The sequence below is a fragment of the Ursus americanus genome, chromosome 34, assembly GCF_024610735.1.
Source record: "Ursus americanus isolate L20-20 chromosome 34, mUrsAme1.1.p, whole genome shotgun sequence".
NCBI lineage: Eukaryota > Metazoa > Chordata > Mammalia > Carnivora > Ursidae > Ursus > Ursus americanus.
The window spans coordinates 722,600-859,066 of NC_142160.1; the positions used below are offsets into that span (position 1 = coordinate 722,600).

The window sequence follows — 136,467 nt, forward strand, 5'->3', positions numbered from 1 at the left end:
CTCGCTGCTTCACCTTGCACGCGTACGTTTTGGAGACACCTTCCTTCCTTAGCCCCGCCGACTTCTGCCAGCTCTCAACTTCTCTTCTGCAGCTTCCTCGCCCCCTCATCCTGCACAGAACTGAAGAGTCAGGGCCTTGGTCCGGGTGAGGCTTTGGCCGAAGGGAATGTGGCTGGTTTGAGTGTCCGTCCAGACCAGTCAGACTCTCTCCGTGTCAGCAGGGAGGCTGTTTTACTTTCTCATCATTCGAGTGCTCGCTGGAGTAGCGCTTGCCATGTCCTTCAAGATCGTTTCCTTTGCATTCGTAACTAGGCTAACTGGCACCAGAGGCCGAGCTTTCGGCCTGTCTTGGGTTTCGACAGGTGTTCCTCACGAAGCTTACTCATTTCTAGTTTCCATGGGAAGTGAGAGATGTGTGACTCTTCCTTTCATTGAACACTTAGAGGCCACGGTAGGGTTATCAACTGTGCTAATGTCAACACGGTCGTGTCTCAGGGAATAGGGAGGCCCGAGGAGGAGGAGAGAGATGGGGAAGGGCCCGTCAGTGGAGCAGCCAGAACACACACAACATTGATCAGTTAAGTTCTCTGTCTTATATGGGCACTGCTCGTGGTGCCCCCAAATTACAGTGGTGACGTTGAAGATCACCGATCACGGATCACCATCACAAATATAATAATAACACACAAATCTGGAATATTGTGAGAGTCCCCAAAATGTGACACAGAGACATGACGTGAACACAGACTTGTTCCAGGCAGGATTGCCGTAAACCTTCAGTTTGTAGACAGTGCGGTGTCTGTGGGGTCAGGAAACCAGGCAGGCTTGTATATAGGCAGCGACTTTTTCTTACAGGGTGAAAAAGGCTGCAGACACAGCACCCCTCAGTGGCTGGCGTCAGAACAGTTCCAGGTCAGGGGTCACTTCCACTTGGGGCCAATGTCCTGTCCCCAGGGGCCCCCGTAACTGTCCTGCTCTGTGTGCAAAGCCTGCAGACACCACCCCGTCTAACGGTCAGAGGCCGCCGGGGCTCCTCCACGGCTTCTCCAAAGGCAGCTTTTGGCTGCGGTGACTAAACGGTCAAGTATTTTTAGAGCAATTCTGCTTTTGTTTTGTTTAAGTGAGGAGGTAAACTGAGTGCTCCCCAGTCAGACCCTCGCTGCTCTCGTGCTGGCGCCTGATGCCAGGTGTGGCGTGGAGGGCTGTCTGCGTTCACCCAGGTCACCCGGCCGTCCTCAGAGCTGCCTGACCCACGGCGACATTTTAGGCAGCACCCAACATAGGGAACATTTTCTGTCTTTGAACAGAATGCAGTATCGGTTTAAAGGAACCTAGAGAACTTTCTGTAAAAGTGTGTTTTCAGAAAGCAAAATTACACTCCGTGTTCCTTTCTTTTGGGTTTCTTAACCACATTTTTCCTCAGAGAAATTTAGGACAGCTAAGTAGAAATTAAATTTTCCATATATAAACAGACATGGAGACAGCTGGCTCTGAGGCAATCGCTGGAGGGTTGGAATCCCAAATGAGCAATGGAGGAGATGTTATCATTTTATCTTTAAATAGGTCGACTTTTCTCCCAATTGCAAATATAGTAAACGTTCTTTGTAAAAACGTATATGTTACTGAGAGGCATGGAGAGGAAAGTGAAAACCCCGAGAAGCTCAGCACCCAGAGCCGGAAGGTCGGCGGTCCGTGTGCGTGCGGACGGAGCCCCTGCTCCTTTCCGGGTCGTGTCTGGCGGGGGGTGCCCAGGGGCCCCATCCGAAGCCTGTTGGTCCCACCCCGCCTCCCGCCTGGCTCGTTTGCTTCCCGTGGCTCTCGCCCAGCTTGTGGAGAAGATGTCAGTGCTGGACACTGTCCCGTCGTGGCCTGACGGGCGCCCCAGCGTCCCACAGCCCTGTGAGCCGTGGAAGGGCTGTGTGCAGGGAGGAGGAGCGGGCAGCCCTGGGGTCCTCACACGCCTCCTTCTTGAGCAGCTGCTCTCAGAGCCTGTGTGGCGGCTGTTCAGCATGGCTGCTGACTGACTGAGGCTCCAGGCGTCTCTGAGCCCAGGTGTCCTCGTCAGTAATGGGACTCTCACGGCCAGGGCTCCCACTGGCCTCCAGCCCCTGCGCCCCCCAGCTGCCCTGCACCCCCCCAGCTGCCCTGCTGCCCCCCAGCTGCCCTGCGGCACCTCTACCCACCCCCCCCCGCCCCCTGTGCCAGTGGCTGGCGGTTCTGGCTACATTCTCCGTTGGCTCCTACTCCACCTCCTGAGACACAGCTTCCCCTTCCAGAAGCGGGGAAATGGGGTGGCCCTGAGTCTGCTCCTCATTCACTCTGTGTCTATGGGGACGCAAGGGCTGCAAGGCCAGGTCTAGATGACACAGCGAGGGGAGCAGTGGGCGCCGGAGGGCAGGAGTGGCCAGCCTGCGCCCCGAGCTGGGCGCGCACAGTGAGAGAACAGAGCGAGATGGGCAGGGTGTGCTGGGTCTTGTGGGGGAGCTGCGGGTCCTGGGGTCTCGGCCACCCCCACTTTTGGTTATGCTGAGGATTCCAGGAACTGCTGTGTTTCCCTGGGTAGCTCATGGCTTCTCTTAAGAGTCAAAGAACTTCATCAGCCCTTTTTAAAAAATTAAGCTTTTCATTTTGCAGTAAGTAACGGTAGGTTCACATGCAGCTGTGGGGAATACTGCGGAGATCCCGCGTACCCTTGGCCCAGCCTCCCCCACGGTGACATCGCGCACAACTGTAGAGCGCCTGCCACAGCGGAGAGGTCTGCACCGCACGGCCGCCCCAGGACCCCTTCCATGCCCCCAACGCCTGCCAGCCTGTCCCCCAGGAGTAGACTCCTGTCATTTCAAGAATGCTCAGCAACTGGAAATCGGAACTTTTTCAAATTGGCTTTTTCAGTCGGCATTAATCTCAGAAGATTCACCCAGACTGTTGTGTCCGATCCATTCATCTCGAGTGCTGAGCGTGTCCAGGGTGTGGCTGTGCCGCGTTCCATCCTACACCCCTTGGAGGCCAGCCCGATGGCCCACGTGCAGGTCTCTGTGTGAACGCAGGCTGCACTTCTGGGGGACGGTTGCCGGGTCCCCTGCTATGTCCTGGGGTGGTCGAACGTGTCCTAAAAGACCCTGCCCAGCTGTTCCCACAGTGGCTGTCCCATTTGCGTGCCGAGTCTGAGTGGCCCAGGTTCAGCGCATCCTGAACAACACTGGCGGCATCGCCCTTCTTTATGTCCACCGACCGGGCAGGTGTGAGGGGAATCTCCTCACCTTGGGATGAGTTCACATCTGTTGACTGTCCTCTGACGGATCATGCTGTTCGTGTGCAATCTAAAAATTCCACCTGGCCCCAGATCCCAAAAGTTGTTTCCTATTTGTTCTTGAAGTTTCCTAGTTTACATCTTATGTTTAAATCTACGATCCATTTTGAGCTGGTATCCATATCAGGCATGCGGTTCTGGTCGGGCCCCTTGTTTGCCTGTGGATGTCCCATCGCCCCAACGCCATTTGTGGAAAGGCTGTTTTTCCTCCCTTTGCACCTTTGGCAACCACCCCCGTCCTTGGTGGGGCTCCTGCTGGGCCCCCGGTGTGTCCCGTTGATCCTGTGTCTGTCCGCCCAGCACCACCCCGTCCCCTTGGCTATGGTGACAGAGGCATGGTCCCTCCTGGTCACAGCTGCCTAGCTGCCCTGGGGCCTATGCTCTCCATGCAGATTCCAGAAGGAGCCCCTCTGAGATTGACAAAACGCCTTGCTGGGACTTCGACAGAAACTGAATTAAACTCATAGATCATTTGTGAGAGAAATGACATCTTTCTATGTCATGTTGTCAGTCCATGAACATAATATGCCTCCTTTTTTAGACTTTTATTTCTTTCATCAGCATGTTGTAGAAAATTTTCAGCCTGTAAGCTTAGTCAATGTTTTGTTGAATTTACATTTGAGGCGTTTTTAGTATGAATGGCATTGTGTTTCTTAGATTTTGGTGTCTGCCTGTTTAAACATTCGAGAGATTTTTGTGAATTGATCTTGTGTCTGTGACCTGCCAAACTCACTTGTTAGCTCTAGCAGTGCTTTTGCAGATTCTCGGGATTTTCTTTGTAGACAATCACATCATCTGCAAATATGGACACTTTTATTCCTTCCATTTGCTCTGCGTGTGTTTTCATTCCTCGCCTTGCCTAATCACATGGCTGGAACGTCTGCCAGTCTGACGAGCACGAACAGTGATGTCCTTGCCTGTTCCCATCCTTAAGTGATGTTATGGGATGAATTGTGTCCCCCAAAATTCATATGCTGAAATCCTGAACCTTGGTGCCTCAGAACATGACCTCGTTTTGAGACTGGACCCTTAAAGAGGTTATTAGTTAAAACGAGGTCATAGGTGTGGGCTCTAATCCAGTGTGACCGGTGTCCTTATAAGAAGAGGAGACGAGGACAGACGTGCACAGGGGGACATCCACGTGAGCACACAGGGAGAAGGTGGCCCGGAGGACAGGAGAGCGGCCTCAGGGGAAACCTGTCTGGCCCACTCCCGGATCTCAGACTTCCAGCCTCGAGGACTGGGACAGAATGCACTTCCGCTGTGTTCCTGTGGATTTTTGCTACAGCAGCTGGAGCAAACTGACCCCCACCCCCAGAGCACAGAGGTCACGCCGCCCCAGCTTCCCGTGCTAGCTCCGCCCGTTCTGTAAGTTCATGTAGAGCAGCCGCTGGCACCTGGCTTCTTGCGAGATTCCTCCGCGTCGCTGGTATATGGGTAGCTGAGTAGCATTCCGTATTATGAACATGGCTGCACACTTTGCTGATTCACTCTCCAGTTGGAGGACATCTGGCTCATTTCCAGTTTTGAGTTATGATGAATCGGGTTGCCACGGACATGGTGACCAGGTCTTTGTGTGGACAGATGTTTTCTCTTCTCTTGGGGAGACCCCCAGGTGTGGAATTGCTGGGTCGTAGGCAGGTGTATGCTTAACTTCTTGGGAAAATGCCAAGCGGTTTTCCAAAGCAGTTGTACAGTTTGATGCTTCTGTTGGCACTGTGTCACAGACGTCTGCTTGCCGCTCATCCTTGCCCCCACGTGATGGGCGTGGGGGTGTCTCACTGAGGCTGTAGGTTACATTTCCCTCATGCAGGTGCCGTGGAACGCTTCCCTGGGCGCTCACTGTCCATTCAGATAACTTTTTTAAGTCAAGTGCCTGGTCTAGTCTATTCCGCAATTTATTTTTATTGGATTATTTGTCTTTTTCTTTATTGATTTGGAGGAACTTTTTATATATTCTGTGCACAAGTCCTTTGTCAGAGAGATGTATCACAAACATCTCCTTCCCGTCCGCGGCTCTCCCTTTCATCTTCTTTGTGGGGCCTCTGGGTGAGCACACGTTTCTCATGCTGATGAAGTCTGGTCTATCCGGTGTCTTTCTGTGGGTTTTATGCCTGAGACATCTGCCTGCCTCGAGGGCGTGGGTGTGCCACCTATGCGTTTTGGGAAGCTCTATAGTCCTGCTCACAGTTAAGACTGTGCTTCGTTCCAGCTCTGTGTGTGTGTGTGTGTGGTGTGAGTGACGGTTAAGGCTCCCCCGTCCGTGTCGGGTCCACTTGCTACAGCACACTCGCGAGGGGCTTTCCTTTCCCAGCGCCTTTGCCAAAACCCGACCCACCACATGCATGTGATTGCACCTCTGGACTCCCCATTCTGTCTCACTGATGTATCTCTCTATCCCCGTGTGACACCACCTGCCTTGTCCTAGTTTAATGTAATTTTATTACTACAGTAATTATCTTAATAAATTAAATCATTTTACTTATCATAGAAACTCCCTACCCGTGCTAATCTTCTGTTTTCCATTGTCAGACACTCACACCTCCAGTTTTCCCCATTACAAATACAGCTGTCCTGTGGGACGAAGGACGGACACGTGCACGGGCTGCAGCAGGGGCAGGACTGTGAGCTGCTAGTGTCCACTCTGCTTCTGTCCAGGCTCCAAATTGCCTTCCACAAGGTGTGGGGAGAGGGGTGCCCCTCAACCACCGTTGGCTCCTTTTCAGGCCTCCCTTCTTCTCTGGGGTGGCAGTGCTCCCACCCTGTGCTCCTGTGCTCCTCGTGCCCCCTGCTGTGCTGGCCCTCCCCCGTGCCCCCTCCGCTCCTCTGTGGAGCACCAGCCTGTGTCTTGACTCTGTGCGACCTTTGGCATGGGGACAAGCCATGAGAAGAAAGTGAAATTTTAAAATTTGTGTTTGTTATCATGGTCCTATAAAAATTACTAAATTGAAAAATAGACGACATGGTAACATGGGTAAAAAAAACCCAGAAAGATCCAAGAGAACTCTCCCTCTCACCCTGGCTGCATCCATAAGATAGGCATTTTACAGTTTTTAAATTTTTCAAACTTATGGAAAAGATGCACGAATTCATTTATCAAGAGTCAATAATTTGCCCTGTTTGTGCTTCCCCCACGTTAGAGAGGTAACACGTTTTCCCAGAACCATTTTTAAGAGTTTGCAGAGTTCACAACTAGAACATCGGTGGCTGGGTACCTCATCCCATCTAGTGACCCGCTGTGTCTGCCCGTGAGGTGGTCTCGCCACCCCACCCATCAGGCGGGTGTTTCTCTGCACTGACCAGGCACCACGCGGTGGACCCGCCGGCGCCCTCAAGGTGGGCCTTGGTTGTTCCCAGTCTTGCTCCTACCTGCCCTGGCGTAGGAACCGCCTGGCACCTTGCTGCTCTGCACCTGTGCAGGTAGGCCCAGCACCCATCTCTGGAGTGGCGAGTGCTGAGTCAAAGGGCAAATGTCCCCTTCTGCCCCCCCCCATCATGTGGAGGGGTCTTTGCTAACCTGATGGGAAGAGAGGATACTCGGGTGTGGGCTGTAGCTGTCTCATCACGTGTGTGCCTGCCAGTTAGATTTCCTGTTCCGTGAGCTAGCTGTCCCTGAACTTTGCCCCGAGCTATCAGTTTCTGGATCATTCCACAGCCCACTCATCCCTCACCCCTCACCCAGACTCAGTGACGGAGGTGACTCACCCAATGGGGGCCAGCCATCTGAATCTTAAAAACACAAAACCGAGCCATTTAGCAACAAAACCAAGTGTGGGTTGAGTCGAGGCAGCTCCACACATGTAAACATCAGACAGGCTGTTCTGTGTCTGGGGACTGTCGTGACCATCCTCTGTCCCTCGTGCCGCCTCAGTGGTCACTGTGGAGCCAGGGAGCTTTTCAGGACATGAAATGCTGAAAGATTCTGAGAGAAGCAGTGTGGCTCGTGGTCCCACAACAGGATTGCTCCATCCATGGAACATGAAATGTTGAACCTAAAAGCCTTTGATTTTGGAGTAATTCCAGATGTGCAGACAAGTTGTGAAGACAGTACAGAAGGTTCCCCTGCAGCCCTGATGCGGCTTCTCCCGCTGTCAGCGCCTCCATTTGTCCAGAAGTTAGCCTGGCAGAATAACCACAGACTACAGACCGTCAGCACCCAACCCGGGCGCCACGCCATGTTCAGGAAACATTGAATTTTAATGTTGTTTGTGCCCAGAATTCTCTTAAAAGGCAGGAGAGAGAATATGGCTATCTTGATATGTTTTCTTTACAAAAAAATAAACACATTAATTCTCTGTGTGTTTAATGAGGGGCCAGGGCTGGAGGGGTACGTGGCTCCTGTGGTCCAGGGCTAGGTCCTGTGGCCCTGCCTGCTGCCGGGGAGGCTGGGAGCCAGCTCACGTGGTCCCTCCACTCCCCAGGAGAAAGTGGGAGCCATACCACTGTCCCACGGTCTTGCGCTCAAAGAGGCACCGATGAAACACAGCCGCGAGGGGCCATGCCCTGCTGCTTAATATTCTATACGATGAAAACACTCGTTGTTGCCAAGTGCGTTCCTTGGTGGACGGTGCCACCGCCCAGGCAGAGCTGCCCCCCTCTGGATGCTTTCCAGCCAGGGCGCATCCCGCTCCACTTTTTGTCCATCCCCTTTTGGGCGGTGACAGCTGAGCAGCTGCCCCTCCCAGCCCTGCCTCCGCAGACCGTTTCTGTGCAGGGGGGCTCTGTCCCGATGGGGTCTCACTGGCTCAGGGATGTCGGTGGGCAAGGGCCGTGCTGGGGGAAGGTGGCAGGTGCTGCTCTTGGCACCTGGAGGGGCCACCCGCCACAGGCCAGGCCCTCGTTCCTCACAAAAGCTCCGCGCATCCCGTACCCTTCCCGATTTACGGCAGAGGACCGGGGCTCTGAGGGGTCTCAGCCCGAGAGCCGGGGTGTGAGCCCAGGCGCCTCTGAGACGGCGGCCACCGTCCTGTCGCCTGCTGGGTGGGGCAGCTCTGAGGCCTCCGCGGCGGCTGGGGGCCGGACGGTCTGCGCTATGCGTGCTCACCTGGGTCTTCGCGTCCCTGGAGGGAGGCACAGCTGTGTCCGTGCAGGGGGCTACCACAGCGACTGGACAGACTTCCTCAAATCCTGGGTTACAAGGACGGCTATCTGGAGGTAAAGTGGGTGGTGTCGCAGCCTGACCAACTCCCCCTCCCGCATTGAGCACGGGAGCGACTTCGCTGTGCGGACACCGGCGCGGAGTGCGAGGGGCGGCCGCCGCTGTGCGCTCTGGACATGCGCGAGGCAGGTCCGCCTGCGCTGGAGAAACGACCTCGTTGGCGCCCCTGTGCTGAGTTCCTCACACTGGCGTGTTCCCTGTGTGCGAGGCGCTGCCCCTGGGGGGCTCTGCGGTGACCCCTGCCAGCAACAGGGACACCAAGGCTCAAAGAACGCCCTTTGCTTCTCAAGAAGCATGCAGGGCGGGACGAAGAAGCCACCACGGGCGTGGACGCAGAGCTCACGCTCTCGGCTTCGTAGGACTCCACGTCTTCGTGCGTTTACTTTGCCCTGGGGTCGCGGAGCTGCCCCGTGACAAGGGTGCTCCTCTGAGTGCACGGGCCCCCTCTCAGCTGGGGGACCCCACTGCTCAGGCCTGCTGGAGCCCCTGAGGATCCCAGTGTCGTGTCCCCCCGGTCTGAGCAGACAAGCCCACGGGGCGCGGTGGAAGCAGGAAGGCGGTGCCTCCACGCGTCCTCCCGGGGACAGCTCAGGCGCCGTGAGACCACCGCAGGCCGTGGCGCAGAGCCTCACGGGGGCCCCGCCAGCTCTCCAGCCGGCTTGGGCTGTGTTTTCACAGAGGAGGCAGCTGGGGAACCAGAGAACTTGGGCGTGTGACGATGCGGAAATGCGAAGGCACCGTCTTTGGTGACCCGTATTGCAAAACCAGCAGAAGGAAGTTGTGTTTCGCCGCTGCCTGAAGTCCGCCCCGGGCCGAGGCGCGCGCTGCCGTGGCCGGCAGGTGAGTGGTGCTAGCTCTGGGGTCTTCGCCGACCCCCAGGGCCTATGCTGATCCCGCAAGGGGCACTTTTGGGGATGAGGATGTGGAGAACAGGAGCGGCTTGGCGTTGGTGGCTTCAAGGACAGGAGCCCTGTGGTGGTGGGTGAATGGCTTGTCTGTGCTCCTTTGGCTCCTGGGGTGCCCCCTGGCTTGGTCTGTGATCTCCGTGAAGAGCCAGCGTGTTGTGGGCACAGCCAGCAGTGTGTGTGCCGTCGGCCAGGACAGGACTGGGTGTCGTCCGGGGCACCTCGGATTCTAGCTAAGTAAGATGAACGGAGCCCGGGAGGGGCCGGGGTCTGAGTCTGACCCGGTTCAGGGTGACCCCCACGTGGGTCCAGCCTGTGCACCTGTCACCAAGGCCCTGGGCAATGTGGGTCTTCCTTTACCTGCGCTGAGGAAGGGAGGGTGAGTGGTCCACACAGTCCCTAGAGGGCTAGGCCTTCCCACAAAATGTGTGGCTCTGGAAGGTTCTTCTGCAATCTGATAGTTTAGACACTGATGGGGCTTGGCCGTGGTGGTGCTACTGGTGAGGAGGACACACTGGGATGCCCACACCCCCAACTCCGGTGGGGCGGGGACGTCCTGGGTGGCAGTGGGGTGGAGCCAGACCCCGCCGTGTTTGTGCAGAGCAGGGGTGTGTTCAGGGGCACAGCTGTACCCAGAGCACCTGGCTCCTGGGACCCTTGGGGCTTGCAGGCAACTGGCCGAGTACTTGGAGAGGAAACAGGGAGCCCTGGGCCTTGGCCTGCAAGCTGCCCAGCTGGGCCCCACTCAAACCTTCGGAGCCTGACAGTTCGCTGGGGCCGGGCGGGGCCGGGTACGCAGGGAGGAAGTGGTTTGACTCCAGCTGCGTGTTTGCAGGGGGCCAGAGGCCCTGGTTCCGCTCCTTGGGTTTGACGTCTGTCTCCCCACAAAGGCCAGCACCTCCGAAAGTTCCGGGGCTCCCAAAACCGGATAGGACTGTGTGCTCTGACACGCAGAGTCCTGACCCTTGATTGGTCTGTGAAGGCTAGAGCTCAGATGGGGGGCTAACGGAGGCCACGAAGACATGTGAGGCTTTGTTGCCCTGAGCCCCTGGAGAGCCCAGGGATGGGGATGTCCTTGCACTCAGAATAGTGACAGTGGTGCAGCTGCTGGGAGGCTGGGAGGCTGGGAGCACGGCATCCTCACACCCTCCGTACCTGTCTGAGGTGGGCTCTCATGACACCGATGACAGAGGAGGAGAGTGAGGCACCTAGTAAAGCAGGTGAGTGTGGAAGTCAGACTGTAGGACAGATGTGAAACCAGCCCTGAATGGAGCATCACTCACCTGCACGGTGCCCTGGATGCCCACAGCTGGGAGACCCATCCTGGCTCCAGCCCCGACACGCTACCTCCTGTCTCCGGGTACATTTCTCCAGAGGGCTGGGCTGATTCCCCTTTGCCCTGCTCCCTCTATCATCTAGGACTCTGTTCCCTCCCCTTGGGATGCTGTTCCGTCTGGGACTTAGTTCCCTCCACCTGGGACATGTTCCCTCTGTCTGGGGTCCCACGTATGATGATGATGATTCGTCACCACGTAGGCATCCAGTGAGGTGGGCGGTGATTGACCGTTCCAATCGGCTCTGGGGGCTCCGATGGGCTCCCATGAAGCCCGTGTGCGCCCAGGACGTGACGCTCTGGCCCCCGCAAGTGTGTGGCTTTCGGAGGGTGATTCTGCCTGTCTCCCTTTCCCACAACAGCCTGGCAGATCACTGTGCAGTCAGATGCGACCTGTCCTCGTGGGGAGGCCTCCCCCGGGGTGGCAGTGAGAGTGATGGAGGCTGTCTGTGAGGAGCTCCCCCCATCCGCAGCGGCATTGACCACTGGGGTGTGCGGGCCAGGCTGCAGGCACACAGGCTGCAGGATCTCCATGCATTTGGAAGCTTTAGGAAAGTTCTTGTTTATTCCTTTCACTACGTCGTCTGGTGAACATCTCAGACATAAGCAAAGTGCAGTTGCGTGGGGAGCCCGCGGCACCGGCGGTCGGCCTAGGACCCCTGCTCCCGTGCACACGGGCGCGACACTAGTTCACCCAGCAGGGCTCCAGAGCTTGGCAGGCGCGCCCAGATGCAGCCTGCTCTGCTGCGCAGCTGGTCACCACGCGGGGACCGGTCTGTGCTCTGCCACAGTGGACACTGATACAGTGTCCCGGACGACAGCGAAATGAAAACAGAATAGGAAATACAAACAAAGCACATGAGAATGAGGGTGTTAACAGAAGATAAAACTAGGGAGAAAAAGAGGAACATTAAGTAAACATGTAAGTGAAAAGATTAAGTGGAAGCAGCTCAGGGGATCGGTTTTGCAGCCCACCCGGTCCGTGCGCGTGCATCCTCTGTGCTGTGCACCCGCGTACCGTGCACCTGCGTGCCGTACTGCCCGTGTGCGTCCTGCGTGCTATGAACCCGCGTATCGTTCATTTGCGTACTGTGCGGTCCCGTGCGTGTGCGGCCTGCATGCCGTGCACCTCTCCCCCCCCCTCCCCATGCGCGTGCGTCCTGCGTGCCGTGAACCTGTGTGCCGTGCGGCCCCTGTGTGTGTGCGTCCTGCGTGCCATGCGTCCTGCGTGCCGTGTGTCCCGTGCGCCATGCTGCCCCCGTGTGCGTGCGTCTTGCATGCCGTGAACCTGTGCGCCGTGCGGCCCCTGTGTGCGTGCGTCCTGCGTGCCGTGCGTCCTGCGTGCCGTGTGTCCCGTGCGCCGTGCTGCCCCCGTGTGCGTGCGTCCTGCGTGCCGTGTGTCCCGTGCGCAGTGCGGCGCCTTGCGCCTCCGTGCGCCTGAGTCAGCTTTTTCGGCACCGCTCCTTGCGTTGGAGCCAGTGCATTTCCGGCCTTGCTGTCTGGGAACGTCTGTTAAGACGGCATCGGGCACACATCATCAGTACTGTGCCCTGGCGTGCCCTCAGCAAGTCCTGCAGGATGGAGCCTGGGACCTGGGAGCTTTAGAGCGCGTCAGTGGCCAAAGGCCAGCAGCCCGGCCAGCTGTCCCGGCCGTGTACGTCTGCCGCGCTGCCAAACACAGAGGTGTGGCCGATTGGGGTACAGTGCTGTGCGCCGCCTCAGGCTTTGGGAACCTTTGCGGGGCAGTTACGCCTGTTTTACAGAGGAGACAACTGAGGCCCCGCACGTGCAGCTTGTCCCCGGTGGCTCGGCCGGTAAGCGGTAGCAGCCCGTCACCGTGGCGCAAAGCCTCAGGCCGCTGCACGATGTGTGACCACCTCCCCGGATCCACACGGGGGACCCACGACGCCCCGTTCACGCGCTGGGGGCCACATGGAGCGCGGGCCGCAGCCTGTGGCCTTGGGGGGTCTGTCTGCCCCCTCCCTCATCTGTGTGGGGGTCCTCAGTCCCCGATCTGTGTCGCCCCCCCCCCCCCCGCCAGGTCCCTGGAGGGGCAGAGCAGCAGGGCAGGGGGGCCGCGTGTAAGCAGCAGCAGGTCAAGAGGTTTTCCGGCAGCGCTGGCCCTGGGCCAGGCCCTCGCCACAGCTGTGCGTCTCCGGGGGCGCCGCGGGCTTTGCGGGGGTGTGTGGAGGAACCGCCGGGGTCCAGGCCGGCGGTATGTAGTAGGCGCGTTTGAATCACTGTTGTGCTGGTCCTCAGGCACACAACTTCTGACCAGAATTTTTTTTTTTTTTTAAGATTTTATTTTATTTGACAGAGAGACCGCCAGCGAGAGAGGGAACACAGCAGGGGGAGTGGGAGAGGGAGAAGCAGGCTCCCAGCAGAGCAGGGAGCCGGATGCGGGGCTCCATCCCAGGACCCTGGGATCAAGCCCTGAGCCGAAGGCAGATGCTTAAGGACTGAACCACCCAGGTGCCCCTGACGAGAATTTTCTAAAACACATACTTTTTTAAAGCTATTTTTTGTGGTAAAGGACACTCAACATAAAATCTGTCGTTCCACCACTTTTAAGTGTCCAGTTCAGCAGCGTTAAGTGTGTTGGCGTGGTCGTGCAGCCATCCTCCCCGTCCGTCTCCAGAATGTTCCATCCTCACAAACGGAGACCGCGTCCTCATTAAGCTCGACTCCCCCCGCCCCAGCCCCCCGCGCCCACCATCCACTCTGTCTCTGTGATGTGACGACTCCGAGGACCTCCCGCGGTGTTTGTCCTTCTGTGATGGGCACTCGGCATCTGTCCTCGAGGCCCGTCCGTGCTGTGGCAGGTGTCAGGGTGTCCTGCCTCTTGAGAGCTGAGGAATGTTCCATCACCAGTACGCCCGCGTGCTGCGTCTGTGTTCGCCCGCCTCGGCCACTGGGGTTGCCGCCCCGTCCGCTGCTGTGAAGAAAGCTGCTGTGGTCGTGGGAAGGCAGTTCTCTGCTTCCAGTTCTTCTGGGAGGAAAGCATTCTTGAGGACCGGGTGTTGGAATTTGGGATTGAAACCAGAGAAGCATGTCTCAGAAAAGCTGCAGCCCCCCTAGGAGCCCCTGCCAGGCCCATCCAGCTCACAGGCCGCTGCCCACACGGGCATCTCACTGCCACAGTGACAGGGAGCTTTTATTTATTTATTTTATTTATTTATTCCATGACTTCTAAGTTTTCTAAAAAGGATCAATCGCTCAATCAGCTTTTGAAAGCACAGGAAGTTTAAGCGATGGTATGAGCTGATGAGGGCATCCCAGCACGCAGGGAGGGCGCCATGTTGATCCTCCTCCTTTGCTCTGTGCTCAGCTTGCCCTGCAGCCCCCGTCCCCTGGTCCCGCTGACCCCAGCCACATCCCAGAGCACGTGGCAGCCCGTCGTCCGTGCCCATCTCCGTATGCTCAGACAGGATGGAGACCCCAGGTTGAAGCCCTCGGGCAAGGGCTGTGCTTCCAGAGCCTGACGCTGGAGCAAAGCAGCTCCGATCATGGTCCTTTCTCGCTGCGGACACAGCCTTGTGGGTTCTGCAGCCTCGTCTCCGGCCTGGATCTGTGTGCAGTGGCACCGCCCTGGGTATTTTCGTGCTTGTTTAGATGACCTGCATGTGAACTACCACCTGAGCTTGGTGGGGCAGAGAGCAACCCCACGGAGCATTGTCATCTTGCACAATCCTGGGGCTTGTGCCGGTCAGGGTGGGACAGTTTCAGAGGCCAACCAGAAGCAGCTGCTGTCAGTAGGGATCAGACAGGGTGCCAGGTGCCAGGCAGCAAGAGACAGGGATGGCGGGGGTTCTAGCAGGGGTTCCCATGTTGCTCCTGAGGAGGGACATCTGGCAGCACATGGGCCTGGGCAGTGTTCGGCCTTGTGGTCCATCTACAGGACGGTCCCTGCCTGTCTCGGGCAGCCTCCGGACAGTGTGAGGACTCCAGAGCCACTTAAATGGTCCACAGCGCCCTGAGCACTTCATTTCTCCGTCGTTCTCCAGCGCCCGAACCTCCCCCAGGGTCAGTGTTGGGGCTTTGATGCTGGATGGTGGCAGCCTCGGGTGTCAGGGGCCCTGAGCTCTGGCTGAGTCTTGCCATGGCTGCAGCTCCCCTGCGGTTGGCAGGGGCTAGCCTCACTGAGCTGGAGGACTGAGGGCTTCTAAGGTGAGAGCCAGGACCAGGTAGAGATGGCTGATGACAGCTCCGAGGCTCCCATGTTCACCTCCACTCCCACCCTCGCCCTGGATGTGTCAGAATGAGCCCGGAGTCCAGGGCAGCATGTCTGGTGGGGCCCAGCTCCCAGGGGCTGGTTTTCTCCAGGCCAGCGTGGCCAGGATCGGCCAGCCTTGGCTTCCTTGTCTGAAATAGAACATCACCCACCTTGGTGTCTGAGTGAGCAAGTACACAGAGGTGCTGAGCAAGGCTCCTGGCACGTGGGGGGGTGTGCATGTTGTGGAGGTGCAGACGTAAGTGTGGGCACGTGTGCATGTGTGTGCTCCCTCCCCAGAGCCCCCTGCTCCCCTGCATGGTGTGGAGCGCAGGTGGGAACTGGGCTGGCCTTCCCTGATGCTGACCTTGACCTTGGAAAGGCAGTGGGGAGACCAGTCCTGAGGTGAACAAGGCTATAGGCTACATCCCACGGCTTCCCGAATCAGACTGGGGGGCGGTGGTCTCTGCTGTTGTACCCCACACTCTGCTCCCTGTGGGACGTCTTTATGTTGAGCTTCGGGCTTTCCCGTGTGCTGCCCTTGGAAGAAGAGGTGGTCATGGCTCACGGGTCTCTAGGGGAAGGGTGCACCCCACTCCTCCGGATGGGAATGACCAGATGGGCACCAGGGCTGCTGGAGCCTCCCCAGGCTGCAGGCCTGCCACCTGTTCTCTGCCTGACCCCTGTCCCTTCTGTAAAAATGGCACTTGGGGGGCACCTGGGTGGCTCAGTTGGTGAAGCGTCTGCCTTTCAGGTCATGATCCCAGGGTCCTGGGATTGAGCCCCACATCGGGCTCCCTGCTCAGTGGGGAGCCTGCTTCTCCCTCTGCCCCTCCCCCTGCTTGTGTGCTCACTCTCTCACACTCTTTCTCTCAAACAAATAAATAAAATCTTTAAAAAAATGGCACTTGGGGAACGTTGACTTGCCAGGTTGGCTCAAGTCAGAGGCATCGCCGTCTGTGAGGTATACGGACACAGTGGACTGTACGCGTCCCCGTGAAACAGTCTCCCCGGTCATGACGGTGGGTCCGTCCATTGTCTCGGACCACAGGTTAGTGTGTGTCTCTGGAACTCGTGTAGACGGAAAGCAGGTGTGTACCTTGTCTTCCGTCCGTCGGCTTGCACTGTGCACAGTTCTCTCTAGAGCCCTCGCTCAGCACTCCGGAGAGGTTTGTGTAGAGCTGGTATCATTTCTTCCTCGGTGTTTGCTAGAATTCACCCCGAAGCCTTGTAAGCCTGGAGTTTTCTGTGTGGAAAAGTGTTTACAGACATTTCTTGTGCTTGGTGTTGGTTGAGATTCTTGGATCTGTGGATTTATAGCTTCCGTTAAATCAGGAAAACTGTGGTCATTACTTCTGCAAACACCTCCTGCCCGCCCCCCTTTTGGGACTCCAGGTACACATGTGTTGTGCTGCGGGCGTTTGCTTGCGTCGCTCTCTCTGTGTGCCTCAGTGTGGAGGGTTTCTGCTGCTGTCTCCCCGGACCCGCTCATCTTCTACGGCGTCTGCAAGTTCCTCTCCCGCAGGCCTTGAGCTCACACTCGGGGGTTTTCACCTCTGGAAGCTGGAGGTGTGCGTCCACGTCTCTGCTGACCGTGTGCACGGCTGCCCCAGCTCGAGCGCTCGTCACTGCTCTCAAGCGCTGGTCGGGGAAGCAGTGACGCGGCCAGTAAACAACAGGTGGGCGTCCTGGGACCGGAGCAGAGCTCCCCGTGGGGCGAATTGCCCCCCGCCGCCGGTGCGGACCAGCATTGGCCAGCCTGTGCCTACACCACTGCTGTTCCCTCCGGCCGTTCCTCCTCAGTCTCAGGGCACCCCCCCCCCCGTGTGTGCTGACCATCCTTGGGGGTCCTGCAGGCCTCTGCCCCCTGATGGGGCTGTCTTTCCAGTGCTCTGCCCCGTGACCTCCACCTCCTCGGTCTCCTGCACTGTCCTTCAGGCCCATGCCTGGGAAGCGCCGTGACAGAGGCTTGGGTCCACCTGGCACCCCCCCTCTCCGTAGGGAGCTCGGTGACAGAGGGCGCACTGTGCCGGTTTCCACCTGTTGGGGGTGCGTGCTTTCGCTCCCTGGTGGAGGGTGACCAGGAGCAGGACACCCTGAGGTGGGGATGCAGAGGCTCCGTCTGGCACCAGACGGCCACACTGGACACACGGGGGCTGAGCGCGGCCCGCATTCCACCGGCGCGTTTGCAGGGCTGTGTCATGTCTGTGTGCTGGGAACTTGAGTTTATCTCCTGTGCTATGAGAGGAATGCAGTAAAGCATGTATTTTCTGTTTGGAAACCTTCGTATTTCTCCCCATGAAGCTCGTCCAGAACGTGGCAGGGCCAACGGTGCGTGTGCACGCTGCTCTGGCTTTGGTGTCGCTTAGAGAAAGGTCCACCCGGAGCAGTTTGGCCACGTGGGAAGCCAGCAGCGCCGCAGGTGTCGCAGGCAGAGCCGGGGCCTCATGGCTCAGCCGAACCAGCGTGGTGGCCGCACTTCCTACACACACTGCCCAGAAGTCTTCCTGCCTGCAAGGCGCCGGGGGCAGGCTCTGGACACCTTCACGGTTCTGTGTGAGAGTGAGAGGAAGCTCCATCTCTACTGATGGTGCTGCAGCCTAGCTTGCGAGGGAGGAGGGGAGCGTGTGCAGAAGCTGCGGGCCGCTAGGCTGATTGTGGGTGTGAGCCCTGGGTGCCTGTGTTTGCAGGTGTCAGGGGGGTGCTCGGGTGTGGCTGGGAGGTGCCCCCTGGCCCTCTGCACACCGGGTGGGACCCTACTTCCCCAGCATGGGCACCATGGGCGGGGACGGTCAGTTCTGGCCTGGAGTTTCTGGCTGGGCCCTCAGAGCTGCCCCTGTGCTCAGGCAGGAAGCCATGTGCTCCGTCTGCCTGCGGCCTGTGACCTGTCCAGTGCTGCCGGCGCTGGGCGGGGCCACGGAGCTGCCCTTCCACCCTTGGCCTTTGGAGCTGGACTGACACCTGGCCACTGCAAGTGCCGGTGGAGAAGGCAGCTTTCATGCTCCTGGCGTGTTGTTTCAGGACCCCCGTTTCAAACCCGTTGGACAGGAAGGAGATTTTCAGCTAACCTCCCAGCCCCACTCACGCTCATAGCCTGAGGCAGCCAACGCAGACCCTGAACACAGCCAGCAGGGAGCCGGGTGCAGAGCCCTCCCTGGAGACCTGGGCGTCAGGTGAGTGGGGTCAAAGGAAGATTCCGGGGAATGTCGATCTCCCCTGGCTGTGTCCCCCCTCGACCCTCCCACACTGATTCCTCACTCACCTCTCCTCTGTGAGGGCATCCAGGAGAGATGGGCGGTGAAAGCAGCAAGTGGCTTTAGGGCGCTTTGTGTGTGGGGGTGGAATTTGGAGCAAAGCCTGGCCTCCCTGGCCCAGGGTCTCTGGACGGCGCGGGTCTCAGTGATGCCAAGGGCACCCCGATGACCTGACCCACCGCTCTCACGACAGTTATTTTTGTGCATGTAGTTTAAATGTGTTGTGCGGCAGGTGGGTTCACACTGCGGGATTTCTTCCCTCCTTTTTACCTCCCTCTTTCCTTCCCTGTGTCTGTCTCTTTTCCTTCTTTTTTTTTGTAACATAGAAGAAATTTTTTTTTAAAAGATTTTATTTATTTATTCAACAGAGATAGAGGCAGCCAGCGAGAGAGGGAACACAAGCAGGGGGAGTGGGAGAGGAAGAAGCAGGCTCATAGCGGCGGAGCCTGATGTGGGGCTCGATCCCATAACGCCAGGACCACGCCCTGAGCCGAAGGCAGACGCTTAACCGCTGTGCCACCCAGGCGCCCCAGAAGAAATTCATTTTTAAGGGGCGCCTGGGTGGCACAGCGGTTAAGCGTCTGCCTTCGGCTCAGGGCGTGATCCTCGCATTGACCCTGCTCATTTCCCCCCACAGGAAGCCCCCCGGCCATCTCCCCACGGAGCTCAGGGAGCTCCACTTTGAGGATGGAGTCAGGAGGGGGACCCTCAACAGCCCAGGCCCCTGTTGCTGCTTTGGGGGAGCCGAACTCTGGGCCTGGCTGCTCCTCCCTGGAACTCCCAAGGGCAGACCCAGGGAAGCTCCAAGCACTGCCACTCGGGCCTAGACCCCACAGCAAGGACCCCGACCCCGGGAGCCCTGGCAGCCCAGCTGCTGCCGGGGACGGCCCCCCAGACACAGGCCCCTCGGGGGAGCTGAATGGTGGCGCTAAGCTTCCTAACCGGGACAGCGGGATCGACAGCCCATCTTGCAGCGTGGCTAGTGAGCAGTTCCCCTGCGAGGAGGGCGGCGAGGCTGGCCAGGGCCCCGCAGTCCCGGGGCTGCACCTGGACCCAGCCCCAGATGGCAAGGCCCTGCAGGAGGTGGCTGATAGCGACGTGGGCGAAGGTAGCGGTGAGGAGCCTGACCCCGAGAACAGCCCCCCAGGGGCCCCTGCGGACCCGGTCAAGGTAGGCCACCCTCACATCCTGGTATGGCCGGGGCTCTTCTGAGGGGTCGTGAGGTCAGAGAGGCCCAGCGATGGGTCAGCAGGGAGGGCAGGGACCCCGGCATCTAAGGTGACAACCTCACTCCCAAGCCTAGGTTTTGCAAGGGGGCACAGGACCCCACCCCCTGGTGGCCACGCTCTCAGAGTCACTACCACACCCTTCGCCAGGGCTGGCTGCGCACGTTGCAGAGCCCCTGTGTTATGAATGGGGAACCTCAGGGTCACCATGGGGCATGGCGGGGGTGGGAAGGAAGCCTGGGCATGGGAGCCGAGCCCCAAGCAGACGCGCCAAGAAGCAGGTATGCCCGCTGCATGGCGGGCCTGCTGTGAGAGAGCCCGTGTGCGTCTTGTCAGCATCTTGGGCTCTGCACTGGGACGTGTGGGGACGAGGAAGTGAAGCAGAGGGCCCCTGCCTCAGAGATTGCCTATGCACAGGGAGAATGGCATAAGTGACCGGGTCCTGAGAGCAGCTCAGGAGACACCAGGTCTACTGGCCTGGTGGAGACAGTACTGGCTAACGTGCCCGGTGACAGAAGACAGCCTGGTGGACAAAGGGCAGCCTCATGCTTGCAGTGTGTGAGCCAATCTGGGGGTGCGGGCGGGCGGGAGCCGTGTTTTGACCTGGGTTTTGTTATTGTTCAGGTATGGTAATACCAACAGATCGGGAGACCACAGCCATTGAAAAAATAGTTTGTAACTTAGAGTTCCCAAGAGGGGGGGCACCTGGGGCCACGCGGGAAGGACCAGAGTGGGTCAGGAGGCTGAGGGGGTGGGAACTGTGCTTGAGAGCCTGTCGTGGTTTCCGTGGGAAGGAGCAGGAGAAGCAGGGCGAGCACGTTTAGGATTAGCTGGCTTGAGTGACTTGCGCTGCACAGAGGCTGTCCCAGTGTGAGCTACCCGGGGCCTGAGTGACCAGGGAGGTGCTGGGGTGGCTCTAGGGGGGCTGGTTTACATGAAAAGCACAGCATGTGGGTCAACAAGGACCCAAGATGTGCAGACATCCTACAACATAGAAACTGAGCGACGTGGTTTCTATGGGCCACGCCACCCGTGGCTCTCAAGGCGTGCTCCAGGGGGAGCTTAGCTGGCTGCCTGTCTCCCAGGTGGTGGGGGCAAGTGCACACCCCAGGCCTGCTCCCCTCCTGCCCACACAGGCTCTGGGGGAAGGCCCAAGCCTTCATGTCTGTAATACGGAGATGCCGACACTTGTGTGTCTGTCTGCTCCGTCAGGCCCTGGCCCGTCCTCGGGGTGAGGCGTGCACTGGGACCTGGCATCCTGTGCCTCCCGACCCCCACCCAGGTAGCGGGAGGGCTGCTCCTGCGGAAGTCAGCCTTCGTAATGAAGAGGAAGTTCCATGTACTGCTGTTTTTGTCACAGAGGGACAGTGAATCTTGTCAGATGCTCCTTCTGCATCCATTCAGGTCATCACGAGGGCTTCATCATGGGTTGAGCCCCAGAATAAACCTCCCTTGGTCGTGGTGTCCGGTCCTCATCTGCACTGTTGGGTCAGGTTTGCTAGCGTCCTGTTCAGGACTTCTGCATCACAGTGCACCAGGGCCGTGCATCTGCAGTGTCTTGTAAGGTCCCTGCCTGCTGTGGTGTCAGGGAGGCGCTGGGCTCATGGGGATCAGACGTGTTATCTCCTCTTCAATGTTTTGGAAGCATTTGAGAAAGATCGGTATTGAATTTCCAGTGAAGCCATATGGTCCTGGGCTTTTCTTTTTTGGGAAGATTTTTATTGCATATTCAATCCACTTTCTCACTGATGGTTGTTCAGATTTCCTATTTCTTCATGTCTTCAGTCTGGGTATGTTTCTAGGAATTTATCCATTCAATTGGGCTGTCTGGTTTGTTGGAGCGTAATTGTTCACATCAGTCTCTCATGATCCTTTTCATTTCTGTGATGTCAGTTGTAATGTGTCCTCTTTTATTTCTAGTATTATTTGAGTCTTCTCTATTTCTTAATTTAGTTAAGGGTTTGTGAATTTTGTTGATCTTTCCAAAGGACAACTCAGTTTTGTTGATTTTTTCCATTGTTTTTCTAGTCTCTGTTTCATTTATCTCTGTTCTGATCTCTTATTTCCTTCCTTCTGACTGGTTGGGGTTTAGTGTGTTCTTTTTCTAATCTCTTGAAGTGTGAAGTTACGTCATCGATTTGAGATCTTTCTTCCTTTTTCACACACACTTTTACGGATACAAATGTCCCTCTGAGCGGCCTTTGCTGCATACCATAAATTTTGGTGTTTGTGTTTTCATTTTCATTTGTTTCAAGCTGTTTTCTAATTTCCTTTGTGACTTTGACGCTTCTTGAAGACCGTGTTGTTTAATTTCTGCTTATCTGTGGGTTTCCCAGTTTTTCTTGTGTTGTTAATTTCTAGTCTCGTTCTATTGTGATTGGAAAAGATACTTTATATGATTTCAATCTTTTTTGGTCTTTTTTAATCTTTTTTTTTTTTAAGATTTTATTTATTTGTCAGAGAGAGCACGTGCATGCGCACAAGTGGGGGAGCTGCAGACAGAGGGAGAGGGAGAAGCAGGCTCCCCACTCAGCAAGGAGCCCGATGTGGGACTCGATCCCAGGACCCTGAGATCACTACTTGAGCTGAAGGCAGACACTTAACCAACTGAGCCACCCAGGCATCCCAGTCTTAAGTTTGTTAATGCTTGTTTTGGGGCCTGATATGTAGACCGTCCTGGAGAATGTTCCATGTGCACTTAAGAAGAACGTGCCTTCTCCCGTTGTTGGGTGGAGGAATCGGTGTCTGTGTGTCTGTTCACACCCTCTGTTTCCTTACTGATATTCTGTCCACGTGTCCTGTCCAATGTTGAAAACGCAGTGCTGAAGTCTCCTACTATTATTGTGTTGCTGTTTCCCCCTTCAATTCTATCAAAGTTTGCTTCATATGTTTAGGCCTTATGAGGTTTGGTGCATAAATATTTGTTTAAATTTTTTTAAGTTTTTTATTAAAGTCCTCTCTACACTCAACATGGGGCTCAAACTCACAACCCCAAGATCAAGAGTCCCACACTCTTCTGACGGAGCCTGCCAGGTGCCCCTGGTGCATAAATATTTTTAATTGTTCTATCTACTTGCAGCGTTGGTCCTTTTATCATCATACGATGTTCATCTTCGTGTCTGGGAACAGTCTCTTCTTTGAAGTCTGTTTTGTCTGGTATCAGAGCACTGGCTCCTGCTCTGTTTTGGTCTCCATTTGCACGGCAGATCTTTCCTAATCTTCCACTTCCAGCCTTTGCGTGTCCTTACATCTAAAGTGAGTGTCTTGTGGACAGAATGTAGTTGGATGCTGTTTTTAAAATCCATTCAGCCAATCCATGTCTTTCAATTAGGGAGTTTAATCCATTTACATTTAAAGTAATTACTGACAGGGAGGGATGGTTGCCATTTTGATAGTTGTTTTTCACATGTCTTGTGGCTTTTTTGTCCCTTTCTTAGAGCCTGACTTATTTTTCATTGAATTTTTGTAGTAGTATGTTTTGATTCCCTTCTCGTTTCCTTTTATGGATATTCTATAGATATTTTCTTTGTGGTTGCCATTGAAATCACATAAAACACCTTAAAGTCAGAGCCTTCTGTTCTAAATCACACCTGCAGAGCGTCAGCTCTCGCGCACGGCTGGCCTCGGTTTCCAGGGCTTTCAAACTCTGGTGCGGGTCCTGGTGGGGCTCCCAGTTGGGCAGACAGAAGCCAGCAGTCCCTTGGGCGGCCCCCAGACAAGCCAGAGCTCTGGATGCATGGCTCACCACCTCATTTCCATCCTGAGTGGGGACCTCCAGCATAGGGACTACATTCCACATGGGCCCCATTATGCTGCCTGGGGAGGGACACAAAAGGGCCGTGCCAGATGCTGCTGGGTTTCCCCATTTGCTGGAATCTCTTCTTGGTTTTACCGTGACGCGGGGGCGGTAGCTTCTCAGCTCTTCTCTGGAGTTCTCACAAAGGGATTCTGGTCCATATGTTGTTGGTGCCATGTCTCTGGGAAAAGGAGGGCCTGTAGCTTTCTAGTCTGCCGTCTTGCTGACAGGCCACAAAATATTTTGATGTGGCTGCTGTAGCTGCTCTGTGGTCAAGGAGGACAGAGTTGTCTCTGGGTTGCAAAAGCTTTTTGGGGGGGTTGGCAGAAGCTGCTGTGCCTTCCCCAGAAACCTCCCTGAAAAGTCCATCTCTGAGAACTGAGGCCCCTGCCCCAGTGCTAGTGGCCTCTTCTGGCCCCCAGGCCCCTTGGTGGCCCCTGGTGTCAGACCCCGCCTCCCCAGGGAGCTGTGGTTCCTCTCTCTGCAGTGCTCTGAGCCCCAGAAGCTACTCCACATCGCTCAGGAGCTCCTGCACACGGAGGAGACCTACGTGCAGCGGTTGCACCTGCTGGACCAGGTAGCCCCCAGGGTGGGGTCCCACCTTTGTGCGCTGCCAGTTTCAGAGGCAAGGTCCCTGTCTCTTAGCACTGGCTAGGCCTTCCAGCTGGAGTATGAGTGCCTTCACACTAAGACTCAGGCCACTGTGAGTCTCCTCCAGCAACTCCTCCTTTTTGCTGTCTGAGCCTGGGGCTCTGGGGTGAAGGTCCTGTCCCGTCACATGAGGGTGGGGGGACGGTTCTTCCTGGCAGTTGCATTATCTGAGCATGTAAATGGCCTCTGGAAATCTTGCTGCGTGAATACACTCTCCCTGTCCCCGTAGCAGCCTGGGGTTTATGAGCACAGGAAGTAAATGTCTGGTGGACACCCAGAGTTCTGCCAGGTACTGCTTCTGTTTGTAGCTCACAGAGCGGAGAAAGGAAATCAGGACCCTCCAGTTCCCGTGAGGGGTGGGCGGAGGCAGGACAGCCTGTCCCCATCAGCAGAGGCTTCAGCCGTAGTCCTTAGCCATGACTGAGCTTGCTTTAAAACCATAGGTCTGAGCCAGTTTGATGAAGCGGAGGTTCATTAAGGAAACAGGAGGCCATGGAGCCCCTCCCTCCCCTCTCCCCCCAGCGAAGGCAGCTGTAGCCGCCCCCTCAGCGCCCATTCTGTGGGCCTGTGCACCCCCAGGTTTTCTGCACCCGGCTGACGGAAGCAGGCATCCCTTCAGAGGTCACCACGGGCATCTTCTCCAACATCTCCTCCATCTATCGCTTCCACGGGCACTTCCTCCTCCCCGAGCTGCAGACCCGGATCACACAGGAGTGGTGAGTGTGGCTCCTGGCTCCCAGCAAGGGGGGTGGACGGGGTCCCCGTGACTCCGTCAGGGCAGCTGTGTGGGATTCTCGCGGCCGGTGGTGTCTCAGTCCGGGATTTGTGTGCCTGAGAGACAGGCAGGCACGTGGGGGCCGGTCTTGCAGGCCCTGGTTCCTTCCTTGCACTGTGTCCCCAAGGCCATCGGATAAAAGTCCAGGGCCTGACTGACCTTCTGTCCACAGTTGTTAAAAATGGGTTTTCTCCGCGAGGCCCAAGAGAGACTCCGTGTGCACAGACTGCCGGGAAGGAACCTGGGAAGAAGGCTCGCCCGCCCACCTTCACAGGCAGCCCGCCTTACGGGGTCGTCCGCTAGATCACGTTCCCGTGATGCCACTGCACATGGCTCTGTGCACACGCTTGCTTGCTTTTTGATGATGTCAAACGGTCACTTCCCCTTAGAGCCATGGTTCAAAGGTCAAAGACCATTGGTATATTTTATGCTTCTTCAAGTTTATTTTCAAATCCCTGTTGGCGCCAATATCAATACTAACCTGCTGCTTTCCTGTGACGTTGCCAGCGTCTGCTTGTCCCGTTGTTGCTGAAGTTGGCTCCTCTAAGGGGTAACATGGGGCCTCAGGGATTCTCTTTGATGAGCAGCCTGTCATTTGAGCAGTCGCAGCACCACTGGCACCCCTGGCCTGACGCAGAGGTCCTGTGTCCGCATGGTTGAAAGGCCCATGTGATCCTCTCGTTTACCTCCGTGTAACACGTGGTTTCCCCCCTTTACGATACAGGGGAGGAAAGTAAGGGTCAGAGAGGGTGACCGGTTTGCCCACCATCACACACTGCTGGAGTTGGGCCGTTGCCCCATGGATTCTGCCCTGGCCCAAGCTGTTTCTCTGATGATCTCTCTTCCCCACAAAGGGACATGAACCCCCGACTCGGGGACATCCTGCAGAAGCTGGCCCCGTTCCTCAAGATGTACGGAGAGTACGTCAAGAACTTTGACCGGGCCGTTGAGCTGGTGAGCACCTGGACCCAGCGCTCGCCAGTGTTCAAAGACATCGTCCAGGGCATCCAGGTAGGGCGGCCAGGCCGGCTGCACGGCACACGCTGGGGTCATGCCTGAGCACGGGGAAATTCACCGGAGCAGTAGCACGTGTCCAGCTCTGCTGAATCATTCCGGGACACAAATCCCTGTCATTTCACGGAGGGGACGTGCCTCTGAGAGGGTGTGTGATCTGTGTCCTCACTGTTGTTGGGTGGACTCTGGATCCCAACGCAACTGCGACTCCTGCCTCCCTCTGAGGCCCGCCCCCCCCTCTGCTGGGCAGGCCTCTGGAGACCTGCTCATCCCCCTTCTTTTTTTCTCTCTTCCAGCAAACAGTCCCTTCTCATCTCTTTAGTTTTTTTTTCTTATGAATTTGCTAGCTTTTATACATTAAATACATCTTCTGTGATCTGTCTTATATCTTACAAGTTATTTTCTCCATTGATCTTTTAATTTATAATTTTATTTATGATGTTGTTTGCCAACCAAAATTTTTGGGTTTTTTTTTTAAAGATTTTTATTTATTTATTAGACAACCAGTGAGAGAGGGAACCCAAGCAGGGGGAGTGGGAGAGGAAGAAGCAGGCTCCCAGCGGAGGAGCCTGATGTGGGGCTCGATCCCAGGACTGTGGGATCACGCCCTGAGCCAAAGGCAGACGCTCAATGACTGAGCCACCCAGGTGCCCCAGAATTTTTGGTTTTTAGGTAGACACATTCACCAGATTTTTTTTTAAAGTGAAGGCTTTTTTTTTTTTTTTTTCAAGATTTGTTGTCAGAGAGAGAGCACATGCATACACACATGTGCACACATGAGCTGGGAGCGGCAGCAGAAGGAAAAGCACGCTCCTCGCTGAGCAAGGAGCCTGATGTGGGACTTGAAGCCTGGGGCCATGACCTGAGCGAAAGGCGGAGGCTTAACCTACTGGGCCACCCAGGTGTCCCACATTCACCAGTTTTTAAATAATATAATGCATTAAAAGATTTTCGAAGTAATGCTTATGCATTTCCTATCCCGTATCTAGATAACGTTTTCTTCTAACGTTACGGCTTCCTTTGAAAAACTTAGAATTGCTATTCCAGAATAGTTTCCAGATGGATTGTGGTATGAGGTAATAATTCATTTTTCTTTTTGTGAATGGTTAGCCGTTTGTCCCAACATCCTGTGTACCCTGAGCACCATGGTTGAACATCACACGGTCTGTGCACACACACACACACACACACACACACACACACACGTGCACACATTCCTCTGTAGCTTTCTACATTTTCCCCAGATCCTGCGGCCATCGGGTCACCCATGATTTCCTAGTATGGAGTCCTAAATGCCCCCACGTCCCTCAGCACCCCATCCCTGCCCAGAGAGGACAGTTCCGATCCCAAGTCCTTCCTCCCCCCAGCACCCTCACCCCTGGTCTGGGGGACAGCGTACCCCCCCACCAGCAGGTGCAGGGGGAAGGCAGGAGGGTCTCAACCAAGGAACACGTGCCAGGGCATCTGCAGGAAGAGGAGGCAGGCAGCTAGGGCAGGGGCCCCAGTGGGACAGCACGGAGGTGGCGCAGTAGCCGCCAAAGGGTTGGGAGCCCGTGAGCAGTGCTGGGGAGGGTGGGGCACAAGCCCTGAGCCTCCACCCCTGCGCTCAGGGTCACACTTAGAGCACCCAGCCACAGTCAGAGCAGCTTCTAGGCAGGGCCGCAGGTCCCCCTGTGTGGGGAGCTCCTGATGTCCAGGGAGGGAAGAGGCCCAGCCTCCAGCACCCGAGCAAGTGAGAGAGTTCGTGAACGTGGGGGGGGGGGATTACCCATGAGGGAAGGGGACAGTCATCATGCAAGGACTGGTTTTCTCCCGTGAGGACACGTATAGAAACCAGTGCGGGGGTCTGGGTCCTTGCTCCATTGTTCAGTCTGTCCAAGCCTTGCTTTACCCTGCTGTAATGTGGTCTGCAGTCAGCAGGGTGCCGGCGCCATGGAGGCCAGAAACGGGGTGGCGGGGGGGGGGGCCTCCACACCTGTGTCTGCAGGTGCCCCACGCTGCCTGTCTCCCCCACAGAAGCAGGAGGTGTGCGGGAACCTGACGCTGCAGCACCACATGCTGGAGCCCGTGCAGAGGGTCCCACGCTATGAGCTGCTGCTCAAGGACTATCTGAAGAGGCTTCCAGGAGACGCCCCCGACCGGAAGGATGCGGAAAGTGAGCCCAGCAGCCACCAGGGCACAGGGCTCCTGGGCAGTGGGAGCTGGGGCCCCTGATAGAAACCCACAGAGAGAGAGGAGAGATAAGAGGCAGGGACAGGGACAGAACGCAGCAGATCGCCAGGTGTCGCGAAGCACATCTCGGGAAGTAATTGCAAGGGGAAAACCGCCCCACCCCCACTTCCGTGTGAGGGGTGGGCCCTGGTTCTGGGGAGGGGGCTGCTAGATGCTGGCAGAGCTCAGGCCCCAAGAAAGGCCTTGTGGGCCTAGGGAGGGGGACAGCATGGGGAGTAGGGTGCCAGCCCCAGCAGACCCCCTTACCAAATGGAGTCTGCAAGGCCCCACCCCTGCCGGGGCCAGGCCTCCTGAGCAGCCCCGGACACCCACAGGGAAGGGTGGGAGCAGGGCGGCCCCCGTGAGGCCAGCAGGCACCCCACAGCCTGACTCGCCTCTTCATCCTGCAGGGTCCTTGGAACTCATCTCCACCGCTGCCAACCACTCCAATGCTGCCATTCGGAAAATGGTGAGCGTGGGGCTCCTGGACGATGCCTGAGGGCCGCACAGCAGGCACACTGCCCGTGGACAGGGGCTCCGTCATGAGGTAGACAGGCCTGCCCGTTACTAGCTCTGTGGCTCCGTCTCAGCCAGCTCCGGCGGCTGTACCAGAATCCCGCAGACGGCTCATGCCACAGCACATCTCGCAGCTAGGTGCCCGCAGCTTCCGTTTCTGGCTTGCGGGCTGCAGCCTCCTCGTGTGTCTGCACGCGGCAGGCAGAGCATGCTCTCTGGTGTCCCGTCAGGGCTGCAACCCTGTCGTGGGGCCCCCACCCCCAAGGTCACCACCTCATCTAAACTTCACCTTCCGAGGGCCCCACCTCCAGACACAGCTCAGAGGTGGAGGAGATGGCATCCCCCTGCTGATGTAACACCTCCCAAGTCTGGGGTCTGTGGATTGGGGAGCTCTCCTGGAGGTCACGCCCTGTGGTGACCCAGTGGCCCTGTCCCTTGTGTGGCCTGCACAGTGCCTCGGCAGAATTTCGAAGTTCTCGCCCAGAATTACAGATCAGGGCTGTTCACAGGAGAATCCAAACTCCTGGCTTTACTGGGAAACCCAGTAAGCTCCACCCCACAGCCTGTGCTCTCAGTCGTTCTCTAGGTCACTACAGTCCCCACCCAGTCCTGGTGTCTCCCAGTCCTGAGACCTGTTTATTTTCTTTTTTTTTTTTTTAAAGATTTTATTTATTTATTCGACAGAGATAGAGACAGCCAGCGAGAGAGGGAACACAAGCAGGGGGAGTGGGAGAGGAAGAAGCAGGCTCATAGCGGAGGAGCCTGATGTGGGGCTCAAACCCGCAACGCTGGGATCACGCCCTGAGCCGAAGGCAGACGCTTAACCGCTGTGCCACCCAGGCGCCCCTGAGACCTGTTTATTTTCAAATGGGCACTGTTTTTTGAGAGGAAAAAAAAAAAAGTGAAATATTTGTTTGACCCCATATCTCTCCATCGTGAGAAACGAAAGGCAACAGCTTGCTTCAGCACAGCCATTGCTGCGTGCGGTCCAGTCCCATGTCCTCCTTAGCTGCCTGTCCCCAGGTTTGCTCTGGGGCCCCTGGGACAGACCAGCCTGACATCAGGCCCACGGTGGGGTATCCACTGCAACCCAAAGAGGTCACAGTTCACTCTGAGTCCTTTCCGTCGAATTTCCCTTTTCACCTCCCCACGACTAAATCTGATGGAGGTGAAAGAACTGCTTCTCGGACTCTCTGGTCACGAGCTCACATGGAGCCAGCTTGTGGATGTTTGGGGAAGCCTTTGTGGGTTCCCATCTCTGAGGGGTGTGGACGAGGCCTGAGGCTTCCCCCCAGGGTGGACTCCTTCCCCACCTGTAGCACACCTGTAGCGTTTCTCTCTCCTGGTCTGGTGAGGCCTCTGCCCACCAGGTGTGATGGATGGGGGGCTCTGGCGTGGGGTCTGGGTCTGACCCCAGGACATGGCCTTAGGGAATGATCAGTGTGTGCTCATGGGAGCCCCTGCACACTCCCACCAGTCCCCACCCCCGTCAGCCTGGACCACTGCCCAGACTTCTCCGAGCCTTCCCAACTGCAGTCTGCCCAGTTTCTGATCCATACTTCTCCAGCTCAGAGCTTTCTATGGGCACCTGTTTGTCGCTCTCTATTCTGAATCCTCTGACCTGTTACTGCCTCCAGGATGCGCACCAGCTGTCCTACATGTACACCCGGTCCCCCAGTACACGGCGGGTGCATGCCCCCCAGTTCAGGCTAGGTGCACACCTGGCCCCCCAGGACACACAAGGCCCTTCGGCCCTGCCCTGCCTGCTTCTGCTCACTCTTCATGCTCACTCCCCTTTCACCCCCACACGCACGTCTGGACCAGAGACCAGAAGGGCTAGCCAAACCAGCCTGCTTCCAGGCTATGTAGGCTGAGATTGGCCAGGTGTGAGGGAAGCAGCTGCTGTGGCATGGCAGGTCCAGGGTCTGTGTCCCTGAGATGATGTGACTGCAGGCCCAGCTCTGCCTTTGGCAGCATTCGTTCCTTGGGTCCCAGCTGCAGCCCCGTGTGCTGGCAGCGACCGGTCAGGGCCCATGGCCTCTGGGCTCAGAGCTGGGTCCGCAGGCTACCACCCGTTTCCTATCACACCCAGGGGCCTTGGTTGGCCACTGACCACCCAGTCGGTCTTGAGGCCAGAGGGAGAGGACCTGCAGACTTGCAGAGGTCTGGTCATGAGGGCGCTGGGCCGCATGGTCTGAGTGTGGAACAGGAAACCAGGCAAGCTCACCACAGGCAGGGATGATGGTCCAGGGCGAGAGCCCCAGCACCTGAAATACCTCCTCTGACCATAAGAAGGGCCATCCTGGTTCTCTAGCAGAAACACCTCCAGCAGCTCACTGGACTTGTCCATGCCTCAGTTTCCTGGTCGGTAAATTGGGAATAAAACGGCCCCTACCTCCCGAGTGGGTGCTGGAATTAAACGAGCTGATGCCCACGTTGTGTGTGGGCACAGCCTGGCCCGCAGCAGTGGTGGTAGCCGTTCTCTGCGGGCGAACCTGGGTCCATGCTTCAGTGCCCAGCCTGAGCGTCACCCCGCGTTTTCCCGCCCATCCCACTGTCAGCAGGCCGTGAGCTCGTCCTGGTTCCGATTCCGGGCCACGCTTGCAGGCGGGGGCTCCCCTCACCCCCGGTCCCCACCTCGCCCGCCGCGGGCCTGAGCCCTGTGTCTCTCATAGGAGAAAATGCACAAGCTCCTGGAGGTGTACGAGCGACTGGGCGGGGAGGAGGACATCGTCAACCCCGCCAACGAGCTGATCAAGGAGGGCCCCATCCAGAAGCTGTCGGCCAAGAACGGCACTGCGCAGGACCGCCACCTCTTCCTGGTCAGGCCCCGCCCCAGGGCCCCTCCCCTCGCTGCCAGAGCCCCGCCCCGGCCCTGCTCGCCACGCCCCCACCGCAGAGCTCCGCCCTACCCTGCCTGCCACGCCCTTCACCAGAGCCACGCCCCGGCCCTCGCCCCATTCCTTCACGGAGCCACGCCCAGGCTTGCCAGCCACACCCCTTCATCATGCAGCACGCCCTGCCCAGCCCTGCCCCAGAGCCACGCCTGGCCTCCTCTCTGTGGGGCGTCCTTTGCGGGGGTGCCAGGCACCCCTCACCCTGCACTTGTCCCGATTGCAGTTCAATAGCATGATCCTTTACTGTGTGCCCAAACTGCGGCTCATGGGCCAGAAGTTCAGTGTCCGGGAGAAGATGGACATTTCGGGCCTCCAGGTGGGTGAGCCCTTCCCTCTCACATGCTCCCCTGGCAGGGCACGCGACAGGGTGGGGACGCTGAGCTCTGGCTGCTGGAGGGTCACCCCTGTGCCCTTGGTCTGCCACCCACTTTTCGATCTTTGGCTCTGTGACCCACCTGTGGCCCGAGCATTTCTGAGGGCCACTCGGCCTGGCATTGTGCGTGGTTGAGCAGGACCCCGTCCCTCTACTTGGCCTCCGTGCCCGGGCGCTGCTGCCCTGTGCCTGCAGGACGAAGGACAGCACCAGAGTCCGGGCCAGCCTCTTTCCCTGTGAGGTTGGTGCTCAGAGCCCTATTTACAGACCCGAAAGCGAAGCTTGGGGTGAAAGTGGACAGGGGGCCCTCCCTGCCTCGTCCCTGGTCCCCTGGTCGCTGCTCTCTCCTCTCCTGAGCCGTCTTGGGGTCCAGATGAGGTTCTGCAGGCCCAGGGTCCGGACGACGTGTTGTCCTTGCCGTCCCTTGTCTCCTGAGCCTCTCCCTGTCTCCAGCACAGGGGCCACAGGAGCTGCAATCTGCCCCCTCTCCTGTGGGAGGGCTTTCACTTAACCACCACTCCACAAGTACTAAGTCAAGTACTTAAACTGTTTTAAAATGTGAAGGTTTGCCTTAGTGATACAAGAAAAATTACTTCTTACTTCGAAATTCCTTGAGCCTCAGCTTAACAAACAGCATTACAAGTAAAAGCTACGGAAGAAAACGTTTTTTCTCGTTGTTAGAGGAAATCATTCTCGTGGGTGTTTTTATGTAAGAAATCGGTGGTGGATGGGTAACTAGACGTGTTAACACAGACGCTCTCGACTTTGGGGCATTTGGGAAATTCCTGCTATGAGGCCCGATCCCAGATTCTGGGTGGGCCCACATCTCCCTATGGCCCGGCTGTGGTGCTGACAGTGGGGGGCCTGAGGGCCACATCCAGCCAAGTGTCTTGGGGTGGGGTGTCAGGGATGAGGGGTGGCTGGTGGATCAGAGACCCCTGCAGAGTGGTACAGAGCCTCGTGGCCCTTTTAAAACTCCCGTTCCCCTCTCAGAGGCCTTCAGGTGCCGCCACGGTGGCAGAGCTTCCCCTAGTCTGGGGCTGGTGGCCGACTTGCCAGGACGTCCTGAACGTGGGAGGGTTTGGCCGGCACCGTTCCAAGCGCAGGGGATGAGAGGTCCTAGCCCTCCTTCATGGACCAGCCTCCCCGGTGTCCCGCCCATTGGGTCACCTGTGCCCCCTCCTCAAGGAAGACCGTGTCTGAGAGCACGAGGCTGCCGCTCAGGGCCCGCTAAGCGCCCGGTTGTTTGTTTTGTTCTTGGCCCCTGTGCGTCTAGGTGCAGGATATCATCAAGCCAAACGCAGCACACACGTTCATCATAATGGGAAGGAAACGGTCCCTGGAGCTGCAGACTCGGTACGATGGCTGTCCCAGCATCTGCTGCGACCTGACGTTTTAGCTGAGGCTTCCTTTTCTAAACAGGATAACCTCATGGTGTGCTGTTTTTGGTTCATTTTACTCATTATTTGTATTTTAAAACAGAACAGTTCTAAAGGGAAGTTGATGAAAATTGAGCCTCTGCCTTCCTCTTCCCCCGACCAGCAGACATTCTTACCCACCTCTGAGGTGTCCTTCCCGAACTTCTGCGTACACAAACATGTCCCGAGTTTTAGAATTACACACAGCTGTTTACCATATAGTCCATTCTTTTTCTTGCTTTTTTCACTTAATTTGCTAGAAATCATCCCATATCTGAGCCCCGTTTCCGGAAGCAGCGTAATTCTCCATCACAATCACCGACCAGGCACCCAGGCTCCTTCTGGGTTGCTGTGGCAAAAGGTGCTGCAAGCAGCGTCCTTACCCGCATTTTGTGCGTATTCGTCCTTCTGTCTGCCGGGATGTTTCCTGAAGTAGAACCGTCGGTCAAAGGGTAGCACATCTGCTCTAGGTTTTAGGGGCCATTGTCACCCCACCCCCGCAATTGGTGCCAGGCTTGTGCTCTCACTGGGGGAGCGTGTGGGAGAGCCTCTCATTTCCACCAGCAGTGTGAGATCTTTGTAATGACTTGTTGTGGTCCAGGGCGGTGAGGTGTTGATTTGCATCCACCGCAGAGGGGTCTGCAGACCACCCCTGACCACACCTGACTATACATGACCCTGTCTAGCCACATCTGACCACCTGACCACACCTGGACACACACCTGCCCAGTGTACTAGCGCACTCAAGGATGGTCTTCCAGGCCTTGAGCTGCCCTTGGAGGCTGTGAGCAGCTCAGGCATGTGCCCCAGGACTGAGAGGAGCCTGGGGGTTAATGAAGTGTTTAAGATCGGGTTAATAAGATACCGTGTTTGTTATTATAGGACGGAAGAGGAGAAAAAAGAATGGATTCAGGTGAGGCTCCTAGAATTGTAAAGTATTCAGATGACCAAATTCCTGTGCAGTGTGGACATTTCATGCTGGAGCAAGGGATGGAGCGGCCCTGTGACTCCCCAGGCATTGCTCACCCGTCTGTCTGTCTTGAAGTGATGAAGTACCCTCACTAAGTACCTTCAGACGCCACCAGCCTTTTAATCCGTTCAGTTGTTTAGCACCGCAGTAAATAAGCCAACGCCAAGGGCTGGAGCCGGGCAAGCAGGGAGGGCCCTCACCCCGGGGGTGGATCTGTGCTGTCTGGGGGGCCCAAGGGGACCATCACCCTCTCCCCACTGCCAGCCAGCAGGAGCGGCGGGTTCCATGGGACGAGCAGTTGGACTTAGAGAGTGGGTCCTATGCTTCCAGAAGCAGCCAGGCAGGGACATGGTCAGTGTCCTGGGGCAGCCAGAGCAGACTTGGGACCAGCTACAGGGGACAGAGACCATAGCCTGCGAGGGGAAAGGTCAGAGCAGAGGCTGAGGCAAGGAGCCTGACACAGCGCTAACTGGGAAGGCCCCATGACTTCCTGAATTCATAGAAACCTGGGCAACGAGAGAAAAAGGAAATTCAAACAGACATGAGGGGCACATGCCGATGCAGGAAACGGAGCCGTGTCCAAAAATCCACGTAGTGTGTCCGGGAAGCATCCACGGCAGCCTGGAACACTGGCATTGCACCCAGCCACATGTGGGTTGGGCCTGGACCTGTGTCCGGTCGGTTGGGGACATTTGGGAACCCAGATGGGGACAGAGTTGCACAATCCCTGCCTTCCAGGACGAGCTTGCTGAGGGCCCTTGTTCTCTGTGGTTTTTGTCTCAGGTCATCGAGGCCACCATCGAGAGGCACAAGCAGAACAGCCAGACCTTCAAGGCTTTCAGTGGTTCCTTTGGTCACGAGGAGGACCCCTCCCTCGCTCCAGATTCCCCTGTGAGCACCAGCACCCTAGGGGCGAGGGAGGGACCTGGAGGGGATATGCTCCAGCTCCCTTGTGGAAGGGCTGGCATCTCAGAGGGAAGCTGGTCCCTGCACTCTCCCTGTGTCAAGGACCAGGAGCTGGGAGGTGGGCAGAGCTCACTGCCTGTCCTTTGCTGAGCACCAACATGGGGGGCCAAGCCTCACAAGGTGAAGGCAGGAGGAATGGACCTGCATGAAGCTGCATGTAAGGTGGGGCTGTGATCTTATCAGCAGGGGCAGCTCACTTGTCCCCATACAGAGCCACCCCGGGGGCCAAGGGGAGCCAGGAGGCAGGTCCCTGCCCAGGGCCGGGGAGTGGGGAGTCAGCTGCAGCTGCCCATTGGGGGGCCCCCGGGCCGCAGCCCTCTCCTGTGGGTACAACCACTCATGCCTCCAGAGTAAGGGTTCCTCACTCCCACCTCCCACCAGAGGCACTCTTAAAACCAGGTATGCCCAGCCTAGCCCGGCCCAGAGCCCCATGGCCCCAGCGCCAGGCCTGGCTGGCCCTCCCCACGGCCTTATCGACCCCTTAATGTTTGCATCAGATCTACTCTATTTTTTTGCTTTCTGAACATCTCTTAGAAGAGAACTTTGCATCCCTCCCAGGCTGCTTTGAACAGAGGCGTTGTGGACTCAGAACCATTTCTGTGGTCAAAGTGGTGCCCGAGGAGCAGGCTTCCCCCTCCCTAAAAGGCCTGAGGATGGAGCTAGAACCCAGGACCGCTTCCTGAGGCTGGCACGATGTCGCTGGGGGCGGGGGGGCTGCAGGCCTCCGGGGGTGTCCCACACTGTGCCAGGGAGGAGCGCGTCCCCAGACTTCTAGCAAACACAGGCCCCGATGGCCTTTCTCTTGACTGTGGTCAGACGGAGGGCTGGAGGTGCTGTCGGCGGTCAGTGCTGCACTGGATGCCCATGTGTGGCCCGGGACGCCCCCTCATGCTGGCTGTTTCTGTTCCCTCCAGGTGGTGAGCGCCAGCTCCGAGGAGCCTGCGGTGGCAGCCGGTGGAGGAGGGGGTACTGCAGGGGTGAGTGATCCCCCAGCTTCAGCAGGGGCAGGCGGCAGAGGGTGAGGTCAGACCAGGGAGCCCTCCGGGGTGAGGTCTGGGGTGAGCCACCCCCATGTACCCTGAGTGCCCACAGTGATAGGCTCCGGCCCGGTTGGGAGGGGGCTGGGGGCATCTGCTGGGACCCACGCATCTGTTAGGTCAGTTGGGTGGACGTCACACAGCTGTGTTCTTTACCTCGTGTGGAAAGTACATGGTTAAAATGACTCAAGGTGGTACCTGATCCTTAGGCAGCTCAGCCATCTGGAGAGGAAAGGTCATCCCCCTGGTCCTGGGGGTCGGGAGGACAGGCAGGGGCACTCTCAGGGAAGGCTTCTCAGAGGCGGTGTCTGACCCATCTCTTGGGCCCATGAGGATGGAGGGAGGTCCTTCCTACAGGCCCAGGAAGGCAGTGGTGCCCCAGACCCCCCATCCACACCTGCTCACCTTCTCTCCACCTGGGCCAGTGCAGGTGGGGGGGGGGGTGAGCAGCCTGTGTCCTGTCCCCCCCACCAGGGGCAGGCCGTGGATGTGCTGGAGCCCCTCCTCTTTGTCAGTTGTGTGGGGGATTCGTTAGGAGGGTGAGTGTGTGTGCCTGGCCCATCAGGAGCGTCCAGTACAGGGGAGCTTGGTTACTGACCCCTGGCCCACCGGTCGTGAGGCCTGCTGACAGTTGTGCCCCGAGACACCAGGGGAGTGTGGCTCCTGCAAGCTGCCAGGTGACGCTCCTGGACAAGTTGGTGGGGAAGGGCTGGAGGCCCACACTGGGGCTGTCTGCCCGAGCCCCAGCCTGAGCCCTAGACAGGGGTTTGCTCCTGAGTCCCCCATTCACTCCAGCCTGCCAGCCTCTCCCTTCCTCTCCCACACTCTCACCTCCCAGGCCCCATCCCCTGGCTGGTGCTGCCCCTCGGACAGCCTAGAACTGCTAATGAGTCTCCTGAATTCCATACTGAGGCCCAGAGCTCCCCCGGTGAGGTGGTGCAGGCCTTGTGGGTTGGTCGTTGTGCTGGGCGGCCCCACTTTAGAGAGAGGCTTGATGGACAGGCCTGGTCTCTGCTCCAAACCCTGCGTTGGGGAGGGGGCACCAGAAGTGGCTTTCCAGGGGCGGCCATCATCTCCTTTGCCACAGGGAGCAGGGTTTGGCATGAGCTGAATTTTTAGTAAGCATACGTTCGTCTCCCACCTTGGCCCATGCTGGGAGGCCCGGGACAGGAGCACCCAGATGCTGCAGTGCCCCACTCCTTACAAGAGCAGAACCTGGGCCCCCAACCCGTGTCCTTGGGCTACCGGCTGTTGGGAATACCTTGAGAAGCTTTGGGCCCCAGGGAAGGACGGAGCATTTGGGGGACATGATGGGTGTAGGGGCCAAAGGACAGGAGGAACCCCCTTTTTCAGGCAGTGAAGCTCCCTCTTGGCGCTGGCTACAGAATGTGGTCCCCAGTAGTGTCACTGAGGCAAGCAGCATGGAAGCGGCATGGGCAGTGGGGGAGGGATGGTCTTGTTACAGCCCATGAACCCCCTGAGGTGCTTCCTCACCCTCCTGGCCCGCCCTTCTCTCTCTCCACCCTGCCCCAGGGCCTTTGCACCAGCCCAGAACCCACAACACACAAACACAGTAACAGACAGTGGCCCGGTGCTTTTCTCCCCTTGTGTGCTATGAGCGGAGATGTTGGTAGACCTGGGGCAGCTCAGTGTGGGCGAAGGTCTGGCCATAAGGGCTTGACCGTGACCTGCTCGGTGTGCATTTGTGGAAGGTGCTCCAAAATGAGTTTTCATTCTGACCCCAAAAGAGTGATTCTTGCTGGCTGCAGATTTAAGCTTTTTGTTAGCACACTTAGAGAGGAAGGTAGCCTCCCACGTGTCTGCTGGTGTCGTTCCCTGAGCCCTGGTGTCCTCAGACACACGGTTCCGCAAGCACCCCTTTCCTAAGAGGAGCTCGGCCCAGGCCAGGAAGTTTTGCAAGGTGGCTGAAGCCTTCTGTGCTCTGCAGAACTCGTGTAGCTCTCACGGATTGCTTCCCAGGGCTCAGACCTGTGGGGGGACACGTGCACCCCTCCAAGGTGCCGAGCCAGGCCCTGCCTCCACCACCTGGCCACCACCTGAGAGGGCACAAAGGTAGCGCTGCCCTTCCACCGTGAGCCCACCCTCTGGGGCTCCAGACAGAGCTGCCCAGAAGGAGCAGAGGGGCTGGGCAGGGCTTGTGTCCACAGCCTGCAGGACCTAGGGGCAACTGGGAGGTGCCGTCAGAGCCTGGTTTCAAGCCACCTTTGGGGCATGATTCTTACCTGAATGTTCTTCCTACGTCTGTGCTGTGGAACCGAAATCACCCGAGTGAATCAGAGCCCCCCGCCCTGGGCAGAGGCCTCTCCTGCGCCCGTGTTGGCTGGGTGCTTTGGGTGTAGACCCGCAGATGCCACGGTTCTACCTGCCTGAGGACGCGGCCCAGGCTGTCGATGTTCCAACACCCAGACAGAAGGCCTGAGCACCCCTCTCCTGTGTGCGTCTGATGACCCATCCAGAAAGGGAGTGTGAGGAGCCAGGAAGACCGGGCCCACGCTGTGCAGGTGGGCTCCTGACCTGTGTGTTGGGAGCTTGCACGGCCCGGGCTGGAGCAGCATCCCAAGTGGGCACGCTGGGCTATGGTCCACAGCACCGGGGGAGCTGGTGTGGGGCTGTCCCTCAGCCCACACCCCGAGCCGCCCTGCACAGCAGAAGCTGCAGAAGCTGCCCTCTGTCCCGCTGGCCTGTGCGATGCTGATCTTGGCCTCATACCCCAGCCCCACCGCAGCCGCCGCCTCCAACCCTCATGGGCCAGCCCTCTCCTCCGGCCCTTGTCCTGCCTCTGTTCCCCCAGGATGCCCCCATGGCCTCCTGGCATCAGTGATTCGTGGCTCTGCCCTTGGGCCCAGCCACCCTGCTGCCGACCACTCCCACCTCCGGGCCCTTGGCGTCCTCACCTGGAAGACAGGGACTGTGGGGCCACCCTGAGGGGTGGTGGAGGGTAGGGTGGGGGGCTGCTGGGCCATGGCAGACCTCGGGGATGGCCATGTTCCCCTCGTCTCTCCTTCCCTGCGCCCAGGCCCCAGGTGGCTCCCTCCCCTGTGTCTGGCCCTGAGCAGTGCTGAGACGGTCTCCAGGAGAGGAGTGCCGAGTGGGGTGGAGAGAAGTGGGAACATAAGGCGAAATTGGCAAAGTCAGCCAGGATCCACGTGCTATGATGGGCTTCAGGAGCCGTTGCTAACCCCACTGTACAGATGGGGATGCTGAGGCTCAGAGAGGAGACCATCCGTGGTCTCATGGCTGATGAGGGGCAGGGCAGGGCCTGGGGGCTGTCCCCCTCCTTGTACGACTCCTCCCCTGATGGGGAAACGGAGGCTCGGCTGGCGACCCCGCTGAGCCCCCGCTGAAGCCTCGTGCTGTACCTGCTCCCGCCTGCCCCCTGCTCATGTGAAAGGCCTCGCCTCCGTGGTGCTGGGGTCCTGGACACAAGTGGTGTCACGGGCAGGGGGCTGGGAGCAGGGCCCACAGGCCCCCCACCTAGCTCCCGTACTGCTGTCCTTGGTGCGGCTGGGTGCAGCTACTGGGCAGGGGTCAGGTCTGCTTTCTACTTGTTTACCGTGTTTCTTCCTCTTTGACAAGACATTCTTGGTGACCAACCCGCTAGAAAGTTACCCTGGCTGCAAAAGGCCAGTAGGAGCCTCTGGGCCTGCTTCCCCCCAGTCTCGTCTCTCCACTCATTGATCCCCTTTGTGGCAGAAATTCGGCCCTCTGCCATGGGCCGCTCTGCAGTTGGGTCCTTCTCCCTCAGCGGCGCCAGGGGCAGCTTCAAACCTCGTCCCTCCTTGTGGCCTCGACTCCTCCTGGCATGCAGGGGGCTGCTCCCTTCGTCTGGGACCTCATCAGAGTTTTGTTTGACAAAGAGGGAAAGAAGTGCTTGTTTGTAAAGATTAAGGAGGAAAGTGGAGCCCTGCCCTCGCCCTCCCAGCCCACCCCTCTCTCTGCAGGGGTCTGAGGTTCCCGCAGATCTGGCCCCGCTCCCTGAAACGCATTGATGGTGTTGTCGTGACTTGTCCTAAAGCTTGTTGAAGCTCTGTGAACACAAACCACATTGTGTTTCCTGACTTCCTGTTGTTCCCCTTGTCAACTCCTGGGTGGGAGGACCAGACAGCCTGGCGGAGGTGGAGGGGAGCACAGCCCCAACCCACCCCTCCAGTGCTCACGGGGGCCCAGGGCAGCCCCTGAGCCTCAGGGCCACGGAGCGGGCCACACCGGGCATGGACGCCCCCGCCCCTCCCGGGCCGCTGGGGCAGACCGTTTGCCCAGCGTGGGCTCTGGTCACTGTCTCTGCAGACCCACCAGGTTGTCACTGGCCTCCATGTCAGCCGGGTCGGTCCAGGCAGAGTTCCAGACCCACTTAGACCCTCCACATGCGTGATGGTGACCGCAGGGCAGCCTGGGGAGCAGGGCTGGGCCAGGGCTGAGGCGACGACGCCCCAGCTTCATTCTGTGCAAGCCCTGCCCGCGTGCTCACCGAGCTGCCCCTGCACACTTGCCTCCCGTAGCTCGAGCCCAGGAGAGGGTCCGCTAAGACCAGGCGCGACAAGGAGAAGCAGGGCTGCACAAGCTGTGGTGAGACCTTCAACTCCATCACCAAGAGGAAGCACCGGTGCAAGCTGTGTGGGGCGGTGAGTGTGCGTGGGCACAGCTCCGCACGGCGTCCCCTCTAGCACGAGCTAGGGCTGGCGCCCCAGAGCAGACAGGCGACATCCCGTCGGACGTCAACGCTAATCTCCTTTCTCTGGTCAGCTCCGGTGTCTGACCAACACTGTTGTGGGTGACAAAGTGCCAGGTTTGGAAGCACAGAGCTCAGCGCTGGGTGCCTGGGAGGAAGGGGGTGAGAGTGACCTCCTGCCCTGTGAGCAGGCGGTGGGGACGGGGAGGTGCGGGTGCAGTCGTGGGGGGGCTCCCTCCTGCCGCTTGGATCCAGGTGCTCCAAGGGTGCTGAAGGTTGGGTGGGCCTGTGAGATGTGGGGCCACCTGCAGGAGGCACACCAAGTGGCCACCATCTCCATTTCTCCTCACAGGGCCCCCAAAACCCTTTCTCTTGAGGATGGGCTTCTGAAGTTGATAGTATTGAAAGGGAAGGTTATTCCTGGTAAAACGACTGTTGTTGATTCAAGTATCTCGGTTAAGTTATTAAAATGAAATGTATGTTAGCAGGTGGGTCTTAGCACAGAGCTCCTTAGAACTGGTGTTCCAGGGGCCCCAGCGAGTGTGCTGGGCGTGGTGTGCATTGTCACGCCCTTGCATGAAACCTTGGACCACTGGGGGAAGGAGGGGTAGATGGATGAGTCCTCAAATGAATGGACAGGTGGGTGATGGATGGGTGTGTGAGTAGTGGATGGATGGACGGACGGACGGACGGACGGGTGGATGGACGGACGGACGGACGGGTGGATGGATGGACGGACATACAGACAGAGGGTGGATAGGTAAGTGGATAGATGGATGGGTGGATGCATGGTGAGTGGCTGGATGCGATGATGGATGGATGGTGGTGAATAGACGATGGACAGATGGTGGATGGATGGGTGGGTCATCATCCATCCACCTGCTCACTAATCCAACCATCCATAGAAATAGAAATCCAGTAGAAGTCATGGAAATTGCTAAATCGTAGGGTAACTCTATTTTCAGGGTTTTTGGGAATGGATACCTGTTTTCCACAGCAGCTCTCCCATCTTGCATTCACACAAACAATGCACAAGGGGTCGGTTCCTCCACGTCCCCGCCGACATCCTCACCAGTGCTCGTTGTCTGTGTTTTGGGTACTAGCCATGCTGACAGGTGTGAGGCGATATCTGATACCTCTTTGTGGCTTTGGTTCGCATTTCCCTGATGATTAGTGATGTTGAGCATCTTCCCATGTGCTTGCTGCCTCCTCCCAGTCTTCCTTCCATGCACACAGGCTCCAGGACCCTCCAGGGGAGGAGGCAAGTCCCGGATGGCCAGCGGGGCCAGCGTTGGGGTCCCTGCCCTCTGACCAGGCTCCTGAGGAGAAGCCCTTCCCCTCCACATGCTGTGTCCCTCCTGGCCCTGCGGCCCCTCCAGCCCCTTCCCGGGCAGTCTTCTGTCCCTGGGAGGCAGGGTCACTGGTGCCGTCTGCCTTGCAGGTCATCTGTGGGAAGTGCTCCGAGTTCAAGGCTGAGAATGGCAGGCAGAGCCGCGTCTGCCGAGAGTGTTTCTTGACGCAGCAGGCGGTGCCCGAGAGCCCCAGCTCCGAGGCGGCCCCCGAGGAGCCCAAGCACAGCACCGAGGTAGGCAGGCCGGACGCTGGGAACCTCCCGACGGGAGCTGGTGTCCCTGGCAGCCTCTGCAGCCCGTGCTCAGAGCTGTAGGCGTCCCTCGTGCGAGGACAGGTGTGTGTGTGTGTGTGTGTGTGTGTGTGTGTGTGCACGTGGTACACGTGTTCGTGGTGCAGGCTTGTGTTCAACGGAGATACACACACTCCTTCCCTGTGAGCCACACCCTGGTTCCGGCTCTTCCATTTTTCCCTGTTTTTTCTTTATTTCTAGCCTGGCGCCACTCATAGTCTCAGTCCCCTAGAGGGGTCCAGCCCGATACCCCCGGCCCTTGTGGTGACCCTGGGGTGGGTCAGGTTGGCCCAAGCCCTTATCCAGCATGTTCCCAGGAGGCAAGGCCTGCCCTCCCCCCCGAGATGAGGGTGACACGTGCAGCGAGGCTGTCCCTGACCCACCCTTTGTGTCTCCAGAAGCCGGCGGCTGTGGACCCCCAGCCCAGCCTGGTCTGCAGCTACCTGCAGGTGTCGGACAGCGGTGCGGCCTGGAGCGAGGTGTGGGCCGCCATCCCGGCATCAGACCCCCTGGAGCTGGTGCTGCACCGGCAGGGAGAAAGCCAGGTGCGTACCCCACCTGCCCCCCCCCAGTTGTGCTAGGGGTGTGCTCTGATTCTCACAGCCCAGAGTCCGAGGCCCACAGTGCCCAGAGGGGCCTGGGCCACACTGCCTGGTGGGCCACACTGCCTGGGACGAACCCTGCTCTGGTTCCTATGATCCCGGGCCTCAGTTTCCCTGGCTGCTCAGAGTCACCCCTCTGCTGCCTTCCCATGGGAAAGACTGTTCCGTGGTGCCAGGACTGCAGAGGCCGGGGTGCTGACCCAGCTCTCGTTTGCTGCAGGACGGCTGGCCGCCACGCACCATCCCCCTCTCTGGTTGCACGGTGAGTGTGTTGGACCCCACGGAGAGGCCAGACACCAGGCACGTGTGGCGGCTACAGCAGGCCCAGCAGTCCTTGTACCTGAGTACCCCGTCAGCGGACCTGCGGCAGCAGTGGCTGGAGGCCCTGAGCATGGCTGCCCGTGGGGACTCAGGCCTGGCAGCCCCATGAGCTAAGCCTCAGCCAGGTGTCCTGGCCCTGCAGCCACCCCAGCAGGGCCTGTGCCCACCTGGGAGGTGGTGTCAGAGGCTGTTACTGGCTTGCAGGGCTCCCAGACTGCTGGGGGCGGACACGCCACGGGGCACTTCACCCTGGAGGGACCTTCCTGAGGTGGAGGAAACAGGCCCACACACCCAGCATGTGTCCATGAAGAGGCCCGGCAGCGTGGCCTGGAGCGGGGGTGCAGGTGGACTGTCTGTTGCAGGACACTCAGCTCCGGAAGGCAGAAGGAGCTCCTGGGGTTGCCCGGGGACCCCCGATGGAGGTCTGCAGGCATGCTTTCCCTTCCCGTCGCCCCGCCCCACACCGTCTGTACCGCGTGAGCTGAACTGTGACTGGCCCCGGACTCCACCTCCCTTTACCGGTTCCTGACCCCGCAGCCCGCCTCCCCGTTTGGTGGGGCCAGTGGTCGCCGGGGGTATCCCCGTGGGACCTCCCTGAGAAACTCCACAGAGGCTAACAGAAGCCTGCCTCTGCATCACGTGGGGACCGAGATTTGTGCCTGTCTCCCCTGGCCAGCAGCAGGCAGTGCTGGTCTGTGAAAATAAATGCTGGCAGCCAGCAATTGGGCACAGCCTCAGGGCAGGGCCTCCAAAGTGGGCCGGCCCCTGGTCAGGCGGTGGAGAGGGTGAGGGCACAGCTAGGCCTATGCGGAACAGGTCCTACCCCTACAGGTGGGGGAGGCAGTGATGCGCCCAGGCCCAGCCGGCTCCTCTCCCTGGTGCGGTCCCTTCTCCGATCTCTGCTCTCTGCGTTCACTGAGGCCTACTACATCTTCAAGTCTAGTGGGTTCTTCTCAGGGGCACCCTGTCTGGGACGTTCCCACTGACAGTTGAGGAAACTGAGTCACAGGAGGTCACGCAGGTCCCAGAACTCCAGACCAAGGGGGCAGCTGGGACTGACCCACTGGGTATGCTGGCGCTCCGCTGGGGTCAGGGGTGAAACTAGGCCCCCCACAGCAGGTGCCCACCTGGGGTCTTCCCGGCCAGCCCCCCAGTGAGTTCTCTGGGCTCTGTCCTGCCCAGCAGCCAGGGGTTCCCCCACACAGGTTTCCATGGTGACCTCAGGCAGGGCCCTGCCCTCACGGGGCAGCCCTGAGGTGGGCGTACTGCCCCTGCCCCCGCCCCCCAGAGTCCTCTGCAGTCCACGGGAGAGCCCCGGGGCCAGCTGTGGGCCCCATAGGCTGTGGCTGTAGCAGGACTGGGAGGCATGCCTCCACTGCCGGTTTTGGACTGGGCCTTGAGGCTGTGCGGGAAGGAATCACCTCTGTGTGGAGCCACGTTTCCTGCAGTGTGGGGAGTGGTGCCTGGGTATGGAGGAGCGGTCAGAGGAGGGGAGGTCCCTGGGAGACCACCCTCCTGGGCAGGTGCTGCAGGAAGAGCGCCCAGGCCTAGGGCAGGGCCACGAGGGGCCCGCAGAGTGGGCTGGGGGCCACAGGGCCTGGCCCCGGGTTTCCCCAGTGTCTCCTTTGGGGTTGCTCTGAGAGGTGGGGGCTGCGGGGTGGTCTTGGGAGTGTGAACGGGCCTGGCTGACTGCCATGGGGTTGGTCTGGGTGCAGATGGAGACAGGACCGTGGGTCCCCAGCAGGTCTCCAGGAAGAGCCCTGTGATGGGCAAGTCAGAGGCTGCAGTTTTGAACTGTTCAAGACATGACTCCCACAGAGTGTGAGGCCCCAGTGGGCACGTCTGTCCCCAGGGCCTGGGCTCCTTCCCAGCCCGACGTTCTGCCCTGGAGCCCAGGGCCGGGGCTCACTCTCCTGCCCACCCACACAGGGCAGAGGCTCTGAGCCTCTCCACCTGCTTCCTCATCCCGCTGCTGCTGCTTCTCCTCCTCCTCCTCCCCTCCCGGCAGCCCCCACCCTGCGGGCACGAGGGGCCATTCCCTGTAGGCGGGGACGGGGCCGGTCCTGAAGCTTGCCGGATGGGAGGATGGGATGCGGTCTGCGATGTCCGTCTGCGCAGCCTGATGCCAGGCTCAGGGACCGTGGTGGGAGCAAGGGGTCTGCCTGAGCGGGTTTCCACGGAAGGAAGAGTAGAGGACAAAGGGACGGGAATGGGGGAGGTGAGTGCACAGGGGCCCCTCCACAGAGGTCCTGCATGGTGCTCATCGCCCAGGCTACCGTCAGGGGTTCCGAGGGCTGCGGACCACCCCTCCGTCAGAATGCGTGACTTCGCTAGGCCCAGAGGAGGCGCTGGCGGCATCCCCTGCAGTCCTGGAAAGCGGAAGAAGCCAGCCACTTACTGAGAAGAATTACCGCTCAGAGGTGTTTTAGCCATGAGGAAACAGGCCCAGAGAGGGAAATACATTCGCCCCACGTCACACAGTGAGTGAGGGGCTCGGCCGGCCATCATTCCTTCACTCTTCATGACCTGTTTGTGCGGCGGGCACAGTGCACATGCCTCTTGTGGATTTCTTGCACTAGGGGGTCAGACAGCGCCCTGCCCACATCCAGCCTCATTTTGCCCCCACGCCCCACACCCAGGCCCCCCGGGCCCAGCACTGGACCCACCCCCTTCCCACTTCCCGTGGGTCTTTTTGAGACCCTGCTGGACGCACCTGTGCGTCATCCTCTCTACTGTGTGTGTGGATATGTGCCCTGTTGTCGAACCTCGGTCCCCCCATCTAGCACAGAGGCTCCCAGGGCAGGACGCGGCACCCACAATGGGGCCTGGCTCATAGCGGGTGCTTGGTATCTGCCAACAGCTGTGGCGAAGGCCTGGGGATGCTGTTCTTTGCCTGCGGCCCCTGAGCACTTGGGGTCCAGAATCTTCATTTTACAGATGGGGAAACCGAGGCTCAGAGAGCAGCAGTGGCTGCCCGAGGTTGTGAGGGCCCAGCACTCTCCGGGTCTCAGGGACAGAGCCGTGTCCTCCTGGGACGTCTGGTCTTATTGCAGAGACCCAGAGGGGCCCCCATGCCCCAGAGCCCTGGCAGAGGGGCATTTGGGTCCCACTTGCAGCTGTGCCTGTCCTCCACTCCCCTGCCCAGGGGACGGCAGCGTGCACACAGGCATGGCAGGGTCAGGCGCCAGAGCCCAGGCCGTGGGGAGCTCCAGCCTTGGCCCCCACAGCTTCTCGAGGGGCCTGCCCACCTCCTGGGGTCTGACGGTCCTGGCACTGGGCGTCCAGGGAGGAAGGTGGGCTTGTCTTCCCCAGAGCTGCGTGCAGCGTGTCTGCAGATGAGCTGCCTCTGATGGATCCTTCCTGGAGACCCAGCTGGCAACTGAGGGTGGCGGTGTCACGGACCCCCAAGGTCCATCCCTTTCAGACACCCCCCCCCCACAGGGCTTCCAGTGGGCAGAGTCGGATGGGGGTCACCTTGGATGTCTGACACGGGGAGAAAAGTGTCACGGAAGCCTCCCAGAACAGCACCTGTGACCCTCACGCCCTCCCCCAGCGGGACCCTACCCCTCCGCACCCAGGCTCCCAGCCAGCCTCCTGGTGCAGAAACGGAGTCTGTATGCACCAGGGGCAGGTGCGTGTGGGCAGCGCCTGGCACTCCAGAGGCATTCAGTCCAGGCCTGCCCACCTGTCACCTCAGCATCTCCATCTTCCCCCAGATGATGCAGCCATGATCCCTAAGTGCTCCCTGTGGTCCTGAGGGGTTCCGGGTGGTCCCTGGGAGAGTCTGAGGCGTCCCAGGGCCTCCAGGTGTTCCGGAAGCAGCCACCTGTGATGAGGGGCCAGGCTGCTCCCTGGTCAAACAGCCGCACACCCACTGCTGTTCCCAATTTATGAGGGGGAAGCTGAGGGCCCAAGGAGGTGGGCAGGGCCGGGACACATTGTGGGGCGTAGCCAGGTGCCCACCCCACATTCTGCACATTCCATCCTGGAAAACCAGCCCCCTCCGCCCTGCTGACCAAGGCCTGCCTGGCCCGGCCCCGCTGGCTGGCTGGCCTTCTGGGGTTGGTGCCCGCCTGCGGGCACGGAACATGGACGGAGACCCCTGGCCCACGGCACCGCTGCAGCCTGCAGGATCCCCTCCCTCCGGCTCCATGTGCTCAGGCCTTCCGAGCCGTGCTGGCACCACTGGTAGGAGCATCACAGACCAGCTCCCTCCTCCCTGGTCAGGGTGGGTCCCGATGGCCCCCAACCTTGGGTGGTGTGGGGGCCAGAGGGCCCAAACCAGGACTGGGGAACAGACCCTTCTCTGACTTCCCCTGAAGCAGCTGTGAGAATAAAGCTTGTGGAGTAGGGTTTCCTGCTCACCGCTGCCCGTCCCACCCCGCAGCCACCGTCTGTAGGGACCCGCCTGCGGCCTCCACAATGCCCTGCCCTGGCGCTCTCTCCCCGCCCGAATGCGGTGGCAGTATCCCTGAGAGGAACGACACTGTCCCCTCTCCTGCCAAGGCCGGCTGTGCCTGCTGTGCTGCGAGTTTCCAGCCCTGACGGGCTCCGCCTCCCTGTGCCTTGTCAAAATCCGGAGAAGCAAACGACACCCTAAAACACAACGTCTGCCCCCAAAGGGGCACCAGGAAACTGCTGCGTCCCGCAGCCCATTCACTTCAAGAAAGCAGCCCATTCACTTCAAGAAAAATGCTGGGGTTACTCCCAAGGACCCCCAATCCCCAGAGCAGGAAGTGCATGTGGTCCTCAGCCCAGAGCCCACAACATTCTCTCCTATGTCCTCCCAAAACCTTGCAGGAAGGGGCCATCATCCTCACCCACCCATAGCGGGTCCACGACAGCTCAGCATGGGAGGGCTTGTCTCCGGTGGGTCCCCGGGAGCTCGGAGCGGGGGGCCATGTCAAGTAAGGTTCTCTCAGTAGCAGATCTTGCTACACTGGTTGAATGCAAGGAATTTATTTGGGAGGCCACCTAGGAAAACTAGTGGGTGGAGAATAAGATGGAGAAGGGAAATAAGCCAACACAGGTGTCTTAGGTTGGATGATCCCCCCCCCCCGAGATCCATGTCCACCTGAAACCACAAAATGTGACGTCACTGCAATAAGGTCTTTGCAGATGTAGCTAGTTAAAATAAGGATGGAGCGGACCTTAACCCCATAACTGGGTCCATATCAGAAGAGGAAAGGACATTTGGGGACGGCCACGTGACAGCCCGGCAGCAGCAGGACGCAGCTGGATGTGGTGGAGATCTGGAGATGGCAGAGCGAGCAGGGGCGGAAGGCGCCCTCCCCCGTGCCTGCAGAGGGAGTGTGGCCCTGCCCACACCTTGACCCCAGTGTCCCGGCCTCGAGAACTGAGAGATGATACATTTCTACTGTTTTAAGTGTTGTTGGCAACTTCGTGGCGGTCTATACAACAGGTCCAGCAAACCAGCGATGACTTTGTGCCAGGAAAGGCTTGACAGCAGGACCGGCTGTGGAGTCGGGTACTGGACAAGTGTGGGGCGCGTGACGGAAGGTGCCTCGACGTCCCCCAAGAGCTTCTCGGTAGAAATAGGGACGACGAAGGCTCCTCCGTGAACAGCGCAGGGGAAGTGAAGGTGGCAGAGACCTGCTGAACCGCGCTCCCAGGTGGAGCGCAAAGGAGACATGGTAAGGGACGAACTTGGATGTTTAGCTGAGGACATTTCCAAGCGAAGCTGCTTGTGGTGAAACCTGGGGTGCGGGGGACAAGTAGGGCAGGGGCTGTTGGGCAAAAGGGAAACTGCCCAGATTGTTAAATTAGGAAATACATCCCAGAGCTGCGGTCTGAAGAGACCCGGAAGGTGCTGTGGGAACACCGGTTGCTGGAGAGATTGGGGGTGCCACCCTCTCAGCCCAGCGCGGGGACAGAAGTGGGGCCCCCAGGCGAGGCTCTCGTCTGGTGGCGTGAACCCCAGCAGGGTGCCCAGGGCCCCAGAGAGCAGGGCTGTGGCCACGTGCCCAGAGGACAGAGCATCGGGCCACGAAGGACTCTTCTCAGGCCCTGAGGTCTCTGCTGCCTGCTCCACGGGCCTCGGACTTGCTCCCCAGCGACTCCCTCCGCACATTTTCCCTCTCCCTTTAGGAGTGGCTTAGGACTAATGGGGAGGATCGATGCTGAACACAAGGCCAAAGTGACTGGTGGGTTGAATAGCGTCCCCCCAGAGGCCATGTCCACCTGAAACGTCAGACTGTGACATAGCTTGGAAATAAGATCTTTGTGGCTGTAGCTACGAGGAGGTCCCTGCAGGAAGAGGGAGAGGGTGCACAGAGCTGAAAGGCAGAGGCAGACATGGCAGCAGCGCAGGCCCCGGACGGGGAACAGCGAGCGCGCTCCTGCATCCTAAGCCCCCTGGTCTGTGCACTTAGCTGCGGTGGCCTCAGGACATGGACGCAGGGCGTGTGTGGAGCCACTCTGGTCTGGAGGTAACTGGAGCGTGGCCTCTGCGTCCCTCCTGGCCGAGCCCCAGGGACACAGCGGGGCTGACGGCCGCCGTGGTCAGGAGCAGCCTGTGCCACGGGGAGTGCCGGTGTCTCATGCAGGGGCGCCAAGGGGCGGGACCGGGCTGGCACCAGGCGACTGCGGAGGGGCGAGTGAGGCAGGACGGCTTCAATAGCACGGGGCCCGTTGGTGCTTGAGTATCGGTTACTTTTCCCAGAAAGTGGGAGAGGGAGGGGGGAGCCCTGCTGGGCGAGGAGAACGCCTGCTGTTCTGACCTTTGCCCAGGGACCTCGCATAGACACGGTTGGGGAGCGTCGTGTCCTTGTCTCAGAGTGACCCTGTGTGATGCTGGTAGTGCGTGGCTGTTCCTGTGGCACTGGAGAGCCCCCGTCGCACAGCTCCCTCGCGGCAGGGGGACCGTCACCTCAGGGCCATCCTGCCCCAGGGGCCAGCAAGCCAGGGCACACTGCACCAGGGGGGCCACCAGGAGGGGTCGGGCAGGGGGCAGAGGGAGAGGGGAGCATGGCAAGAGCTGTTCCTGTGGTTTCCGTGGGAAGTAGCCGGCAACCATGGTGAGTAGGCCGAGGGCTGGCGGTTTGAGTAATTCGGTGGGCCCTGGGTCTTGCGGCTAGTCATCCGGTGCCCAGCCTGGGGTGGTGAGGGCAGGTGGATGCCAACCCCGCCCCTAGTGCGAGGACATGGGTGTGGTTCTGCACGGGCTGGTGTGCAGGGGACCAGCCCCAGGGCGTCCTTCACCATCTCCAGGCAGTGGTGAGACCTGGGGGGTGGAGGGGGTCCCTCCAAGTTCACTGTCACAGCTTCAGAGCACAGAAAATGAAAGACCATCATCAGGAGGGGCCTCAGGGGAAGCCTCGGGCGTTGCGGGGCTTGGCTGAGGAGGCAGGTGGGCCCGGGTGGCATCTGCCCAAAGCACCCCAGCAGCACCAGGGTCTGAGCTCAAGGTTGCCGATGCCAGATGCCAGGGTTGTTGATGATCTGGGCCAGAGCTCTGGTTCAGGGCCACAGAGATGAACCAGTGTGGTCCCTGTACTCCAGGTAGAATCTGCTTGTGGTCTCCCCAGCCCAGGTCAGTAGGGAGGCCTTCCTGGAGGTGGTGGCACCCGTGCTGAGTAAGAAAGCACCAGCAGAGCCACAGTGCTGGGTAGGATGGGAGGAAAGTCAATTTTACGGAGGGCTGTGGACCCGGGAGATCACAGAGCCTGGCAGTAAGAGCAGCCCCAGGTGGCACTCCACAATAGGACGGGAAGACAGGGGAGACAGGGAGGGCTGAGCAGGGGCTGGTCAGCCTCATCATCCCTTTGAGTCTGGCTTGCAGAGGTGGTGGCTGCCCTCTGCAGGACCTGGAAGCGTCCAGCCCTCTGAAGTCTGCAGCAGCGTGCGCCCCACGAAGGAGCACCGTGCTCAGTTGAGCAGGTTGTCCACTGTACAGGGGCCCCAGTGAGCATGTAGCTACACTGAGATCCAGCCCGTGCTCACCATCAGGGCCTGGCCCTCCCTGAGCCTCACAGAGGAGCCGGGAACAAGGTGGTCTCCAGGGGTCTCGGGAGCGTGGGGGTGCAGGGGACGAGGGAGAAAAGAGTGCAGCAAACCCGGGATGGCCACGCGAGCTTGGACCCACCCAGGCTGAGAAGGAAAGTCCATGTGCCACATCGGCGGGGCTGCGGGCGTGCCCCCAGTGGCCTGGTCAAGCAGAGACCCGGTCTCTGCTCTCGGGCTTTACACACACGCACCTAGACAGCGTCACGACAGCCTGTGGCTAGACTGACAGAGTGCACATTCCCGTGAATAGTCTAGAAGTATGGGGAAGCTCCCGGGACACGACGTGACCTGCGTCCCCTCCAGCACTGACCCCATGCTCGGTGCCCCTGGGTCTCCTGTGTGTGCACCTGCTTGTGCATGTGGGTTCCAGCAGACCTCCGCGGGCTCACACCCACCTGTGGGTTCTGAATCTGATACTACTGGCTGCTTTGGGGCAGGCTGCTGGCGTGCAGGTGCCTGGCAGATACACAAGGAGAGTTTGGGACAAGCTGGCCCAGTGCCCAGGCCCCCACGTGGCTCTCAAATTTGCTGAGGGTCGTAGCACTGAAAGGTGAGGTCTGTCTCCGCTCCTTGAACCCGAGCTCCACAGCTGCTTGATGAACAGAGTAAAACAGAGGTGAGCTTCCACGCCCAGGTTCGGAGAAAGGGGCAACGTGCACTTCTGTCTTCTGGGACAGGCGCTCCTGGAAGCCAGCTCAGGCTGCCGTGCGCAGAGGCGTGGGAGCCCGGGGGCGAGCCCTCTGCAGATGGGTCTGGACAGCAGCCTCGGGAGCAGAAATGACTGTGGCTGTTGTAAGCTGTATCCACTGTGCCTCAGGGTCCAGCAGCCCCGGTGCACGTGCGCCCAGGCTTGGCTGCAGCAACTGGCCCAGGGACAAATGAGCACATGGCCCAGTGCGTCTCTGGGTGGCGGCAGCGGGATGCTGGCAGGGCAGGACCCTGACCTGGGACCTGGAACCACAAGGGCATTTCTTAGAAGTCCTCACCATCGCCCCTGGGCTGACGCTGGATTTCTGTCTCTTGTAGCCGACTAGGGCAGCCCCTTAGCAAACTGTAAGGCTCACAGGCCTGAGCCTCAGTCTCCCACCCATAAAATGAAGACAGCCACGTGCTCGAGATGGTCACCGGAAAGCATGGCTGTGGGCACAGGGAGTAAGGGGGTGAGAGCAGGTGCACAGCCCCTTCCACCCTGCTGTCCAGCAGACCTTCTCTGGCGATGACATGGAGCCCCTCCTGCCAGCCCTGACTGTGGGCCTCGCTGGATATGCTCAGAGGCACCGCACAGCTTGTCTGCTCTTCAGCCCAGGTAGGAGGACTGCTAGCACACCCATTATGTAGGTGGGCAAACAGAGGCACAGAGAGCCGGAGAGTCGGTCCCTGGCCACTGGGCCTTTCACGAAGGTCTGGGATGAGCTGTGCCGCTAGGGGCAGACCCTTCCCTCCAGGCTCCAGTGTCCCCATCTGTGAAACAGCCCTCCCAGCATCTGCTCAGGACCAGGGCTCTCTGGCCTGTCCATTTGCATGGCCTTGGCCAGACTCTCAGGTCTCATGAGAGGCTGCTCTATAGGGGGCCCCAGAAATGCCTCCCCGGGCCTGGGCCTCTGACGCGCCTGCAGGAGAGCTCCGAGCGTTGGCAGGCTTGGTTTGGGGGAGGTGGGGACCAGACTGGAGGCCAGAGAGGGCGGGGCTCACCCAAGGCCACCCACCTGGCGACAAGGGGGCCCGGTGGGGGTCGCTGGGCACTGGGCCTGTGCTGGGAGGCCAGCTGGGAGCATGGGCGGCAGGCTCTCACTTCTCTGGTGACTGGGGACTCACTGGGCAGGTGCAGGCCTCAAAGAAGCTTAGCCGGCTCATGAGCGCTAAGCCTCTGGATTGTCCTTGACCCTCCTGTGCACCCGCTACAGCCCGGCTTGCCTGGGAGCGCTGGGGGCTGGGAAGACAAGCCTCGCCCCCGGCAGGGCCGGAACCCTCTCATTGTGGTGTGTGGCCGTGGACAGGACAGTCCCCTTCTGCCTCAGGTTCCCTTCCTGCAAACGAGGGTTCTCCCGCATCTTTTCACGGTGGAATCCAGACTGTCCTGTCATTTATAGGTGCCTTACCTTAAACGTTTTACTGGTTTCCTCTTTTCTGATTAGAGAATGGATTCACGCTAATTGCAGGGACTTCACACGGCACAAAGAAGAGTCAAGAGGCAGGAAACAGTGACCTGCGGCCCAGAGATGGGGACGGAGGAGCTGTGGGGGGCAGCCTGTCAGGCCGTGTCCCTCCCGTGCCCACTGTGTCCCGGCTCCTGGGCAGGCCTGGCGTGCAGGAGGGGCTGGCGGGACCTAGTCCGTGAATCCACCTGCTTTCGTCCCCGTCACTGTGAACCTGTGGGTGGCAGCTCAACATCACCTGGGGGGACCCACCCCTCCCCCTCCTGAGAGCCCAGGCTAGCTGGCGTGTGCATGCCGCCGGCCAGGGAGGACAGCTAGGCACTCAGAGCCGGGCCTTGGCAGGCAGCGGGCTCCAGGCAGGGGCTCACCTGCAGAAGGGGACCAGGCTGCCGCCTTCCCGTGGGGCAGCTGGAGAACCAGTGTGCACGGAGGGCACCATTGTGGGGAAAGTTCTCCCCACACATTCACCTCATTGGAGCTACAAGCTCAGGCTACTTTATTGAAAATTGCTTTTAATTAAAAAAAAACAAAAAAGGCAACCCACGAGGCCATATTGCTTCCCGAACTCCCGCCATCTTGCGATGGAACTTTCTCGACTTGGGCCATTGTGAAAGGTTTTTAGGATGGAAATCTCATGCTTCTATTGAGTAGAAGCAAAAAAAAAATCAGGAATATTTAAAGAAAAACAGAAAAGCATTTAGCCTTTCTACAGTTATTATGCGATTTGAGGGAAACACACCAATAACCACCCCTGCCCCCCACCAGGCTTATGCACAGTCCCCCGTGCCCCAGGCCACCAGGGCCCATGGACACATCAGTCAACCCGGGGCAGCCCTTCGGGTCCCCCAGGGTAGACCCTCACCATCCCTTTGGCATTTCTGGCAGCATGCGTGTTGGCCCATTTTACAGAGCAGGACACTGAGACCCAGGGCCTCAGACCCCTCTCCCCTCCCCGGTTCCTTTCCACAAGGTCATTCATTCAACAAATGTTCTAGCATACTGTCTGCTCCCAGCTGTAAACTGAGACGGGGAGCAGGTAGTAGGGTGGGGCCAGACCCCCAACCGCAGAGAGGCCAAGGCTTCAATCAGATCTTCAGGCGCCTGTGCTGGGCTCTTCTTTCCTCTTCAACAGCTGCCCACAAGTTCCTTCCCAGTCTCGTCCACTGGCACAGGGGGAGGCCTTGTCCTCTCTATTTTAGACACAGTACAGGCTTTGAGGTCACACACACACACAGAGAACAGCTTTGTAGGGGCAGGTAAACAGGGAGGGCTTCCTGGAGGAGGAGGCAAAGAGACACAAGCCAGGCATAGTCCAGGCACTGCTCCCAGTCCGGGCCGGGACATGGAGAGGCTGGGGCCCTGGGCAGCTGGGAGAGTCAGGGGCAGGTGGGGAGGGGAGTAAGTGCGAGCACTTGTGGGGCCTGTGTGGCCTCCTCTGTGGCACACCTCCATCATTGGTCGTGTCACAGCCTCCGTGGCCTCAGGAGGGTGACACAACCTTCTCTGTCCCTCAGATGAGAACATTAAGGCCCACAGCATGGGGGGAGACCGTCAGAGCCACGGTCCCTGCCCCAGATGGGGGGATGAGGTGTCAGGGCAGGGGGGTGGCCCAGGCAGTCGGTCATCTGAGGTGGGCCAAGTGCCTTCCCTCCCGGGCCTCAGTTTCCCTTCGTGCACACAGTTGTGGGCTCTCCAAGAGGCCCCAGAAACAGTGGACGTGGCAGCTCAGTTCATTCTTCATATCAGCTATGGACTCACCCCGAAAACCAACCCCAGTGTCTCCTGCTGCTTCTGGAGATGGCTTTGGTGGCAAGTGGGTGTTCTGAGCCGTGACGAGGGACATGGCTTCCCCCAGGATGTGGCAGACGTCCTCGGCCACCCCTAGCTGTCTAACGGTACAGAAGGAGGCCAGGACCATGTGCTTGAACACCCAGAACACGCAACCAAGCCACACACCAAGAAAAATGTCTGTCCCCGACCTTGATACCATCTGTTACAGGCTGAACTGCACCCACCCCACCTCCAAAATTCAAGTGCTGAAGTCCTAACCCCCAGCACCCCAGAACATGCTGTGTTTGGAGACAGCATCTTTCTCCAGGTAACCAAGTTACAGTGAGGTCAAAAAAGCTGACACTAATCTGGTAAGACTAGTGTCCCTATAAAAGAGGGTAAAGTTGGGCACAGAGACAGAAACATACAAAGGGAGAGCCAGCCGCGTGAAGTCTGGAACGGTGCTGCCACAAGCCAAGGAACTGTGGGAAGCGGAGAGAGGCCTGCAACAGATCCTTCCTAGCGCCCGTGGGGGCGTGGGTCTGCTGACACCTAATCTTAGACTTCGGGCCCCCAGAACCCCAAAAGCACATTGCTGTTGTCCTAAGGCACTCAGCCTGTGGCCCCTTGTTACAGCAGCCCCAGAAAACATACACACCCTAAGTGGCCAGGCCCCATTCAGCATTTTGGGCTCCTGGAGGCCATCCCGCCTCCCCTCCCAGCCCTGTGTACAAACCCTGGAGATGGGCTGGGGGGCATTTGGAAGGGAATTCCGGGGCTCCAGTCCCCTAGCATGGTCTGTGGACTCACCTGGCTTCCTGATGTGGCAAATGGAAAACACCTGCTTGGTCAAGGGAATCGAAGAAACTCATCATGTGTGGTGCACAGGTCAGAAGGGGGGACTAGAGATGGGGCAAAAGCAACTCCCACCCAGCAGAGGGGCAGGCCCCTCACATATTCTACTGGACTAGGACAGCAGAGGTGGGGAGGGGCTGCTCTGCTGGAAGGCTACTCTGTGGTCCCAGAAGAACACTCACCTCTTTGCTGCGACCTGCCAGGCCCTCCAGAGCCAGTGCTGTCCACCTGGGCCACCTTCCCAGACTTTCTGAGCCGGCCACCGGACTTTTGGCTGTTCCTCAAGCTTCCAAAACCTCAGGACCTTTGCATCTGCTGTTCTTTCTGCTAGGGAAGCCTCCCCTTGCTCTGCAGGGCTACAGCTCCGGTGTCAATGGTAGGAGAGCCCCCTGGGCCGTTGCCAGGGCTGGGGGCTCTGCCTGGGCTGGGCGAGGTCAGAGGGAGAGGAAGGGGCGGGCCGCAGTTCCAGCTCCGAACCCAGCAGGTACCATGAACGAAGGAGTTGAGCCGGAGGGAGCGAGCCAGGAGAGGGCAGTACCCCTGGGGTGTGTAGGTGCGGGCACAGCAGAGCCCAGGGGTCTGAATCTGCCCCTGGCACCTGGGGTTCCTCAGCGCAGACCTGCAACATCGACCCCTAGCTCAAGGGCCTGGCCCACGGTGACCCAGGCGGGGTCACCATGTGCCGCTCACGGAGGACACCTGGCCTGGGGGACCGGGGTGTTCGCAGGGGCGGGAGCCGAGGGCAAAGCCCGTGCAAGGCGGTGGAGCGAGACTTCCTGCACTGCCAGCTTGGCCCCTTGGGGGTTGGGGCTCCCGCGGGACCGGCCCCGCCCCCAGACCCACGGGGCGGGGCCCCTGGAGGGCGTGTCCAGGGCTGCCCCGCCCTTCGTGCTCGGGCCCCGCAGTCCCCGCAGAGCGCCGCGGAGCGCAGGGATGCCCCGGGCGGCCGCGACCCCTCGCCGCAGGGCGAAGCCCGGGCAGCGCGCGGGGGACGCGGAGCCCTCCCCGGGAAACCGCACAGGTGAGCGCCGGGGCTGCGGGCCACGAGCGGGGCTCTGCACCCATTTCACGGACAGGGAAGCCGAGAGGCGGGCGGCACGGAGGAGGCGGGGAGACGGTGCGCACAGCTGGGAGAAGGGGCGCACAGCCGGTTCCGGGACGGCCCCCAGCCGGACACCCGCCCTAGAACTAGCCTCCCCGACCCTCTCCGCCGTCTCAGCCGGCGCCCCAGCAGAGCCGAAGCCCGGCTGCAGGCGGTTCGAAACCAGGCGGCGGCGCCCAGCCGCCCACCCGCCCAGGTGCGCGCCCTCTCCCGGTGCGGCGCCGGCTCGGTGCAGGGGAAGTCGGTGCGGCGGACGTGGGGAAGGGGCCTCGCTTTGCGGAGAGGTGCTCCTGGCTGGCCCCCCACCCCCACTTCACAAGTGGGGAAACAGCCTGGAGGGGGAACGCCTGCCCGCGGTCCCGGGGCTGCCGGGCCGGGATGAGCTCCGGGGTCCGGGGCGAGGGAGGGCTGGCAGTTAGCTTACTTGGTGATTGATTTCGAGAGTGTTTTGATGAGGGCTTACCGTCGTGCTTCGGCTGGGCTGTAGGAAACTCCTCCGGAGCCCCCGGTTGGAAAGCCGGCTTTGCTGCGTGAACGCGTCTAAAGCCTAACCCTTGTAGAGGCAGAACCACGTGCCCCAGAGCCTCACTTTGGTGGCCGCTGCCCCTCCGCCTTGAGCCGGAGGGTCTCTGCACACCTGTGCCCCAGGCCAGGTGCAGGATAGGACCTGGAGGAGCAGGCCGGCCCGGTCACACCCCTTGGGTGCAGCCGTTCAGCCTTCAGCAATGACACCTGCCACGCTGGGGGGCACTGGCGGGCAGTTCTTTCTCACTTGGGGAAACTGAGGCCCAAGGGGGTACGTTGCCAGCAGAGCGGACGTGCTCAGCTTTGGGAAGCAGGAGCTGAGACCTGCCCCTGGCTGGGTGAGGTGGGTTTGTTTTCTTTGACTCCCTCCCACCCCACCCCTCCCGAGTTTGGTGCTTTGCTGCTTTTCCTGAGGACCCTGTGGCTTTGTTGCAGCACTGCCTGGGGAGGTGGGTGTTGACCAAGAGCTGAAGGACTTGCACAAGCTGAGCCTAGGATGGGGACTGGGAGGTCCTGATGTGTTAGCAGACAAAAGACTGCTGAGAACTCAGCGTGGGGAGGGTTCTCAGGGGCCAGTCCCTGCCCTCTGGCCAGCCCTGACGGGCCCCACCCCTGCTTCTGGTACGCTACCGCTCAGCCTCCCACACGGAGCCCTTCCCCAGCATGTGGGCTTGGACGCCCCCTCTGACCCAGGGTGTGTCTCTCTGCCTCTGGCCTCAGTTTCCCCATGTGCTACGCGGTGGGCACTGTATACCTGCCCCCAGGCTTGTGGGCTGGCCAGGCGGAGTCGGGGCGCCTGTGCACCCACCCTGGCCATGGTGGCTCTGCTCCTGGGTAACAAGTTCATCCAGACTCCACCACTCCCCTGCCCCGTGGCCCTGGTCTTTTGAGCTGTGAAATGGGGGCCCTCTTGTCCCTGTGGGGTTGTGAAGGGATGCGTGTGTGGGTCTTTGGGAGACACTTCGGCAGTCCCTAAAGCAGAGCATGGAGGGTGTTTTTCCTGGAGTCATAGAACGGACGCGTTACTCTGCTCTCCTGAGAGTGGGTGTTGAACTCCAGCTGCGTCCTGGGGTCCACGTTCTTCCCCCATCGCCCATGTGTGGCTGGTGAAGAGCAGGGGCTTAAATGTTTGTTGAGTGGCTGACTGGGTGCCCAGCCCACCCCAGAGGCCACCCTTCCACTGCCCACAGGCCCCCGCCGGCTCTGGCCCTCGTCCCAGGGCAGCTCTAGCAACTCCCTGACGGGGGAGATTGTGCATGCACGCAGCCCTGCAGGAGGGACACAGGGTGCCGGCAGCTGGAGGTGACCCCCATGCCAACCTTCTGGAAGTCCTTGAGGGAGGCGCCTGGGAAGAGGGCAGCAGGAGGACCCAGGATGGCGAGGGCGTGCCCTGGGCGTCACTCCTACAGCCCTGCAGCACAGTGGACCTGCGCTTGCTCCTTCACAGAGGAGAAACTGAGGCCCGGGGGAGCCGTGGGAATCCAGATTGCCCTGTGTTCCCCCGAGGCCAGCTTGGCCTCCTGCCAGGTGCGGGCAGAGCCTCGATGTTCTCCCCTGAGACATTTGGGCGGCACACTCCTCCTGGGTCGGAATCAGCCTGGTTCTGTTCTGGAACACACTGTTTATTCCGCTGGTGTGAGCTGACCTGCCAGCCTCCAGGGGAGTGCCTGGGTGACCCAGTCTCCACGGTGGCCATGGTCCACCCTCCATGGGGAAAGGAGCTGTGCTCCGAGAGCGAGTGTCTTGCCCGAGGACACACAGCCAGGGCTGTAGGCCTCCCACATGAGGCTGTTCCTCCTGCTGGGGTCCTGGAGTCCCACCCTCCACAGAACACCTGTATGCGCTCAGGTCACCCTTTTAAACTCTCCTCCTTGGGTTTCCCTTTCCATTTGGGGGAAACAGACTCAGAGCAAGAAGCAACCCCCCAGTGGCGCAAAGACCCAGGCCCAGGGTGGGCTGTCCCTGTGGCCTGCCTCCCCCATCTCCAGTGTTCCTCTGGCAGAAGTGGGAGAGGTAACTTATTTACCTGGGCCCCCGTGGGTGAGGTCAGGGTTTGAGGGCAGCGTGGTCTCCAGGAAGGAGGAGGGGAGGGGCGGGCCTGTGGTCCAAGGTTCCAGATAAAAGATTAACAAGCGAGGCTTGCTCCTTACCCTGCTGGCCACACGGGCTGGGCTGGGGAAGCGCCTGAGTCAGGCTCTGCTCCCCTCAGTGTGAGAGGAGAGAGGAGATGTGGGCCTTGGAGAGCGGGTCTGCCCCTCACTGACCCGGGAGCCCACAGGGTTTAGTTGGGTTTGTGTCTTCTTTGCATCAAACCCATTCACTGTGTTTTTTCTCTTTTAGGGTGTATTTGGGCATAACAAAAAAGAGACAGAGGTGTTATAAAGGACCTGAGAAAAATGCAGCAAAGGCTGAGGGGTTTGCTGGGGTGCAGCGTCCAGTGTCTGGGTGGGTCACAGGTGGGAGGGCCGTCCAGGGGCCCCTGGGTGTGTGTGAGGGTTTTCAGCAGGGACGGGAGAAGATGGGATTTGCCTCTTAGACATCAAGGGTGGGGCTGTTGGAAGGCCAGTGACAGGGGTCTGGGGGTCTCCAGGCTGGGGAGGGGTCAGTGAGGGGTGTGAGCAGAGGCTGAGTTTGCAGTGTGTAGGGGCACGGCTGCTGCAGCCAGCTGGCCCAGCCGCCGAGCCTTGGTGACTCCTGAGGACAGCTCTGGGAGGGCGTCTTGGGCAGGTGTGTCCGAACCCCCAGTAGTGCTTTGGCACCGTCACACCTCCCTGCCCTGTCCTGGCTGTGTGTCACCAGTCCTGCGAAAGGCTTGTGGGGACCCTGCCAGTGGACAGCTGGGGCCTTGGGTGGACACTGTGGACCTCAGCTTCCTCATCTGGAAAATGGGCTCATCCTGGGGAAGGGATGCAGGAGACCCCGTAGGAGCCTGGGTGGGGGAGGGTGGCAGACAGAGGTGTCTGGGGTACCACCGGAGGGTCAGAATGAGGCATGAAGCCCCCTCCCAGGGGAGAGTGTTTCTGAGCTCTGGGCACAGCTCTAAGGTTTCCATGGGTTGGTCCTCCTGTTCTCATGACCCTGGGGCGCCATCGCCCCGTTTTGCAGAGGGGCCATGGAGTCTGCGCGAGGACCTGAGTCTGGGAGGTGGTGGAGCAGAGCCTGAGCCAGGGGAGAGGGCCTGAGGTTTGGGGGCTGGGGGACACCTCCCGCTTGTGCGCCTCCTGTCCAGGCTCTGGCATTTCGGGGGCCTGAGCTCCCAGCCTGGCCTCCTCTGCAGGGGGGCTGTGGGCAGGGCTGCTCGCCCTCCCCTCACGCACCAGGATTATTTCCTCAGGCCTGTGTTTTCAAGTGTTCAAGCTGCACACTTGTGCTGGCGGTGCGGCTCCCTGCCTCTGGTGGGAATGAGCCCCCCTCCCCACCTCTGCCGGGACTTGCAGAGTCTGAGCCCACGGGCTGGGAGGGGCCAGGACTGCATTGCAGCCCCCACCCTGAGTCTCTCAGAGCCTTGCTGCGTGCTCACTGGGTGAGCCTCACATCCTTCTTCCTGTCTTGCGTTGGGGGTTCTCCGCGGAGGGTCTGCAGGTCAGCGCTGCCCCTCCCCCGCCTCGGATGCCGCCTCACTGTCCCACCTGCATGGCTCTGAGCACTTGGGGAGGACCACTGCCGGCCGGTGAAACCGAGGCCGGGCACCGGAACTGGCGGCAGCCCAGGATGTGACTGTTGACCGTGGGCCCTCCCCCCACCCCACGCACACGCCAGGGCGCGCTGTGTCCAAGATGGCAGTGATGGTTTCCCTGCTGGGGCTGCGCCCCCCGCCCGGCCCCCTGCTGCACCCACAGGTGGGTCACAGGCCCAGAGCGGCAGAGTGACAGGGTCACCCAGCGGGTGGTGGCCGGCGGGGGGGGGGGGGGAGCTGCAGAGCTGGCTTGCTGCCAGCTTCCTGGGCTGGTGGTGTAGGCAGGCCATGCCCAAGGGGTAGGGGTCTGGGCTGGGCTCTGGGGGGGGCAGACTGTGCCACCCGGTTACGGGCAGCAGTGACGCTTGCTGGGGACTCTCCCTGGGTCTCAGTGTCTGGCACACACCCGCAGAGTTGAAGGGATTTGTTACCACGCCTTCCAGCTTGACCCTCCCCGTGGACCTCTCACCAGTGGCTCCGTCCTGTGTCCCGCCACTTGTGTCCAACCCGGGGGCACCTGGCCTTCTTGAGAAAGTTCGAGCTGTACAGACCTTGCTCCGGGGCTGGTGCTGGTGCTGGTGCGAGAGCAGGTGTGGGGGCTGGGCAGACCGCTGTGAGCACCCCCAGGGCTCAGCCCCCTCCCCTCCCCCTGGGCCCTGCCGGGCAGCGCAGAAGGAAGCCGCTCAGCCCCAAAGAATGCAGAAGTGATAGCTCTAAATCGGGGACTGGGAAGTGCTGGCTGCCTGGTGAGCCTGCGGAGGGGCCACGTGGCCGGCCTGTGGCTGCCCTGCACTATCTACCCGGTTCCAAAGCGCCCTGCCCGGAAGGACGGCATGAGCCCCGGTCCACGGATCCTGGGGGGGGGGGCGCTGATGTAGGGCATCCTTCCACTCATGCGTGAATGTGTGGCCCAGCTTGGTCACTTCCGGGCTGACTCTGGAGTCAGACTGTGTGTCACACGGGTACCCCCAGGCCAGCGAGCGGAAGCGGGACGCGTCCAGGTCAGGGCACAGGGCGGGCGCTGTGCCCATGCCCTTCCACCCCCCGCCCACCCTGATGGGCTTGTCTTTTTAATGTTGACCGGGCTAACAGGCCAAAAACGACCTCACATTTTAAGTTTGCATTTCTTTGATTGACAGAAGTATTTCCCTGAAACCGTTTGGAGCTTTACTGAGATATAACTCATATGCCATATGATTCACTCATTTGAAGTTACATTTAACGCGTGCAGCTTGGTGGCGCGTGGTGCATTACGGATCTGTGCAGCCGTCGCCGCGGTCCGCGGTGGAACATTTTCATCACCCCAGAAGGGAGCCGTGCGCGTAGCGGTCTCTTCCCGCCCCTGGCTAGTCCACTTTCCGTCGAGGATTGGCCTCTTCCCGGCGGTTCCTAGAAATGCAGTCAGACCACGTGAGGTTCCGTGGCCGGCTCGGCCCCACGGTGGGTCTGCGCCTCTCTCCTCTGATACTCCGTGTGTGGCTTGTACCTCATGCCATTCTCCGTTCATCAGTTGGCAGACATGAGGACGCTCTGGGAACGTGTGTGTACAAGTGCGTGCATGTGTTTCCATCTCGGTTCTGGAGCTGGCGGGGCGTTGCTGCCTCACGCGCTGACTCTCCCCGCCAGGGCCGCGCGCGAGGCTCCAGGTTCTCCGGCTCCTGGGTCCACGGGTCCCCCTCTGTCTCACGTACAGGCGCTTGTGGATGTGAAGCCATAGCCCTGATCTGATTAGCGCTTTCCTCAAGGCCAACGATGCTGACCGTCTTTTTGTGGCCCCTTGGTAAACCTTTAGAGAAATGTCCATCCAGATCCTTTGCCCATTTTGGTTCCCTTTAAGCATCTGCCTTCAGCTCAGGGCCGGGTCCTGGGATCCAGTCCCGCATCGGGCTCCCTGCTGTGCGGGGAGTTGGCTTCTCACTCCCACTGCTGCTCCCCCTGCTTGTGCGCTCTCTCTGTCTTGCTCACTCGCTCTCTCTGACAAATAAATAAAATATTTAAAAATAATAATTTGTTTTCATTCTTAATACAAGTCCCTTAGCAGAGGTGTGATTGGCAAATGTTCTCTCCTGCTCTGTGGCTTGTCTTTTTACTTTCTCGGGCGTGTCCTTTGAAGCACAAACATTTTTAATTTCGATCAAGTCCCATGTATCTATTTTTTGCTTTTGTTGTTTGTCTTTTGGTGTCATATCTGAGAAATCGTTGCCTGATCCAAGGTCAGGAAGATGTATCCCTCTGCTTTCTTCTAAGAGTTAGCTCTTATATTTAGGTCTGTGATTCGCGTCACGTTAGTTTTCATGGACGGTGTGAGCATAGGGCCAGCTCGACTTAGCACGTGGGTGTTGTCGTCCCCGCACCGGTTGCTGGAGCACTGTTCTCGTCCCCACCGAATCGTCCCGGCACGCTTGTCGAAACTCGCTTCACTGTAAATATGGGTTTATTTCTGGACTCTCCGTTCTGCTCCATTGGCCTCAACGTCTGTCCCTTTGTCACCGTAGTTTTGTGGCAAGTTTTGAAATAGGAAAGTCTGAGTCCTCCAACTTTGTTCTTTTTCAAGATAGTTTTTGTGTGGGCTCCTAGGTCTTCTGCAAGTCCTTATGAATTTTGGGACCAGCCTGTCAGTTTCTGGAAGGACAGCAGCTGGGACTCCGGGAGAGGCCATGTTGCGCGTGCAGATGAGTGGAGGCAAGCGTCCGTCCCCACGGGGCCCGTCCCCCGGTCCGCAGGCGCGGGCGGCTGTCCCTTCATTCAGGAACTTCATTTCTGCCAGCAATGTCTTAGAGTTTTCATGGTTTAGGTTTTGCCGTTCTTTCGTTCAGTTTATCCTACGTAAGTACACGGGATTGCTGTGTTCGTGTCGCTTCTAGGCTGTTCACGGCTGCTGTGCTGAATAGGACGGATTTCCGCGTGTCGGTCTTGTCTCCTGCGGCCCAGTGGGACCTGCTTATTAGTTTCTGTAGGTTTTTACTAGATTCCTGGGGATTCTTCTGGACCCAGGATCATGTCATTGGATGGAGAAGTTTTGCTTCTTCCTTTCTGATGTGAATGCCTTTTATTTCATTGTTTTAACTGATTGCCCTGCCCCTGGTTTTGAGACATTTTGTTTTTCTTTTCTGATTGACCCTTGCTTTTCTGTTGTAACTTTGGACACTGTTGTTGGTAGGTAAGTATGGTCTCTGAGGGACAGACACCCCCTGCTCTGCTGCTGCGTTACTTCCGGGCCCTCCCCGCAGCCAGATCGGTGTCCTTGCGGGAAAGTGGGGATGAGGACTCCTCGCCACTGTCCTCTGGGATGCTTACGAGTGCTGCACCAGGCCAGGGGGGAGGGCCCTTCTCGACCGGAACATTCTATCGGAGCCGCATTGCTGGTGGTGGTAGTGATGTTGGTGATGGACACCCGCACGCGGGGAGGCCCAGCCCTGTCCAGCCTTGCAGTGCCTCAGTTTCCACATCTGTGAGGGAGTGATGGACTGCCCTGCTCACGGGAGTGAGGCACCCATTAGGTGCCCAGCACATCCGAGCTGATCCGGGAGTCAGCCCCCCACCAAGTGCACAAAGCATAAGGCCCCCGGCTCACATTCTCCCCCACATTGCAGCCTGTGGGCTCCCCCCCGCCCAGGTTCTCGGTGGGGCCGAGCACTTGCAGCCTGGCAGAGCCCAGCCGGACGCCATCCCTCACGGTCACTGCACACAGCCAGTGCTCGGGCAGCCACGGCTCCTGCTGTTTTCCTGGCAGGGGGCGGCCTGGCTCTGCCCCACACGGGCCGATGCTCAGGGCATGGCCTCCTTCGCAGCCTCGCACTCACAGCGTGGCAAGGGGTGGCCTGACCTCCCCCTGCACGGGGCTGGTTGTGCACAGACGTGTGATGCACCATCTGGGGCGTGCTCTGCCCCCACAGCCTGTGTGAAGAAGGGCTCCGTGGGGGGCGCTCCAGCTCCCTGCAGATGTCCTGCGTATAGATTTTAAAAGCAGGGCCCACTGGGTTTGCTGGTGAATCGGCCGTGGATTGAGAGAAGGAGTCGGGGAGGGCTCCAAGTTTTGGGGCTGGAGCGAGTGAAGGAAGGAGGCCTGGTGCTAACGTCAGTGTGAACACGGGGAAGGCCACGTGAGAGCAGGCTGGGGAGTGCGGGAGCTTGGTGGGTCATCATGTCTCGCGCCCCCCCCCCCGGGCATTGTCCTGAACAGAGAAGCTGAACACAAGGGGCACGTGGCTGGGGGCATGTGTGTGTGCGCACTGTCTGTGTCTGCACACGTGTGTGTGGAGAAGCTGGCCTGGAGCCACCTTGCCTGGTTCCGAATCCCTGCTCTGTGACCTTGGGAAGTGACTTAGCCCCTGTGCCTCAGTTTGCTGACCTGTCAGGTGGGGAGAATGGCGGCTCCCCAGGAAGGTGCTGTGCGGATCGATGCGTTAATGCGGGTAAGGTGTGGGTCCAGCGTCCGGCACGCAGTAAGCTCCGGGAAGCGCCCGCCGTGGTCATTGTGGTTATTTGTACAAGTGCTGTGATTGCTGCTGCATTCAGACGGTCTCTGCACCCTCATGCAGGACAGCGTGGTGGCGTTTGTCGTCGGGACGTGCCTGGATTCCCTGCCCTGGTCCCACAGCAGGGAGCATGGGTGGTTTCCAACCCCCACTCTTCTGCACACTCGGGGGTGAACATCCTGGTGTAGGAATCCTGGCTGCAGACTCGTAATCTTTCCTTTGGCTAAGTTCTCGGATGATACAGGACACAAGGCTCTTCACATCATTTTCCCAGACTCGTCCAGGGAGGGTTGGACCCGCACCCGCCAGCCGAGTCCCAGAGTGGGCGGGCGTTCCCAGCCTCAGGACCTTCGCCCCAGGTTTTTTCCCTTCCTTTTTGCCAGCCTGGGGGGAGGGAGACCAGCTCTCCCCACCACTGTGAGGGTTAGCGTCCTTTCCTGCCGCTCGGCTCCTTGCATTTCTTCTTCTTTTTTTTTTTTTTTTAAAGATTTTATTTATTTATTTGACAGAGAGAGGCAGCCAGCGAGAGAGGGAACACAAGCAGGGGGAGTGGGAGAGGAAGAAGCAGGCTCATAGTGGAAGAGCCTGATGTGGGGCTCGATCCCATAATGCTGGGATCACGCCCCGAACCGAAGGCAGACGCTTAAGGACTGCGCCACCCAGGCACCCCTCCTTGCGTTTCTTCTGTGACGGGCTGCTTCCCACGTCCACCGCTCCTGCTCGCGGGGGTGTGCCGCGTGTGTGCGATCTCACACGGCTTGAACCTTTGTCCTCTGTTCCCCAAGTATCTTTTCCTAACTGTTTCTGCATTACGGGGAGCAACGGAAGTTTTCCTGTTTACTCCTCACGCGGTCGCGCTGCCCACGTCTCCCTCCTTGCTTTCTGGACTCTGCCTCCGGAGCAACGCCGAGCTGCTAACGATGTGCCGTTGACCCTCGAACAACACAGGGGTCAGGGGCGCGACCCCCACGCATTTGAGATTCAGGTGTAAGTTCGGACTCCCCAAAACCTTTACCACCGCTGCTCCTGGTGACCGGAGCCCCCCCGATCACATCAACAGTGGCTGGACACGTAGCTCGTGTGTGCGACGTGCTACGTACCGTGTTCTCACAAGAAAGGGGGCACATGTCGTTGGGAAGGTCGCAAGTAAGGGAAATACGAGGTCAGTTCTGTCCTGTAAAAAGTCCAGCATCAGTGGACCCCAGCAGTTCAAACCGTGTTTGTTCAAGGGTCACCTGAATTAGCTTTTATGGTCTTCTGACACAAACTTATGTTTTCAACACCGTGGTCCTCAGAACCTCTAGAGTTTGCTTCATGTGGGGATCGGCTCCGTGTTCATCCCAGGGCCATCGGCCGGATGGCCGCCACGCCCGGTGTTCTGGGCCGTGGGACCCTCTCCAGAGTGTCATGTGGCTGGCAGGGCTCCTGCCCGCTTTCCACCCACCAGGGTGGGATCCTCACGCCATCTCTCCTCTTTTCTTCCCTAGGTGTGTGCACACGCGTGCAGCCACCCCCGCGGGGCACCCTCCAAGTCCTCCGTGGCAACGGCACTTCTGTGGGGACCGTCATCATGTTCCACTGCCCCTCAGGCCACCAGATGGTCGGGTCCGGCCTCCTCACCTGTGCCTGGAAGGGTAGCGTTGCTGACTGGTCTTCAGTGACCCCTGTGTGCAAATGTGAGGCCCGCTCCCCCCCGAGCTGCCCCCGGCTCAGCACCTGCAGCGGGTGGGGGGCTGCTGATCCACGGAGGGGGTGCAGTGCATAGGGGGTCACTGCTGGGTCCTGATCCTGGTGCTGGCAGCTGGACAGCCCCCACGGGGCTTCATGTCTGCATGTGCGCTCAAGGCCCAGCAGCCTGGACCCTGGCTCTGCCACTGACGTGGCCTGTCACCTCCGAGAGGTCACTTGTGCCCTCTGTCATCTTTGAAGCAGGCAGCTCCGTTTGTTCGTTCGTCCATTCTTTCATGCACACACGTGGCAGATCTTACTAGGAGGATGCCACGGATTGTATGTGCCACGGATCCTAGAACTGGGGACACTGGTGCTCCCAGCCCTGGGCTCCCAGCTGGGGGGAAGAGACGGCTTTCTAGCTTTCGAGTTGTATTTCACACAGGGTGTTAATAATACCCAGCACAGCATTTCCCGAAGTGCAGTCACTGTTGTGTTGATGTGTGTGTGCTTTGAAGACAGGCTGGAGTCATAGGCTGCAGTACTTCTCAGAGCCTTTAAGATGCTCATGTGCCGGATGAACCTCTGAGAAGGAGGGTGCCAGTCAGGATCAGACTCCAGGAGACAGAAAACACAAGACAATGGGTTCACCGAGCTGGAGCTTCCTCTTGCCTGGGGCCCTCGGGAAGGGCATCTTGTATGGATCCCCCTGTGGGGGACCCAGGCCACTGTGGGCTGTGGCTGGGGGCAGGGCCCAGGATGGCGGCACCTGTTCTGGCCGGGCAGGACAAGGAAGCTGCAGGGGAGGCCAGGAGAGGTCCGCAGTGTGGGTGGTCCTGTTCAGCTAGGGCAGGGGATGGGGACAGGGGTGTGAGCAGTGTCCGCGAGGGGGGAGGGTGTGCAGTGTTGCTCAGACTAAGACCCCGGGCCTTGTTTTCCCAGAACACCCTTTAGAATCGGATAGAACCACTTCTCGGCACGTAGCTGAGGTCCCACGGCTGGTAACTGGCAAGGGCCCTTTGACTCCGAACACAGCCATTTTTCTTGCTTTTGAGCCCTTCAGCAAAGTGACCTGAGACGGTCTCTAGACCCCGGGGGTTGTGCCGCTTAGGACCTTGCAGAAGCAGGCTGTGGGCTGTGTGCGGGCATGTGGGGCCCAGGCTGCAGTGTGTGGGAACCAGGGGACCGCCATGGACCTCGCTGTCGGAGCTGTTTCCAGCATGCCATTGTGAACTCCTACACACCCTCCAAAACCCTGCCCACACACCGCGTCCTTAGACGGCAGTGTTCCCCGACAGCCCCACCCGACAACAGTGTGCACAGAACTTGGCCCCAGCCACCAGCACCTCCCTGCCTCCCCTGTGAACGGAGCTTGCTGAGGTCCTCAGCAAACCCCACGCAGGAGGTGGCCTTGTCTCCCCTGCAGCCGTGCCGCCGTACGAGACCTTCGGCTTCAAGGTGGCTGTGATCGCCTCCATCGTCAGCTGCGCCATCATCCTGCTCATGTCCATGGCCTTCCTCACCTGCTGCCTCATGCGGTGTATGAAGAGGAGTGAGCAGCCATCCGACAGGTATGCTGGCCCCGCGGCCTCCCGCCCCCACTGCTGCCAGAGCCCGAGGACAGAGGGCTCTTCACAGGTACCTGCCGTCCGTGCCCGGGCCTCCTGCGGGCGTGCCGGGACGCCGGGGCTGCCCTGGCCACACAGGGAGCCAAGCTACCGAGCGCTGCCCCACAGCAGCGGGGGTGCAGCATCCCGTGGCTCCCGGAGCCTCGCGGCCGTGGAAGGTCTTGCCTAATGGGCCGCGCGCATGCGGCCAGTGTGGTTCTCCCGCAGTCTGGGCCCGCTCGTGGCTTGCGCCCCGCCGTGCTGGGCGAGCAGGGCTGACCGGCGATGGCGCGTTTTCGCGGTGGCTGGAGGCTGACCCACCACCACTTTCCTTTTTCACGGTAATGTAGCATTTCCCATGTGTTTTTCCTTATAAAGTATTTACAGCATGCAAGCTGCCATCTTCACCCTCTGTAAGTGTGCGATTCGGGGCTCGGTGTCAAGCTTCCCGCCGCAGCGGTAGGGCCGCCTCGCGGGTTTTGCTGTCCTGAGCGTCCTTCCCCCATCTCTCCCCAGGGCGACCCAGCTGTGGCTCCAGCTGAGAGCCGGGGACTTGGAGACGGTGCCCCCCGCCTACCTCGGCCTCAAGGGTGTGAACAACAGCAACAGCGGCAGCCGCGGCGGTGGGGAGCCCGGGGGCCGCCCTGGCCAGGCGCATGACAACTACAGTTTCACCACGTGCGCATGGGGGCGGCGAGGGGGGTGCCGGGGCGAGGGCGGGGGCCCGGTGCGGTCAGGACACCGCCACCCCACTGGCTGCCCAGGCTCACCTGGGCCTCCACTCCCAGCCTGCGCCCGCGGCCGGCGGTCCTTCTAGCCCTGGGTCTGCACCCCGCATCTGAGTCCTGCAGAGATGTGAGCTCCCTTCCCGAGGACCCAGCAGGGCTCCCTGTCTCTCCCTGTCTGGTCTCTCACGCTTCCTGCATGTGTGCACACGCTTTCTGAAGCGTTACAAGGACATTCTCTTCTGCCCCTTTCTCTGACTCAGGGAGGCCAGTTGAGGCTGCACGTGGGCTGCAGAGACAACGCCTCCCGATGTTGCTAGCTTTGAGCATGTGCCCTGTGACCCTGATGACAAACGGCACTGGCGGCTGGGGTCTCTGGGCGCTGTAAATGGGACGGCCGTCTGTCTTCGGCGGCATTGCCTTTCGTGGGCTCTGGGCCTGTGGTCCCACAGAGACGGCGTCCTGGCCGCCAGGCTTCCTCACGGTCACACTCGGGCTGCGTCTCTGCGAGGTGCGCCGTGGTGGCGTGGGTGCCAGTCACAGACGCGGGTCGGGCTGGCGCCCTGCGGGCATGCAGACTGGGGTCTCTGTGAGGGGCCGCTCTGCTGCCCCCACGACCTCTGACCTGTGGCCTCAGGGTCCAGGGACGTTCCAGCCAGAACCAGTTACTGTCCTGGGCTGACAGAACGGGGATTTCTGATTCTGCTGTGATTCTGCCACTCCTGTTTGAGGAATGGGATGAACTCTTTTTTTTTTTAAATTCCCATTCTTTTTGTTTTTGTTTTTTGGATGTTGCTCTGAACTCTTTCCTAAAACGTTATTTTGGGGAAATGTCTCGAATACACAGAAGCAGAGGGAACAGTGTAATGGGCCTCCTGCCCCACTGGCCATGCTCGTGGTCTCTGTCCCCTGGCTCCAACCCTTCCTTGGTGGGAGCCGCGCCATGCCCAATTCCTGCCTGCTTTCGGCACGCTCCTCCCCTCCCCACGTGATGCTGCGGGCCACCCGCTGCTCCCTCTGCTGCCGCCCGGGCCTGCTGCTCCTCCCAGCAGGTGGTGGAGGGCAGCGCTCAGGAACAGGGCCTCCTGCCCTTTCCCTCTGCCCGTCCCCACCCGATGGCCATGCCGCATGATGGCCGCTTGGCCCTCGGTGTTCTCACTCCAACGGCGAGGGTCCTGGCAGTGCCTGGGCTGGGCTGGGGCGGGGGGTACAGTGAGTGCGGGTCATCACCGTTCATCCTGCCCTTGTCACTGAGGCTCTCGAGGCGGGGCCGTGCGTGGGCTTGGCGAGGCTGTCTGGTCCCGTGTCTGCGTGCCACGTGCTGGGCCTGTGGGAAGGAATTTATTTCCTGTCCCCTCCCTGGAACTCCAGATGCGGGTCAGGTCACGCACTAGGCATACACCGCAGTGGCCCGGCAGAAACGCTGCCTCACGCCCTTTCCACCGCCGCGTCCACCGCCACACCACGCTGTGTCGTCCTGGCGGAGCTTCACCCCAAGTGCTCCATTCACTGCACTCGGGTTTGGGTGAATGTTTGCTTATGCAGAGTGGTTTTTCTTTTCCAAGATGACATTTGGGGCCACCCTCGGAATGGACTAGTGGGGCCAATGGTCTGCGTATTTTTATTTCCACGTTCTTTCTCCAGGAACACCAGTGGAGCCACTTTCCCAGCAGCGGCCCTGTCTCCGAGTGTCCTCATTTGTCCGCTTGCTTGCTCAGCCAGTGCCAGCTTCCCGCTCACAGGCATCTCCTCTGTTAACACTGAGGAAGAGTGTCTCCCATGCCCTTGGTGCCGCTTGCATTGCTGGCTTTATTGTGGGTTCCTCTGCTGCGTGTCCGGCTGGTGACTGGTCAGTCCTGGGAGCTCTGTGTGCCTGCAGAGTGGAACCTCACCCGTCCGCTGCAAGTGCCTTCCTTCTTGGCCCAGCCGTGTTGCAGGGCCGTGGCTAATGCATCCCCTTCTTGGACAGCCAGTTCCCCTCGGCAGGTTTCAGAGTTTTTTGGTCACCCCCGCCCAGTGGCGCTATCCTGGTTACAGACCTGTGACGGACTGTCCTGTGTCCCAGCTGGGGAGCGTACCAGTGGAGTGGGGCAGGAATGGCTGCCTCTCAGATGTGCCCTCCTAGGCAAGACCCAGGTGCTCCGCGGCTCCCACTGTGCACCGGGCGGTAAAAGTTGTCTCTAGGAGGCAGGGTGTGCCCTTGACCTTGCTGCTGCTTCCTGGATGCTTCCCGGCACTCCCACCGGCCAGACGCTCTTCTAACCTGGGAGGGGGGCAGTGTTTTCATCCCATCTTAAGAAGCCTGTGCAGAATCACACACAACTAAGTGTAAAGCTGGGTTTGAACTAAAGTTGTCTAGCTCCAAAGTCCATAGACTCACCTGCTAAGCAGTCTTTTCTCTCCACTAATTCATTCATTCATTCACTTAACTCATCAGACTAACAGATAACTTCTTAATTTCTACTATTTCCTAGAGCTTTTCTGAGAATTAGGTGTGGATGGGAGCAGAGATCCGGGGGCGGGGGCTTCCCGGAGGAGGTGATGTCTGTTGTGAACAGATTGGGAGAGCCTGCATTGCAGGGGGCGGGGGAGGGAGGAAAGAGACAGCATCTTAAGGGGGGGCACAGCCTGCAGAGAGCAGCAGCCATTGTACGCAGGAGAGGGGCCCAGTGTGTGGGGGCAGGGTCTGATCAGCCTGCAGAATGGGTTCCTTTGTGGGTTGGGGGTGGGGTCCACAAGGGAACTGAAGATACAGACGGGGGACGATCTGGTCCCAGACCACCAGAGGACAGCCTGACGGGAGCAAGGGTGTCTCCCTAGACATTCCTGGGACCCCTGTGTCCCTCTCTGCCCCAGAGCAACCTGGCCAGGTGAGGAAGTCTGGCCCCTGGGGTTTATGCACACTCTGAGCGCCCTTCCTCAGCACCACCCCAAGAAGCCCCTTCCCATCCTTGGAAGGTGGGCATGCTGCTTCTTGGAGCACATACCTCTTAGGCATGAGGGTTCTGAGGCCCACGCAGGGACACCAGTGGAGGGACTTCCTCAGGCTCAGGGCGGTTCTGAGCCTGCCCCAAGCCCACGGAAGTCCAGGCCCCAGTGGCCCGTCATGGGGGCAGGGTTACACCGGGTCCCCACTGTTCCCCCAAGCCTTGCCTCTTCTTCCTGCAGGGATCTGGGTGAGGGCACCAGAGAGCTGGCTGGCGTGGCCCGCAGCGTGGACAAGGACCCCTGGACCACCAGTTGTCCTGCGGGCTCACCCCGTGCCCAGGAGATGGTGCACACAGCAGACCTGGGGCACGCCCCGCCTGCCTCCTGGCCCACCACAGGAATGTCCAGGCAGCACATGGCCTATGTCCCAGGGTGACTGAGTCAGAGTCCGGAGCCTGCCCACCACCCAGCCACCTACATCTCGACTGTGTCCGGCTTGCGATGGGTCAGTGAAATCAGCTTCTGGGTTTAGGGATCCGTCAAGGAGCTGAGCTGGGGACTCCAGAGGGGTGTCCTGTCCCAGGGGAGCCCAGCTGGAGCAGCTTTTATATATAGGCGTCCTTGAAGCCACACTGGGGTTCTGGAACCAGATGCAGCCCCCCCAGGTGGCTCCTTTAAAGCGACTGGGGGACGTTTTAATAGGCAAGTCTCGTTTTGTGTGGTAGAGACAGCAGAGCCCCAGCTGGGGCATCTGCTCTCTGCAGAGTAGCCACGAGGGGAGAGGGGTGTGAAATAAACAATTCTAACACTGGAAAAACAAAGGTAAAAATCGCTGTCTCAATTTTCAATCTCTCTGTAACAGAATGTCAGGCAGGTTTTGTTCAAGGTGTAAAACAACTCCCTTATCACTCCCACTCAGGGCTTCAGGCTTGCAGGGCTCCTCTGGGCTGTGCGGTCAGCTGGTGACTGGCATCGGGCCACGTGGAGGCCGGCCGGCTCACACGTCCAGGTGCTGCAGCTGTCGGCAGAGACCTCGCCGGTGGTGGCCGTCTCGAGTGGCCTGGGTCTCCCTGCACTCCGGTGGCTGGTGTCCGTGACGGGAGTCTGGCCTTCCAGGGGCCTGGGAAGTCATGCCAGGTCAGGGCTTCTGCATTCCACCTAACGAGGGGGGCAGCTGGGCTCCACTTCTGCGTGGGAGGAGGACCAGGCAGGGGTGGACACCTTCAAAGCCATCCCGGTCCCCCTAACCCACAGCTGCCCAACCCCAACTTGTCAGAGCAGTTCAGTGAGGAGCTGTCCGTGTCTCTTACCCCCAGCCCCTCTCCCCGAGGTAACGGACATCGTGTCGCAGCAGATGTCTGAGGGTCCTTCCTCTTTAAGGCTGAGCCCACTGCGTATATATGCCACGTTTACATGTTCTTCCATCTGCTGCTGGGCATTGGCTTCTACCTCTTGGCTGCTGTGAATAATGCTGCTGTGAACATGGGTGTGCAGACCTCTGTGAGACCCCACTTTCAATTACTGTGTGTATACAGAAGGCTATTTTCAAATGTAGAAATCAGGGATCAGCATGCCCTCTCAGCTCAGCCTCCAACTGTGGGCTCTGGCTACCTGGCTTGTGTGACCCTGCCGTCACCCGCTGACTGCACTGCTGGTGGTGAGCTCCCCAGTGCTCAGCGGGGAGCGGGTGAGCGTCCCTAAGACCACCATGGCCCAAGTATTCACTTTGCACGATGGTGGGTGCGAGAGTGGGCGAGCAGGGAGGACACTGCGCCCCCAGCCAGCAGAGGAACATGGGGTCAGTCCTTTGACCCACAGGAGCCGAGACCACCTGCTGCTCCCGGGGTGGGGCCAGGGCTGGTAGACCCCAGACCCTCTGCGTACTTCCACCAGCTCACCTGAAGGTCATATCCAGAGGCACGGGTCCATACGCACTGGGTAGGGGCCTTTGGGAGTGAATCCCTGCCCCTGGGAGGCCTGGCCTGGCAAGGGACTCCGACTCTTTGAGCCTCAGTTTCCCCGCCCATCCCATAGCTGGAGTGATGTGAAGGTGGAATGTCGGCTATGGGGTTCAGCTCACCGAAGGTGGGGAGCACTTGGGGGGAAACCCTGCAGTCCCATCCAGACCCCAATGATACGGCGCTGACATTACTTCTAGGGGGAGAAACAACCAAAAGGTAAATGCTAGGGGCCATGACAGTGTACAGAAAGTGAAATAATGGGGTCAGGCTGCATTCCACTGGGAAGCCGCTGTGGGAGGGAGCACCTGGGGTCCGGAGCTGGCTGGGACGTGCCCCAGCGCACAGGCAGGTGAGAGGCCGGGAGGGACTCCAGGCAGAGCCCATGACCCTCCTGCCCCTGAGGTCCCTCAGCCTGGGCCTTCCAGGGAAGCCCGGCTGAGTTTGCTCCTCCTGTTTGGGGAGAGGGCAGCTCCCGTGCAGTGACTGCCGACTAGGCGCGAGAGTTCTGGGATTTCTAGGCAAGTGCACCTACTCCCTGGGTGCTCCCAGCACACGCACCCGTGATGGGCAGTTCTGGCCCTGTTTCACGGGGGGATGTGTGGGCCTTGGGGGATGGAGCACCCTTGTGCTGTCCGTGAAGTGAACGCTGGGTCAGGTCCCGCATGGCAGATTAGAGCCATGAATGTGGGAAGGCCAGCACAGTCAGAGAAGGAACCAGGTAAGACCCAAGCCCTGTCCGCAGTGGCCGTGTGAAGGCACCACTCTCCTTCCCCACCAGCTCTCCATCTCATAGTTGGGAGCAGAGCTCATTCATCTGTGGGGCTGCTGCTTCCTGAGCCGGGAGGAGAGAGCTGCCTGTGGTCACCCATTTTACAGATAGAGAAACTGAGGCTCAGGCAAGGCAAAGACCTCCTAGTCAGGGTCACTGCCGGGCTGGCGTCCTCTTCTGCCCGCAAGGTCCTGAAGAAAGTCTTGCTCCACTCAGGTGACATTGTTAGGTCTGGCTTCTCCCCTGTACCCCCTACAGCCTGGCCTGCGCGACCTTGGGTAAGTCACTTACTCTCCCAGAGCCTCAGTTTCCTCTTTCCGGCCCTGAGGCGTGGTGGCAGGGCGGGACAGCTGAGTGCCCAGCGGCGCTGAGCCACCAGCTCTAGAGGAACCAGTGTGGGGCGGGGCCAGCACGGGCGGAGCCATCGCGGGCGGGGCATCTGTGGGCGGGGCCAGGAAGTGGGCAGCGGCTATTGTGGGAGATGCGCCGGGGCTGGGGGCGGGTCTCGAGCGAGGGGCGGGTCTCAAGCCTGCGGCTGCGCCCTACGCGTCTCCAGAAGGGGCGGGGCTACAGTTACGGCGGGGTTTAGAGCCCTGGAAAAGAACGCCGGGGCGGGACTCAGTGAGGGGCGGAGCTAAGGGCTTAGGAGCACCCAGTACTCTACGCGGGTGCGAGCAAGGCTTCAGACTCCAGGAGGCCCCGTAGCGGGCGGGGGCGGGGCCCAGTGAGGGGAGGGGTTCAGGGCTGAGTCAGTGATATAATAGACGTCAACGAGGGTAGAGCTCAGTGAGGGCGGGGCTTAGAGCCCTGGCATTGGCGGAGAGGCTCAAGGAGCGCCCGGAGTGGGCGGGTCGCAGTGAGGGGCGGGGCCAAGGACTCCTGATGGCGCCTTAGCCGCCACTGGAGGAGGTGGGGCTCGAGGGGGGCGGAGCTTAAGGCCCTCGAGGCGTCGCCGCCGACGCTGGGGGCGGAGCATAACGGGAAGGGGCGGGCTTAGTGAGGGCGGCTTGGTGTTGCGGCGGGGAGGCCGCCGACGCCGGAGCGAGGCCTGCCGGGGGGGCGGGGCCTGCCGGGAAGGGGCGGGGCGAACCGAGCCTGGCGGTGGCGGACCTACAACCTGACCGGCGACGGCGACGGGGGGACGGGCCGGCCCCGGCCGGGCGCGCGCCGTGCCGCCGCCATGACAGGTGAGCGCGGGTCGGGTGGGGGTCCTGTCTGCCATCCCCAGGCCGGGCGCGCGTCCGCGGTGGCCCCCAGGGTCCGGTGCCCCGATGTTGCCCCGGCCACAGCTGCTCGCGGCCGCGGTCGCGGTCGAGTGACCTTGGTCCGTGACCGCCTCCCGGTCGGCGGGCGGACGACAGGCCGGGGGCCGGGGTCGGGGCCTGGGAGGTCCGCGGGGGCGGGGCCGGAGCGCGCCTGTGGATGGGGAGGCGCTGGGGGGGGGGGCGCGGCGGCCTGACAGCGGGAGGAGGGGGTTCTGTGGAGTCCTGCGCTTCTGTGAGGAGCTGCAGCCTCTCCAGCCTCAGCCACCTGACGTCCAGAGGGGCGCGTCCCGATGGGACTCTGCTGCGTCCCGGGACAGGCCCCGGGGAGCTGGGGACACAGACTCAGCCGCCGCCCCCTCCCCCAAGGCTTTGTGCTCCTCGCCAGGCGCCCCTACCCCCTCCAGCTTCGGGCCCCTGCCGTCCCCCCCCCAGAGCCTGTTTGGACTGGAGAACCCACTCCATCCTGTCCCAGCTGAGCAGGGCCACCTTGCTCTGTGGAACTTCCACAGTGGGAGACACCTGGTGATGGTGATGGGTTGGCGAGGGACCCCATGACAGCGTGATCAGGGAATGCTGTTGCTCCCACACAGCTAGTTCCCAAGTGCCCCACTCTTCCACCTCTAGGGGTGGTCCACAAGTCCCCGCTCTCTCCCCCGAGCTCACTGGAGTCCCACAAACAGGATTTCAGGGACAGGACTGGTGTCTTCTGGGACCACAGTGTCCCAGCCTAGGTCAGAAGAGAACCTAGCTGCCTCCCATGCCCCTGTCATCTCCCTGAACCCTTTTTATTTGTGGCTGCTGTTTCCGAGCCCCTACTTTGGGCTTGGCCCCGAGTCAGAGTTAGGTGTCTCCCATCCAGAATTTCTGTAGGATATCCTCTCTGTGTGGAGGAGGAAATGAAGGCTCAGGTCGGACAGGTGCCAAGCCCCAGGCCACCCGGGTGGTCAGTGGCAGAGGCAGAACTAGGCCTGGGTCCCGCCCAGGCCCTCTCAAGGTCCTGTGGGAGCCTCCCCACCTGTCCCTTTCTCACAGTCAAGTCTGAGTGACGAGCCTCTTAGAGATCCCTCCTGTCACAGCCCTTTACTTTTGGGATGGGTCGCTGAGGCCCAGAGAGTGCAGGCCCAGGAGGGTCAAATGGGCAGCTTTGCAAACCTACAGGTGTGAAGTCCCTGGCTCACTGTCCCTGTGCACTGATGGGGTGCCTGCCTTGTGCTGATTCTGGGGCCTCCATGACAGGTTATAGGATGAGCATTTGGACCCATTGTGTCTGCTCGGGGCCAGTGCTGGCCAGGTGTCACTACAGCTATTCCTGTTGCTGTGGAACCAGGCCCTGCCTTGTGTGCTGGGGAGTGAGCCCTCTCAGTTCCACACCTGAGGCCAGATCTGGCCCTGAAACAGGACGGAATTCTGGGAGGGCCAGGAGCCAGGGTTACTCAGCAAGGCCTCTGCAGGGGAGGATAGTGAGCTGAGCACCACTTGGCTGGGCAGGAACCACAGGACAGGTGTTCTCATCCTTGGGCAGGGGTCCTAGGTAGTATGGTGCAATTGGGGGCCCCTATGCAGGATGGCTCAGCAGCCTGGGGTAAGAGCAGGCGGGCAGCTCCCACAGGGCCTTGAGTGACAGGCGGGGGTAAGGGGTTGGGGGTCTGTGGTCCTGGCACCAGCTGGGCAAGAAGGTGGAGCTCGGCAAAAGAAGCTAGCACGGTCCTGCTAGAGCATTCCCCTCTATCCTGTAGAACTGTCTGGGATTATCAGTTAGGATTGGGGACCAAAGTCATTTCCTTTCCTGTGCTTTTTCGTTCCTGGGTGTGGCCATGTGGGTGTGGTTAGCATGCACAGTTTCCAGCCACCAGAGAAAGCTTTAGCCCCAGGCTGTGCCACTGTGCCAGGTGACTCACGCTTGCGGCAGTAAGACTCCATCTCGCTAGTGGCTGCCGCGGGGGGAGCCGCTACAGTGTGCTGGCCGAAGTCCACGGGTTGCCCTGGGCCTTGGCCCTTGGACCAATATCCATTCAGGAATTCTTTAGTGAGAGCCTACTGTGTGCCTGCCCTGTGCACACACTGCAGAGGCAGCAGTGGGCAGAACTGCCTGGGGCCAGACCAGGAACAGATTTGATGCAACTAATGGTACAGTTAATGAGTGTGATAGTTAGACACGTGGAAAGTCTGGATGTCAAATGGTTGCCACAAAACCGTGTGTGGGTCCACCCTCCATCTTCACTCCCTAGCTGGCTGTCGTCTTAGGCAGGTACCGTATCTCTTTGCCATGCCTCAGTTTCCTCATCCAGAAATGGGGGTGGTGGTCTTGCTCGAGTGGCAGAGCTGATGGAACGATGAGGATGATCTGTATGCCTAGAACTATGGACTGCCTGGTCACGGGGCATACCATCAACTGTGGCCACTGTTCCTAACTCTTGAATCAGAGAGGCTGTCAGTGGGGAAGCCGGATGATCAGAGAGGTCTCTCCCATGTGGCCATGGCGGGTCTTTTGGTGACCCGTGGGTGGCTTCCTTAGCATGCTGGGGCTGCTGATGAGTCCGTCTTCCAGGTAGATTCAGGGCCTGGAAGGATTCAGAAGTTATAAATTCATATTTTTGAGGGGGAAAGAGAGCAGCCAGGACGAGGCGGCAATGGGAGAGAGAGATGAGGAAGATGTGGTGTGTTGAGCCGGCCCCAGGGCGGAAATCAGGGAGACCGTGCTCGTTCCCACATGATGACCCCGTTTTTAAACATCAACTTTATTGAGAGATTATTTACTTACAAAAAGTGCACTTACTTTTAATGAAGAATTTTATAAATTTTGACAAATGTATATGTCCATGGAAATACCAGCCCAGGCCCAATGAAGTCAAACATTTCTGTCACTCCAGAAAGTTCTTTCATGCTCCTTCCCAGGTAACCCACTGGACCCAGGGATTCATCTGCTTTCTCTACCTTCCATTTTTTCTTTAAAATTTAACAGTGGAATTTCCAAGTAGGATTTCTCTTTATTTAATACATTTTATTTTTAGAGAATTTTTAGTTTATAGAATATTGAGCACATAGTATAGAGAGTCCCATACTCCTCCCCCCAACCAATTTCCTTTATTAATAATATCTTGCATTAATGTGGTACGTTTGTTACATGTGATAGACCAATATTAATACACTGTTACTAACTAAAGCCCATAGTTTACATTACAGTTCGCTCCTGTGTTACACATTCTATGACTTTTGAAAAGTGTGTAGTGTCCTATATCCACCACTACAGTATCACACAGAGTAGTTTCACTGCCCTAAAAATCCCCTGGGCTCTGCCCGTTCATCCCATGCTCTTGCCTCAGCCCTGGCAACCTCCGACCTTTCTACCACCTCCACAGTTTTGCATTTTCTGGAATATCATCTAGTTAGTATGTGGCCTTTGCAGACTGGCTTCTTTCACTTAGCAGGATGCATTTAAGTTTTCTCCTTGCCTTTTTGTGACTCCAAAGATCTCTTTTTATCCCTGAATTATATTTCATTATAAAACTGATTAAACAGAACCACTGCTCAGTTATGTATTCATGCGTGTGTGTGTGTGTGTGTGTGTTAAAATGTGCAGAAGACAAAATTGACCATTTTACCCACTTCAGTGGCATTACATACATGCACAGTGTTGTGAAACCATCAGTACTTGTGCTCCCAGAACTTCGTCATCACTCCAGGGGGAAACTCTGTCCCTGTTACATGGCAACTCCCTTCCTCCCCTGCCCTGGGCTTCCGGTAATCACCGTTCTACTTTCTGTCTCTAGAATTTGCCATTCTGTATATTTCATGTAAGTGGGAATCATATAGTATGTGTCCTTTTGTGTCTTTATTTCACTTCACGTGTTTTCAGGGTTCTCCCGGGTTGTAACATCCACGTCTTAGAGGTCCGTTCCCTTTTATGCCCGTGTAACCTTCCACTGTGTGCATTTACCGCATCTCATTTATCCACTCCTCCGTATGTGGACTCTTGGGTTGTTTCCACTGTTTGGCTACTGTGAATAAGGCTGCTCTGAACATTGGCGTGCAAGTATCTGAGTCCCTGCTTTCAGTTACTTGGATGGAGCGTGTACCCAGGAGTGGGATTGCTGGGTCTTGGGGTGAGTCTGTGTTTGACTTGCCTGTTCTGCAGAGTGGCTGCCCCATGTTACAGTGCCCCAGTCCTATTCATACAGAGCTGTGTATGTGTGAAGTGCTTTCTCATCGTGCTTTTTTCTGGGTTTCCCTCGGGTTGAGTGACTGAGCATCTTGGCGTGTGCTTAGTAGTCCTTTCACGTCTTCTTTGAAGAAGTGCCTTGTCAAGTCCTTTGCCCATTTTTGAATTGCATTATTCATGGGTTTTGTTGTTGTTGTTGTTGTTGTTGTTGTTGTTATGGAATGATAGAAGTTCTTTATATAGTCTGGATATTGTCCCTTATCTGTTACATGGTTTGCAAATATTTTCTCTCATCCTGTGAGTTGTCTTTTCTCTGCACCAGCCTCCGCCCCACACACTCAGAATAGGGTTTCCTTCTGGTCTGTTTTGTCCCATTGGCCTTATGCCGGCATCACGCTGTTCTGATCACCGTAGCGTGGTGGGAAGTTTTGAAACCAGCGTGAGTCTTCCAACTTTGTTCTTTTTCAGGAGGGTTTTGGCTAAGGTCCCTTTTAGGATGAAAAACAAGAAACAGCTTTGGAGTTTGGATAGGAATTGCATTGACTCTGTAGATTAGCTTGGGAGTATTGTCATCTTCACAACATTAAATCTTCCAATCCATGAACAGAGGGTATATTTCCATTTATATGTATCTTTTTAAATTTCTTTCAGTGATGTTTTGAGTTTTCAGTGTACAGGTCTTTCACCTCCTTGGTTAAATTTATTCCCAAGTATTTTATTCTTTTTGATGCTGTTGTAAAGGGAATTGTTTTCTTAGTTTCCTTTTTGGGTTGTTCATTGTCAGTGTAGAGAGATGCCACTGATTTTTGTGTATTGATTTTGTATCTTGCAGCTCTGTGGAATTTGTTGATTAATTTTGACGTTTAGGGTTTTCTATGTATAAAATCATGTCACCTGCAAAAAAGAGAATATTACTTCCTCCTTTTCATTTGAATACCTTTTATTTCTTTTTTTTGTCTGACAGCTCTGGCTGGAACTGCCAGCGCTGCCAAGCTGACTAGGAGTGGTGAGGGGAGGCGTCTTGCTTGGTTTCTGGTCATAGGGGGAAAGCTTTCGGACTCGGCCACCACGGAGAATGTTTGCTGTGGGCTCGTCATATATGACCTTCGTGATGTTGAGGAGATTTTCTTCTATTCTTGATTTATTAAAAGTTCTTTTTCTTTAATCAAAAAAGAGTATCGAATCTTGTCAAGTCCCTTTTCTGCACCATCTGAGATGATTGTGGTGTGTGTGTGTTCACTTCATTCTGTTAATGTAATGTATTACTTCGATGGGGGATCATATGTTGAACCGTCCTGGTCTTCTGATGTAGAACCCTTTTAATGTGCTGTTGGATTCAGTTGACTAGTATTTTGTTGAGGATTTTGGCATCAGTATTTGTAAGAGATATTGGTGTGTGGTTGTCTTATATCCTTGTCTTGTTCTGGTATCAGGGTAATGCTGGCCTCACGGAATGAGTTAGGAAGTGTTTCCTCCTCTCTGTTTTTGGAAGAATTTTAGAAGTGTTGGCATTTAAACGTTTGGTAGAATTCGCCAGTGGAGCCGTCGGGTCCTGGGCTTCTATTCGTTAGGACAGATTAATTTATGATTTAATCCCCTTGCTAGTCAGAGGTCCATTCAGATTTTCTCTGTATTTGTGTTTTGGTTTTGGTACATTGTGTGTTTTTTAGGAATTTGCCCACTTCATCTCATTTGTCCAATTTGTTGGCTTACAAATCTTCATAGTATTCTTTTGTAATCCAGTTTATTTCTGTGTAATTGGTAGTTTTCCTACTCTTATTTCTGATGTTAGTCACTTGAGTCTTTTCTTCATGTGTCTAGCTAATGGTTTGTCAGTTTGTTGATCTTTCCAGAGAACCAAGTTTTGCTTCTGTTTTTTTTTTCTATTTTCTGTTGCATTTATCTTTGCTCTAATCTTTATTAATAATTTCCTCCTTTCTGTTATTTTCGGGCTCGTTTGCTCTTCCCTTCCTGCTTCCTTAAGGTGTGACATTAGGTTGTTGATTGGAGAGCCCTCCTTTATTGTAAAGTTTGCACTTACAGCCTAAATGTCCTCCTCTGAACTGCTTTCCTGGAACCCCTTAAGTTTTGGTGTGTTGTATCTTTATTTTAATTTGTCTCAAGGTATTTTCTCATTTCCTTTGTGATTTCTTCTTTTGATCCATTCATTCTTTCACTTTCACATGTGAATTTTCCACTTTTCCTTCTGTTACCGGTTTCTGGCTTTATTCCATGTAATCAGAAAAGACCCTTTGTATAATTTCAGTCTTTTTAAATATATTATGACTTGTTTTGTAGCCAAACTTGTTTTGCGGTCTCTCCTGGAGAATGTTCTGTGTGCACTGGAGAAGAACGTGTACAGGCCCAGCTCTGAGCTATTGTGGGTTTGTTTCCAGACAATAAATAATTGTTCCACCACAATGAAGTGAATATTGCAATCAAGTGAGTCCAGTGGGTGTCTTAGTTCAGTGCGCGTCAAAGTTCCGTTTACTCTGCTGCGTTCTATCAAGGGCACAGTAGAGTCTGTCTAGCGATGTGTAAACCCCAATTAAAAATATTTTATTGCTAAAAAATGCTACCGATCATCTGAGTTTTCAGCAAGCCATAATCACTGATCACAGATTGCCATAACAATTATAATAATAATGAAAGTTTTGAAGAATAAGAAGTTTAAATTGTGCAAATTATCAGAATGCGGCACAGAGACACAGTGAGCAAACGCTGTGAGAAAAGTGGGGCCGATAGAGTTGCTCCACGCAGGGCTGGCACAGACCTTCAGTTTGTAGAAACGCAGTCTCTGTGAAGCACGGTGACATGCAACGTGCCTGTGGTGTTGGGTGGAATGTCCGTGTGTCCGTGTGCGTGTGTCCACGTGTCTCTCTGTGTGTGTCCATGTGTGTATCTGTGTGTCCACATGTCTCTGTCCATGTGTATGTCCATGTGTTAATGTGTATGTGCGTCCGTGTGTGTGTCTATGTCTCTGTGTATCCACGTGTCTCTGTGTGTGTGCCCACGTGTCTCTGTGTGTGTTTCTGTGTGTGTCCGTGTGTGTGTCCACATGTTCAAGTGTGTGCCCACGTGTCTCTGTGTCTGTGTGTGTCTGTGTGTGTCCACACATTTGTGTGTGTGTGTCCACGTGTCTGTCCAAGTGTGTATGTCTGTGTGTGTCCATGTGTGTGTGTCCACGTGTCTGTCCAAGTGTGTATGTCTGTGTGTGTCTGTGTGTCTCTGTGTATGTGTGTGTCCGTGTGTGTCTGTGTGTCTGTGTCTGTGTGGTTTATACTGCAGCTCGCCCCTGCACTTCCCTCTGTTCTGGCTGTTATTAAGGTGGGGTACTGACGTCTCTAACTATTCTTATTATTCATGATTACTAAATCTTTATGATTTGGGGGGCTCTGATATTTGGCGCCTGTGTGTGTTAGATGTTTTTGGTCAATTGACCCTTTTATGAACATAGGATGTACTTCTTTGTCTCTTGTACTCGTCTTTGGTGTGAAGTCTATCTTGTCTCCTATTCGTGGAGGCCCCTGCTCTTCCAGCTTCTGTTTGCCGCCAACACCTGTTCCCCTGCTCTCGCTCTCAGCCTGTGGGTGTCTTTGGATCTGAGTCTTTTGAAGACGGCATGTGGTTGAGTCATACTTTTTTTAATCCTGAGAGGGAAAAGAACTCTGTTCCTCCTCTACTCCTACCCCCAGCACTCGTACTTCTGAGGCCCCTGCCACGGCTGGTCGCCAGATGTGTGGTCTCCCCTACATCGAGCAGCTCTCCGACATGAGCTGTGTGTCTCACAGTTCAACTCTCGTGGGACACCGTCTCCCTGGGGATGGCCTCCAGTCCCACCTGTTCGGGGCTCAGTCCTATACGGCGCCCCATCTGCAGACGTGTCGCCAGGCCAGCCAGCTGCCACCCATGCTTGTGACGGACTGGATGTAAATCGAGGGTCCCACGACCCCGTTTTTGGTTTAGTCACTTGCTGCAGCTCACAGAACCTGGGAAAACACACTAGGTGCTATTGCCACTGATTCCAGAGGACATTCGAAAGGATACAAGTGAATCTCCACAAAGACGAGACGCTTAGGGCGAAGTATGCGCGAAGGGGCGTGGAGCTTCCATGTCCCTGCCAGGCGGACCACCTTCCCAGCACCTCCAGGTGCTCAGCAACCTGGGAGCTCTTCAGACGCCATCCTTTAGGGGTTTTATGCAGGTTTTTTTCGTTTTTTGTTTTTTTGTCTTTTTACATAGGCACGATTAGTTAAATCCCTGGCCCTTGGTGGTCAATTGAGCCTCCAGCCCTGCTCCCTTCCCTGGAGGTCGGGGTTGGGTGGACCGGGAAGCTCTGAGCCTCTGTGTGTTGACGTCACTGGCAACCAGCTCTCATCCTGTGATTCTTTAGGGGCTTTCGAAAAATCACCCCATTCACAAAGTCAGACGAGGCTGAAAGGGGCTTGTTAGGGACAACAAAAGGCACCCTTCCCCTTCATGGCTCATCCCTTAGGAAATTCCAAGGGTTTAGGAGCTCTGTGCCAGGAATTGGAATGAAGACCAAATAGCTGTTTCTTACTATCAATCACAGTATCACAAATCCATTTTGCCAATCTGTCTTTAATCTGTTTACATTTAAAGTAATTACTGTAATTACTAATAATGAATAATTCATTTCTGCCTTTTCGCCATTTGTTTTCTGATGTCTTACAGCTTTTTTGTCCTTCACCCACTACTGCCTTCTTTCATGTTTGGTTGACTTTCTGTAGGAACACATTTGGTTTTGTCTCTATTCCGTGGATATTTTCTTTGTGGTTACCGTAAGAATGACACATAACATCCTGAAGTTCTAACTGTCTAATTGGATAGATAGACAGTGAATTCCAATCACATACAGACACACTGTTCCTGGGCAGCTGCCTGCGCGCAGCCCCCGTCTGCCGGCGGGTGGGACGGCCGAGGTGCACCTGTTCGGGTAGCTGACACCATGGAATCGGGACTCTCCCTTGCGGATCCTGGGCCTCCCACCAACCAGTAATCCATCCCTGGTCTTTAGAGGCCTGTTGTCCTAAAGAACATTCTTAATGGGAAAGCAGGTGCACAGTGAGGCTTTAACATGGTCCTGAAAGAAGCAACAAAGGGAAAAGCACCGTGGCCCATGCTGTTCTGCGGCGGCTTCTTCTCAAGGCCTTGCAGGTGTGGCGTGTCCGTGGCCACGGCAGCACGGGCCCCCAAGGCCTGCGCTCCTGACCCTGTGAGAAACGCTGTGGGAGCTGCGGGGTTAGGCCTTCTCCAGGCTGTCTGGGCTTTTCCACAGGGCCCTGAGGGGGTCCCGTGGACAGCACACTCGGCCTCTGTCTTCTGCGGTGAGCTCTTGGGCATAGAAGAGAGGGGCCAGAGTCTCCACTCTGCTTCTGAGCCCTTGGGGTCGTTCCCACACACTAGCACCCCATCTCTGATGAGGGGGGTAGCAGGACAAGGCGGGGTCCGGGCTGTGCGCACCCCACATAGGTGGGACGTCAGCAGCTGTCCTGGTGCTTACAGCTGATGTGCCTCCAGGGGACCTGGGGGCCATGCTGTGTGTGGTGTGGGAGACCTGCTGCCCCACCTCCACCCCAGCCGTCCTGGCTCATGGCCTCCGTGCTCTCTGCTGTTTCAGAGCAGACCTACTGTGACCGCCTGGTCCAGGACACACCTTTCCTGATGGGCCATGGACGCCTCAGTGAGCAGCAGGTGGACAGGATCATCCTCCAGCTGAACCGCTACTACCCCCAGATCCTCAGCAACAAGGATGCGGAGAAGGTAATGGGGGGCATGTCTCCCGTGGTTCCCTTCCCCCTGGGCTGGGAGGAAGCAGAGCTGGGGGCAGGGCAGGACAGCTCAGAGGTGAAAGCCCGCCTCCTTGCAGTGATGTTGGGCCCAGAACATCAGCTCTGCGAGCCTCAGTGTCTTCTTGTGTCATCGGAGGCTGCTGGCGGCTGTCCAGAGATGCGGGAGCAACCCAGGAGACAGGACAGCATGCCCCCATGCATGACAGGCCTGGGAGTGGCGTGCCAGGGGGAGGGGCGAGGCGTGGGGCTGCTGGCAAGACTCCACCCCAGTGCCACAGGGCTCTGCCCCTGCCTCGTGCAGAGGTTCAAAAGTTGACGAACATTCGGGGACACCGAGGGACAGTGGGTGCACCTTGCCTGCACCTCCCTTTCTCTGATTCCCCGTCAGGGCCAGGGCTTTGGGGTACAGGGCCCCCCTCCAGCTGGGTGACTGAGTGAGCCCTGCTCTTGGAGCTGCAGCTCCCGCCGCTGGTGCAGGGCAATGGTGCCTCATGCAGGGCTGTCCACAGGGTTAGGGGCCTCTCCTGGGGACAGCTGGAATCTACATGGGCCCTGCTCCTGCCTCAGAAGCTTAAGTTATAAAAGTGTACAGTAAGTGAAAAAGCACGGGTAAAATTTATACCTTATTATTGTAAGTCTAATATATTGTGTACAAATTTGAATTTGAAATGTTTCAGACGTTTATACAAAAAAAAAGGAGGCTCCTGCATATACACACCCACGCTGTTCCACTCCTCGTAGTTTCCATGGCCCCTGCCATATGCTTGTCTTTGCCACGTAGTTTCTGGTTCATTTCTGGTTTCAAGTGGAATGGTACGCTGCCACCAGGTGGCAGCACCAGGCCACAGCCTCCAGGTCCCACAGATCCAAGCCAAGAGCCCAGTTCACTGACCTTTAGAACCACACATTTCTCCATCAAACACATCAAAAGAGCTTGTGTTCTTCTGCTTAAGCCTTGTTTTTATTTTTTATTTTATTATTTTAAAAAATATTTTATTTATTCATTTGTCAGAGTGGGGAGGGAGCACAAGCAGGAGAAGCGTCAGGCAGAGGGAGAAGCAAGCTCTCTGCTGAGCAGGAAGCCCGATGCGGGGCTCCATCCCAGGACCCTGGGATCATGACCTGAGCCAAAGGCAGGCACTTAACTGACTGAGCCACCCAGGTCCCTTAACCCTTGGTTTTTAAAAACTTGAATCGCATTCCTGTAGACTGTAAACTACAGGAAGTTATTCCTTTCACCCCATTGATTTCCTGTACTGACCCTACCATTTGGGAGTTTATTATATCCTTTTTACAAGTGAGGAAACAGAGTCGTAGGGGGTGAAGTGACTTGCCAAATTCACACTGCGAGCCATCAGCTTCAAACAGTTGGAATATTGTCACCACTCTCCTTCTCGAGACTGTGTCTGGCCCCCACAGGGAGGGAGTGCCAGGACTGGTGGCTGTGCTATGGCCACAGCCCCGCCTGGGGTGCTGCGTGGGTGGGCCGTGGCCCTGGGTGGTCTGGGGTGGTCAGTTGCTGCCTCCTCTGGGTGTGCTGAGCCCCCCGAGCCCCCCAGCTGCCCGTGGCCCTGCCCCTCCAGCCTGACCTCCCCTTGCACCCTTTCCACTCCCAGTTCCGGAACCCCAAGGCGTCCCTGCGTGTGCGGCTGTGTGACCTCTTGGGCCATCTGCAGCGGAGCGGCGAGCGGGACTGCCGGGAGTTCTACCGGGCCCTGTACATCCACGCCCAGCCCCTGCACAGCCGTCTGCCCAGCCGGCTCGCCCCGCGTAAGTGTGCCCGGCCCCTCACCGGAGGCCATCTCCGCAGCGGCCCCCAGAGAGAGGAGGGAGTGTTTCAGATGCAGAGATGGTTGTCTCTGTCTCTCGTGGGCCAGTCTGTACACAGAAAGTAGCATCTTGTGCGCACAGCTCTGCCCTACCCTCGAGCCTGGCGCACTGGGAATCCTTATGCTTGCGTTGGAGGCGGCTCGCGGCTGTACCAGCCTTGGGCAGACTGTCCCCCCTTCAGAAGCCGAGGTCGCACCCACAACTGCGGATGCCCGGGGGATCTCCGTGGTGTGGGTGTTTCTGTAGAACAGTCTCGGGCACAGGTGGCATGTGTGTTCGGTTTATAGTCTCGCCGGAGTGCTCAGGAGGCGCGTGAGTCCCAAGCTGCTGGGTTGGGGTGGGGGAGGTGTAGGTGGGGATGGTGGCTCAGTCCTGAGGCCTCTGTGCCCTGGTCCCCTGGAGGAGGGGCTGCTGTCCCTCAATCCTCTGCTGTGAAGCTGGAGGCCTGAGGGACAGGGTGTCTCACCTGCTCACCCCAGGACGCTCAGCTGGGACCCAGGGCTGGTGTCCCTGACCTGAGGGTGGGCGGCAGGAGTGGGCCCTGAGCTCTGGCCCAGGACCAGCGCATCATACCAGCCACTGGGGGGCCCACAGCCTGGCTGGCAGTCAGGCCCCTTCCAGGCTCCTGGGCCACCGGCAGGTAGCTGGTTGGGGAGTTCTGGGGAGAGCATGCTCCCTGCCCTCATGTGGACATCAGACTTGGGACAGGCAGGCGTTCATGCTGCATTTGGTGTCTGCATCCGCAGGGAATGATGGCCCCCAGCCCGTGGCCCTCAGGGTCTCAGGAAGTGGACAGAAGGAAACACAAAACTCAGGGTTCCATGAGACTGGTCCCAGAGTCTCCTCTCTGGTGCTGACTCCCCCAAGCCCGGCCCAGAAGGCTGGGTGCCTGTACCACCTGGTCCTGCCCAGCCTGGGGGCCCCCAGGGTTGAGGGGAAGGAGCCTGAGCAGGCCCTTGGTTTCCTGCGGGCGGGGCAACCCCCTTCCTCTGGCCCGCCCACCACTAACCGAGCCCTGTGATTTTGTTTCCAGAGAACTCAGATTGCACAGAGCTAGACTCAGGCACCGTGGGCCGCGAGCTCAGTGACAGGGGTAACCACCTCCGCGTCCCCCGCCCCTTCCCCCCGCCCAGGGCTCCGTCTCTGCCTCAGGGGCTGCTCCTTTCCAAGTCAGGCTCGGTCCTGGCTTCCCGTTGCACGGGCCCCAGGGTGCTTGCTGGGGCGCCCCGTCCTCCAGGCTCAGACAGCCACTTGCTCACGTGCCCCCTTTCTCCCCAGGACCCGTGGCCTTCCTGGCCTGCCTCGGCCTGGCCGCGGGGCTGGCGCTCCTCGTCTACTGCTGCCCTCCAGGTGGGTGCTGCCTGACCAGGCCCAAGCACCGGGTCCCCTGGCCTCCCTGTGCCTCAGTTTCCTCACCTGCACAGTGGGAGAGTGGCAGGGCCCACCTTGCAGGGCACGGGAAGAAGAGAGAATGTGGGGCCCCGGTTCTCAAGCCCACCACCCCCAGGGGGAGGGGAATGACAGCCCCTGATGGGAGGCAGGGCGCAGCTGGGCTCTGTCCTTTGTGGGGCCTGGAGCAGGGCACCCACCTCTGGCACCTTCATGGCTCAGCCCTGACAAATGGTTGGGAGGCCTGTGGCCCAGCGTGGCAGCTGCCATCCCTCTCCTGCCATTCTGGGCCTGTCACACCTGTGCATGGGGAGCCCGCGCTGGGCAGGCCTGCTTGGCAGGGACACCCCGTGTCACTCGGCAGTGGGGCTTGGTGACACATGGGGCTGAGAAGGCACGTTGGTGGCAGTTCCTGAGACCACCTTGTCTTCCAGACCCCAAGGTGCTGCCAGGGGCCCGGCGTGTCCTGGGCTTCTCCCCCGTCATCATTGACAGGCACGTCAGCCGCTTCCTGCTGGCCTTCCTCACAGATGACCTGGGAGGGCTCTGACGACCCCCGCCTGCCCGCCACCCACCAAAGAACCCCCGCCTGCCCACCCAGGGGCTGGCCACTTCTTTTCTAAATGCTTGTTTTTCACTATTTATACTTTTTTAAGAAAGTTACCTTCACCTGACAAAGATGCTCAACAATATTAAATGTTGGAGTCTTGTCCTTTTTCTCAGGAGTGTTTTCTAGATGATTCTGACCTGAGACCCTCTCGCATCTCCAGCTGGTGGGCAGACCCTGCGCCCGGTGTCCCACAACCAGCCTGGGGCCAGGTCCTGCTCAGGCTGGCCCCCCGCAGTCCCTCTCCCAGTTGCGTCCCCGTCAGCTCCTCCCCCAACAGCCTCCTTTTGGGGAAACGGAAGCATATTTGTCAACCCAAGAATCACCATGAGTTTGCATTTTCCGTGGGAGGTTTCCGGAGATGCCAGGGCTGGCCAACTCCAGGAATGGCAGCTGCTCCCAGGTTTCAGGGCGACAGGGCACGGGGAGGGGAACTAGTGGGGGCAGAGGAAGCAGCTTCAGGGCATGGTGCCCCACCCCCACACAGCCAGCTCTGGGGTTAATTCACTCATTCCTGTGCCCAGGTGGGCAATGAGGGCCAGGGCTAGGGAGAGCTGAGTGCAAGAGCCCTCTGGCACACCTGGATGGGACAGCATGGCCTACTCCTCGCTCTCCATCTCTGTGCGGCAGGCTCTGATGTGTCTCCAAACTCGGAGCCTCAGTTTGCCCATCAGTATAATGGAAACACTCCTGGGAGAACTTGAGCAGGCCTGGGACAGCACTGCTCAGTTAAATGCTGTTCCCCAGAACTCTCTCTGTGAATTTACCAGTTTCTGGGAAGGTGCATCAGATGCATATTTCTCTCTGGGACACCCCGGTGGGTGGAGCAAGCGTGGTTGCTTGCATTTGGCTGTGAGGACACCCGGGCCACCCTGAGCCACTGGGCTGAATAGAACCCCTGCAGCTTTGCCTACACGAAGGTCCTCTTGACTTTGCTCAGGGCCCAGGTGAGGACTCTGTGAGCCTGCCCATTCCCCAGCTGTCCCCCTCCAGGGCCTGACCGGGGCTGGAGAGACGTACTGCATTTCAGATCCCTTGCAGCCAGGTCCCCATGCGAACGACTCCCATCACTGCGGAGGCTGGACTGGAGGCCGCCTTCTCGCTGGCCTGCCAGACCAGGGGCCTGGTCCCTGTCCCTGCACCTGCTCTGGACTCTGAGCTCGGGGGTGGGAGGGTGGGGGGCAGAGGTTCTGGAGGTCAGCAGACCCCTGAGGCTCAGCCAGGCATGTCCTACCTGGTCTGCAGCCATTCCACCCATCATAAGGGGCCGAGATGCCACTTCCCAGGGTACATTTCTTCCTGGGCAGGTGCCCTGGGGTGTTCTCCATGTTTGTCCCTCTCTCTGAGAGACACAGCTGGGAAAAGGTGACAGACACACCCTGGTGAAGGTGACAGAGACAATGGGTCAAGGTGATGGATGCTCCCAGGTAAAAGTAAATTCAGCCACTGCGTGAAGGTGCAGGCATGGCTCGCCCCCAGGAGGTGAAGAGAGGTTTCTGGAGTGTTATAATTTTACCTCAGCCGATAACACCTCCTATGTTCTGAACATTTGTGTCCCTCCAAAATCCACAGTAGTGAAACCTAACCCCCAAGGTGATGGTGGTAGGAGATAGGGCCTTAGCGGGTAATTAGATCATGAGGGTGGAGCCCAAGAGGGATTAGTGACCTTATAAAAGAGACTCCGGAGAGCCTGCCACGTGAGGGTACAGCGAGAAGAGGAAGCTGTTCTCACCAGACACCGACTCTGCTGAGGCCTTGATCTCAGACTTCCAGCCTCCTGAAGTAAATGTCTATATGTATCAGCCACCCAAACCAAGACAGCGCCTTTGAAGAAACATCCCAGGGACAGACAGGCCCAGCAGGCCAGTAGCGGGGAAGGAAGGTCCTGCTGCTGTCCGCCACCTGAGACCTGTGAGGCCTCCACTCCTTAGGGCCCTGTGGTAGGGTTCCTTCCCCGAGCAAGGGGTGGTCGGTCCTGCCTCAGGTCTCAGGACCCAGCTGGTGAGCTGTGGTGGTCTGCCAGGGCATGAAAGGGCACCACAGGTCACAAACTCCCCTGCTCCCCCTGCCCCAGCTGCTCTAGGCCCTCACCGTTAGTCCCTGTGGTGAGGGGACTGGAACCTCTCATCTACAACTGGAACCACTCATAATCCATGCCTGAGCACCTTTCACGTGCTGTGTCCATAGCTGGCATGCTCTTTCCTAAACCCCCATGTATTTAACCTTCAGTCTTTGGTAAAATGTTACCTCCTCCAGGAAGCCCTTCCAAATACTACAGTAACAAGAGTAGGTCCTCATCGTGGCTACAATAGTACTGAGATGCCATTTCTACCTCCAGAAGAGTTCAGGAGCTGGGAGAGGCTTCCTGGGGTGGAGAATAGTTCCCAAGATTAAATATGTCACAGTTGTGTGAGGAGGGTTAAGGACAGTGAAATGACATGTGAGGAGCGTGTGTGGAGGTGTGAAGTGGGAGGTGATGTGAGGGGGTGTGAGGAGGGTGTAGGAGGTGTGAGGGGGTGTGAGGAGTATATGAGGAGGTGTGAGGAGGGTGTGATGAAGTTGTCAGGTGGTGTGAGGAGGTGAAAGAAGGATGTGAGGAGATGTGAAGAGTATATGAGGGGGTGTGAGAAGGGTGTTGGAGGTGGGGGAAGCAGGTGGGAGGGGGTGTGAGGAGTATATGGAGGTGTGAAGAAGGTGTAAGGAGTATATGAGGAGGTGTGAGGAAGTGTGAGGAGGTTGAGGAGTATGAGGAGGTGTGAGGTGATGTGATGAGTATGTGAGGAGGTTGAAGACTGAGGAGTTGTGAGGAGTATATGAAGAGGTGGGAAGGGATGTGAGGAGTATATGAAGAGGTGTGAGGAAGTGTGAGGAGGTTGAGTATATGAGGAGGTGTGAGGTGGTGTGATGAGTATGTGAGGAGGTGGGAGGAGTATATGAGGAGATGGGAAGAAGTGTGAGAAATACATGAGGAGGCTGAGGAGGATGTGAGGCGTGAGGAGGTGTGAGGAGGTTGAAGAAGACGTGAAGAGGTAGAGGAGGGTGTGAGGAAGGTGTGATGGAGAGTGTTGGTGAAGTAGGGGTCTCCTGGTGGAAGGAGTATGGGCTCTAGATGGCCTTGCCTTGGGCGGATGTGGTGAGGGCCATGTGGTTAGGGCCGGGTGAGGACACAGCCTGGTGTTTGTGGAGCAGGAAATGGCAGCTGCCTCTTGCACAACACAGCGCTCCCTCCCGGGAGAGGGTGGTGTTGACTGCAGGTGCAGTGTCAGGGTGAAGGTGCTGACCCTGCTGAATCTGGGGTTGTTATTTCCAGTTCCCCTGGGTCAGCGTTCTTTGATGGGCTCAGAAGATTCCTGTTTTCCCCATGCCCCCCAAAAGTTCTGTTCAACACCAGGCCTGCTGAGGCCCCTCAATTGGCTGCCTGCTGGAGGGGCCCTGGGACCCACTGTCCCACAGATGGGATGAAGGTCCCTCAGCACTAGCCAGGTGGCAGCTGGGACCCTGATTCCTACCTCACCTGGAAGGGGCCAGGGCCCAACCCCCCAGCTGAGGGACTGGGACTGGGCTGGATGTGGTGAGGGGTGTACTGCTGCCCTGGGGCAGCTTCCTCAGGCCCCACACCGGTCCCCTTACATCAATACTTGAGAGAAAGAGAAAAAAAAAAAAAACATTGAAACCTTCAGCTCCCTGGTTTTTAAAAGTAATGCCCAGAGAAAAGCGGAATTCAATTCAATTCAATTCAATTCAATTCAATTCAATTCAAGTGGGAGAGGAGGCACCTGAGGGAGGGAGGAAGGTAAGGGCGGGTGGCCACCTGGTGTGGGAAGGAGGAAAGACCTAACCCTGCAGCCTCACCCAGCCTCACTTCCTCGGGCCCCTGAGCTGCCCCCGTCCTTCCTCCTCTCAGGTCAGTGACTCCAGGGCCTTGAAGGGTGGGCAGTGGGGAGGAGCGTGGGGGAGGGGATGGGGGGGTATGAGGGGTATGGGGGGTGGGGGGGTGGAAACCGCCGCTGGAGTAGATCCAGAAGACACAGGTTACTGGGAGAGGTGGCGGGTGGCCTTGGCCTTCTACAGCACAGAAGCTATTCCTCACGTGGGAAGGTGCCTGGGTGGCCCGGGGAAGACCGCGTCCACTCCTACCGCCTGTCACCTACCCTCTATTGCTCACCTAACAACCCTCCGCCCTAGTCCATCCATCAGCTCTCTCCAGTTAAGCACACCCCTGCCGAGGCTCCCTCCAGGCCCCCGGCACCGCCTGAGGGCGCCCTCCATGTCCACAAGCACACCTCCTGGCTCCTCACTCCCCTCCCTCACTCGCAAGGTCTCACTGTCCCCCCAGGGCTCTGTTAGCCCCGGTTTCCCGATGCATATGCGGCACCTGGCTCTGGTGGGTGAGTGAGTAGGTCTGCAACAGACATTTACTGAGCGCCAGCGGTATGCCAGACATGGTTCCAAGGACACAGGACACAGGTGGTGGCGTCAACCCTCAGGATACTGGCAGGTAGGACCCTCCCTTTCTGGGGGGCAGCCCTGGCCTTGAGCCAGGCATGGCAGGGGTGGGCAGGGCTCAGACATGGGCCTGGGGGGACACTGTGGATGCTAGCCAGTCCAGTCATCTGGGGTTCGCCCCTCTGGTGCGTGCTGACAAACTTCCTGTCCTGGCCAAAGGAGGAGCTAGGCCATCTGTTGGCCATGTCCCTGGCGCTCCCCACATGACTACCGGCCAGCCCACATCACAGGCCACCGGCCACTGTGGACAACCCCAGGGGCCTGGTGCAGGGCGGTGTCCACCTGTGTCAGACCCTGGGCAGGACTGGGCCAGGGGAACAGGCTGCCTGGGACATGTGGGGGTGGCCGGGAGGAGAGGGGCAAGGGAGACAGGATGGGGTGCCTGGGTGGGGGCGACAGGAGGGCCAGATTATGGGGACAGGTCACAGATGTGAGCCTGACCCCCCCCCCCAGCTTTCTGTTAAAAACCAAGTCAAGGAAGGGGAGACATGCTCCTGAAGCCAGCAGCGGGAGAGTGCGCTACACTCCCCGCCCCCCCAGGGCCATTTCCGTTCCTGACCCCCACGCCACCAGACCCCAGGGCCGGCCACCGCACAGCTCTGCGTCTGCCCCTGCTCGGCGGGGCTCATGCTCATCAGCTCCACGGGAAACACGTGTCCACCCTCCACCCACCTGTTCCTTGCACTTCCTCACGGACCTTGTCCCACGCGTGGCTCACCTTTACAAACCCTCTTTGCAGGACACGGAGACGCTCACCAGAGCAGAGGGCTGCCCTGGGGCCCCAGCTCCTGGCTACCCAGCACTTCTCCACCTTGTTTCATCCGTTTCCCCAAGCTTTTTCTTGGAGTGGTTTGTTTGATTTGGGGGGGTGTGGGCAGAGAGAGAGAGAATGCCAAGCAGACTCCGTGCCCAGTGTGGAGCTTGACGCAGGGCTCAATCCCACGACCCTGAGACCATGACCTGAGCCAAAATCAAGAGTCAGATGCTTAGCCGATTGTGTCTCCCAGGCGCCCCTTTCCTGGAGGGTCTTAAAGCAAAACTTGGCCCATCTTACCCACAAGCACTTCTGTTTATTGATCACTTTGTGCGAGCTGACCAGGGGTCACCTGAGCATTTTTAAGGAATGGGGTATTGGAGCTGCCCTGGGCTGAGATGGCGGAGGGGCCTTGGAACCGGAACATACCCCACCTGAAGGGCCAGGTGAGGGTGTCGCCCCATCAAGGACATGAGGGGTGGGGCCAGTGGGGGTCGGGAAAGAGGGGCCAAGGGGGGCAGAGAGGAGGGCTCCGTCCCAGGAGGTTGCAGGGGTGGACTGAGAGAGCAGGGCGTTCCAACCAGTGAGGAGACCCTCGGGGCAAGCCCTTGCGGGTGTCTGCCCAGCACCAGCCCCCTCCCCTTGGCCCCCTCGGCTTGATTGACCAGCAGTGCTGGGCACCCTGCATGGACCAGGGCTGTGGGCACAGAGGGGACCGTGGGCATGCAGACTGCAGGAATCCTGAGCGCTGGAACTTTCCATGAGGTCAGGGGTTGTGGGCCGCGTGCCCTGAGGACGCATGGGGGTGACATCTGGCTGCTCCCCAAGGTCATCGTGCACACCGTCCTTCCCCTGACCTCTTCAGTGGAGGGTCCAGGTCTTGGCTTCTGACCCCAAAAGCCACCAAATTTGATGGGGCACCAGTGGCCCTCCTGCGGCCCTGACACAGCACCCCCGGCCAGTCGTCCTGAACATGCCCACCTGAGCCCGGAGCCAGAGCCAGGGGCAGGGTATGCACGGTTTATCCTGCTATACGAGTCCGCGGGCTATCTGGCAACGCACGCACAGGTCTGCAGTGTAGACGAGAGCTGTGGGTCAGGCTGGTTTTCTGACCTGGTCATCGTGTGTGGTCATGTCGGCAAACTCATTTCTGGAAGGCTCACCCTGACCCTTTTGGCAGTCGGCGCTGCGTGCTGTCCCTCACGGGAGCCATGGCTGCCCTGGAGAATCCATGTCCCAACCAGCCCCAGGGTTGGGGGCCATGGCTACTGCTCACGGAGCAAACAGCGACCCACCATGTCATCCTGGGGCTACGGGATGAGCCATTTCTGCAGCTCTAATGTGCGTCTCAATCAAAGATGCCAGGCACCGGAGCTCCCAGAACCCGGCTTCTGCCTCAAAACCGTACCCTGACATGCCAGGCACCAAGGAGCTGTGCGAGCCCTCGGTCCCTGAGAAGGTGCCCGTGGTTGGGACTGCAACCCCACGACAGCCCAGTGGGGCGGGGAACCCCTCACAGGCTCGGGGGCCTGGGGACATCATGCAGGGCCGAGGACCGAGAGGGGAGGAGGTGTGTCAGCTTTATTGGTCGTTGGTGCTTAGAAATGTGTGGGCTCAGGCCCCCGAGGAGGGGCGGGGCGGGGCGCTGCCCCGTCACTGCTGGTGGAAGGCGTGTGCAGGGCCGGTGGCCAGCGGGGGCAGCAGTCCAACGTCCTGGGTCAGGAAGCACAGATACCCCGGGGCCCCAGCGTGGGGCCTCGAAGCCCAGATGCCCGTTGCGCTGGCAGAGGCAGGGGCCTCCTTGTCCTTCTAGAAACGTCCTGAGACCAAGGCCGACCGGGGCCCCCACTCCCATTCTTGGGCTGCTGCGTGTCTGTGGCGGCCACGACCCTTCTCCACTTCTGTCTCCTGGGCCACTCTCCAGGGGGAGGGGCAGCCGAGGATGGAGCAGGACCTGGGGTGGCCTAGCCATGGGCGGCTCGTCCCAGGACACAGTCTAGTGGAGCCCGCCTGGGCTCTTGTGGTTGCTGGGAGTGCCCCCCATAGGGAGGGCCTCACGGGGGAGGTGGCTCCAGGATCTGGCTGGCTGTGGCTGGGTGCGATCCGGGGACATCTGCCAAGAAGGGAGGGGAGGGGTGTGAGGGCCTCCAGCCCCGCTCTGGTGGCCAGACTCGAGCCTCGAGGCCGCTACGACTTCAGAGGCAGAAGGGCCCGATTCTGACCTGGGCAAGCCTCAGTTTCCCTGTGTGGGTCACTGTTAGGATTTAAAGGGGGGCCTTGGAGAGCAGAGGCTGGTGGGCTGATGATTAGGGAGGGTCAGGACTGCGTCTGGGGCACATAGCAGGCAATTAATAAACGGCTTGGTCACCATGCCGCAAGCAAGGGAACAGGCCGGCATCCAGAAGGTTCCACGGGGGACTGACTTGACGATAAACAAGGGCCAGCAGCCGGGCAGCAAGTGGGACCTCAGGTGCGGCCGACGGCCATGGTGTGGGCAGAACAGACACTCCCAGCCAGGCCACGTGCCGGCCCTGCTCAGGGTCAACTGCCGGCCACTCCGGAGCAGACAGGTGTTCACGCGGCCTCCTGCCCACTCTGCCGGGGGGCGGGGTGCTGGTGGGCAGACGGCTGTGTTAGCAGTGCTCACCCCCTGTCTGGGGCAGGCCCAAGGCCGTGTGCACCTGTGGTGCGCGACCCGGACCAGGGCCCAGGTGTGGGACACGCGACACGGGCTGGACCTACCGACCTTCTGCATTTGCCCTCGAGACACCCGGGGGTCACCCAGCCTCCCTGCAGCTCCTGCTCCCAAGTAGGACGACCTTGGGTGGGTGAGGGCGACCTTGGGTGGGTGCTCACCTCTCTGAGCGAAGACAGGGGATGAGCATGGGGGGCACGCGGCCATGGGCGGGAGGCCCAGACGGGACATAGGGCACAAAGGTCTGCTTGTGGTGGACAGCGGGGCCCGTGCCCTTCTGGCTCACCTGAGCCCCTACTGCCGGGGAGCCACGTCCATCACAGGCTTCTGGACACCGAAGGCCGTGATGAAGATGTTGACCACGACAATGATGAAAACCAGGCCCGTGGCCAGGTTGTTGAGGAAGTCCAGCTTGGCGTGCTTGGCAGGGTTGTTGAGGTCGTACCTGACTGTGGGCACAAGGGGGCAGACACTGCACCGGGGCCCTGCACCCCTTGGGCCCGCTGCTGGGTTCGGGGTGAGATCCGTGCCTGTGGGCTCAGCTTGGCAGCCCTGCTTCCTGCTTCCTCCACGCACGAAGCTCAGAGCGGCCCGGCCCTGGCGCAGAGCAGAACCAGCCCAGCGCCCAGGGCTGGACCATAAGGCACACCGTGCCGAGTGCACACAGGGAAGCCCCGTTCTGAGTGCCCGTGTGCAGTGTCTAGCAATCTTCACGCCTACCCAAGGCCCTGTCCTTACACCCACGTTATACGTCGGGGAACTCAGGCCTGGGGGGTCAAGTGCCTGCCCCAAGTTACACAGCCAGCAGTGGAGGCGAGCCCTGACCCTCACCTTGGGGGCAGGACCACCATCCAGTCCCTGGAGACCACTGGGAGGTTACCTTTTCCTATATCCTCAGCTTGGGTGGGTGGGAGGACAGAGACATGGGGGGGCCTCCGTGGGCCTCCGTGGGGAGCCACATCCTGACTGACCGCATGGCTGGTGGGCCTGTCAGGTGGTGAGCACCCTGTCCCGGGTGGTATGCAAGCAGGACAGGCGGATCATGGGCGGGGCCGCCCCAGGGCCCTCCCCCCCGTGGGGGCCCCAGCCCAGGCTCACACCAAGGAAGATGAGCAGCACGCCCACGCCGATCTGGAGCACGAGGGAGATGGAGATGAGGACCACCAGGGGGACGAAGAAGGCGAAGCCCGGACCCTGCTCGATGACGGCCTTCAGCTGGGAGGCGTTGGCCATCAGCAGGGCGATGTCCAGCATGCTCTCAGCTGCGCTCTTCTTGTTGGCGTAATGGTTCACGTTGATGGGCCGGTTCCGGCCCCAGCGGGACGGCTGCGGGGAGGGGGCAGTCAGCCTGGGACCGGCGGGGCTGTGAGGTGGCTGTGAGGTGCGGGCGCGGTGGGGCCTGCACACCACACGTTTGAGACGAGAACGCCGCCGACCCGCCTCGGGCCTTCCCTGTGCGCCCCCGCCGGTGCCCGCCTGCCCTCCCTCCCGGCTGGTGGCTGCAGGCCAGGGCGGCAAGTGACGAGCGGGACGGTCCAGGTCCCTGCGTGCTCACCCAGCGCCTCCCAAAGGAGGGCTACGGCTGAACTTAGCTGCTTCTTTGATTTTTATTTTTACAAACAATTTTAAACCACTCTGTTGAGGTGTGATCGCCACAGGAAAAGCTGTGCAGGATGACCGTAAACAACTTGGAGCCTCAGGAGCTGAGTGAACACACGGGACCCCTCGTGGCTCCCAGGCCGCCCCTCCGGAAGCCTCCTCCTGCCTTTTTATTCAGTATTTGTGATGAGGTTTGTCCCCACAGTGCCTTGGGGACGCGGGGCGGGGCGCTTCCTGTCCAGGCTTCCCAGCACCTCCGCCTGGGAACGTGGCCCGGCCTCAGAGCCAGGTCCACGCCTCGTGCCCTCCACGCCCCGCCCAGAGGTCACCACCTCCAGGAAGCCCCTCTCTCCTGGGATACAAGGTGGGGAGGGCCCTCCTCCCTCAGTAGGCCTCCCCCAGCTGCCCCTGGCTGGCCCCTTCCCAGACCCCAGGACAAACCCGAACCCCTCAGCCCTGGCCCTTTGTCCGCAGGCTCCCCGGAGCCACCGGGCCCAGCACTGCGGCCGCCTGGGGCACTTGGGAGCTCGTGTTTCTGAAGTCATGAAAGATGCAGGCCTGGGAGGCAGGCTGCCGGGGAGGGGCCCACACAGCAAGTGAGAGGCCCCCTCCACTTTCTGCCGCTGGAAACCTCACCCTGGAAAATCCTGAACTCCACAAGTGGGGCCGCGTGGGTGTCTTGTTCAACTTAAATGTAATCTAGAATAGCATGCCCAGGAGGGAGAATTCCCTCAGCGCCCCGTGGCTAAGCGGCAAGCGCACTGGGTTTAAGATCCACGCCCAAGCCCCACAGAGAAAGCCGGCTCCTCGGACTGCTTCTGGAATATTCCACCCACTGCCAAGGCCCACCGGGGTCTCAGCTTCGCCTCCAGCTGCGCCCGCCGCTGGGGGGGCCACACCCCAGGCCTCACCCATCAGAGCACAGCTGCGACTCCCCAGGGTCTGGTCGCGGGCAGCCGCCGCCTCGCCGCCTCGGGGCCTGTGCTCCCACAGCACCTGGCTGTCCCCCCTCTGCTCTTGCAAAGCTGCCGGGCTGGCCACGCCTCCTCCCGTGTGGCCCCTCTGCGGGGCGGGGCGGGCGTCCGGGGTGCTGGCCTGCTGCGCGTGTGCTCCTGGCGTCAGGAACCAGAAGCGCCCAAGCAGCTTTCCTCAAGGCCACCACAGTCCCGGAGGAAAGAGCGCGGCGCCACAAGCACGGGTACGTCCACACGGATACGAACAAATGTAAGGGCGCACGCACGCGCTCACGTATACAGACAGGCACACGTGCACACACAGCACACGCACGTCTAGGCTACCCGCTGGCCTCCGTGGAGGAGGAGGAGGAGTTCCCTTCTCTCCTGAGCCCCTCTAGGCCGTCAGAGTCCTTTACAGACACGTGGTCAAATACGGAAGGACACCTCAGTGCCCCGCGTCCCCACTCCCCTCCGCCCAGGGCGCAGCTCACTATCTTGCTCATCCTTCTGCTGGGTGTCCTCCTCCAGGGTGCCCTCCCCAGCCCCGTCCTCAGACATACTCACTGTGGGTAAACTGAGGCTAGCCCCGGAAGCACCTTGTCCAAAGCCAAGACAAGTGAGGGCTGCACTTTGAACCCACGCACCGGGGCTCAGAAACGCCCTGCAGAGGGGGCTGGGGTCAGGGCCAGCCTGTGGGGGCTGTGCACTCAGAGGCACCCCCGGGCTCCAGCGGTGTGACCTCAGGACAGCCAGCGCCCTGGGGGCCTCAGTCTCCCATGCGTGAACCAGGGCCAGGAGCACACAGCCCGTGAGGTTGTGGTGGGCCTGGCCGCTGCCTCGGAGCCCTGGGTAGCAAGCTAGGGCCTGGGCCACACGCCTCTCCTGGTGCAGGGCACTTCCTGCCCACGCGACCATCTGCTTCCTGTTGAACCCTTGCAGTGATAGGGGGCGCCAGCAGGAGCCCTGTCCTCCCCGCTCACCACAGCCTGGCCGTGTGGCCTTGACAATGTGCTCCCCCTGCGGCTGGTCTCAGTCTCCCCATCGGTAGGCCCCAGGCCGCGCTCTGGGCAACTGGTGCCCACAGAGTTCCCCACTAATGGAGAGGGAGCATTAACCTCCCTTTTCACAGAGCGGGGGCGTGCGGTGGAGGGGAGCTGCCCAGGGCATAACACAGCCTGGTGGCCACTGAGGAGGGGCTTGGAGCCGCAGGGGGACTCTGGGGCCTGGGTGACGGCTGAGTCCCAGGGAAGCCCACCAGGGTAGGGTCGGAAGGCGGCCGCAGCCCTGGGCCAGAACAGACTTCCCGGAGCCACTCTGGGAACCGCCCACAGAGGCCTCTGCCCATGACCTGCATGGTGCAGGGAACAAACACCCTGGTTAATGTGTTCCCAGGGCCACGGGACTTCTGCAAACCACAGTGGTGGTCCCAGGAGCTGGGTGAGCTCTGGATCTTTTTCCCTTAAAAGCCAGGAAGGCGCCTCATGGGTAAGGAGCTGGAGGAGGGCAGGGAAGCCCACCTTCTGTGGATGGAGGGCCTTGGGGTGGCTGTTCACGGGCAGCCAGCAGGGCCCAGGCCACCTAGCCCAGGGCCACTGTGCTGTGTGTCCTCGGCTCAGACGTGGAGGGTTTAGGACAAACGGGAACCAGACCTGCTGCACCCAAGCACCCAGTTCTGGCCAAAGCTTAACGGACGCTCCAGTCTAGCCCAGGCCTGGCTGGGAGGAGATAGGGTGTCCACCCCAGCCTCCTGCTCCCCTGGGAGATGAGACCAGGCCAGAGCTCACTGATGCCCTCCAATCCTGCCTGCCCTGCCTGTCACTGACCCCACACCCCGGTCAGAGTGTGGGACAGGAACTCCTGCCCAGGGGCACCTTCACATTTTTAGAAGGAGAGACCAAGGCCACCACCAAATCCACGATGTCCATCAGCTGCCCTGCTAAGAGCTAGGGTGCACTTCCACAGGCGCCTCTGTCTAGCACCCCAGAATCCCACACCCGCGTTCTCTGCCTCAGTTCCCTCATGTGCAAAATGGGCAGACGGGACTAAATGCGGGCGTGGAGGCCCCTTGGTCTGCTGGAGCACAGCCAGCCAGGGCATCCGGCCTCCCAAACCAGCCGCACGGAGAAAGGACAAGCCCGGGAAACGGCTGTGTGAGCTGAGCAGGACCCAGGACTTCAGATCCTGGCCCACCACAGCCCCTCCACTGGGGCACAGCGAGTACCAGTGGGAGCGGGGGCTTTGAAGTCCTTCCCTCTGGGGAGGGACCCGAGAACCTAGGAGGGTGTGGCAGGGCCTGGGTGTCCATCATCTGACCCAGCAGAGTGGACACAAGCCTACTGCTCAGATGTGGCATGAAGGCCACAAGGTGCGAGCCTGCCCTGAGAGGTCTGCGGACCCACGTCAGTGTCCCAGCAGGAAGTCCTGCTGGGGGAGTTTCCCGCAGCAGCTGGGCCGGAGGCTGGGCAGACCTGCTTCCCGTGGGCTCAGCACTGGCCGGCAGTGACCCCGTGGCCATGTCAGGGTGGCATTTTAGAACTTGGGCAAGACCCTGCCAGTCCCGAAGTCTTCCAGGAAGGCAGAAGTGAGGAAAGGAGCGAATTTCCCCTGGACAGCTGAGCTCTGTGCAGCCCCGATGTGGCCCAGGAGCCACATCCCCCCTTGTCCGGCTCCCTCCCTGCCGTGTCCTCAGCTGGGTGTGAGCCCAGTGTCTCCTGTGGGCCAAGGCAGGTGTCTCCACGCCAAGACACAGCAGGCATGACACAGCCAAGGGCCATTTTCACTGTAAAGTTGATGTTGACTTTTCTTCCTGTCTCCAGCCACAACCCGCTCCTGCAGGGAACGCGGGCAGCCTGGCCTCCGTGAAGTCGTGGGGGCACAGGCACAGCTGTGGGGGCACCTGCGGGGTCCATCTGCTGTCGGGCTCTTCCCTGCGCCAGGCTACCCTGGAAGGTGAGTGACCTGCCCCACTGCCCCCACGAGGACACCCTGGCCTGCAGCGGGCATCCTGAGACGGACAGGGGCTTTCAGCGTGGGCCTCCCAGTCAGTCCCCCCACTGCCAGGTGTGCACCAGGGACACAGGACCAACCTAGCCCAGCCACCCTGCCATCTGGGGCTCCCGCTCCAGGTGGTGCATCTGAAGACCCCGGGGGTTTGCCTCTCACCCCAGCAAGACTTTCTTCCCACCCTGGCGCTCATGCGGGGAAGGCTATACCCGTCCAAAGGGTCCCCCATGGGGGAAGGTGCTGCCCCAAGTCCTCTCCAGGAGTGGGTGCTGTACGGCGGGCAGGAATGTGACTACTGTGTGCCCAGCACACACATTCACCCAGTGGGTCCTCACCGTGCTCTTGGAGAGACCTAGCATCCTAGGTCACAGATGAGAAACTGAGACACAGAGTCATGGACACAAGAACGCAACAAGGCAGGTCCTGAAAGTGGGAGGGGAAGGCAGAGGCTGGGGGTGGGGTCAGGGGTCCCAGTCCCAGGCAGCGGGAGCAGTGGCCTTGAGGCTGCCCACCCTCCCTGGAGCCTCCCTGCCTGTGAATGGAGACCCCACCACCACACTGGCTCTCGGGCGGGCCGTAGAGGGGCCCGACCTCCTGTCACACGCCTCCTTCCCAGCCCTGACTGGCTTGGTGGTCCAGCCCTTGGGCCTTTCTGTCGCTGTCCTCTTTGCTGGGACGTCCTTTCCCACACTGCACAGGGCCATGCCACCCCCGCTCCGGTCCTGCAGTACCCAGAGCCAACGTCCCCGCTGCACAGGAAGCCTTCCTGACTCCCCTCCCACCCGCCCACTGGTGGGGTTTAGCCCTTACCGTCTGGGCGGGTCTCCACTCTGAGACAGCGGCTCAGTGATAATGGGGCCACGTCTTCCCACACTGGTCCCGGAGCCAGCACAGAGACCCCACCTGACCTCCCCGGGCCTGAGATGCACGGGAGCCTGCAGGCACACGGCCAAAGCAGAGGGTGCAGAACAGGCTTGGAGCGGAATGCACAGCCACAGGTTGGGAAGTGAGCAGGACCCCTCCCTTCCGACCCACCTGCCCTATTTGTTGCCTGACTTCCCCAAAGCAGGCAGGGGCGTTTTGTTACTCGCTTTCCAGACCGTGCACAGGGGGCCGAGAGAGGTGAGGCAGCCTCCTCAGGCACACACAGCCCTCGGATCCAAAGTGCTTACATGCCAGGACAGGGACGCGTGAGGACCTCCTCAGTCCTTGGTTTCCCCGCCACCAACCCAGGGACAAGCGTCCTGTGCTGTGCCACCCTAGGGCGGTCAGGCTTTACTGAAGGGTCAGCATGGAGGCTGAGCCCCAGGAAGCTTCTGCCAAAAACAGGCAAGGATGGACAGGATTACCGCGTGGGGCCACCTGCACACGGGCCTGCCCCTGCCACCCCGGGCCTCACTCATCTCACATGCCCTCCTACACGGGCGCAGCGCAACCCCAGTCTGGTTCATGAGGCTGAGAGACCGCCATCCCTGCCCCCATTCCCAGGGGGTCAGAGAGTGAAAGAATGTTCAAAGTCAACAAGTCACCAGAGGGCCATGCCCGGGACTGTACCACCAACAGAGGTGCTGGGGAAGTGCTGGGCCCTGGGAAGAGCGCATGCCACCGCCGGACAGGACTCCGGGGCGGGGGGGCCCAACCACCTCCCCCGTGCGAGTCGGGACCACCGCCCGGGGGCCTGCGGTGGGGACAGGGAGGGGCCACAGCCGGCCCAGGTTCCCCACCGGGGCACGCAGCAGATAGAGCGGTCGCGGTGGACACGGCGGGTGACGTAACCGTCTGCCCGCTGCTGGCCTGGGGCCCGGAGGCTGGATCCTGCGCGCCCGGGCGCGCAGCAGCGGGAGGAGATGCGGGGGCCGAAGTTAGAGGCCCGCGCGGAAGGCGGGGGAAGGTGGCGCCCAGGCCCCTCCACCGCGCGGCTCGGCGTGGGCACCTCCCGGCCGGACCCTCGCCCCTGCCGGGGTGGCCGGAGCCCCGGGGCCACCGCTCGGACTGACGGCACGGGACGCCCCGGCACCCCGCAGTGCGGAAGCGGCGCGCAGTCGGCGGCGCCCCCAGGTGCCCGGGGAGCAGCGGGCGCGGGGCCCAGAGAGGGCGGGCGCCGGCCAAGATCGCACAGCGGCGCGGGCGGAGCGGGGCTTACCGAGGCGTCCGGGGAGCCGGGCGAGCCGGGGCGCAGGTCGCCGTTGAGCTCGAACTCCTCGGGGCGCGACTCCATGGTGCGGCCGCCAGAGCCGCCTCGCTCCGGGGCTGAGCGCTGCCGGCGCGGGGGCAGCGGGGACCCGGCTGCGCGCCCGCCCCCGCCACGCCCCCGCCACGCCCCGCCGCCCCCGGACTCCGCCCCTGGCAGGGGCGGGCACGCAGGACCCACCGGACCCCTCCCTCTCCGGCGAGGGCAGCGGGGGCGGCGCGGTCCCCCAACACCCGGGCCTCGCGCGGGCGGCGGCACGTCCGCTCTGCCCCGTCGTGGACACTTTTAATCCATGAAACGAGGCCAAGGGCCAGCCTTTCCCGGGCCACTTCGCAAACTGCCGGGCGCGCCAGGAAGGCGAGCGCGCCGCTGCCAAGGCGTGGGGGTTCTCCCGGCGCCGCGAAGCCCGCGGGCCGGCCCGCACCCTGGGCTCCCTGACCCTGGGCCCCCCAGCCTCTGAGCCTGGCCTCCCGCACGCTTGGGAGGTGGGGGGAGGCAGAGGGCCATCGCCGTCGGTTGGGCCCGCTCGGTGCCGGACCCGCCCTGTTGGCGCAGCCTCTGTGCCCCATGGTGGGAGGCAGGCCCCAGTGCCTGGGGTGGCGCCGCTGCGTGCGTCCAGAGCGCGTCGGTTTCCCCAGCCCTTGGCTCAGTCGGGTCCTGTTTCCCCGGGCGCCCTGCCCCACGCGAGCGGCTCCCAGGCATCCGAAGCCAGGCGGGTGCGGAGGGGCCGCAGGCGCGGGAGGGGCCGGGTGTTACCTCCCGGGGCTGGTTTGCGAAGATCCGGCCACTGTGTCCTCCGGTCCTGACCCTGAGCCCGCGGCCAGGCCCAGCTGCTTAGTGTCTATCGATGTCTCCACCTACCTACCCCTAGTGTGCAGTGCGCACGGCCACCCACCAGCGGCTCTGGGGCATGCCTGGTCCCTCTCAAGGCCCAGTGGCCCAGCGGGGCCAGGCTGCGGGACCTATAACCCTGAACCATCGTAGCTGTGTGCGCTGGGACAGGTGGCTGGACCTCTCCGTATCAGCTTCCCCATCTGTGATGGGGGAGTGGTATTCTTAGGCTCTGTGGGATAATCTCTTCCCCTCCCCATAACCCGACATCAAAGAAGGTCACCAGCCATGCCACAGGTCAGGCAGCAGCAAGTTAGGTCACTGAGCTGGAGGCTTGTTCGTTCACCCTTATCATCATGGGATGCCCACTGTATGCCAGGCCCTGTTCTAGACCCAGGGGGCTGCAGCTGGAGCCAGGCTTGTGGGGTGGCCCTGCCTGGGGCCAGGAACATCGCTTGTCTTCCAGCCTTACAGTCTTACAGTGGGCTCTCCCCCCTCACCTGGCAGGGGAGGAAACTGAGGCACAGCTAGGGAGAGGCCCAGGAGGACAAGCTCAGAACTCCTGGGACGGTTGTGGGCCGTCTAAGCAGTGGACTGGACCCTCCCCCAGGTCTGCATGGCCAGCAGGTGGGCACCGTGGGGGTGAGAACCCAGGGCCTGTCTTGCTGGTCCTGGGCACACTCCAGGCTCAGACCTCTGGTCCCCCACCCTACGCCTCACCCCTGCTGGGAGAGCAGTTTTATAAGTGAAACCAAAGGCATGGAAAATGCAAGTCACCCACGGGATTTCTCAGAAAAAGGGATCTTCCACTAAACCGAGTCTGGGCCCTGCCGCTGACCTTTCCCCCTCCCTGGCGTCGGGGCAGCCAGCCCAGGGCCTGCTGGTCCTTGAAGGAGCTGCCGTAGGCCCAGTTCGAGGCCGAGGGAACTGAAGCTCGGAGACATGGTCAGTGCCTCTGTCACTCCGTCCTGCTTCAGGGGCCCTGTGAGCGGGGACCCCGCAGTGCCCCGGGATCTGGACAGTTCTTTTCACAGAGCCCATGCGTGACTGCTGACAAGCCGCTGGAAACCACAGAAGCACTCCCCCCTCCCACCCTGGGGGCGGCGCTGGTCCTGGAAGGGCCAGAGAGAGGGCTGCCTGAGAGAGCGTCCTGAAGGTGCAGGGGAGGCTGGGAGGTGCGGAGGAGAGAGGACGGGAGCCTAGGAGCCTCACCCCTTCAGCAGGTGAGAGGGTCTTGGTGGGCCTCGTGGGGGCTGCAGGCGGGAAGGCTGGGGGGCACTGGGTCTGCCGTCCCGAGCGCGTTTCTCCTGTGGGCCCCAGGGCAGGTCAGAGCTCAGGTTTACCATCCGTCCAGAAGGAGGAAGTCCTGTGATGTAACAGTTCAGCCTTTACACCTGGGTTTGTAGCCCCCCCACACTTCACCTTCCTGGGGTTAGGGTCACAGCCAGCCCCCACAGCTGGGGCTCGCCCTCCAGGCTGCCCTCCCTTGAGTGAGTATCCTCAGGGAGGGCCTTCCTGGCTCTGTTCTGTCGTCCTCGTTTGCCTGGGAAGTGTGTGTTTCCCAGACTGTTGCGAGCGCAGACAGACCGAGGGTTTCAGGTCCTCCTGCAGAGACCAGCCGGAGCGGCCGAGGTGGGTCTGGGACGCCGCACGGAGCTGAGGGTCCGTGAGAGTGGGGATGGGGAGCGTCCCGGACAGGGGGTGGGTAGGGAGGGGTGGGTTGGCCTGCTCCCGCCCGGGACACTGGGACGCCCAAGCAGCACCCACCTGGAGACACACCGGCACATAGCGTCTCCACGGAGCTGTCTGACAAACAGGGACGCTGCGAAGGAGTGTCCGGCCCATTTGACACCAAGGCCACTGTCCCGCGCATGGGGGCTGCGGAGCAGGCCCGGGCACATGGGCAGAGCCCAGGACACCTAAGCAACATCCCTCTTGGTGGGGATGGACCCCAGTCTCGCCCACGCCACCCACCCCCGGAGCTGTGCCCCCGCGTTACCACGGGGAGAGCACGATGTGTCACCTCGGGCCGGGGAGGATGTGCGTGCAGACAGGCCATGTTTGCTGAACGGGAGCCTTAGGAAGTCTCGGGGTCTCTGGCCCCTCTGTCTCTGAGGGGCGTGGATCCCTGCAGGCAGTGTTTCCATTTTACACAGGGAAGGGCCGGTGCGGGAACGCCCCAGGAGCCCCCGCCCAGTGAGCCTGTGCTCCATCCTGCCCCAGGAGGCGGGCTTTGCAGCCAGAGGCAGCTCCCGCCACCACCAGGGCCCAGGCCCGCCCGCACATGCCCACCACCAGGGAGAGCCCACGGCAACGGCACACCCTGGGAGCTGGTGGCCCGCTGCCCACCACACACCCGGTGGGACCGTGACAGGGCGGCCCCAGGCTCTGTGCGTCTGTCAGGTACTTGCAGGGACCACAGCTCCCAGCAGATGGGGGCGCAGAGCCAGGAGGCCGGAGTTGCCGCTCCATGTCCAGAAGGTCAGAGGGGGGTCGGCCAGGCCTATGAGGAGGTGCTGTGCCATCACCCCCACTTTAAGGACAGAGAGGCATGTGCCAAGGTCACGGAGGCATGCCAGGGAAGGGATCGTAATGGGCCAGGTAGTGTGGCGTGGGCACACTCGCAGGTGTCTACACTGCCTCCCACAGCCCCCCAGCAAGGCATGACCCACCGAGGCCGCCCAGTACGATGCAGCGAGCCCCAGAGGGCTTGGAACCCCAGAAGCAAAGGGAGTGCACCACGAGGGAGACATTGAGACACAGCCATCCATGTTTTGGAATGTCGCAGAGCCATTAACAGAGCGCATGGGCGGCAGGCTGGCTGGCCTGGAGGGACCCGCCTGGTACCCTGGACAAAGCAGGGACAGGTGGCTTCCTCCTGAAGCCCTGAGCCCTCCCCCGAGCAGGGTGGGGCTGACTCCACTTGTCATCTCTGAGCCTCTGTACTCAGCAAAGCCCTTGTCCTGGGCAGCCAGGTGGCAGGGTCTGTGGTCAGTTCTTCCCTTCTCCCTCTGTCACATACTGCTGATTTTTAGCTCAACAAATGGCTTCCCAGAAGAGAAACTGCTTTTGCCTGCTCTCCTGCAGCTAGGGGTGCCCGTGTGGCCACATTCTGGCAGTGGAAGGGGGCGTGCAACATCAGGGAAGGGATCTGAAACGGAGGGGGTGTGCCATTCTTTATTACTTCCTCCTGTCTGCTGGGTGGCATACAGATGTAATGGCCAGAGCTCCAGCAGCCACACTGGGCCATGAGGGGACCTCGGGCCTAGGAGTCTCACAGTAGAGCTAAAGACAGAAGGAGCCTGTGTCCCCAGTCGTTGGCACACAGGCCTTCCCTGGGCTGCCCACCTCAAGACTTCTTGGGTGTGAATAAGGAAAAAAATCTATCTTCTTTGGAGGGTTCCATAATTTGGGGGGGTTTGTGATACAGCTGATTTAGATCCTATTTTTTTAATGTGTTATTTTTTCATTAATAAATAGATTTTCTTATTTAAACACAGAACATATAACAGATTGAGTCACATCCCCCCAATCCTATTTTGAAAATGTATATTAGATTATGTCATTGGCCAGCTTAAATCCCTCTCTCACTTTTTAAAATATTTATTTATTTGAGAGAGAGAACTTGAGAGAGAGAGAGAGCACTAGCAGGGAGGGCAGAGGCAGAGGGAGAAGCAGGCTCCCCACTGAGCAGGGAGCCCAGTGTGGGACTCGATCCCAGGACCCCGGGACCATAACTTGAGCTGAAGGCAGACGCTTCACCAACGGAGCCACCCAGGCATCCCACCTCTGAAGTTGCCTTGAAAAAATCCTTGCTCCTGGTCCCTGAACAGCTGAGACCCCTGCACCCTCCCCTCCCTTCAGCCTCCCCTCTGCCCTGGACTCTATTCCTTGGACTCTATACTTGGGGCCTTTGCACCCCGCATTGACCCCATCTGATGATCGTGCCCCCAGGCCTCCATGTGGGTGGCTCCTTCCTGTCACCTGACCACAGACCATCCCCACAGCCCGAGGCCCCCCTCACCCCATGCCCCGGGTCAGCTCCCGAGAGCACCGTGCTTATTTATGTGCTTGTTGTCAGCCCCCTCCCTCCCAGACACCAAGTCTCGGGCACTGCTGACCCTCGGCCCACGCCCTAGCTGCCCAGGGCATGCCCTAGCCATGTCTGTTTTGTCCGGCCTGCAGGCATCCCTCAGCCCAACTGGCTCTGCCCAGCCCGTGCTCCGCAAACCACTAATGACAGAGCTGCTGGGCTCCGGATTCCTGGCCCTGACATGGACCGCTGACTCAGGCCATCAAGCTCATGGGCTGCAGGTGATCGTGGGAGTGAGGCTGGGTGTCTGGTGTCCCAGCAGGGCAGGTGGCCTGTGGTTTGGCGAAGAGACATCGCTGGCAGGTCAGGTCTAGTCTGGCTCCCTCCCACCTCTCCTGAAGGTCAACCGCTGACCCTGGCCAGTCCAGGGAGCTGGCAGGGCTGAAGGCCTAACCGCAGGCCAAGAGGAGGTCCTCTGGGCAGGCACTGGCTCCTCCTTAGTAAACCAGGTCAGAGAACAGTTGCTGAGGGACCGTGCGGCCCAGGCACACCCATCCCGCAGCCCCCCTTCCCCGCCTCCCCCTGCCTAGGGCCAGAGACTTGTTCTCCAAGTCTGGGGGTCACCTCCTCCAGGAAGACTCTGGATACGCCCAGGTCTCTCCCAAGGACACCCCCCCCTACACACACATTGAGGCTCACTGAGGCTCAGCGCAGCTTCCAGGATGCTTCCTGCCATTGGGGTCCGTGGCTTATGACCAAGTGCAGACACCACCACCAGGAGGCTGAGGATGGGACTAGCAGGAGTTGCTAAGGGACCCGGGCCAGGGCCTCGGTGTGCAACACCCATTCTACATTGGGAAACTGAGGCTCCCAGCATGGAGACTTGAACCCAGGTCTCCTGAGCCCACCCCACCCCCCCCCGGTGGGTGCTGGGAGCTACCTTGAGGCTGTGGTGGGGCACGGAGGCGTGCTCGGCTGACTCAGGGCCTTTCCTCTGGCCCACCTCAGACCCTGTGCTGACCACAGCTTTGCTCTCCTTGGGGAGACCTCAGCAAATGCCCCAGGAGCTGCGGTGGGGAGGGGCTTTGGACCCAAGAGGCATGGAGCCCTCCTGTGCCCCGTCCCTGCCCCGAGGCCCCCAAGCCTGCTGGACACCATGCGGCCCCTGCAGAGGGACAGCCTTGTGCTGCCTCTAGTTCGATCAGCATCACAACCACCGAGGGACCCGGCTCTCTGGCCCACCCCCAAGCCCCGGGGAGGCTGTGCAGCTGGTCTGGGGACCCCAGTTTGACCCCCAAGGTGGGGATTTAAGTCAAGTCATGGATCTGACTGAGGGGCACAGAGAGGGAGGGCCCCACTTCTGAGCACCCGCCGTGGCCACACACAGCTACTGTCACTCATCACCCCTTAGCACAGGGCACGTGTCCCTCTGCGGCGGGAAAGTCAAGGCTTGTCAGTGTGGCGTGTATCAGTTCTGCAGGGAGGGAGGCCCACGGAGGGTCCGTCCCGGTCCCAGGGTGGCCACAGTTCCCATGCAGCTGGGTTCGCGAGGACTATCCTGTCACTGTCACATCTCCTGGCTGATGAGCAAATTCGAATTCGGTCCAGCAGATGGTGAGGCTGCCTGCCTCCTGCTGAAGGACTTGCCACCTGCAAGCGGGGGTCCTGGAGGGCCTTTTCGAAGAAGTACTGCAGAGCAGGGGGCCAGGTGGGAGCAGGTTGCCCTTTGCTCTCCACCCACCTTTGGAACACCTGGTCCGTGCTGCTCGGTCTGAACACGTTGGCTCTTCTTCCCGGCCTCCTTGGACCCGACGCTTCCTTCTTTCCTTGAGTCAGCCAAGGCTGATCAGAAGGTTGCAGAGCTGAGAAAGTCCATTTTGATTCCAGCGGCTCCTTCCTGGGGGGGTGCAGAGGTCTGGGGGCAAAGCAGCCTGCCCAGGAAGCAGGTGGGAGGCAGGTGTGCCCTGGTGGCCGGCGATCGGGGCGGCCGGCCCACCCCAAGGGCTCCTCCTGGGGCCACCACTGCTCAGGGGCTGAGCCATCAGACGGCTGGGGCTCCAGTCACATAGTCAGGGCAGGTGCGAGGAGCTGCTGGCCTCTCCGTGGGGCTGACTGCCTGGCCAGCCCGTGGATGTTGTCCGCGCGGCATACAGGCTGCAGTCTCCGGGGAGGCTCCCCAAAGTGCCACGTGTCCTGTCCCTGGCTCTGGTGGCGTCCAGGCTGGCAGCAGGCCAGGCCTGGCAGGCCCGTTGCTGGGCAGAGCCCCGGACAGCACGCAGCCGGCTCTCCTTGAGGGCATCTCACAAGTTGATGGAAACCCATCCAGCACAAAGGGGCATTTATCGGACTAGATGCTGAGTCTCCGCCCTAACGCAGGGAGGACAGAAATAGCCTTTCACACAGCGCCAGCAGGGCTGGGCTCTCTGCTTTGCAGGGTGTCTGTTTCCCAGCTCCTTCTCTGAGCTGTGCAACCTGTCGTATTCATGGTGAGCTACTCACCGTGTCCTGGGCGGGGGACTCTTGGATCCCTCTCCTGCTGAAACTGTTAAACTCTTAGAGGGAGGGAGAGGGGAGAGAGAGAGAGAGAGAAGGAGGGAGTGCAAGAGGGATGGGGGAGGGAGGGAGAGGGAAGGAGGGGAAGAGGTAGGGGGGAGAGGGAGGAAGAGCGGGGAGGAGGGAAGGCAGGGAGAAGGGGGGAGAGAAGAGGGGAGGAGGGGGAGAGGGAGAGAGGGGGAAGGGAGGAGGATGGAGAAGGGGACAGAGAGGGAGGGAAGGGAGAGGGAGGAAAAGCGGGGAAGGAGGGGCAGATAAGAGGGGAAGAGGAGGAGAGGGAGAGAGAGGAGAGGAGGAGGGAGGGGGATGGGGAGAGGGAGGAGGATGGACAGGGAGGGGGAGAGAGGGAAGGAATGGGGGATGGGAGGGGGAGAGAGGGGAGAGGAGGAGGGAGGAGGGGAGGAGGGGGAGAGAATGGAAACAGGGAAGTGGTTCAGTCAGGACACTCTGCCTCAGTGTTCCCCTGTGGCGTGAATGCTGTGGCTCTTGGTAAGATGATAGCACGTGGCCTCACTCCTGGAAGAGACTTCCGTGTCCCTGAAAATGGCTATCCTTCCCACAGCTTTGCTTGCGCTACTCCTTCTGCCTATCATATCTCTCCAAAAATGCACCGGGAAGCAACAATTAAGTCCCACTTGATATCTATAAAGAATTTTAAGAACTTGAATGTGCTAAAACCAATGCCGGTAACGTTCTAAAGAGGCTAAGTACCTCAGTTGCTACTAACAGAAAGTTCAAAGACTTAATACAGGATTTTTCTCTCACATGAAACAAGCCTGGAGTTAAGAAATCTAAGGCTAGCATCCACAGTGTTATTGGCGACTTTTCTTCCCCGCCTTGCATAACGTAGAGTTTCCATCCTCAAAGTAGCCTCATGGCCCAAGATGGCTGCTGGAGATCCCACCATCAGTGCAAGAAGCAGGTGTAGGGGGCAAAAGGGGGCTGGTTTCCAGTTGTCTGTCTCCAGACAGTGGATCAGGCCAGCCTGTGTGACTGGGGACAGGTGCTGGAGTGAGCTGGGTGCCCCGAGGTCGGGTCGTAAGGGGCACTGTGGCTCTGCCCTTCCCTCCTGGGCTGCCTGCTCCAGGGGAGCCACTGCCACGTGCTGAGGACACTCAGGCCGCGCTGTGGACAGTCCCGTGTGGGTGGGAGCAGAGGCCCCCAGCCAACAGCCGGCACCAGCTGCCCGTGAGGGAAGGAATCTCCTGGAAGCGGGTCCCCAGCCCAGTCAAGCCTTCAGGTGAGACTGCAGCCCCAGCCTCACGAGACCCCGAGCCAGAGCCCTGCAGACTCACTCCTGATTCTTGACCACAGAACGATTACTGGTTTTTAAGCTACTAAGTTTTAGGGTCCTTTGTTTCACAGCGATAGGTAAGTAAAACCGTACTTTGGTCCTGAGGCCAAGCAGCTCTGTGGTGTCAGAGAAGCCCCAGCATCTTGGGGCCAACCCGGTCAGATTTGTTTCTCACTCATGCACGTCGGATGTGGGCGGGGGCTCCCTGCTGGTCGCCCAGGGACCCAGTGCTCTCCGCCCCGATGCCAGGTCACTTCTTCTCCCTTCCAGCGGTGGAGTTAGTCGTGTGGTCACACCCAGACCTGCGTGGCCGGGAACGTATCGGTATAAACTCAGCACTGTGCCACGGCGATCACGGGAACCTCGGATACAGGTAACATGGCTGTGCGGACGGGAACGGTGACACGGGGTTTCGTCCGGGTGGTGGCATGGGGTGTCTTTGTACCGCTGCAGACTTGCACGCTGTCTCCAGTGGGCACTGGCCCCTCGGCAAGCCCGCTGGCCTCCTCCTCCGTCCGTCGCGTAGCTCGGTGTGTACCAGTACCTCATAACCAGACAGAAAGGTAGAATGAGAGACCACACAGTGCTGCGGGTGGTTTTGACCCCTCATCGAGGTCCTGTCTGTGCACTTCACTGTCCCCTCTCTGGTGACATCTTCCCAGCACTCCTGAAGCTTCCCCAGGAGTGGATGCAGGTGGGGGCACAGGCCAGGCAGGAGTGGGGGGGCTTTGGAGAGCACCCGGGTCCCTCCTGGTCCTGCCTCCCTGGGCTCCTGGGCACTGCCCACTCAGCCCAAAATGAGACCTCCACCTAAGGCTGGGGACATTTCCCACCTCCCTGGCCACTGATGCCCATGCCCTATGATGCCCACAGCCCCCCAGGATGCCCAGCGATGACCGCATGATGCCCACCTGCCCATGACGTCCACATCCCTATGATGCCCACAGACCCCATGATGCCCACAGACCCCCCCCATGATGCTCACAATCACCGAGGATGCCCGCGGCCCCCCGTGATGCCCGTGGTTTCCTGTTGACAGTAGGAACCCTCTGCTCCCAGCCCCCAGCCCTCTGCGTGCACTGTCTTTCGCGCACCCCTCAGGGAAGGCCCCGTCCTGGCTGTGGTGGCGGGAGGAGTGAGGTCTGGTCACAAGTTAGTCATCAGGGTAGGGGCTGGGGTGGACAGTGGGAGCCTGATGGACCAGCTCACCTCAAGGCTGGCCTCGGCCCTCTGGCCGTACGGCCTCAGAGCATGGTCTCGTGTCTCTGAACCTTGTGGGGGAGATCCCACGGTGGAGCCACCTCCCCGAGCCTGGGTGCTGCTGAGCACTGACCTGTGGCCCTGGTGAATGGTGTCCTGGAGGAGGAGGGCCGGCCCGCACGCGGCCCTCACAACAAGCCTGGCTGTAGGTACTCTTACCCATTTGATAGATGAGAAAACTGAGGCCCACAGGATGGTAGAGCCGGGGGGCGGAGGGGACGGCTTGAGAGCCCAGAGGCCCCCAGAGCGCTCTCACGTGGTGGCTGTGAGGGGTGGCCCTGCCAGGGTGGGGGTCCCCCGCACCACACGGGCACAGACCGTGCTCGTGGGGCCGGGGCACAGGTGGTGGTCAGGGCCACCGGCAGAGCTGACACTTCAGAGAAGCTTGCGGGGAGGGGGGGGCCAGAGCCGCTGTGCAAGGCCTGGGGCCGCGGCTGGTGTCTCCCGGGGAGGAGGTGACGCGGTGGCTGACCTGCCCTGGGTGGGAGTCAGGGCCGGGGAGGGCCATGGGTGTCAGCAGCGGGAGCTGCCTGACAGCGGCCAAGCCGTGCGTGCCCAACACCCCCGAGGTGCTTGGCCTTGGCTCAGGGCCTGTGGGAAAGCAGAGCAGGTCCAGGCGGCCCGAGAACGACGAGGGTCAGCCGAGGCGGGAGCCGGAAGCCGTGGCCTGATCCCCGGGAGCAGCGCAGAGCCAGACCCGCGGGCACCGGGCCAAGTCCACATGCGATGGTCCATGTGGCTCCGTGTCGGACGGGCCAGAGGCTGCGGGTGCCGCGCTCGGGGTCAGCAGCCAGCCAGATGTCCTTCTAAGCTGGAGCCCAGCAGTGAGGGGACACACAGTTGCTGCCTCACCCCATGGCCGCGTTGGCTGCCACAGACACTGGGGAGACGAGATCTGGAAGAGGAGAGGTCTGGTAAAGCTTCACAGAGAAAGACAGAAACGAGAGGGAACGGGGTGGGGGGGGGGAGACAGAGAGACAGAGATGGAGACACCGAGAGAGACAGGGAGGGAGCGAGTGGGAGGGAAAGTCAGGGAGTCGGGGGAGCTGAGACGCCCCTGATGCCCCCTCACGCACCTGTGTGGTGTGGCTGCCCTTGGAACCAGCTGCTTCTGACGTAGTCCAGGTGCACGGTGGCCCTGAGCTCCTCCAGAGAGGTGTGGGGTGACGCTCTTGGGGTGCACGCGTACTGTGGTTCTGGTCTGAGGGACACGGGGGACTCCTGGGGGTCGCCCTGTGACAGGTTTCCATGACCCGCAGTCTGCCTCTCCCCTGTGGACACTGGCCCCTGGTGCCCAGCGCCCCCACTCCTCAGCACAGCCTGCACAGCCGTCAAGGCCGCATGTCCGCCCTGGGGTGAGGGACGGCCTCACGGCTGCCCAGGGGTGAGGGACAGGAAGCAAGCAACACGAGGTCAGCCTGCACTGCCTGCCCTTGCCCTGGTGTCTAAATGACATCCACTGAGGACTTCAGTAAAAAATTCCAGGATTAACTTTTCTGCCATTCATGTTTTCCAGAAATTTCTTAAAACAGATCACAATGGCTACAGGTGACCTTTTCCTCCTTCCCTCCACGCTGGGGTCCTGGCCCAGCCCAGCTGCGGATGGAGGGAGGCCCCTGACTCATGGGAGACGGGTCCCAGGGGTGGCACAAGCCCATGGTCGTGGAGGCGTCCAGGCGGGGAGATGCTGGCCCTCGCCCCGGAGCCGGGCGTCAGGCAAGTGGTTAAGACATCATCACAGGTCCGACGGTGGCCAGGGAACTCACCCCACTCACCAAACCCTCAGAGCTGGTCCTTGGGGGCAGCTGTCAGAGCAGGTTTATAAGCTAAAAGCATCCACCTCTTAGGAATGACGGTGCGTCACATAACAGAAATATGATTTCTCCCCTCCCATCGCTAGGTCAGACCTGGGCAGCCGCAGCCTCGTCCAGAGGCTCAATGTTGTCTGAGCAGTATCTCGGGATGCTCGTGGCCTTCTCCTCAAGGTTGCTGCCTCATGGTCACAACACGGCTGCCACAGGTCCAGGCATTGTGTGTGTGTGCAGACCAGGGAGAAACAGGGAGGAGCCACTAGCCATATCTGCCCCCATTTCTCCTGAAAGCAAAAGCCCCAAACGTCTCCAGAAGACTGTCCTTTAGGTCCCAGGGCCACTCTTTGCTGCAAAAGAGTCTGGGAAATAAGGAACAGATTTGACCTAGTCTTGACCGATTGCCTGGGCTGAATATGTTGTCTCTGGGGCAGACACTACCACTGCATACCCATTCTTTCCCTCTTGATTTTTAGGAATGGAACCCCTCAATTTTATCTGTATTACCCCAAATAAAGCCCAATTCTCTATCTCCTTTACAGCGTAAAAATTAGTAACAGGAAATCCCACTGAAATGGAGTCGGGAGGCTTGGTGGGGGAGCTCTCAGCCCTAGCTCATGGTCAGTTGCAGACCCAACGGGAAGAGACATACTTGACCTTGCACACTTCCCTGATCCAGCAACAGCTCCTCCAAGGAGAAGCCACCACACTCGGAACGCCTGGTTTCCTCTGATGGACTTTTAGTTCATAACCACTTTCCCAACTGACCCCTTTTCTCCTTAAAGAAGTGTACCTCTCCATTGTTCCCCAGATTTGCCTACAGTTTCACCAGCGCTTACTGTCCTGGGCTGCAAGTTTCTCTTCCTCCCCAGTAAACCCAGCTTTTGCTGGTAAAGTAACTGGCAGTTCCACGTTTGAGGTTAACCACGGCCAGGCGTGCCCACGTGCCTAAGCTCCGCTCCTCCACCTCGACTTGCTGGAGGTTTGCGGCTGAGAGCTGAGAAAGAAGGGAGCAGAGGCTGTCATGGAGGCCTCGAGGCAGGAGCCCTGGCCTTCTGTGGGGCAGCTGAGTGGCGCACATCCCAGACCTGCTCATCAGACCGGCTGCTGGTCCTCCCCAGATGAAAACCTTCTCACCGTCTCCACCTTTTCCCCTCGGGTGGCGGTGAGACCACGGCAGGCCCGTCCTTGGGCCTGGGCTGTGGCACCGAGGAATGGGCTGGACAGGGAGGGACGGGCCTCAGAGGTCAACGCTGAATTGTAACTCACACCCATCTTGAGAGTCATAAACACAGACCATCACGAATGTCAACACTTGGAACCATGTCGTCCCCCGGAAAGTTCTTTGAGGCAAGGCCTCCCCGCCTCCACAGAGGCCACCGTGGTTCAGACTCATCGTGCCTGTTCTGGAATCACAGGAAATGACCTATTATGTATCCGGCTTCTCTGGCTCACAAAACGTTTTCCAGATGCATCGGTGGTGTGGGTGCGTCAGGAGCTCGTCCCCCCCAGCTGTGCGGCTGTGGGGGGGGCCCTGAGGGCGCCGGTCTGGGGCCGTGCTGAGTGAAGCCGCTCTTCACGCTCGCGTGCGAGGACTCGTGTAAACATATGTTCTCACTTCCCCTGGGCAAACGGAGTGGAATCTCTGGTGAGTGCGTGTTCAGTGTGTCAGAAACGCCCAGACCGCTGTCGCAGGGGCCGCCTTTCTTCCAGCGAAGCCCGAGTCCCACTTGCTCCGCACCCCCGCGCTGGGGGTTTCTGCCGGCCTTTCTCCCCCGCGCTGGGTTTGCAGAGGCGTCTCCCTGAGGGTCAACGAGCGCTTCCCGCGTGACCGGTGGCGTTGAGGACGCTTGGATGTGCTCGTGAGCCGCTCGCGGGGCTTTTCTGGTGAGGTGTCTCTTCAAGTCTTTGGCTCATTTTATCTATTTATTTATTTTAGAAAGAGCAAGGTCTTTGGCTCATTTTAAAATTTGGATTATTCATCTTTTTAGCCTTGATTTTTTAAGGCGTTCTTTATATATTATACATATCTACCTGTTGACCTTAAAAATAAAACAGTTCTTTTGCCAGAAAAAAAAAATGGATTGATTGAGGAATGGCGGAGAATGGCAGTCCGGGACGGCAAGCTGTGGCAAACCACCCGCTAGCACAACACACAAAGCAGAGGAACATGGTTCGGTGGTGAGTAAGGAGGATGTCCGGAGGGTGGTTTTGAATCCCAGTCCGTTGGAGAAAAGCGGAGTCAGGGTGAGGCGGTTTCTCACAGGCTGAGCTGCGGGCTGGTGGGTTTTCTGTAGGAGACGCAGGACACATCTTCCCCTGTTGGGGCCTGCAGCTGAGGCTTCTCGCCTGCTGAGAGTCCTGGCCGGGTCTGTCGGGGACTCGCGGGGACACAGGGCCCTGCGCTGTGGCAGCTCCCCCTGCTGGCCTCCGGGCTCCACTTCAGTGAGGTTTCCTTTACTTTTCACATTTCCCACTTTCGATCAAGATTTCTTTTTTTCTGAAAGCATCACTGATCAAGAGTGAGGTTTTCCGGATTCCCTGGCCTGTGTCCCTTGGCGCCAGGAAGGACCTTTCCTGGGTGTCATGTCCCACGTCGGAGGGAAACTGTACCGACTGGAGGCCCATTGGAGTAACGAGGAATATCAGGAAGGAGAAACTCTCAGACACTTCCTTCCGGTGTCCACATTTGTCAAGGTCGTAAGCACTGGGCATCATCCCCTTATCGCATATCATTTTTGTACAGGTGTGATGGGCAGCGAAATACAAAACTCAAAATAATTATACAAAACAAAAGAAGTTATATGATAATTCCAAATTGTGTCATGGTTCTAAACCAGGAATCTAGGTCTGAAAGGAGCCAACTGAAATATTGATTGGGATTTATTCCAACTTAGAGGGGAAAGATTCTCCTTACAAGGGCAAAGCCGGAGTCCTGTATACCTTCTGGAAGTTTCTGCCAGAAGCAGCCAGGAACGCTGACTAGTGGATACTGCAAGAGCACACTGGAAGAATTAACCAAGTACATTTGGGGAGATACCATGTAGATATAAATACGAAACAACAGCTGATGAACTTTTTGCAAAAACAGCACAACTTCGAAGACGTTGTAAAACAGTGTTGTTATCTCAAAAGAACTGTTTGGAACCAAATCTGCTATGGATAATACAGCCTGTAAGCCTGCCAATTCAGAGACCATGAGTTTGGATAAGAATCCAAAGTCAGTTACTAGTTCAGAAGAAAGAAGGCTTTGTGGATTCTGAACCTTCTAACCCTTGGAAGAACGCAAGTGAAAATGAACCTGTCCCGGGATCATAATGAGGCTGTTTCTAAAAAGACACGCTCCAAAGAAGAGGTTTTCCTCTTTCACAAGGACTTGGATAAAGCAGAAAGGGGCACTGTCTTCCTACTAAAGAGAGAACAACAGTGAGAAGAAGGGATACTGGCCTGGTCCAGACGTCGTGGGACAGCTGTGTGGTCAGGCGTTGTCCGCTCCAGCTCTGGGAACTCTGTGCTTCGGGGTCACCAGACGGCACGCGGGGCCGGTCAGGGTTGGGTGCCTTCCTTGCATGTGTCCCGTGCATCCGAGAGCCTGTTCCCTGGAGTTTGGCGGCACTTTCCAGCGAGGCTGAAGATGATCCTTCTGGAGACTATCTTCCAACAGACGAAATCTCCAGGTTACAAGGGGTGATGCAGGTCACCGTCCCCCGGGAGCGCACCGTGGAAACATCGCTCGGCCAAACGGTGGTTATTTTTAATAGAAGCAGCGAGGCCTTGGGCCCAGCGAAGTGGATCCCCCTCTATCGGCTGTGGGTCGGAGGAGGCAGGGGCCACGCGGGCCGGATGTCCTGGGACTATCTGGGAGCGTGAGAGTGCAGGAGTTCCAAAGACAGTGGATCCGAGATTCGGAAGGACCCACGGCAGTGCTTTCGGCCAAGGTGTGCAGAGGGTCTCGACAAGCGTTGCCAGTTGAGACTTCGTGATGCCGTCAGTGAGTGTGACTAACTCTGAGGACTGAGGACGGTGCGCACGGTGCCAGTGTTGTAACACCTGCCACACAGCGCACATTTGTCGAAGCACCTGACCGGTAAAACGGGTTCTCTGATTGCCGTGAAGTTTGAGAGGGGTCCCCAGGTAGGGGTTCTCTTTCTCACAGAATTTGAGCCACAGAAGAAGCAGTGGCCTGTCTGCAAGGGAAAGCTTCGGTCCAGTGACAAAACATACAGACCATGACTAAAATGTATTTCTATCCCTGAGATACGGAAGCAGCATCAGATCCATTTGCCAAATGTGGAATGGCCCATCAGGCCGTCCGGGGTCTGGGAGCAGCGCAGTTCTCCCTGAACTATGCCTTGAGCAGGCGGGACAAGCAAGATAGGCACAGTGGATTCCACCAATATCTGTTGGAGATTTTGCCCATAAGGAGGATGGCAGCTGATCTCAGAGGGACAAAGGATTAGCGTCTTTGGAATCAGCTCCAGTTAGCTCAGAGACACAGCAAAGAAAAGATGTCCAAGGGGCATTTGATTAACTTATTCGGCTACTTCTGGTGGCTCCTGTCAAATTCTAGAATGATTTCCGCCTTTGGGGAGGAAGGAATTCCAGCATGAAATTTTTCTAAGAGATCTCAGCCCGATAAGTGAACAGGAGCAGAGGAACTAAGGAGAAAAGGGCCTGGACAGAAGGGACTGGGCTCAGGGACAGGCACCTTTTGGGTTGATGAGAGACCCCACTCTGGGAGCTGTTTCCGTGCTCCGAGGCACGGGCTGCTTCGTGGCAGTGGGGCTGAGCACAGAGTGTCAATACAGACAGAGAGAGATTCACTCCCAGTCTGGAGGGTGGGTTCTCTGATTAAGAAAGAGGATTGGGAAAAGCCAAGAGTGCCTTGGAGCCCCAGCCCTGGGAATCAGGAGGACATTGGACAAAGTTGGCTAGAGGGTCGAAGGGGCCCAGAGCACTTCAGCTGGTAACAATCTTTTCCCCAGTGTCCTGGCCCTTTGTCGTAATAGTAAAAACCATGAAGGTTTTGGTTTTAGGGGCCTCCATTTGCCAGAGTTGGAAATTGAGAGTTTTAGCGGTCTTTGTTTTAGGTGAGTCTTCCAGGGTTCAAGCAAGCTAGTTTGCCAAATTGACTAAATCTGGGGCAGACATCGTTTCATGTTCCATGCTGGTCCTTGTAACTAAAAGAGAAAGGTCCCAGTTTGGCCCCTTAAAAAACATAGAGTTAAGTGTTACCCGGTTGGATTCAATGTCTAAAGGAAGACCAGAACTTTCTTTAAAGACGACCTGGATTCAGTGACCATAGCATAATGAATGGAGTTGTTGGCTTGCTGTGTTGCACACCCAGACTAGGGAGATGTGTGTCAGCTCTATTTCAATACAAGAAACAACAGAAGAGTGAAAGGGTTTGACTAATATTCTTTCAAACTACCATCTGTCATAAGCAAAATAGAAAAACAGCAAACAAACTGGGGGAAAAAAGTGGAACTACGTGACTAGTTGTCAATATGTTTAGATATTAAAAGTTATTTTAAGTCAATAATATAAAGCCAAGTATTCCAATGAAAATATAAAAGAAAAAAAACAACGAAAAAGAAAACATAGAAGAAAGAAATGAACAGATAACGTGTGAAAGAAAAAAAATACCAAAGACTTATAATATAAAAGATATTTTCAGTAATAAAAAAACACTTGTAATGACAGCATCAATTCTATTAGCTGTGTTGACTTAGACAACGTGTATCAACTTTCTAGGCCTCAATGTACTGATCTGTGAAATTAGGATTAAAATTAGTAACTAATTTACAAAACTCCGTGAGACTATATAAGATAAATATGTAAAGAACTCCCCACAAAAAGTGCTCATTAATTTTGACTATAATTTATCATAATTTTACAAATTTTACCCCCCAAGTAAACACATTTAAAAAACACCCATTGCTTGTAGGGATGTATGCAAATGTGCACGTACGTGTTGCTCGTGGTTACGTAAATTGAAATTAATATCTAAGAGTTAAATTTGAAATTACAATCTTGCTTGCACTGGTATTAAAGTAGAAGCGACTCGGAAGTCCAGGGTGGGAATGGAGTATTAGCTACGAAGAACTGTAGTTAATTCATACGATCAAATACTCTTCGCCCATGACAGTGATGCTATGGATTATTATATAACGTTTTAAAATACCCAAGTGCGTGTGTGACGGTGCAGGTCACAGATAGCGTGTGGCAATCCTGGTGTGCAGAGAGACCGGCTGGGTGTGTGGGCACGGCGCGAGCAGCTGAATCCTGACTCCCGGGGCCATGCGCAGGCCTGGCAGGAGCTGCTGCGCTGCCCGAGGAGCGGCCCAGGAGGTCCGCGGCCCCAGCCGGGTGTGTCTCTGCGGGTTCCTTCCAGGCGGGCGAGGCCCCCCGCGTCGGGCCTGCTCGCACGGAACCCGCGCCCGGGCTGGGGTCTCTGAGGACCGCCGGCGAGTGCAGTGACTACTCCAGGTATCAGGGGGGCTGGGGTCCTCGGTCGTGCAGGACACTGTCTGTGGCCCCCGTTACTGCGGCGTCCGCGCAGGCCGCACCGCCGAGCTGGGGGCGCGGGGTCCTCAGAAGACTCGAGTTCAGGGGTCAGGTTTTAGTCGGTCGAGGAGGCCGGCGGAGGCTCGGAGGACGGGACGGTGGCAGAGACACGCAGACCGGGAAGCCCAGGGGTCGGGGGCCGGCAGCCATTTTGACTTCGTTCGGTGGTCCGCCTCGGTCTAGAAACTGTCGTTGCTTTTTAAAAAATATTTACTTATTTATTTGAGAGAAAGAGAAGGAGAGCGAGCGAGGGGAGGGACAGAGCGGGGAGAGAATCCGAAGCCGACTGCCCGCTGAGCAGAGCCTGACCCGGCACCGTGACCCTGAGGTCATGACCTGAGCCGAGCCACTAGGCGCCCCTCTGTCTACGAACTGTGTTTTGCAGAGACGCAGCTTTAGATTCCTGGCCACGTTCGGAAGCTGCAAAATACCAGTCAGTGGCCCCCCACTGTTTCGAGAACTCCAGAGCCGTGGTTGGGTCCTGGGATCGAGGTCCGCGCCTGGGGCTCCCTGCTCAGTGGGAGTCTGCTTCTCTCTCTCCCTCTGCGGTTCCCCCTGCTTGGGCGCGCTCTGTCTCTGTGTCAAATAAATAAATAAAATCTTTAAAATAAAATAAAATCCTGTGGTTTAGTTGGTCCATTTAGTCAGAAGTGTGCATGTGGAGGCCTGCAGTGTTCGCACACAAGACTGGCCAGGGTCTCAGGGCCGGGGGAGGGACGCCCTCAAAGCAGTTTGACGGCTTGCATCCTGTTTCTTAGAGGTTTGTCTCTAGAGCAAAGAGAAAAACCCCTGAACAGCACACTTTGAACAGCAAGAGTCTGTTCCGAAAGAAATCTGACCAAAGCCAGCACATTTCCAGTTACGAACAGTTTGGTTCCAAAAAGGAGTGGGAGCAAAGACCAAACGAGTGCTCTCGTTTAAAACATCCCCAGTAAAGCCTGGAGAGCTCAGAACGCGGAGAGCGCGGGGCTGGAAATCCAGGAGACACGGACCCTCCAGCCCGACGGTCTCGAGGAAGCAGGGAGGTCAGCGGGCCCTGTGGCCACCGCCACCGGCCGGCTCGCCAGCCTCAGGGGGTTGGGCGTCTTCTCCAGCCCCAGGTAGTGTTGACCTGAAAAATAAAACTGCTTTTTATTTTACCAGCAAAAACGGATTCATTTGGGAATAGCAGAGAATTGCAATCTGGGACAAGCACGCTACCGCAAAACCACAGCATAGGTCAGTGTAACAAAAGAGAGGAGCGCTGTTTTATGGAGAAGGAGGACGTTGTTTTGCAAGCACGTCGCCAGGGGGGAGAACCAAGAGTTCTGCGCGATGGTGGTTTCACGCTGCCTGGGTTGCAGGGGTGGTGGGTTTCTCCCAGGAGTTGCTCCCCTTTCCTAGCATTGAGGGTCCTTCTGTACCTGGCGTGGGTGGTGGGTGCGAGGCCCCCCGCCCGCCTCCCCACTGCCCTTCGTTAACTGTCACACGTCCTTCTCGGGACACGGGTCCTGGGAATAGTTTTCCAAGTCTGCACCTTGTCTGTTTCCTAGACGGTCCTTTGGAACAGCTTTTATGATTATGTCTCTTGGCATCCTGTCCCCGAGGCCTCTTCCCTGCGGTCTCTGAGCTCTGAACACCTTCACTACCTGCTCTGTGGCGACATTGCTCCTTTGCGGCCTGTGTGATGTCATGCTCTCCCAGCGCAGGGCTCTGGGGGTCCGCGGCGTGGGGTGAGGATCCGGCGCACGGCCATGGGCCCCTTGTGACCTTGCAGCCCGCCTGGCCTGGTGCTGCCCTGCTGTGGACTCTCGACCCGGCTTCCCCACTCCAGGCTCACCCTGCGTCCAGCCATTGGGCTTGGCGCCAACGCCACCGTGGTCGCAGACCAGCCTGGTGCGTGCAAACCAGCGGACTTCCCTGACCTCCACGCCCTCCCCAGGGAGACCCGGTCCCTTCCAAGCTGGCCCTCCCTCCACCCTGGGTTTCCTGCAGGTCCTTGCACCCTATCAGGGCTCGCTCACTCGGGGTGCTAATGTCTCCCTAAGCGTCCCTGACTGGATGCAGACTGATGTACGGAGAGATCAGGGTCTATGGCTAGTCTGTACCCGCATCTAATCTGTATGTAGATGTCTACCTGCTTTATTTTTAAAGCTTTACTTATTCATTTTAGAGAGAGAGAGATGGAGGGAGGGGCCGAGGGAGAGAGAGAATCTCAAGCAGGCTCCCCGCTGAGTGTAAAGCCGGACACGGGGCTCCATCCCACGACCCTGAGATCATGACCTGACCCGAAATCAAGAGTCAGACACTCAACCGACTGAGCCACCCAGGCGCCCCCTACCTATTTTTTAAGAACATCTTTTTTTTTTTTTTTTTTAAGATTTTATTTATTTATTTGACAGAGAGACAGCCAGCTAGAGAGAGGGAACACAGGCAGGGGGAGTGGGAGAGGAAGAAGCAGGCTCTTAGTGGAGGAGCCTGATGTGGGGCTCGAACCCAGAACGCTGGGGTCATGCCCTGAGCCGAAGGCAGACGCTTAACCGCTGTGCCACCCAGGCGCCCTATTTTTTAAGAACATCTTAACCATTGCTAAGTGTCCAGTTCAGCAGCGTTAAGTGTGTTGGCGTGGTCGTGCAGCCATCCTCCCTGTCCGTCTCCAGAACGTTCCATCCTCACAAACGGAGACCGCGTCCTCATTAAGCTCGACTCCCCCCCGCCCCCCCCCCGCCCCAGCCCCCGGCACCCACCATCCACTCTGTCTCTGTGATGTGACGACTCCGAGGACCTCCCGCGGTGTTGGTCCTTCTGTGACGGGCACTTGGCATCTGTCCTCCAGGCCCGTCCGTGCTGTGGCAGGTGTCAGGGTGTCCTGCCTCTTGAGGGCTGAGGAATGTTCCATCACCAGTATGCACGCGTGCTGCGTCTGTGTTCACCCGCCTCGGCCACTGGGGTTGCCGCGCCGTCCGCTGCTGTGAAGAAAGCTGCTGTGGTCATGGGTGTGCACGCGTCAGACACGATCTGTGGATGACCGCAGCAGGGCTTGATGGTGGTGGTTGTGACCGGGCGTTGGCTTCGTGCTGAGCAGGGAGCTGAGGCTCAGGAGGCCGCATGGGGAGGCGGGGGCAGAACCTCCAGGGCTCTGGGCTTCTAGGAGTCAGAAGACAGACAAGCAAGCAAGCGTGCCCGGGGGCGTGGGGCAGGCCTGCGCTGTGCTGTCCCCGTGGGCCCGAGAGTGTGAGCGCTGTTCACTCCCTCCCCCACACGGTTGGGACTCTCTCACGCGCACTGACATACTCACACACACTCAGACATAATCACACACTCACACACGTACACACTTACATGACAACATGCTCACACATAACCACACGCGTGTACACTCACGCATATAGTCACATACATGTTCACGCCCAATTACACGCTCACATGTACACATGTGAACGCACACATGTTCACACAGCCACACGCATGTACGCATGCATATGCTCACACATGTTCACACCCAACCACACGCTCACACGCATGTACGCACTCACATGCTCACACTCATGCATGTGCTCACACAGTTGCACTCATGCATGCACACAGTACAATGTCTCACACACATGCTCACACGGGTACACACACACACAATTATACACACCCAGAATTGTGTGCTCACACACACTCTCTCACACACACCCTCCTTCATTCTCAGCTGACCCTCACCTACTTTTCCGAGAGTCTGGAGTGAGGGGCTCTGGGTGAGGACCCGGCCCCGGGCTGGCAGCCCCTGAGCTCCCCTGCTCACGGCATGGCTGCTGGGGCCTCCCTGGGAGCGCTGCCACCGGTCCGTCTGCTCCTGGGGCATCCGTGGAACAGTTTCAACTCTGGCTGCTTCTCCTCTGGCACTCAGAGGACTTTCCTGCCACCCAAACAGCAGATGGTCAGGAAATGAAGACTCGGGCCAATACCAACCAGAGGAAAATCTAATTCAATTGGCAAAGTGGATGGTGGGAGAAGCATGTGGGTCAACACGTGCCATCTTGTCAGGGTGCTGGCCTTCAGAGACTGAGGGCCGACAACCAACAGCTGGTCCAGGGCTGGGGCGCTGGAGTGTGGGGTCTTCTCGGCTTCGGCCCCGCTCCCAGGTGCGCAGGCCCGAGCTCCCTTCTACCCGACCCAATTGCAGCTGAGTGTCTGGGTCTGACCCGCAGTCGGATGCTGTGACAGGCCGGGCACTGTGCCTGCGCTTCATATGCCGGGTTGCTCGGGGCTGAGCGCGACTATGGGAGACACGAATCCCAAAGTACCCGTGGCTTAAGCAAGGAAGATGTTTCTTTCTTATCCCGTAGAGGCCGCCCCGGGGCAGGCAGGCAGGGCTGGTGTGGTGGCTCTGCGCTGTCAGGAGCTCAGGCTCCTCCTGTCGCAGGCCGTGCCACCGTCAGCGCACAGCCTCCCCTCGTGGCCTGAGGTGGCTGCTGGGGTTCCAGCCACTGTGCTTGCATCCCACCCAGCAGGAAGGAGGAGGAGACAAAGAGAGTACACCCTACACTCTAAGACGCTTCTCGGAAGTGTCTAGACACGTGCACTCCCATCAAAGCCCAAAACTGAGTCACGTGGCCATAGCTAGATGTAAGGGAAGAGGGGGAAGTACTTCCCCAGCATCCATGCTCCCCAGTGAAGCTCCAGGTTTCTATGACTGAGGAGGAAGGGAGCGCAGAGCGGAGGGCACTTAGCCGTACCTAATTTTGCTAAGTTCTAATTCTTTCTAAAGCTTAAATCTTATTTATATGTTTTGTCAAGTAGCCTGATTACACAATAGGAAATCCAACACACTTTGTGGTGAAACTTCTCCCTTCTGCTCCTGGGCCCCAGGACTGGCCCAGCGTCCCTGGGGATTTTCAGAAACGCAGGTTCCAAGGCCCTTGCCCCAGACCCACCGAGTCAGCTGGCCTGGGGGTGAGGCCAGGAATCCATGTCTCGTGCTACTCTCAGGGGTGCTGAAGTCGGAGGCACCCCGGCTCGTCTGCATACGAGGAAGCCCGCTCCCCACGCCGTCCTCCCGCGGCTCCACGGAGCAGCATTCAGAAGCGTGCGCCAGCCCCCGCCCCGTAGACAGCTTGGTGGAGACGCAGCCCACACTTGCCCGCGTCACTCGCTTGAAGTGTGCATGTTGGTGGATTTCGTGTATTCAGGGCTGAGCGTCCGTCACCATCGCCTGTTCTAGGACACGTCGACCCTTCCTTTTCATTTTTAATTTCCTGTGTGAATAAGCCTATTCAGGTGACTCAGACATTTTGAGAACGCATCCTCGGTGCCTGCCCCTTCCTGCTCACTGCCCTCACACCCAGGCGAACTCTGTTTTTGGGTCTCTGTTTCCTTCCAGAATCTCTCTTTGTGAAGCGGTGAAGTGGGCTCAGGCACGTGGTTTTTGTCCGCACACACAGGAGGGCCGGGCGCACCCTTGTGTCCTGCACGTTGACCTTCCCTGCCTCTTCCGCCTGCTGAGGGGCCCAGCTGGCAGGCCCTGGGGTTCTGCAGGTCACACAAGGAGCAGGACCAAGGCCTCTGGCACCCCCCCACCCAGGGCTCCTTCTGTCCACGGTCAGCTCTGGGCTGCTGCTCGGGGGCAGTGACGTCCCTCCTCCCACACCCCAGCCCTCAAACCCTGACCCTGGCCTGGGCTCCTGGGGTCCTGACGTGCACTCCCCTATGGCGTGGCTCTCCCAGGCTGTGCGCTCCCTGGGGCTCAGCCGGGGTCTGGGGGTGTGTCCTCAGAATGTTTGTGGGGTGACTGCTCGAGCCAGCCTGTCCCTGCAGCCCCACATGTGACTCAGGACCTTGGGCTCCCACCCACTCCCAGAAGCCTCTGTTTTCTGCGCTGGGAGTTGGGACGTTCCCGCATGGAGCCGTGGGCAGGACCCAAGGAGAGGTGGCCGTGGGGCTGGGGAGGCAGAAATGTCCTCCTCTCCTACCCTCCGGGGGAAGAAAAGCAGCCCTGAGCTGTGGTCATCACTCTGCCTCGTCCCCACACCGTTGCCTGCAGCCGGCAGGGGGCGCGGGGCGCCTGGGTTGGGGAGGGGAGGGCTGCGGGGGGGGGGGGCGGGCGGTGAAGCAGGGGACTGAGCAGGAGAGGCCTGGCTTGGCCAGGCTGGTGTGGGGGATTTACTCTAACATTCTGTTGGGCACAGTCAACGGAGGGTGACACAGCGTCTCCAAACCCCGAGATGCTGCTTAACGCCCTCTGGGTGGTTCGAATCAGAAAAAGGGGCGATCCCAGCAGCGAGGTTGTGGAGACATTGGAACCTGGGGCACGGCTGGGGGGACGGGAAATGCCGGCCAGTGTGGGGGCTTCTCTGAGGGCTGGCACAGGACAGCCTCGTGACCCAGAAGCCCCACGTAGATAGACAGGAGAATGTGCATGTGAACGTTCGTGGCAGCCAAACCCTGGCAAGAACCCCAACGACCACCATCAGGGGATGGGTAAGTAAAACGCGGTCTGTGGGCGGCGTGAAGGGAGCAGGGTCGCCAGAACCCACTCCGGGACAGCGGATGGGCCTTGAGGGCGCGATACTGTGTGTGAGGGGAGCCGCGTGCTGCCCCCAGAGCCAGGTCCCCTGGTGGCCACGTGCCTGCCCTGGGCTTGGGCCGTGGCGGCGGCTGCGCGGGTCCCTGCCGGGCTGACTACCGCTGGGTTGCACACCTTACAAGGGAACTTTAGCGCACGTGAATTATGTCTCAGTTGAAACAAAGGACGCGCTCGGGGTGAAGATGTGGCCAGCATTGGTCATGACGCGCCCAGTGCGCTCGCTGCTCAGCGTTCCTGCCGTTTCCGAACATCTCAGGTCTGTCGAGGTCACGTTCTCATTCATTTTACTCTGTGGTTCCTTCTCCGGGGAGATGTGGTGAGAAATTGCAATCTGGCCGACAGAATCGAGTGCACGGCCGCGGCTAGGGGGCGGCCGTTTGGCCCGGGCGGGGTGTTCACGGTCCCTGGACCCTGCTCGGCTGTCCCAGGAAGACACAGGGGCATCTGTGAGGCCGCGGCCTCGCACCTGGAGGGATTTCCGCAGGGCTGGCAGTCACGCCTCGGGCTGCGGGGAGGGCGTCCTTGGGGCTGGACCCCACGATGCTGACTTTCTGGGTCGCGTGTCGTGGGTACAGCCCAGAGTTACAGATGGCATCTCCAAGTAGATTATATAACAAAACTCTGTTTTACGATTGGCCCTGAGAGAGAAGGCCCCCAAAAGCCCGGCTGGCCTCACTACCTCTGGCCTCTGGGTGTCGCTGCAGGCAGGCCTATGGGGAGGTCAGGGTGAGGCCACACGAGAGCCCCTGGTGGGACCCAACGCAGCAGTGAGCACGCCACGTGCTTCCCAGTGTGCACACCGACTGCCACGCGGCCATGTGGATACAGCGAGGTCCCCTTGCCCCCCAGCCATGTGTGAGCCAGCTGAGAGAGCCGGGACGGCCCCTGGGGTGCCGCTGGCACCTGCCCGAGGGAAGGGTAGACGCTTGGGCAGTGGTGTTCTGAGCAGCCTTCTGCCCGCTCCACACTGCCTGCGGGGGGTGGGGGGCATGCAGCCGTGGTCCTCCCACGGGCCGGACACGCCGGTGCTCTCAGCGGAGGCAGCAGACAGGCAGGACTTGGGGCGTGGGGCCTACCCCACACACAGCGTCCAGACTGCAGCGAGGCTCGGGCCTGCGGGCCTTCCCCGGCCCTGCCCTCCTCCCGGCAAAGCCGGCGGTAGGGCTCACTCGCAGGACAGGGACAAGGAAACCACATCCGGGTTGTGATTCCCGTGAGGACAGGACAGGGGCATCTCTGGGGTGTCAAGACCTTGGGGTGTCGAGTGAGTGTGCATGCTGGTGATTCGCTGAGCTGTTTCATGCCCTTCCTGGGAATGTGTTGTGTTTTGCAGTAGAGAGGTTTACAGTATAAACAGACAAGCCAATAAATGCCTGGTTTTCCGGAAAGGAGGCAGCCGTGTGCCTGGCCCACCATACTTGGCAGACCAAGGGGTGGAGGGGTCCATGTGCAGAAAACGCCTCTAGAAACACAGTGGCTGGATCACCTGTGGAGGCGTGGAGGAAAACGGGCAGGGAGGGGTAGGAGAGACCTGCCAGGCCGGTGGCCGCTGTCCTCCTGCCGGAAGAGGTAGCGTCCAAATGCTGCCATGAGTGATGTCGGGCCAGCGTGCACTGCTCACAGTAACGACTGGTCGGGGCTGTGGGAAGGAGGGGCTGACGGGTGTCCATGCAGCTGTCCTCGGGTGGCCACCTCCTCTGTGGGGGGGATGACAGTCCCCAGTGCAGGCCTTTCTGAACGGTAGGCCCCTATGCGTCACCCTGAGAACACCCAGATCCACAGCCATTGGTCCAGGGGGCACGGAGGACCCCAGCTTCCCCCAGCAGAGCCTGGTGTGGGCTACAGGCAGGCCTGAGAGCTGGGGGAGGTGGTTCGGACCGCTGACCCCGGCCTGGTGATGATGCGCCGGCTGGAGTCTGACCGGCAGGGACCAGGCGTGGACTCAGCAGTCCTTATAGCAGCTGCTCCCTGGCTGTGGCACAGGCTGACCGTGGGTCCTGGGAGGCATGACCTGTGGGAGGCTGGGGGCATGGGGTCGTAGATGCCCAGAGCCTCACGGACTGACCCTCCTTTGCTCCAGTCTGGGCTGCCCCCTACAAGCCCTGCAGATGTCCCCTCTGTTGTCCTCATGGTGACCTCGGGGTTGATGGTCCCATGACACAACGTACGACTGAGGCCTGAGGGGTGAGCTAAGGGGCAGTGCCCACAGACAAGGTGTGGCCTGGGGTGACCCAGGGGCCTGCTGGCCACCACACTGGCTCTATCTTGGGGCAAGACCCCACTTGGTGGAACCTGGGGAGAGCGAAGTGGTTTCATGCACCCAGCACAGGTGGCCTCCCATCAGCTTAGTCCTCTGTGGGGAGGAAGGTGCTGGAAGCAGAGGGCAGGGTTCAGAAAGGGGGTCCAGGGAGACGCCAGGCCCCATGTGGGCAGGATGCAGAAAAGAGGTGTTCGGTGGAGCAGCCCAGGGCCTGGGGCAGAGGCTGAGCTCACACGTACTGGGGACGCGGAAATTAAAGCCTCACCGGGATACCGGTTCTCTCCTGATGCAAAAGTCAATTAGCGTGCTCGGTGGGCGAGGCGGCGTCTCTGGTGGGAGTGTAAATTGGTACCACCTCTCCCGAGGGCGATCTGACAAAATCTACCACAACTACCAATGCGGACTTCTGACCCAGCACTGACTCGGGCCGCCCAGCAGGCGCGGGGCACGCACAGCTGTGGGCCAGCCGTGGCCACCATCGGAAAAACACAGAGGAAGGGAAAGGGAATTCGCCGAAGCAAAAATAGCCACGGTGCGTAGCGGGTGTATCTTCTTACACGAGATCATGCCTTCGTCCGTGGCTCGCATGAACCTTCCGTGAGCTTCCGTGAGCTTCCGCGCTGCTCTCGGCTCTCGGGTGCCAGGATGCCGGGGCCGAGTGCAGGGGCCAGCGTCTGCCGTGGTCGTGATCTCAGACCCCGTGGTTCAGGTGACGGAGCTTCCCCAGGCCCGCCTGCGGGAACCCCGTGGTTTCCAGTCTTTCTGTCGGCATTTTCAGTAACTCTGAGCTAAACAACTATGGGCCCAAGGCTTTGCTTTCCTCAGGGAAATTCCAGGACTAGGAGTAAGTGAGATTTTGCCAAACTGCTTTCCTGAAAGGCTGGTCCAGCGGACTGGCCCGCAGCTCTGTCCCACCGCCAGCACGGGGCCTAGTTATTCGAACGAGGACCGCTAGCCCCTGCACCAAGTGGCGGACTTGTCTCGCCTGCCCTGAGACAGTTCCTGGTGAGACCACTCTGTGGTTTTATGTGTCCGTGACCTTCTGTCTGAGCTTGTCCTCTGCTCTCCTTTCTTTGGGGAATTCGGCTTTTCCACCCATACTGACTCACGTAAACTCTTTGCATTTATATATATATATGCTTAAAAGATTTCATTTATTTAAAGAGAGAGAAGGCGTACGCATGTGTGCACACGAGTGGCAGCGGAGAGGGAGGGAGAGGGAAAGAGTCCCGAGCGGACTCCGCACTGAGCGTGGAGCCTGATGCGGGACTCGATCCTGTGATCCCGAGATCACAACCTGAGCCAAAACCAAGAGTCGGACTCTCAACCAAGGGCACCACCCAGATGCCCCTCAGGCTCTTTGTAGGTGAATGACAACACCCCTCACCTTTCGTGTCTACTGCGAACGCTTTTCCTCAAGTAAATGCCTGTTCCTGAATATTTTAAACTTCAGTCAGTTTACGTTTGTTTTCAAAACCCGGCTCCCCCGCCCCCCTGCTGCTCTTGTGTTTGGAGGACCACGGGCACAGGTCTGATGCCGGTTCACAGAGAGCTCCCTCTGGGCTGGGAAGGGGCCTCCTTTGAACCTGGTTCTGTGGCTCTCTCCCTGGGTGCCCGGTGCCTCCCTTTTCCTCCCCAGACCTCAGTCGAAAGGCCTGCTTTGCTCTCGTTGGTGTCTGCACTGGCCAGGCCCCTCAGCTTCAGGCCCCAGCCCCCCACGCACCCCCACAGAGACACAGACCAGAGCCACAGCCAGTCGCATGCAACACACACCGCCCCACGTCCTTACCCCGTGGGCTCCTGAGCTTGTCCTGACCTGGCTGTCCCTGTGATGCTGCCGCAGAAATCCCCCAGGAGACTGGGAGTGCCCGCTGGTGCCCTGGGGACACCAGCAGCACCTCGGGTCTCTCTAAAGCCGAGAAAGCGTCTGCTCATCGGTGCACAGTTCTCTTGCAAAACGGCAATTCTATCTCTAAGACCACCAAGCATTGTTTCATCAACGGGTCAGTGCTGTGGTTTATTGATCGGTGACTTTGTTCCTGGATGAGCCGGTCACATAAAACCTAGCGGAGAGAGACGTGCCGCCAGCCCAACAGGCCGCTGAAGCCGTGACCGGCTCCCTTCACAGGTGTGTGCAGAGGGCTGGGCCGGGAGGGCAGGGAGCGCTTAGCGAGCGCCTCCTGTGTGCCAGGCTGTCCTTCACCCACGGCCCTGGGCAGGAGGTAGTGAGACCTTCACCCTGCACGGTGAGGGGGACAGGGCGCACCCCACCTGGGCTTGGGCAGGAATGAGCTGTGGGGCCTGGTGGACATCTCCCCTCGGAGCCCTTCGGGGTCCCCATGGTGGGGGGAGCGTCTGAGCACAAGGATCGACTCCCCCAATTCTGGATGTCTCAGAGGCCGAGACCCACGGGCCTCACGCCTCAGGCATCAGAGGAAGTGAGAAGGGAGGGCAGCCCCACTGCAGTGAGGAAGACAAAGAAAAGCCATTTATGATGACCCGTCTGTCCTTGAGCACGGATGTGTGAAAGCGCGGTGCATATTCCAGAGCAAACTCCCGGGACGAGGTCCTCGCGTCCAGGGCAGCCTGGTGTCCCCCCGGCCCCGTGTCACCCCCGGACTTCCTCAGCGGCCGGCCTGTCTGCTGGAACACGGCGTCGCGAGGGTCTGGTTATAGCTGTAATCGCCAATTCTCTTCTTATTGTGAGCGAAGTGGCACGTTTTTCATACCTTATGAGGCTTTTGTGTTTCTCTGTTAATTCTGTGCTTACCTCCTCGTCCGTTTTCCTGCTGGGTCGTGGGTCTTCCTGTTGGTGGGAGCTGTTCAGGCACTAAGGGCATGTGTCCTTGTCTTTCTCCTTTACGAGATTTTTGCCAGGCAGAGGCTCGTGTGGCTAAATCCACCCGTTTCCCCCTAAATGCAGCCCATGCTCAGCATTCGTGGATTCCGTGTGTGTGAATTTACCTACTCACTAAAGTTTATTTCTGACCCATAATCGACAGTCTCCTCACCTCCCAGGTCACT

At 59.1% G+C, this 136,467-nt stretch overlaps 4 protein-coding genes and 2 long non-coding RNA genes across 17 annotated transcripts; 4 read left to right on the forward strand and 2 right to left on the reverse strand.

The window, feature by feature from the left end:
* Window positions 1-9,221: 9,221 nt before the first annotated feature.
* Window positions 9,222-44,012, forward strand: FGD3 (FYVE, RhoGEF and PH domain containing 3). The gene is made up of 18 exons (XM_045772562.2): window positions 9,222-9,308; window positions 17,938-18,089; window positions 18,808-19,340; window positions 23,680-23,769; window positions 24,423-24,559; window positions 25,473-25,629; window positions 27,649-27,787; window positions 28,254-28,312; window positions 31,035-31,181; window positions 31,480-31,572; window positions 32,906-32,985; window positions 33,930-33,960; window positions 34,801-34,908; window positions 35,898-35,960; window positions 40,541-40,663; window positions 42,152-42,295; window positions 42,751-42,897; window positions 43,175-44,012. Exons 3-18 carry the CDS (start codon window positions 18,858-18,860, stop codon window positions 43,382-43,384), a joined length of 2,211 nt encoding a protein of 736 aa, XP_045628518.2. The 5' UTR covers window positions 9,222-9,308; window positions 17,938-18,089; window positions 18,808-18,857; the 3' UTR covers window positions 43,385-44,012.
* Window positions 44,013-53,949: 9,937 nt separating this feature from the next.
* Window positions 53,950-56,979, reverse strand: LOC148107151 (uncharacterized). Its single transcript, XR_015722971.1, has 3 exons — window positions 56,264-56,979; window positions 55,215-56,067; window positions 53,950-54,646 (listed from the first exon to the last, which is right to left on the reverse strand). It is a non-coding gene; the product is annotated as an uncharacterized LOC148107151 (long non-coding RNA).
* Window positions 56,966-75,954, forward strand: SUSD3 (sushi domain containing 3). The gene is made up of 5 exons (XM_045772583.2): window positions 56,966-57,102; window positions 67,350-67,538; window positions 68,957-69,101; window positions 69,654-69,815; window positions 73,031-75,954. Exons 1-5 carry the CDS (start codon window positions 57,015-57,017, stop codon window positions 73,224-73,226), a joined length of 780 nt encoding a protein of 259 aa, XP_045628539.2. The 5' UTR covers window positions 56,966-57,014; the 3' UTR covers window positions 73,227-75,954.
* A 601-nt stretch (window positions 75,955-76,555) lies between these two features.
* CARD19 (caspase recruitment domain family member 19) lies at window positions 76,556-90,693 on the forward strand. Of its 2 annotated transcripts, XM_045772589.2 has the most exons (6): window positions 76,556-76,707; window positions 86,586-86,728; window positions 88,374-88,527; window positions 89,621-89,680; window positions 89,866-89,937; window positions 90,411-90,693. In XM_045772589.2, exons 1-6 carry the CDS (start codon window positions 76,701-76,703, stop codon window positions 90,524-90,526), a joined length of 552 nt encoding a protein of 183 aa, XP_045628545.1. In that variant the 5' UTR covers window positions 76,556-76,700; the 3' UTR covers window positions 90,527-90,693. The 2 variants fall into 2 exon arrangements, with proteins under 2 accessions (XP_045628545.1, XP_045628544.1); XM_045772588.2 differs by lacking the exon at window positions 89,621-89,680.
* Window positions 90,694-97,404: 6,711 nt separating this feature from the next.
* Window positions 97,405-106,375, reverse strand: NINJ1 (ninjurin 1). Of its 3 annotated transcripts, none has more exons than XM_045772586.2 (4): window positions 106,240-106,375; window positions 99,639-99,864; window positions 98,825-98,987; window positions 97,405-97,956 (listed from the first exon to the last, which is right to left on the reverse strand). In XM_045772586.2, exons 1-3 carry the CDS (start codon window positions 106,312-106,314, stop codon window positions 98,833-98,835), a joined length of 456 nt encoding a protein of 151 aa, XP_045628542.1. In that variant the 5' UTR covers window positions 106,315-106,375; the 3' UTR covers window positions 97,405-97,956; window positions 98,825-98,832. The 3 variants fall into 3 exon arrangements, with proteins under 3 accessions (XP_045628542.1, XP_045628540.1, XP_045628541.1); XM_045772584.2 differs by lacking the exon at window positions 106,240-106,375 and adding an exon at window positions 101,658-102,015; XM_045772585.2 differs by lacking the exons at window positions 97,405-97,956; window positions 106,240-106,375 and adding an exon at window positions 101,658-102,015 and having other exon boundaries at window positions 98,848-98,987; window positions 99,637-99,864.
* LOC123776533 (uncharacterized) lies at window positions 102,519-125,648 on the forward strand. 9 transcript variants are annotated; one of them, XR_015722949.1, is made up of 9 exons: window positions 106,383-108,341; window positions 115,269-115,371; window positions 115,452-115,528; window positions 115,872-117,172; window positions 117,518-117,670; window positions 117,775-117,974; window positions 118,878-119,953; window positions 120,125-120,247; window positions 120,574-125,648. It is a non-coding gene; the product is annotated as an uncharacterized LOC123776533 (long non-coding RNA). The 9 variants fall into 9 exon arrangements; XR_015722941.1 differs by adding an exon at window positions 102,519-102,578 and having other exon boundaries at window positions 103,910-108,341; window positions 115,269-117,172; XR_015722942.1 differs by having other exon boundaries at window positions 115,269-115,692.
* The last annotated feature ends 10,819 nt before the right edge of the window (window positions 125,649-136,467 follow it).

Excerpts from the sequence above, each read along its gene's own strand:
- FGD3 (XM_045772562.2), top strand. The coding sequence starts at position 18,858 with ATGGAGTCAGGAGGGGGACCCTCAACAGCCCAGGCCCCTGTTGCTGCT. Across the intron at positions 28,313-31,034 it reads ATGCTGCCATTCGGAAAATG|GAGAAAATGCACAAGCTCCT; the intron begins GTGAGCGTGGGG and ends TGTCTCTCATAG. Across the intron at positions 31,182-31,479 it reads AGGACCGCCACCTCTTCCTG|TTCAATAGCATGATCCTTTA; the intron begins GTCAGGCCCCGC and ends TCCCGATTGCAG.
- SUSD3 (XM_045772583.2), top strand. The coding sequence starts at position 57,015 with ATGCCCCGGGCGGCCGCGACCCCTCGCCGCAGGGCGAAGCCCGGGCAG. Across the intron at positions 67,539-68,956 it reads AGTGACCCCTGTGTGCAAAT|CCGTGCCGCCGTACGAGACC; the intron begins GTGAGGCCCGCT and ends TCTCCCCTGCAG. Across the intron at positions 69,816-73,030 it reads GACAACTACAGTTTCACCAC|GGATCTGGGTGAGGGCACCA; the intron begins GTGCGCATGGGG and ends TTCTTCCTGCAG.
- CARD19 (XM_045772589.2), top strand. Across the intron at positions 88,528-89,620 it reads GCCCAGCCGGCTCGCCCCGC|AGAACTCAGATTGCACAGAG; the intron begins GTAAGTGTGCCC and ends TTTTGTTTCCAG. Across the intron at positions 89,938-90,410 it reads CGTCTACTGCTGCCCTCCAG|ACCCCAAGGTGCTGCCAGGG; the intron begins GTGGGTGCTGCC and ends CTTGTCTTCCAG.
- NINJ1 (XM_045772584.2), bottom strand. The coding sequence starts at position 102,008 with ATGGTCGCGTGGGCAGGAAGTGCCCTGCACCAGGAGAGGCGTGTGGCC. Across the intron at positions 99,865-101,657 it reads CTAGCCTCAGTTTACCCACA|CCGTCCCGCTGGGGCCGGAA; the intron begins GTGAGTATGTCT and ends CCCTCCCCGCAG. Across the intron at positions 98,988-99,638 it reads CGTGCTGCTCATCTTCCTTG|TCAGGTACGACCTCAACAAC; the intron begins GTGTGAGCCTGG and ends TTGTGCCCACAG.